The 144,179-nt window shown below is 39.7% G+C and overlaps 1 protein-coding gene across 1 annotated transcript; it reads right to left on the minus strand.

The window, feature by feature from the left end:
* Positions 1–656: 656 nt before the first annotated feature.
* On the minus strand, positions 657–100,030 carry LOC126251755 (glutamate dehydrogenase 2, mitochondrial-like). The gene is made up of 5 exons (XM_049952408.1): positions 99,643–100,030; positions 79,796–79,996; positions 72,880–72,966; positions 13,647–13,837; positions 657–734 (listed from the first exon to the last, which is right to left on the minus strand). The coding sequence occupies exons 1-5, from the start codon at positions 100,028–100,030 to the stop codon at positions 657–659; spliced, it is 945 nt and encodes a 314-aa protein (XP_049808365.1).
* Between the last annotated feature and the right edge of the window lie 44,149 nt (positions 100,031–144,179).

Below are 144,179 nucleotides of genomic sequence, written 5' to 3' on the forward strand. Positions count from 1 at the left end.
AGATACTGAAAATATGACTGATCACAATTAAATTAAACTAAGTGTGATACTTGTAACAATACTATTTAAAACTTCAAAGTGATGCTACGTACTGTTGTTTGATAGCAATTACCTAGTAAGTGACTCATGCCACATATTTTGTAGAAAATTAAGTCTGTTTATTATTGGATAAATGAATTATTAGATTGTAAAATGAGCACTGCAGATGTGGTATTAGATTTCTTTGAATAAACATTCACAAAATCTATGGTATTGTGGAAGACCATTGCATTAAAATTCATGAGATTCTTATGTGATGTTTCACATCTCATACAAACAAAATATAGCTTCTGAATGACTTGTGCATATTCATGCCACATTTTCTGACACCACATCAAAAATGTTTGAGAGGCATTACTAAATCATACTTCAATATGTTGGAGCATAATGTGAACGAATCCGTGTTTTGCTGACGTCATATCAGAAATGCTTGAGAGACATTACTATATAATATCTGGATATGCTGAAGCATGATCTGAATGAATCTTTGTTTTGTTGTATGGCTGGACACCAGCTTATAGTCAAAACAGTGAGCTAATGAAAATCAAAGTGCACCAAAAAAAAAAAAAAAAAAAAAAAATGTTGCTGGAAAAATTATGGAGAATATATTTTTGTACTCATAGTTCATAAACAGATTTTAGTACAGTGTCAGACAAAGGCTGGCTCTTTGTTTGTAGCACTGTCTGATTTTCATTCTATAAAGCACAAGAAAGCAAGATTAGCATGCCAAAAATATATTCTTACAGGAGGAAAACATTCTGATTGCACATAAGGCTGCCAGATTTCAGGGGAGAAGAGCCTCAAGACAGTGTAGGAGTATGAAATGTGCAGCAGCCTTTGCCTTTGAGTAGGAACAGTAAGAAAAGTGCTGCTAGTCATGGAAGAGGTGTAGGTTTTCAGTTACATAAGAAGTTAGACGATGATGATTATTATTATTTTTATTATTATTATTATTTACTGCTGAGGACGCTAAACAGCAAGATCGTCAACACCCTTGCATTAATGACATATCCATGAGCATGGTGAACATTTCTGAAAAAAAGGTCAATAAAATGGAAAACCAATTTTCATCCCCCCCCACAAGAAATGCAAGGTAACCCCAACAAGCTGAGCTTCAGAAAAGCACATAACAAAATACCAACAAGACACAGCAGAATATAAAACAATGGGTAAAATAACTAAAAATAGAGTTAAATAAATGCCAAATAACTGCAGCTTTATGACTACATATAAACAATGAGTGATCCAGCCACTTTGGATCGCACATCCAATATTTTGGGAAGAATTCCGGACACCACACAAAATTATGGGAGAAGTGTCAAGTCACCAGCATTTTTTAGCCAAGTGCAGGGCTGACTGGGTGTTTAGGAACTTTGTGTAAGAGCTTCACAAAAGATTATCACACTTGTGACCTTCGTGCATGCATGAGCACTGTGTGTGTGTGTGTGTGTGTGTGTGTGTGTGTGTGTGTGGGGCAAGCGTGCTCATGTTTGTACTCTAGCTCAAGATTCATTTCGAAAGCTGGACGTATTCTTTATTTTTTGTTGTGCCTGTCAATGACTCAGCCCTACTGCTTTCCAGTGAGTGGCAATCTTCAGCTCATGTTTGTACTCTAACTCAAGAAAGGATTCATTTCGAAAGTTGGAAGTATTCTTTATTTTTTGTTGTGCCTGTCAATGACTCAGCCCTTCTGCTTTCCAGTGAGTGGCTATCTTCATTCCAAAAGCATTTACTTTCCTGATAATACAAGACATGCAAAAACATCATAATCACTGATTGATAAAGTATCAGAACTCCTATTAGAGGAAACACAACTTTCAAGGATGTTTATGATTAGAAATTATGTGACCAATTAACACTGAACAAAGAGAAAACAAACAGAATGCACTTCAACACAAAGAGGGAACACAACAGTAGAACCAACTGATATATATATATATATATATATATATATATATATATATATATATATATATATATATATATATATATATATATATATATACAAAGATGATGTGACTTACCAAATGAAAGTGCTGGCAGGTCGACAGACACACAAACAAACACAAACATACACACAGAATTCAAGCTTTCGCAACAAACTGTTGCCTCATCAGGAAAGAGGGAAGGAGAGGGAAATACGAAAGGATGCAGGTTTTAAGGGAGAGGGTAAGGAGTCATTCCAATCCCGGGAGCGGAAAGACTTACCTTAGGGGGAAAAAAGGACGGGTATACACTCGCACACACACACATATCCATCCACACATATACAGACACAAGCAGACATATTTAAAAACAAAGAGTTTGGGCAGAGATGTCAGTCGAGGCAGAAGTGCAGAGGCAAAGATGTTGTTGAATGACAGGTGAGGTTTGAGTGGCTGCAACTTGAAATTAGCGGAGATTGAGGCCTGGTGGGTAACGGGAAGAGAGGATATGTTGAAGAGCAAGTTCCCATCTCCGTAGTTCGGATAGGTTGGTGTTGGTGGGAAGTATCCAGATAACCCGGACGGTGTGACACTGTGCCAAGATGTGCTGGCCGTGCACCAAGGCATGTTTAGCCACAGGGTGATCCTCATTACCAACAAACACTGTCTGCCTGTGTCCATTCATGCGAATGGACAGTTTGTTGCTGGTCATTCCCACATAGAATGCAACACAGTGTAGGCAGGTCAGTTGGTAAATCACGTGGGTGCTTTCACATGTGGCTCTGCCTTTGATCGTGTACACCTTCCGGGTTACAGGACTGGAGTAGGTGGTGGTGGGAGGGTGCATGGGACAGGTTTTACACCAGGGGCGGTTACAAGGATAGGAGCCAGAGGGTAGGGAAGGTGGTTTGGGGATTTCATAGGGATGAACTAACAGGTTACGAAGGTTAGGTGGACGGCGGAAAGACACTCTTGGTGCAGTGGGGAGGATTTCATGAAGGATGGATCTCATTTCATGGCAGGATTTGAGGAAGTCGTATCCCTGCTGGATAGCCACATTCAGAGTCTGGTCCAGTCCCGGAAAGTATCCTGTCACAAGTGGGGCACTTTCGTGGTTCTTCTGTGGGGGATTCTGTATTAACGTGCCACAGCAATGCCTGGGCGACGTGGTTACCGTCGTCGCTGGCGGCGCAGCGTTCCTGTTTATCGTTCTTTGAAGGCGATAGACATTGATCTTGCTGGACAGTTTAATAAACAACAACTAATTGGAGGCCCAAATGTATTTCGAGGACTCCGCTTGAACTTTACATGTGATGTACAAGCTGTGTTTGGAGGTAGTACATGGCTTACACTTGCAGTAGTATGGGGCAATCATTGTGATTATGGTGGCCTTGAAGCATTTCCAGATGCAAATATTCTTACATGGAAGACGTGGAGTATAGCAGAGACAACAGGACTTTTGGCTAAACAGCCGTATGGTACACTTGTTCCAAGTATGCCATTTGTGTTGGGTACTAGAAGGAAGAAGAAATTGAATGAGGAAGTGGCTCTGGGTATTTGCTTCTGTACCAGGTCAGGAGGGTAGTTGCGAGATGTGAAAGCTGTTGTCAGGTTGTTGGTGTAATGGTTCAGGGATTCCGGACTGGAGCAGATTCGTTTGCCACGAAGACCTAGGCTGTAGAGAAGGGACCATTTGATGTGGAATGGGTGGCAGCTGTCATAATGCAGGTACTGTTGCTTGTTGGTGGGTTTGATGTGGACGGACGTGTGAATCTGGCCATTGGACAGGTGGAGGTCAACGTCAAGGAAAGTGGCATGGGATTTGGAGTAGGACCAGGTGAATCTGATGGAACCAAAGGAGTTGAGGTTGGAGAGGAAATTCTGAAGTTCTTCTTCACTGTGAGTCCAGATCATGAAGATGTCATCAATAAATCTGTACCAAACTTTGGGTTGGCAGGCCTGGGTAACAAAGAAGGCTTCATCTAAGCGACCCATGAATAGGTTGGCGTACGAGGGGGCCATCCTGGTACCCATTTCTGTTCCCTTTAATTGTTGGTATGTCTGGCCTTCAAAAGTGAAGAAGTTGTGGGTCAGGATGAAGCTGGCTAAGGTGATGATGAAAGAGGTTTTAGGTAGGGTGGCAGGTGATCGGCGTGAAAGGAGATCCATCCTTCATGAAATCCTCCCCACTCCACCAAGAGTGTCTTTCCGCCGTCCACCTAACCTTCGTAACCTGTTAGTTCATCCCTATGAAATCCCCAAACCACCTTCCCTACCCTCTGGCTCCTATCCTTGTAACTGCCCCCGGTGTAAAACCTGTCCCATGCACCCTCCCACCACCACCTACTCCAGTCCTGTAACCTGGAAGGTGTACACGATCAAAGGCAGAGCCACATGTGAAAGCACCCAAGTGATTTACCAACTGACCTGCCTACACTGTGATGCATTCTATGTGGGAATGACCAGCAACAAACTGTCCATTCACATGAATGGACACAGGCAGACAGTGTTTGTTGGTAATGAGGATCACCCTGTGGCTAAACATGCCTTGGTGCACGGCCAGCACATCTTGGCACAGGGTCACACCGTTCGGGTTATCTGGATACTTCCCACCAACACCAACCTAACCGAACTACGGAGATGGGAACTTGCTCTACAATATATCCTCTCTTCCCATTACCCACCAGGCCTCAATCTCCGCTAATTTCAAGTTGCCGCCACTCATACATCACCTGTCATTCAACATCATCTTTGCCTCTTCACTTCTGCCTCGACTGACATCTCTGCCCAAACTCTTTGTCTTTAAATATGTCTGCTTGTGTCTGTATATGTGTGGATGGATATGTGTGTGTGTGTGCAAGTGTATACCCGTCCTTTTTTCCCCCTAAGGTAAGTCTTTCCGCTCCCGGGATTGGAATGACTCCTTACCCTCTCCCTTAAAACCCACATCCTTTCGTCTTTCCCTCTCCTTCCCCTCTTTCCTGATGAGGCAACAGTTTGTTGCGAAAGCTTGAATTTTGTGTGTGTGTTTGTGTTTGTTTGTGTGTCTATCGACCTGCCAGTGCTTTCGTTCGGTAAGTCACATCATCTTTGTTTTTAGATATATTTTTCCCACGTGGAATGTTTCCCTCTATATATATATATATATATATATATATATATATATATATATATATATATATATATATATATATATATACTTCTCCACAATTTCAGTGCAGTAATGTGTTCATTGTAAATAAGTGTGTGTGTATGTGTGTGTGTGTGTGTGTGTGTGTGTGTGTGTAAGTACAATCTAACTTCTGGACCATTTCAGTGTAGTAATGTGCTCATTGTAAATAAGTATTATAGTAGTTGTATTACACGTTTACACGTATTTTACCTTATAAATAAATTGAAAAAAAAAATTTATTTTAAATTCAATGCAATAGTATTTGTAAAATGATTCTTTCATATAATGTTCATTAAAAAATTATTTGTTTGAGTTATAAATATTTGTCTTGTATTGTTGTTTTTCTGACATGTTCTACATCCTGGAGGACCTCCTCACTACGGATCAATTGGAACGAAAGTAAATCTAATCTAATCTAATCTAATCTAATCAATTGTTGCATATACACTCCTGGAAATGGAAAAAAGAACACATTGACACCGGTGTGTCAGACCCACCATACTTGCTCCGGACACTGCGAGAGGGCTGTACAAGCAATGATCACACGCACGGCACAGCGGACACACCAGGAACCGCGATGTTGGCCGTCGAATGGCGCTAGCTGCGCAGCATTTGTGCACCGCCGCCGTCAGTGTCAGCCAGTTTGCCGTGGCATACGGAGCTCCATCGCAGTCTTTAACACTGGTAGCATGCCGCGACAGCGTGGACGTGAACCGTATGTGCAGTTGACGGACTTTGAGCGAGGGCATATAGTGGGCATGCGGGAGGCCGGGTGGACGTACCGCCGAATTGCTCAACACGTGGGGCGTGAGGTCTCCACAGTACATCGATGTTGTCGCCAGTGGTCGGTGGAAGGTGCACGTGCCCGTCGACCTGGGACCGGACCGCAGCGACGCACGGATGCACGCCAAGACCGTAGGGTCCTACGTAGTGCCGTAGGGGACCGCACCGCCACTTCCCAGCAAATTAGGGACACTGTTGCTCCTGGGGTATCGGCGAGGACCATTCGCAACCGTCTCCATGAAGCTGGGCTACGGTCCCGCACACCGTTAGGCCGTCTTCCGCTCACGCCCCAACATCGTGCAGCCCGCCTCCAGTGGTGTCACGACAGGCGTGAATGGAGGGACGAATGGAGACGTGTCGTCTTCAGCGATGAGAGTTGCTTCTGCCTTGGTGCCAATGATGGTCGTATGCGTGTTTGGCACCGTGCAGGTGAGCGCCACAATCAGGACTGCATACGACCGAGGCACACAGGGCCAACACCCGGCATCATGGTGTGGGGAGCGATCTCCTACACTGGCCGTACACCACTGGTGATCGTCGAGGGGACACTGAATAGTGCACGGTACATCCAAACCGTCATCGAACCCATCGTTCTACCATTCCTAGACCAGCAAGGGAACTTGCTGTTCCAACAGGACAATGCACGTCCGCATGTATCCCGTGCCACCCAACGTGCTCTAGAAGGTGTAAGTCAACTACCCTGGCCAGCAAGATCTCCGGATCTGTCCCCCATTGAGCGGTCTGCACGTCCAGCACGAACGCTGGTCCAACTGAGGCGCCAGGTGGAAATGGCATGGCAAGCTGTTCCACAGGACTACATCCAGCATCTCTATGATCGTCTCCATGGGAGAATAGCAGCCTGCATTGCTGTGAAAGGTGGATATACACTGTCCTAGTGCCGACATTGTGCATGCTCTGTTGCCTGTGTCTATGTGCTTGTGGTTCTGTCAGTGTGATCATGTGATGTATCTGACCCCAGGAATGTGTCAATAAAGTTTCCCCTTCCTGGGACAATGAATTCACGGTGTTCTTATTTCAATTTCGAGGAGTGTAGATTTTATAACAAACACAAAGTGTTAGGGATTAAAATTGTCAGTTAACATAGAATGAACACACAAAGATGCTAACAAAAAGGAATACCATCAGCATGTTTTGGTCTTAGGTTTCAAGCATCTATTTGTAACATTCAGTATCTTGTGGTGACATAATGTTGCAGCATACACTCAGTTGTTACCTACTGGATTCTTTTCTGGGACGCGAATGCAAAAAAAATCGATATAGCTTTTATAGTGCAGAAAAGTATCTTAAGATTGATAACTAGAAGTAATCATTAGGCTCACTGTAAAGAACTTTTAAAAAACTGTGTGTACTTACTGCACCAACGAATACATCTACCAATCCGCTGTGCATACCGGGGAAAACATTTCACTAATAGTTCCGTACATAACCATGACACAAGATTTGGTTACAGTGTGTAAACTATATACAAAAGGTCCATAGCCACTTTGTTGCCTAGACATTTCTGTTTTCTGAAACTGGTCTCTAGGTTGGCAATTTTCACCAAATGAAAAAGTTACCTGCTCTATAAATGAATATTGAACAGAGTTCAGAGCACACTTTTTTTCATGCAGAACATAAATAACTGGTTTCTCCTTTAAATAAACATTGAATTATTGGGGTCATCTGCTAAGAAAAATTCTATTTTAATTTTTTTAATACCCCACTTTTTTATCCACATCATTAATTTTCCTTTTCAACATCACCTCCTCCCTTGCAAAGTGCTCTCTCTCTCTCTCTCTCTCTCTCTATCTATCTATCTCTATCTCCCTGTCTGTCTGTCTGTCTCTAACATTTGTTAATTTCAGTAGCAGACAGGTTTCTGCTGCTGTGCTAATAAAATGTCTCAGAATTTTAAAGTTAATGGCTGAGGAATACATGAAATTCTCTGTAAATTACGTAATTGTTAACCTAAATTTGCCTCTTTCTTCGTAACATAAAATTAAGGTACATCTCTTTCAAACCACTGAGCTAACATTAATAAACACATAAAAAAAGTTTTGCATCACCTTGGTTCCAAGAGTTCCAGAATCTGTACAGAAAATTGGAATAGAGATCAACATAAACATCATTTCCGCCCTTTTTATAGCTCATCAAAACCATACATTGAATGTTGTACTACCATACACCGAGACCTTCAGATGTGTGGTCCAGATTGCTGTACCTCTAATACCCAGTAGCACATCCTCTTGCATTGATGCATATCTGTATCTGTTGTGGCATACTATCCACAAGTTGATCAAGGCATTGTTGGGTCCTGATTGTCCCACTCCTAAACGGCGATTCGGTGTAGATCCCTCAGAGTGGTTGGTGGGTCACATTGCCCATAAACAGCCCTTTTCAATCTATCCCAGGCATATTCGATAGGGTTCATGTCTGGAGAAAATGCTGACCACTCTAGTCGAGCACCTACTGAAATAGCTAAAGTAGAATTAAAAGATGCATTTTATACAGAGCTTAACGGAGTTCTTAGACAAACAAATTCTAGGCACATAAAAATTTTAATGGTTGACTTGAACACAAAAGTTGGGTCAGAAAATGAAGGGCTTGAACATACCATGGGTGTGCATGGTGTGGGGATCAGGAATCTAAATGGTGAATTGTTGACAGATACGTGCGCTGAACATGACCTAGTCATTGGAGGTGCATTGTTTCCACATTGTAACTGTCATAAGATAATGTAGGTTTCTCCAGACCACATTACCAAAAATCAAATAGACCACACAGTCATAAGCTGCAAGTTCTGGCACTCTCTGTTAGATGTCAGAAACAGAAGAGGAGCAGACATTGGAAGTGACCACCACCTAGTTTTTGCGGAATTCAGACTGAAGATAGTGGCAAATAGAACCAAGTTCAATCACAAGTGCAAGAAAAAAGATGTGACTAGGTTAAATGACCAACAGATCAAAGAAACATTTGCCCTTGAACTACAAAACAGATTCCAGGTCCTCTCTGAACAAAACTTTATGGAAGAGGGAACTGAAACATGTTGGCAAAAAATCAAAGAGTTATTCAGATGTGGAAGAAATAATCTTAGGATTTAAGGCACATCAAAGGAAGGAATGGATCTCCGATGCTTCATGGAATGAAATCAGCCACAGGAAAGAACTAAAACTTAAGTTAAATCTTTGTAAGACAAGAGCGGAGAAGAGCAAAGTGCATAAAGAATACATGGAGGCGAACAAAAAAGTGAAAATATGGCTACGTCAAAATAAAAGGAAATGGATGGATGAGCAAGCAAAATTAGCAGAATAGGCAGCAAGACAAGGAAATATGAAAGAGCTCTACAATATAACCAAATGGTTGTTAATGAAGAACTTCAGATGTGAAGGACTAGATAAGAACAAGGATGGGGTAATGCTTACAACTCAACAGGCACAGCTACAGAGATGGGGGGAACACTTCAAGGAACTGTTAAATTGTGAAGACAACCAAGAGGAACAGGTAAGAGATGTTCCAGAGGAAGTCGAAGAATATCGAGATATAAATTTGCAGTGCCCCACAATGGACGAAATTAGGATGGTTTTGAAAACACTAAAGAATACAAAGGCTTCACGCCTAGACAACACAACACTGGAGCTCTTAAAAGCCAATATTGAAAGTACTGTTAAAATGCTCCATCCCTTGCTGAAGCATATTTGGCTTGAAGAGAAATCTCCAAAGAAGTGGAAAAATGGTTTGGTGGTAAAACTCCCAAAAAAGGGAAATTTGTCAGACTGTAACAACTGGCGTGGTATTACATTGTTGTCAATACCCAGTAAGGTCCTCACCAGAATTATTTTAAACAGAATTAAAGAGTCTCTTGAAAAGCAACTGCATAAAGAACAGGCCAGTTTTAGGGCACAATGAAGTTGTGTTGATATTATTAACACTCTAAGGATCATTTTAGAGCAAAACAAAGAATTCCAAGCAACCATGTACCTGGCATTCATTGATTTTCAAAAGGCCTTTGATTCCGTGAAACGTAAAGTGCTCTGGCAGGTGTTGCGAAAGTATGGCATACCACAGAAGATCTTAAACATCATAAAATATCTATATGATGGCTACAAATGTTGCGTACTCCACAAGGGAAATATGACAGAGCCCATAAAAGTAACAACTGGAGTCTGGCAGGGTTGCATTTTATTGCCAACACTTTTTCATCTTATTCTAGACTCAGTTATGAGAAGAGTCATAGCAGGCAGGACACGAGGAAGCTAGTTAGGGATCCATGAATGTCTGGAGGATTTGGATTCTGCAGACAACATAGTTTTATTAGCTCAAAGGCTGACTGATATGCAAGCTAAATTAAACTTGCTGAAACAAGAAGCAGAGACTGCTGGCCTCAAGATAAATACAGTTAAAACAATGGAAATGAGACTAAATTCAGGGAACATGGAGTTACCACTGTTAATAGGGGAGCAGCGGGTGGAGACTGTCAGTTCATTCCTGTATCTGGGTAGTACAGTGATGGAAGATGGTGGAGCTGGAGATGACGTGAAAAACCACATTAAAAAGGCAAATGCTGCCTTCATAAAATTGTATCCAATATGGAAAAATAGAAATATTGTGTACAAAACAAAAATCCGTATTTTTAATGCAAATGTGAAGGCTGTCCTTCTGTACTCCAGTGAAAGCTGGAAAATGAATAAAAAGATAACATCCCAGTTACAAAGCTTCACAAATAGATGTCTTCGATGCATCATGACTATGTATCTGGTGGCCAGAAAAAATATGTAATGAGGAGCTCTGGCGAATAACAAACCAGATACCTATAGAAGACCAGATACGAGAGAGAAAGTGGGGTTGGTTGGGGCACACCTCGAGAAAAGCTGATGGAGCCATCGAGGAAAAAGCATTGGAATGGAATCCCCAGGGAACAAGGAAGAGAGGAAGACCTAAGAGCACATGGAAGAGAACACTGGAAAGGGAAGCAAAAAGAGTTGGCAAGACCTGGGCAGAATTGAGGCAATGACCAAAGACAGAGACAGATGGCGAGTTCTCCTGGAGCCCTATGCCCCCACAGGGGCCAAAGTAATTAAGTCAAGTAAGTCTACTTGAGCAATGTCATTATCCTGAAGGAAGTAATTCACAAGATGTGCATGATGGGGGCGCAAATTGTCGGCCATGAAGACATATACCCCGGCAATATGCTGCCGATACGGTTGCACTATCGGTCAGAGGATGGCATTCACTTATCATACAGCCATTTGGCCCACTGCATGACCACCAGCAGTGTACATCGGCCCCACATAATGCCACCCCAAAACAGCAGGGAACCTCCAACTTGCTCCACTCGCTGGACAGTGTGTCTAAGGCAATCAGCCTGATCGGCTTGCCTCCAAACACGTCTCCGACGGTTGTCTGGTTGAAGGCATATGAGACACTCATAAGTGAAGAGAACATGATGCTAATCTTGAGTGGTCCATTCGGCATGTTGTTGGGCCCATCTGTACCGCGCTGCATGGTGTGGTTGCAAAGATGGACCTCGCCACGGACATCGGGAATGAAGGTGCGCATCATGCATCCTATTGCACACAGTTTGAGTCATAACATGATGTCCTGTGGCTGCACAAAAAGCATTATTCAACATGATGGCGTTGCTGTCAGGGTTCCTCCAAGCCATAATCCATATGTAGTGGTCATCCACTGCAGTAGTAGCTCTTTGGAGCCTGAGTGAGGCATGTCATCGACAGTTCCAGTCTCTCTGTATATCCTCCATGTCCAATCAACATCGCTATGGTTCACTCTGAGATGCCCGGACACTTCCATTGTTGAGAGCCCTTCCTGGCACAAAGTAACAATGCAGATGGTATTGACCGTTTAGGCACGGTTGAACTGCAGACAATACGAGCCGTGTACATACTTCCTGGTGGAATGACTGAAACTGATCAGCAGTTGGACCCCTCTGTCTAATAAGTGCTGCTTATGCATGGTTGTTTACATCTTTGGGTGTATTTAGTGACATCTCTGAACAGTCAAAGGGACTGTGTCTGTGATACAATATCCACAGTCAATTTCTATCTTCAGGAGTTCTGGGAACTGGGGTGACGCAAAACTTTTTTTGATGTGTGTATAATCATACAACAGATTTCATCAAATACTAGACAGGGGTGCATTGGCTCTATTGACCAGCTGAAATTTCAGAATGAAAAATATTTACACATATGTGATTTAAAATGAAACAAGGTTCTAATTAAGTGTTTCATGTATAATTCTAATCATATGCAAACACTCTAGATATAACTGATGGCTATCAAATAACTATAATGCTGATGCACATTGTCCAATACAGAACTACAAAGAAACTAAAATTATGGCTCCTGAACAATCCTGTAAATTCAATAGATGAGTTTCTAGATTTAGTACACTCATATTATGGAAGACAATCTACAAGAAAATATGTGAATCTCAGATCTTAGACTGTGTCACAAACTGTAAATATTTGAATCTCAGATCTGAATACTGTGTCACAAACTGTAAATTCCTGGATCTATGTATTCCAATAGCAAACTAGTTTTACATATAGTCCATATATGCAACACTGTTCCCTCAATTAAATTTAGAAAAAGTTGTGTAGATAATAATGCCACGCAATAATATGTAACTCAATAAGTAAGGCTCTGACTTATCCAGAAGACTGGAACAAAGAAAACTTTTTTTGTAATAAGTTGATGTTGGATCATAATAAATAAATGTTAGTTAAAATTGGATGGGTAGACTGAAAATCAAATGAGAACAGTTTTCTTTAACAGATCTACCTAGTTATACCTCATGGACCAATTCAAATCTTTAACTAACCACTGATTGTTCTTTGTCGCTGCCAAACTCAAAGAATTTGTCTTGTACAAAACTGGGCACTTGTTCTTTCTGGAGACTGCTCTTCCAGTATAAGCATTTGAACACAGCCCAGTTTCAAATTGTCACAAACATAAAAATACAGCAAATATTCCAGTAAGGAGTAAAAACAAATAAATCTGTGTTGTATTATTCTTAACTCAATGCCTTCAAAAAAGATGTAAAATAAAAAGAAGGAAGCAATCACAGGTAATTAAATAAGTAGCATACATTTTATACACACATCAAAAAAAGTTTTGCATCATCCCTGTTTCCACAACTCCTGAATACATATGCTGACTGTGGATATTGTATCACAGACACAGTACCATTGACTGTTCAGAGATGTCACTAAACACATCCAAAGATTTAAGCAACCAAGCATGAGCAGGGCCTATTATAATGGTGGGGGCCCAACAGCCGATCAGTTCCAGTCATTCCACCAGGAAGGAGGTACACGGCTCGAGTTGTCTGTAGTTCAACCATGCCTAGACGGTCAATACTGCGGTTCAGTCATGTCTGCATTGTTATTTTGTGCCAGGAAGGACTCTCAACAAGGGAAGTGTCCAGGCACCTCAGAGTGGACATGCAAGAGGACATGCTACTGGGCATTAGAGGTACCGGTGTGTACAGCAATCTGGATCACTACCTCTGAAGGTCTCGCTGTATGGTGGTACAGCATGCAGTGTGTGGTTTTCATGAGCAATAAAAAGGGCGGAAATGATGTTTATGTTGATCTCTAGTCCAGTTTTCTATACAGGTTCCGGAACTCTCTGAACCGAAGTGACGCAAAACTTTTTTTGGTGTGTGTATAATTATACCATTCAGTATCAGTTAATAATTGAGTCATTTACAACCTGAATAATGACTTTTTTACAGGGCCACTCTGGTTCAAGCCCAATGAACCTCATCCACTCTTCTTGCCTTAGGACAAAGTCAAGAGCAAAGTAAACTCCGCGCCCTGTTGCTTCCACGCGGCCATTTATACCACCTTGATCTATAGGCTTCCCAGTGGCTACTGACAATGCAGCTAGATCACTGTAACCTATGAAAATTAGGACAAAGGATTACATACTAACAGATTTGATGTTAATATTGTCAAATTCATGGAACAAGACAAATATTGACATTAGCATCTACAACACTCCAGATAACTATCTGTGTTCGTTAATCTGCACAATATCATAACTTTGTTACCTAGTATTACAAAGAGAATTTAATGATGATTTTAGCAGTCTGAAAATATGTTTAATCATATTTACTGGAATTAAGTGAACACTATACGACAGAATGATTACTCATTCACAGCATGGCATTCTGCCAGGTACATGCAAATAGGGAACTTCACAGCAATGAGTTGGTAGGTAAGTCAACTAAAGGATTTTCTCAAAGAAACTTGTTTGCAAAGTAAGTAGTACATGCAGCAACCCTGTTGCTATATATCTGCAATGACAACTGAAAATTCGATCTAGAATTAGTCTAGATTAGATGAATTCTTCATTGCATGGATTGATGTTGAGGAGATTCTTGTGAATGTGGAACATTATGTGCAATTAATAAAACAATAAGACGATAATAATGACGATAATGATAATACATTCAGAAAATGAACTGGTCCTGTTTCGAATTTCATCAAAGGAGTAGAAAGAGTTGGCTCTACGTAGGTTCCTATGGTTATAGTCAAGTTATTGAAAATGGGTCTTACTGAATAGTGGATTAATTCTTGGACTTAAATGCCTTCAGGTCTTTATGTTGATTGTTCTTGTTCATAGTACTGATTTTGTGAAATGAGCTGATTGTTGGAACAGAAGATATACTATTTATTACTTACAATGAATTTCACTAATTAACAAATATGCTGAGAAGCATTAGATAGTACACCTGGTTCTCTGAACAGGCTTCTACATGCTTTTCACGAAATCACAGCACAAATAATGCATATTACATGCTTTTGGACTCTGAAAAATTTTGTTTCACTTGAAGAGTTACTGCAAAATATGATGGGACCTACCATATGACCCTATGGGATGAAAGCAAGCATAGAATGACATCTTTTTTATTTATAACAATATTGTGAAAAGAATAGATTGCTACTCATCACATAGAGGAACTGAGTTGCAGATAGGCACAATCGAAACACCATTAAACATTTAAGCTTCCGGCCAAAAGGGCTTCTTCAGTAATTGAAAGTACACACACATTCAGCAAAGCACAACTCACACTCACATAGGGCCACTGTCTCCAACAGTCTCGCAACAGCGGCCAGAAACAGTCACCATGTATGAGCGAGTTGTGCATGTGTGAATGTGTGTGTGCTTCCTATTTCTGAAGAAGGCCTTTGGGCAGGAAGCTTAAATATTTAGTATCTATTGGTTGTGCCTGTCTGGAACTCAGTGCCTCCTCTACGTGGTGGGTAGCTATCCATCAACTTCATGAAACTGTTGTTGTTCCATCCTCGACTTTCCACTGTCAGCTTTCTTATTTTTAAGTTTATTTTTATGTCTGATGACATTTGTGTTACAAATAATTATTTTTTTACACACTTCAACACTTCATCGTATGTTCCTCCAAGTGAATTTATTATGAAGTTGTAATCCCAGGAATTTTACATTGTCCACCTCTTTCATCTGCACTTCTTCATACTTTATGCATATGCTGTATGGAAACCTTTTACACATTCTGAACTGCTTGTAGTGTGTCTTTTCATAAGTTGATGGCAGTGAGTTGGTTATAGACAATTTATTAATAACTATGAAAATGTCATTAGCAGTCCTTTCTAGATCTATGTTCAATTTACTTTTTTTTGCAGTCTGCAAACAAAACAAACTTTTTATGTGGCAATATAACTAATGATAGGTCATCAATGTATACAAGAAAATGCAATGGCCCCATGCTGAACACTATTACAATTACTTCCCAATCTTTGCACGATATGACTTGATCTATTTTACAGCACTGCCAGTGACACCATATTTTTCTGATTTCCTTTAAAGGTTATATTGGTTCATGCAGTGAAATTCCTTTAGCTATTCATAGAAAATACCTGTAGTCTGTAATTTACTATCCAATAAATTCAGTACATTCTCACTACATGTGCAAATAGCCTCGTCAATATTAAAACCCTTCAGGTCCTGGACTCAAACCTTTCTTTGATTTTAAAAGACAAGGAACTGGTCCTGTATGTTTTGGTCTGATTGCATTCATACTATTGCAGCAGGAATGAACATAAACCAGTGCGGATGACAAACTTTATCTCATAATTACACCAATGAAAAAAATAAATAAAATAAAAAACAGATAATTATTCATATCATTACTGTCTATAAGTAGTGAAGAACCAACGTAATGATTGTCCATTTACAACATAAATTTATCACTAATATAAGATAAGCAAATAATTTGTTTTACTTATCCTTAGAAAATATTTTTTCTACATACATATATGCATTAATTGTAGCAGAGGTACATAAGAGTAATAAAAAATGGATATACACATAAAAGTCATGATACAGACATATATGCACTATTTGTCCCTGAAGTAAATAAGGCAAGATTAACATGTTGACCACCACATGAATTGTTACAGCATGCAGGTGCTGAAAGGTGCTGAAACAAACATTTGTGGCAACCATCAACTGCTAGTAACAGCCGCCTGCCAAGTGCAGAGGAAATTGTCTTTGGACTTGGTGTTCATTGGTCGTTGTGTGCTTTTGTACTCTGGTGGAGATGTTGGAGTTGTTGTTGCCTGCAATGTTTTTCCTGTGTCTGGTGTACTTTTTCGAGCCATAATAAAAGCGTCCAATCGTAATCAGTTGGAGTTTTCTGTGCACGGTCAGCCACTATAGCTAGAAAACCCACATTGGTGACCCTGAATCACAAAAATACACTGCATTTGCTCGCTGTGTATTGCCGGTTTTACGACACAAAACAATGTCGCAACCTCCAGTTTCTACAGCAGTGCCGGAAGCCGTGACTGCAGAATGGACCGTTGACTGTGAAGTGCAACATTTTACACGTGTGCTACTAATACACCAGGAATGTTCGGGTCTCCAGTGTTTGCTTCGACAGGCCAGATGATCCTAACCTCCGCCGGCACACCACACCAGGTGCTATACACATCGGCCTTCAATGGCATTCTACACTCAACAGGCTGCTTCTCCAGTGTGAAATTCCAGATTCCCCTTGCTCGAGTTTCTACCATACTTCAACATGGACCATGCGTCTGCCCAGTTTCAGGTCCACACGCGTGGTTGCCCTTTCCTCAGAGTGGTCCAATGTTTAATGTGTCCCACTCCATGTCGATTGAAGGGATGCTCATGTCAACCACGCTGGGCCACGTACACGCCTATCCATCTTGCTGCCCCGTGCACACATGCACCTGCCGTGGTTCCACCCTGTCACTCGGCGTGCAATAGCGATTTTGCACCTCTGCTCATGATTTTGTCTGCATCGGCCATCCAAGCCCGCCATGAGGTGCTCGGCCTGTGGCCGTACAGATTTCCTTCCTACAAGGACTGGACATGATGCCTCACCTGTACAGCTACTGGGCATTCAACACATCACATTGCCCGTCACTGAGGCACAGTTTGCATCAGTGAACACTGTGCAGAATCGTCACACAATTTGTGCCTTTCCTACACCCCCACAAGCACTGGCCCCAGGTAATTTCCCGCAGCTCCTGCTGTTACAACCAGACAATCCAGTGACATGGTTTACCTTGGTGGACAACATGTTGGCCATACACAGCGTTTTGGACAGTGGCACTCATTTTGTATGTTTAGTGAATCAACTGCATGACTATCCTGATCTTATCAGTGACTTGTTGCTGAACCCATCCAAGAGCAACAAATATGCCTCTGCACATGCACTACTCATCGAATGCCTTTCTCATCTGCCAGCCAATGCTATTCACAACATTATACATTATGAAACTAGGTGACAGATCCCCTCCCAGTTGTAGAGACACTTGCATGCGCAGGTCACTACCGAGGTCTTGCCAAACTTAGTGCTCTGGGCACTGTAGTTGGTGAAGCTGCTGCAAGAACTACAATTATATTTGCTTCCCCATATCGCAGCATCACTCAAGGATGAACTACAGTTGGCAGACCATGCACAAGCCATTTTCTGGCGCCGCCACCTCCCTTCATGTAGCACAGCACCTAATACGGGCAAGTGCAGTAATACTGTGACTATACTTCCATTATCAGGCGGTAGAGGCGGGCGTATGCATACTGTGGACCGCACATGGAACAGCTGCCACCTAGGGGCAAGACCAGGAATTGCCAGTGGTTCAGCACCAGCCTCTCCTCACCCCAACCAGGCTAGCACCTGCCCTCCCAACATTCCCCTCAGCTAGAGCTTGAGATGGTGGATCGAGTACAGCTGACTCACGCATATAATGGTTCCACCCCATTTACGGGGACACTGCTCACAACTGCCACCCACCCTTCGCATTCCCAAATGCTGCTTGCAGGCTGCAGCAGGCACCACAACTCGTGGGTATATGGAAGGGCACCCACAGATGTTGCATTCCGTCAGATCCTATACCTCACAAGCTCATATGTATGCCTTGGATTTACGTTTGTGTCAGTATTTTCTTGTCAAGACCTGAACAGACATTAACATCACACCTTCCTCATTTACTGTAATGGGCACAACACTAGCCAAACTGTATCTTTAAGCAGCAAATAAATCGCCACTTCAAGTCAATGGTTTTGCTGAGTTACCTATTGAACTCGTACCTGGCAAACGTTTCACACGGTCCTTCTACATGGCTGACATACAAGACCAAATATTGGGCACTGGCTTCCTTTTTCACTTTGGTCTGTCTCTGGATCCTCCAGTCAACCGCATTATTGCACCCTGCCTCATGTATTCATATTGTATGTTCAGTTGCCTCCTCAGCTCTCCCTCCCCCTCAGCTTCACAACGATTTCAACATGGCTCTGATCAATTGCTCTTCACTGGTGGGCAGCCTTGCAGCTTCCTAACCCAGCTTCAGTCCGAACGCTCTATAGACAATAATGTACGCGCTTGCAATGCCGAACTGAACCGTGCCATATCGTGGGCTACACGAGCCCTCTTAAGGTACGATGCCTCGTACAAAGCCTGTCAATGCCGCCATCCCCCAATACGGGCGACGCACTGCATGAAACTTGAAACTTTGATGCCTCTCCCCCCCCCCCCCCCCCCCCCCGAACTCTGACACCACCACCGTGGACAGCTCTGCCAGCACATCAGGTTAGTGACTCTTTTGTGCTAATGATTCCTGTTCATGACGGCCCCCAAGCGAGTTTGTCAGCCCAGCTGAACGCTTTCACAAAAGGAACGGCACACAAAATTGTCACAACAGATGGGCCATGGTGCATCATAAAGTGCACCAAATACCGCCACATAAACTATACCTTGCTAACACCACAGTGGAGGAACTTCTGTGGGCAGGCATTGTCTGTCCACTGGACAATAACTGGTCTTTGTCTATATGTTTAGTTCCCAAAAAGGACAGCACAGTAAGCCTGTGTGATGACTATTGCCACCTCAATGCACAGACCGCATTAGACAATTGCCCTACATGCCACATACAAGACTTTGCGCAAGTACTTAGCGGAGCACGCATCTTCAGTGTCTTCGACTGCTACAAGGCATATTTACAGATAGACATGGAACAAAGTGCATACCAAATACGACGTATTCTTATCCTTTGGCCTCTACGAATTTTGTTACATGCCTTATGGTCTCAAAAATGGAGCCCAAACTTGGCAACGTTTTATAGACTCACTTCTGTTTAACAGCTCATATTGTTATGCATACCTCGATGATATTTTCATTTTTTGCTCCTCTGACAGAGAACACGAACTCCACCTGGCCATGATACAGGACCTATTGACACACAACGGAGTCGAGATCAATAATGGTAAGTCACAATTTCGATGCACCACTGTAATTTTTCTGGGTTACACTGTCTCCTCTGAATGTATATACCCCCCTCGAGAGCTGGTTGACTGCTTTCATGATCTACCTCTCCCAGTGTCATTTCACAAATTACACCGGTTTTTTGGAACCATCAATTTCTACTGTTGTAGCCTACCAATGGCAGCAGCCATTCAAGCCCCGATGACTGACACAATGACCAGTAAACAAACCTCTGACAGTCACCAGGTACAGTGGTCTAACAATATGGTGAGAGCTTTTGAAGATCTTAAGTCAGTGTTAGCATATGCTGTCACTCTCGCCCACCCTTTACCAGATACCTGCATCTGTATTACAGTGGATGTGTGTAATTTAGAATCAGTGCAGTCCTCCAACAGCACATCAGTGACATGACTCCACCACTTTGGTTTTTTATCCAAAAAACTATCTATGGCTCAATGTAAATGGTTAGTGTTTGACAGAGAATTGCTTGTGGTGTGCAAATCTGTAAAATATTTCTGGGCAGACATCAAAGGAAGGAGCATAACAATTTTCACAGATCATTGCCCCCCCCCCCCCCTTGCAGATGCTATCCGTAATCCCACTGTTAACCTTCCTCCACGTAGGTTTCAACAGATGAGTTAATTTGTCAATAAAGAACAGACATCCATTACATCCAAGGTTCAAAAAATGTTATGGCTGACTACCTATCATGTATCAATTCAATTTCAGCCCCCATTAATTGCGACAAACTGGCCCACTCATAGGACAATGATACCAAACTGCACAACCTCAAACAGGTCCATGCTACTTCCCTCCAGATTGTTTCCTGCAACCTACTGGGCTCGGTCAGGCCACTATGGTGCGATACGTCCATGGGCCCCACCCAGCCCATTGTTCCATACGCACTGTATCGCCAAGTATTCAATATGTTACATAACCTATGACATCCTGGTGCTAAGGCTACTACGCACCTTGTTACAGAATGCTTTGTGTGGCTGGATGTGCAGAGGGATTGTCGGTCTTGTGCTTGTATACAGTGCCAGCACAGCATAGTCAGCAGGCACACACAACCCTTTTTAGGTAAATTCAACATCCCGAAAGGCTGCTTCCAACACGTGCATCTGGACCTCATAGGACCGTTACCTGCAACAATGGTTTCAGGTATATCCTGTCTGTCACCAACTGTCACACGCTGGGTGGAGTCAATACACCTGCAGGACATTACATCGGATTCCATAGCATGAGCATTTGTATCCTCCTGGATAGCTTGATTCAGATGCCCTACATCCATCACCACCAACCAGTGTGGGCAGTTTGAATCCCTGCTGTTTAACAAACTCTGCATGCTCTGTGGGGTGGACAGATTCCGCACTACGGCTTACCACCCACAAAGCAATGGGATGGTCGAGTGTTGGCACAGGACTCTGAAAGTGGACCTCATGTGCCACGGTGGTGAATGGTCCAACACCCTTCCCTGGGTTATGTTAGGAATACGCACAACTTATAAGACAGACCTTCAGGTTTCACTTGTGGGGCTCCTGTATGGCGAGGCCCTAGCTCTCCCCACAGAGTTTGCTAACAACAAAACAACCATCGATCTATCCGACCTCCTCGCTCTAGTGGAGTGTAGGTGGTCACACATAGCCACAATCCGCATGCCCACTCCACAGCCACACACCCGTCCTCGGGTTTTTCTGCATTCGAGACTGGACTCTTGTGAGTTCATTATGTTACAAAATGACACAGACAAACCAGCATTACAGCCATCTTACTCTAGCCTGCTCCGAGTACTGGCTTACACAGACAATACTATGGACATTCTCATCAATGGCCATCGGCAGACAGTTTCTCTTCACCATGTGACACTGGCCTGGACAATCAAGGAATGTATACCATGACCTCTCGAGTCAGGTGCTCCTCAGTCATGCGGCGGCTACGATCTCACACACAACCACCCACTTCCCTGTGCCCCACCCTGATCATATGTGCACCAAGCCTACACCTCTGGGCACTTCAATTGTTGTATGTAACAATATTGTACCCTTACTTCACTCAGGCACTGTGTCTGATGATCCACTACCTCAGTCCCAACCACATGTTGCATGTGACATTACCCTGTTGCAAGTGTTGGCATCTAGTGGCCCCACAGAGTGTTCCCCCAATGTATGTTATTGTTCCCCTGTCCTGCCTAGTAACCCCTACCATCCACCATTGACCAAATTTGCATCTCAATCAACACCTCTGAGTGTCTACACGACGAGCTTTCCTTACAGCTCCACGAGGGATCCATCTTTGTCCACTCCGATGTCATATATCCTATCCCAAATGGGATGGATATGGCTAGCATAGCTGCAACGTTCAGCACCGACGGGACACTAAAGATCTGCTTCCCCCTCTCCACCTGTACTTCAACACCGACATCTTTTTGCCAGTCCAATACCCATACCCGCATGCAGGTCAGCCTACCCCCCCCCCCCCTCCTCCTCTCTCTTCAGTGCTCCGCTCTCCCAGTGCGAGTGGCGACCTAGCCCTGTACAAATTGGTATATTGTTTAGTCAGGCATTTAAAGCTTTATCAATAAGCATGCAGAAAATTAAAATAAGAAGGAGACGTCTCCAGTGGTGCGATCAAATGTTTGGAACTATTTATATGGTGATGTAGGTTAAGATCCCAGGTATCACACACTGCAGCCATTCACCATGGTGGGCCCTCATTTGCGAGTAATTGACAAAAAAACAACTCGGAATTTTGCATGATTCTCAATAGCATAAAAAAAAGTTGCATTAACTAGTATGGTTGCGTGGTATAATGGAGGATAACAGCTTCATATACAGTAGGTTTTGGGATCTAATTTTGTAAGATGCATAATTTTTTTTATTTTTAAATCTTTATCAAAATTACTTTGATCATTAGTATTACTCCATTAATTGGTTAATTTTTTAATTCTATTTCTTTGTCACATTATTTCAATCACTATATCATTCAGAATTCTTGGCACTGTGAATTTAATTACATTTATATATTACAATGTTCAATTATTTGAAAATTCCAATCTATCAGTTAAAAAACGAGATGACAAACTATTTATGTGTGCACAATGATGTGAAAAACGTATTTTTGTTACCAAATTAGCAATTTTTTGCATGTAATCATCATACAAACATTTAAAACATAATCTAAATACCTACTGTACTATGGACAAAATAATGCACATGAAAATTTAAATGACTGATGGGTTTATAAGTTAAATGAAATTCAAGCAAAATATGAAATATGTATAATGAACACAATAATGTGGACAAAAAAACAGGATTATAAAACATAAGAAATTAAATTGAAATTGATACATAAAATTGATTTAAAACACATCAACAATGATTTAATGTGGAGAAGGAATGATAGGAAGAAAAACGAGCAAATGAAGAAGTTTATACTGTGTTTAATATTATGTGGCAAAGCAATAGAATTAAAAAGTTACATTTAAATCAATCAATAGAATAAAAATTATGATCAAAGTCATTTCAATAAATATTTGAAAATCAAATGTACTGCATCTCTTGAATTCCAAACCCATAACGCCCTATCCATTACACCACACAGCCATACTAAATAATGCTAAATTGCGATTTTTTTTCCATCAGTTACTCAGAAACGACGTTCTACCAGGGTGAATGGCTGCAGTGTGTGATACATGGGCTCTTAATTTACATCTCCATACAAATAGTTTCAAAATGTCAATCGCACCATTGGGGACTTCTCCTTGTAAGCCAAAAATCGCTATAAAAATAACTGTCAGAAAAAAGTTCACCTTATTTTTAACCAATAGAAAATGTTTTACTGCTTTTTCTTTAAATATAAAAAACTACTATGCTACCTTGTAGAAAATTCATTTTCAGAGAAAACAAACCTAAATTCGTTAATTTTTTTCACAGTACTGAGAAGTTGTTAGTATATTGACGTGCGTACATTGTTTGGCAATGGTGCTTTTTTCAGCCAGTCATATTCAGTTCGGTTTGTTTGTTGCAACACTTTGTGCCACAACTATTCACATAAGTTTTACTAGTGGTGTTATCTTAATTTTCAATTTTTATTATTATTTACTGTCAATAAAAAATAACAAGAATTTTAAGAAAAAAGATAGTAACAAGATGCATGCTTTTCAGTAGTTTGTTACTTGTTGCGTGAATTGTTCACCATCCATGGAGTGCATGACTCATTACACCATCACCCTTTTCTTGTTTTGTTTGAGATGCAACATTTCATATACATCATCATTCGAGAAATTTTTGAACATTTCGAAATGATATTTTCCCTCAGCTGATAGGTAAATTAGATTTAACCACAGAGTGGTACAATTCCCAATAAGTTGGGCATATTTTGGCCCATCAGTTAACTGGTCAATGGGTTAAATTCTTAGCTGATTAAATGATCAAATGAACTGTGAGTTAGTCAAATTAACAAAATTACCAGCTGGTTCTTTTTGTGTCTTAGGATGCTTCTTCCTGCAGGCAGCTTTTGTATGAAAGCAATAATGCCGACAGGTTTAGATAGCATATGCCTTCCATAAATGATTTAAATGCTTTTAAAGTGCATTAAAGAAATAGAAATATGTAAATAGGCTCCAGAAAATATATAACAAAAGAAATAATTCCATAATAGATGTAATAATTTAATTTGGTAAAAAATATACTTGCACCCTGTAATTTTTGCTATATGAATCACCTGTTGTGAATGAAAGAAAGCACATCTTAAATTTTTCTTTCTCGAGATTCTGTCCACACCACATCCTTCTTCCATGCTTGCAACAGTTTTTCTTTATTCAAATGCCTAATGTGAATAAATGTTCTCATTATTGCATACAAACTAATTATATCTTCGTGCACCAGAGGAAACTTTGCTTGAATAATTGATGTCAAAGTTTTAACTACTCTGTCTCACTTAGAAACGATATGTCTATGAAACCCAGAAAATATAACTTCGAACTGTTTTATAATGTTCACCCAGTCTTTGTAAGATTTAACAGAGCCCCTCGAGAAACAGTAGATATCCATGAATCAGAACTTGTTCCAGGAACTGAGAACATTTCAGTTCATGATCCCAAGGATTTATCAGTGGCTTGACACTTAAATGTAAGATAGCCTGCCACATAGTGAACAGTCAGGCAAAACGACCTCTGCATCAGAATTTTTTCCTTCTATTTCATGGATTGTTTTCCTCTTCCATAATGTGTGCAATGTTATAACTGCTTGCACACTGAGCTTTCACTTGTTTTTCGGACGTCAAGAATTTCATGAACTCATTATCGTGTGATTCTAAGTCAGCACCAGCTGTACTGATTCTCTCATCAGCAACAGTAGATATCCTTTTGTGGGCTGCATCACGTTCTTTTAGGGTCATTTCTAACACTATATTTTTTTCTTCTTCGAACCTTCTATTTCTGTATTCAGTTTTTTTATTTCCTCATGCTGAAGTCTTCAGTCAGAGAGTTCAAAGAATGGCACTGTATTTGTTACTTGGTCCAGTTTTCTCTTTTTTTGGGATACAGACCCCAAGGCTTCATGTGGTCTCTTTCACGACATCTCTGTTTTCATAGCTCACTGACGTACAGCCTACACGAATAACAACAAGTTGGTTGATTGTTTGGTTCATATTATCTGTTTTATTAATAATGCATGAAGAATAACAACTATTAGTATGGCCTGTGATCAAAATTCGAGCAGTTGCATTGCAGCTACATGTATTTTTGAAATAATTCTCTAATTTCTCTTTAATTGTTCGATCAGTTGAAGGGGGTCTCTGAAACATTGCATTAAAAAATAAATTTTGTACTGATGTCAGCAAATTAACTTTTCTCTTATGACAACACAATGTGAAGGCAATTGTATAGCGTAAAGTCATCTCAGGTGCGAAATGATTTGCAATACAAAATCAGGTGCTGCTATCGGGTGGCAACATAATGTTCTGATGATGAGGCTGTGATTATGAACAGTTCAAGCTCATTATCACTTATCTACTGGCCATTGTTTGGATTGTGGAAATTTTTAAAGTTTTAAACAGTTAATTTTCTGAGTTGCATGAAAATTGTGTATGGTTTTCAGAATTATTTCAGCAGTCTGATTTATCATTGGTGAGTAAACATGATTATTCAGTGTGTTTAGTTGCATTTCTGTAGTAAACATAGCCTACCAACTGCTGATCGATAACTTGAAATCCCCACTTTTTTTTTTTTTTTTTTTTTTTTTTTTTTTTTTTTTTTTTTTTTGTGTGTGTGTGTGTGTGTGTGTGTGTGTGTGTGTGTGTGTGTGTACTGTGGGGCAAAGCTGTCAATCAGTGAAGGGGCAAAACCGACGAAAATTTAGTGTTTCATTTTACTTTATAAAACAATTAAAGCTCCAAATTATTAAGTGTTTCATTAAATTTGCACAAAGTGGGGATGGAATTTAATATGAAATAAAAAGGCTGTGGCTGAATTTTTTACTTTTCACTTAACACAAATGTTGTTTTACTTGTTACACAAAGAAAGGTAAAACAGAGAGAATTTGGTATTTTTAGTATGGCCTAAAGTAAGTTCCTATTTCAAGTAAAATTTCCTCTTCAACTTAACAAAACCTCTTCTTTAATTTTTTAATACTCACAGCAAACAATTTTATGTGTAATTTTCTTATGTCCCTATCTGTTCCTAAACTAATGCACATAGAATTTCATTTCACGTATGGTAAGGAACTATGTACAAAAGACAGCTTGGCAGAGCTAGTCACAAGAAGGAATGAAGGAGGCAGTAAATGCTGTTCTTGAAGGATGCATGGAATACCTGCAGCATCTGAATCTTTCAACATACCTTGAACAATCTTGATTTACAGTATGAAAAAGGCGCGTAATTATGAAATGACGTCCCAACTGGCTTCTGAAAAGTGACTAGGTCGATACAATACTGTGTATTCTGAAGCTCAAGGAAAGGAAATAATGAGTGTGTATTGCTTATGAAAGAAAGACTCTCTAACATTTCCATCTTAAAGTGTGAGTGTGAATCTAGGTTATATCAGTTTATTCCCCCAAACCACCTTCCACTTCTTTGTGAGGTGACTTACTTGGAATTTGCAGCCACTATTCTGTACTGGATAGCTGGCTGCTGGAAACCCTCTTGACTTCTTCTCCATCAAATAACACTAGGTACAGGAATTTTTAGACTCTTTCTACATATGAAATAAGTAGACAAACTTTGCTTTTCATCAATTAACGGTGTATTTGACTTTCATACACAATAAAACTCTCACTTTCAACATAAATATATAATTCCATAAGACAGAAAATGAATATCTTGGAAGAGAGCACGGATCGACCTAAGGAATTAATATTGATTATTCAATCAAAAATTATAGGCATTAGTACATGCGTTGACAGTCTGCGAATAAATAATGTAGAACAAAATTTGAAAGAAGAAATACTCAACTTTGACATTATAAATGTAGGTAGTCTGGTGGAATCTTTTGAGCTAATTATATATTGAGAAGTTTTCGAGAGTATAATATCCAGAAACATTATGACTGTTGTCTTTTTCAATCCTAATGACACTAACAAGGTTATAGACAACTTTTGCAAAGAATTCAAATTTGTCCAGGACAGATTAGAATATAGAATAACTTTACTTAATGTTGTGTTTCCTAGTAAAATGGTAATTATATCACTGTGGGGAGACTTTCATATGAAATTTAACGAGAGGTATTGGTCCATAAGTCCATGGGATCCAGGTGGAGTCACATCTGTTCCCCATGGACATTAACATTCTGTGTTAACGGGTGGAGTGATGATTGTCGGATCCCAAGTTGGGTTCGGTGTTACTTCCATATTCGTTTTCCTACTTCGAATTCTCTTCAAGTCTTATAATATTCTGTATTCTGTTTTCTTCTTCTTCTACTGTCAGATAGTTTAGTAATTGGGCATACTCATCTAGACATCGTGGACAAGCAGGATTGATATCAAGGTCATACTGCTTCATGTGGAGGTAGTAATAAGTGATCTCGTCAATATACAAAGGCTTGCTTGTTTTACGGGTGCTGTGATTCTCCATTGTATATTCACCATGATGAATTGGGTTGTTACATCAAGTCAAGACTAAAGCACTGGGTAATATATCATAATATGTGAACTGACAGCATTCTCCGCTCTAGGCTTGATGTAAAGGTGAGTTGACAGCATGCTCCGCTCTAGTCATCAAGGACCTCAAATCTGATCATAATTAGGATTTATTTTTGCCAAAAGTAGTCTTTGAATGTAATCTCTTCACCAGTTTTCCATACGAACCTGTGTGCAGAGGTATTCATGGATGGCAATGGGAAAAAAAAGTTATACCCGCTGGAACATCCTCCTCAGTTATTCTGGGCACGCCATTGCTGGTATTCGTGACTGGTCCTGGGGGCTCATTTGTAGTGTCAACAGCAGCCGATGCAGTCTCCATGGATTGTTAGGTCATATTTTTGCCTAATCAGCCCGTCTCTCCCGTCATCTGTGTTTAGTTAGGCATATTTTTGCCTAGCTGACCACCATATAGTTAGGTCTGATTTGGGGCTAAACTATTGAAGGATATGATATAATATGAATATTTCTATATTTGCAATGATATGATACATAGCATTTTTACTTACTACTGAATATTTTATATCATTAGTGAAAAATGATGTGAATGATACGATACGGGGTAAGAGGAATAATGAGATATTTGTGATGGTGTGATACATAGTTTCTGCTTATGATGATATGATACATAATTTCTACTTATGATGATATGATACATAGTTTCTACTTACGATAATATGCTGCATAGTTTTCTACTTGTGTTTTGTTGTGGTCTTCAGTCTTGAGACTGGTTTGATGCAGCTCTCCATGCTACTCTATCCTGTACAAGCTTCTTCATCTCCCAGTACCTACTGCAACCTACATCCTTCTGAATCTGCTTGGTGTATTCATCTCTTGGTCTCCCTCTACGATTTTTACCCTCCACACTGCCCTCCAATACTAAACTGGTGATCCCTTGATGCCTCAGAACATGTCCTACCAACCGATCCCTTCTTCTAGTCAAGTTGTACCACAAACTTCTCTTCTCCCCAATCCTATCCAACACCTCCTCATTAGTTATGTGATCTACCCATCTAATCTTCAGCATTCTTCTGTAGCACCACATTTCAAAAGCTTCTATTCTCTTCTTGTCTAAACTATTTATCGTCCATGTTTCACTTCCATACATGGCTACACTCCATACAAATACTTTCAGAAACGACTTCCTGACACTTAAATCTATACTCGATGTTAACAAATTTCCCTTCTTCAGAAACGCTTTCCTTGCCATTGCCAGTCTACTTTGTATATCCTCTCTACTTCGACCATCATCAGTTATTTTGCTCCCCAAATAGCAAAACTCCTTTACTACTTTAAGTGTCTCCTTTCCTAATCTAATACCCTCAGCGTCACCCGACTTAATTCAACTACATTCCATTATCCTCGTTTTGCTTTTGTTGATGTTCATCTTATATCCTCCTTTCAAGACACTATCCATTCCGTTCAACTGCTCTTCCAAGTCCTTTGCTGTCTCTGACAGAATTACAATGTCATCGGCGAACCTCAAAGTTTTTATTTCTTCTCCATGGATTTTAATACCTACTCCGAATTTTTGTTTTGTTTCCTTCACTGCTTGCTCAATATACAGATTGAATAACATCGGGGAGAGGCTACAACCCTGTCTCACTCCCTTCCCAACCACTGCTTCCCTTTCATGCCCCTCAACTCTTATAACTACCATTTGGTTTCCATACAAATTGTAAATAGTCTTTCGCTCCCTGTATTTTACCCCTGCCACCTTCAGAATTTGAAAGAGAGTATTCCAGTCAACATTGTCAAAAGCTTTCTCTAAATCTACAAATGCTAGAAACTTAGGTTTGCCTTTCCTTAATCTAGCTTCTAAGATAAGCCGTAGGGTCAGTATTGCCTCACGTGTTCCAATATTTCTACAGAATCCAAACTGATCTTCCCCAAGGTCGGCTTCTACTAGTTTTTCCATTCGTCTATAAAGAATTCGCATTAGTATTTTGCAGCCATGACTTATTAAACTGATAGTTCGGTAATTTTCACATCTGTCAACACCTGCTTTCTTTGGGATTGGTATTATTATATTCTTCTTGAAGTCTGAGGGTATTTCGCCTGTCTCATACACCTTGCTCACCAGATGGTAGAGTTTTGTCAGGACTGGCTCTCCCAAGGCCGTCAGTAGTTCTAATGGAATGTTGTCTACTCCCGGGGCCTTGTTTCGACTCAGGTCTTTCAGTGCTCTGTCAAACTCTTCACGCAGTATCATATCTCCCATCTCATCTTCCTCTACATCCTCTTCCCCTTCCATTATGTTGTCCTCAAGTACATCGCTCTTGTATAGACCTTCTATACTCCTTCCACCTTTCTGCTTTCCCTTCTTTGCTTAGAACTGGGTTTCCATCTGAGCTCTTAATATTCATACAAGTGGTTCTCTTTTCTCCAAAGGTCTCTTTAATTTTTTTAAAGTTTTCTACTTATTATGGGATAATTATACCTTTTGTGAAATGTGATATGAAAGGGGAGGGTTTATACAAATTTTGAAAGGGGTGGGTAGTGTAGGTACAAACATGACTAACATTACACACACACACACACACACACACACACCACCTTTGGATTGGATTGTTTTGGGGGAAGAGACCAAACAGCGAGGTCATAGGTCTCATCAGAGTAGAGAAGGACAAGGAAGGAAGTCGGCTGTGCCCTTTCAAAGGAACCATCCCAGCATTTGCCTGGTGTGATTTAGGGAAATCACAGAAAACGTGAATCAGGATGGCTGGACACAAGACTGAACCATCTTCCTCCCGAATGTGAGTCCAGTGTGCTAACCACTGCGCCACCTTGCTTGGTACCACACCTTTCAAACAACCCTGCAGACAAGTGTGACTCATTCTTCACCATTGCCATTCCATAGGGGTCGCTAAGATCTTTCTTCAGGAACTTCAAAGGTGAAGGTGAGAATGTCCATTCTACAGGAGACGTTTAACATCATACCTCCTCGACTTCTCACTCAAGTACCGGCAAAGTGGGGATCCTCAGGAAGGGGCGTGGGAAGGGTTTCCTGTCTTTGGGGCTATCTTCTTTCTCTTCTTCAATCTTAGAAACCATTTCTACTTTTTCCTTTCTTACTTCTCTTTTGAGTACCAGTCTATCTTTCCCTCTGCCCATATGCATATACTTCTATCGCTGAAGTCCTTCTCAGTTTCCGTGGTTTTCTATAACCTTTAACTAATTTTCCATAAGCTGGCCGAAGAATCAGGCTACACAACTACCCATATGCATACACACGATGAAACACAAAGACACAAACAGCAAGAGTACAGTTTAAGATAATATGGGAGCCATCATGTGTTGGAGGGAGAAAACTGTGCACACAGTGATAGGTATGTGCACCTGGTTGTGTGAGGTGACAGTTCTACATCGCATAAAGGTATGTACAGGGATATATTTATATACGTAAGAGCTAAGAGTATTTATGGTTATGATGACGTTATTACACTAGTATGTGTGCATGGGAGGAGGAGGAACATATTGTGGTTCATTATGCTACATCATATACTTAAGAACTGGTGTCAGTCTAGCAACTATTCTGATGAATATTGTAGGATAATGGGACAAGCAGAGTATAAGTAGGAAAATATTTATTTATTTATTTGTTTCCAAGGTTGGTATCTGTTAGGAACATGGGACTGGAAGAGTAATGGAGGACTCTAAAGGGTTAAAGAAAGTATTGAGAAGTGAGTGTAAGGAGTGAAGTAGGATTTTAATTTCTCTAAGAGGTATTTGAATTCTAGGGTACATAATTACCTCACGATAATTTTTCTCTCACATTTTTCTATATCAAACTTGCTTTTGAACAACAAAGCTGATTGTTATTCCAAACTACAAGAACACGTCCGATCACATCAGAGGCACGAACACTACTACTTCACTCTGTGGTAAGAACAATATTCCAATGGGTTTACAAATTTTCTTGAAAAATGAATGTTTTATTTTATATTATTATTTTTTAAATGGATCCAGAAATAAACATAATAAATAGCACCAAATGGGATAATTAATAATAGAAATTTAATTGTGGCAAATATTTCGTAATTTAGAATATTTCTAAAAAGAAAAAAAAAAATTACTGTGCATTCAGAGCTAGTACATATCGATTGTAACAAAGAACATAAAGTAATCTCTTTTTATATATTTTTAGCTTGTAATATAACACATCGCAAACAAAATCATGTGAAATTTTTAGAACAACAACTGAGATAATATTGACCTGTTCAAAATTCGAAAATAGTTCTGGTATTGACTGCTTCTCTTGAGGAGAAGTGCTAGAGGAGGGTGCCCTTTACAATACCTCATCACAAAATTTGGAAACAATATGTTTACAATATTTTGTGACAGACTATAAGGATGCCAAATGGTGTACAAAATGATGCCAAAAGATAGAATATGGAGGTATAGGAGTATCTGATACATAAAATATTACAGAAAACCTAATAAATATATCTACTATACAAGACATAATTTATACATATATCAGGACATGGCAATCAGATTTTCAGATCTGTGGAACATTCTGTCACAACATGAATTATATGAAGTCAGAACTACAACATTACACCACTAAACTAAAGAACTAAGTGCAGAGACAATGTAAATTCTTAGAATAAAGTCACACCTTCAAATTCTTCAAAAGAGAAGAGAAAAAATTCATAGCCTAAATGTACAATGAGTGAGTCGATTCAAAAAACTCAGTCTGATGGGTACAGACTAGAAGAATATACTCAGTCATGGGTGGGAATGCAGCACAAAACCAATCACCACATAAACCAGAGTATTTAAGGATTTGTTGACTCACAAAAGGCAAAAATAATTGAAAAAACATTAGGGCCTAAGCTTTTGATGTTGGGATCAGCCCATGAATCCAAACCACGCCGGGCACAGTCCAGCAAAAACGTTTTGCCACGACAAAATGGATAAAGTTCATAATCAAATATCAATAAGTTCAGTCATATGTAAAGAATAATTATAGGAAGCATCTAGCCTCAATCAATAGTTGCGTGTCATTTGTGAGAACACAGTGGCATTGACCAGGGATACCCAAAACAGAGTTTAGCATGAGTTTGCCCACAACTTGAGTTCCAATGAGATACAATATTGCAGTACTCAGGGTAAATACAGGTTAATAAGAATCATAAATAGCTTTGAACGATGATATAGTCAAGTAACTTGATGACCAAAACCAGTGTATGAAATCAGACATGCATACATCTTGTTATACTGTCTATACTAGTAAATGTCTTCCACACTATTTGCTAATTGTTCTTACAAACTAACATACGTACCCAGCAGCCTAGAAGATTTATTTGCAATTGATAAAAAAAGTGTACTGATTTAGTTACATAATGTATTGGGAAGTTAATCCCCCTACTTGAAGAAACATACATTTATGTGGAATAGGTCCATATCAGTGACAATTTTTCTAAACAAATGGTTCCATGAATTCGTCATATAGGATAATTTCTTGGCTAACAATTAACAAATTTCAGTCACAGCTCTGATGTAGTTGACAGATGCTTGAGTACATCATGCAGCGCCTGTGATCTCTTGTAGGTTGACCGGACCAGATAGGGTACAAACATACAGCAGTGTGCGAGTGGGTCTACCCACATCTTTCAGTTTCAACCCTAGAGTTCTTACCACACGCTCCAATGGATAGGTTACTTCCTATCTAGCATCCCCATGAAATACCAAAACATTCTTCTGCGTACTAAATATGCTGTCAATATACTTTCATCACACCACATGGCATATGCTCTACCTATTTCTATTCCAAAAGCAATCTCACAGAACTTTGCCAGATAGAATTAAAAAGTGATTACATATTAAAATATAATAAACAGAGCTAAATGCATTGAAAAAATGAACTAGTAAGGTTCTGGGGGTTTCCAGTGATTAAGAGTGGCAGTGTGGTACTGGTGTGCAAGACTTACACTCCCCCTTGGTTATCGAACTTATTTGGAGTTGCTTCACCAATCTTCTTTTCATGATAGCTGGCTGTGATGTCCTGCAAAACTTCTTCTCCGAAGGTAAGATGCTACTTTTTTGGAGGAATTTTTTATACTTTTAAAATAACTCCGTACACTAGAGACTACTTTGAACTCGGCTCACTGTATTTTCATCACACATAACAGTTTTCGTATAGCTAAAACATTTTTCATAAGTTCGACACCTTCCAGTCTGTCAGAAACTATCACATTCATTTTTCCATAAATACAATCTACAAATCTCTCCAAGTTTAACAAAGCCAATTATGTCAGTTGGAACCATGAGAACCCAAAATGACAAAAATTTCAGATTCAAGAATCAGCCCCTAGACAAGAAGAACTGAAGCCATCTACGAGAAAGGAAGATAAGGAGAAAGTTAATTGTAAATCTTACTCCTCTCATATTTTGGAAAAAAAGAGACCATACCAACGGCAATAGTAGTGACAACAACAACTTGTGAGAGAGAGGGAGATCACAAGTGGGAGCGTCGTCCAAGATCAGTTGACTAATAATGAACTTTTGTTTGTTGTAGAAGAAGGGTGATTAAAGAAGAAAGGGTGATTTGTGTCATTTACAGTTTATGTATGAACGGATCTCTGATCACATGAACAATGAAGACCAAGAGCTCCCCAACAAAGTAAATAGTATCAACAGTGACAGTGAATGAAAGAGGATTTGACAGCTACAACCAGGGACATCAAAAAGGAAAGATAAGTACAAACTATTTGTGAAATTAATTTGTTTGTAGACTTGTGTGCTTGTTAGCAAAATTAATAGAGACAATGGTAGGAGAGAGATAGATGTGAAAGCTGCAGGATCCATTCAGGACATGTCTGAAATCATAGAAAAGGAACAGTAAAAACTGATATTTTGCAGTTAATTTTGGCAATGATAGGGGAAATGAATACAGGTAACAATAGTAAATTAGACAGAGTACAAGATCGGATGGACCAACTGATTAATCAGGTTTCAGAGCAAAAAAATGGGTTGTCAGAGGTGTTAAAAAGTGTGAACAAAAAAGATGTTTTGGAAACTAAATTTATTGTTTTGGAAAATGAGATTGTAGTTGAATCAGCAAGACAATCAAAGAATGTTGATGACATCAGATTTGAACAGAAGGCCATAGTAGAAAAAATGGAACAAACCATTCCAAGTTTAAACCAAAAAAATTTAAATGTTGTAAACAATATGCAAACTAATATAACTGTTTTAGATAAAAAAATTTCAGCATTTAAAGAATTTCATGTGAACCAAAGTCTATGTGCAAACAATGATACTGTAGCGATTCGATAATTTCTGGGTAAATTTTAGAACCATTAAGCCTTCTACCATCTCAAACATAAGATATTCTGGATATGAGTGTGGGGTGGTAGAATCCTACCTACTGTGCATCAAATGTTTGTGTGTGCAGGTTTAAAAACAGTCACGGGAAGAAAGTAGACGCGGCGGATGAACAGCACCAACAAGTACCTGTCGGGCAATCCATAGATGTCTTAGTGAGTGTGTAAGGAAGTACCATGGAGTTTATATGCAGCTCTGTGCTTATTGGTTTATTGACTATTGTTATTAAAACACAAAGATAGTTGAAAAAGAACTCTTGAAAACTCTTGATGTAACCTTGCTATAGGCAAGACTTATTTTCTGATTTATGTTAGCAAAAGTTATGGTATCAAAGCCAACTTTCTTTTAACTGTAATTTAATTTTTTTCTGACATTTGACTGTATGAGGGACTTACTTGAAGTTACATATTTATGTTGAAAGTGAAAGTTTCATTGTGTATGTAAGTCAAATACATCATTGATTGACGAAAAGCAAAGTTTGTAATTTACTTATTTCATAAGTAGAAAGAGTCTAAAAATTCCTGTACCTCGTGTTATTCAATGGAGAAGTCTAGAGGGTTTCCAGCAGCTGGCTATCCAGTAAAGAAGAGTGGCTGCAAATTCCAAGTAAGTCACCTCGTAAAGAAGTGGAATAAACCGAAATAACGCAGATTCACATTCACACTTTAAGTTGGAAACGTTAGAGTATTGTGTGGTCCAACACTCTTATCAAAACGTTTCCATCAGACAATTTACATCCAGTGGATTTTCTGCACCACAGTTGGGATGGTTTTTTGCCAGGCATGAATGACAATCAAAAAATTAAATTTGTTACAAGATGTCTTGAAGGCAAAGCTCTGTCATGGTTAAATTTAATTTAAATCAGTGGGAAAAATATCAGTGTTGAGAAAAGTTTTTTAAACTAATTTTAGTTGGAAACTGAACAGGGGAGAATTAAAAGTGAATGTTTGAATGGTTCTAATTATATAATTATGTAGGGACGGTACTTTTGAATGAGTTTTGTAAGAACCAACTTGAAAAATTAACATACCTCGACAAACCATTTGATGAAATGACCTCTTGATTGATGCCAGATTATTACCAGAAAGGTTGCAGTGGGATTTAGTACATGGATCTGACGACTGTCTTGAACAATTTTTACAATATGTTGCCAGGCTGGATAGGGCAGTAGAAAGAAGTATGTACCATAATAATCGGAATGATAGAAATCGCAATGGGAATAATTACACAAACAGAGATAATGGTAAATCTGATAGTGATGAGGATGACGGGTATCAGGTATCTGTGGAGTTTAAGAATAATGAAGTTTCAGAGTTATTTGTGAATAACGTTGGCAATACAGATAAGGTAAGTAATGTATGTGACTATGTAACTTAAGAGTCATGGAATCCCAGTCCAGTAAAAGCAGTTTTTCATTAATGTCATACAGAGTAATGATCCAAACAGTAAAGGTGAGTTATTTGGAAGCCTAGAGAGTAAAGGTGAAAACTTTTTGAAGCTTGTTTGGGACGAGATAGATGATAACATAGATGAATGTGCATTCTGAAATAAGTTAGCTGTGGTTAGTGAGAATTTCTATCCAAATTGGTGGAATGAAATGACAGAAGATCTAAGCAGGATGTAAAATTTTGACAGAAATATATCCTGTGTTCCTTCCGTAACAAGTCATGTTAGTTGCACCATGGAATCCATTCATTGTGTCCAATCTTTACCTGACAACATGAGTAACCAAAGTAATGTAATGATACCATTAAAGTATGAAGGCTTTCACGACCGGATGACATATCTTTTGGTAAACCTTCCGGGATGTAATGTAAGGTCGTGGTTCATGAAACTCTTCAGCTCCTAACGTTTCGTCCAGAGCTGCACTGGACATCTTCAGAGGGGTGTTTCTCCTCCGGTGAGTCTTGCCGACTGATGGGTCAGATGTCTGAGAGCGACTTATATATCGTAGAAAGTGGGCGTGACCAGAGTTGCACGTGATATGCAGAGATAATCTTTGTCAGAGATAAAACTAAACTATTGATCATAATCTGGTCACAGATAAAACTGTCTAGCAATTCTGTAGTGCTACTGTCCAAAGTTTCATGGTCTCTTCTTTCCGATTAAAATTATCCCTATGTTTATATATTTCAATTGCTTCTCTACAAAGCCGTGGGTAATAGTTCGTCATCGTAGATAAAATTTTTGTTTCGGAAAACTTCACTTGATGATTTCCTGACTGAAAAGCATGTTCTGCTACAGCAGATTTATCTGTTTTTCCTAATCGGCAAAGACTTCTGTGTTCTTTTAACCGTGTATTTATGCTTCTTTTTGTTGTTCCTATATAAACTTTACCACATGTACATGGAATTTTATATACGCCACTGGCTGATAGAGGAGCACATTTATCTTTTACAGACCAGAGAACATGACAAATTTTCTTCATTGGTCTAAAAACAGGTCTAATATCATGTTTACTTAAAATCTTTCCAATCTGATCAGTTACTTTCTTTATAAAAGGGAGAGAGACTGTATTTTTCCATCATTTTTCGGGCTTGTCCTTAGGCTTTTTGTTGTTTGGGTGCAGAATTCTGCTTACTTCTTTCTTTGAGTAGCCATTTTTCTCAAAAGCGTGCTTCAGATGTTTTAATTCGACATCTAGATACTCCGGTGTGCAAATCCGTCTGGCTCTGTCAACGAGACTTTTAATCACACTGCTCTTTTGTTGTGGATGGTGGTTAGAGTTTTTATGTAAGTATCTGTCTGTGTGCGTTATTTTTCTAAAAATCTGTTGTTTCAATCTTCCATCTGTCTGTCTCATAACTAAGTGTAAATACATGGTTAAAAGAACACAGAAGTCTTTGCCGATTAGGAAAAACAGATAAATCGGCTGTAGCAGAACATGCTTTTCAGTCAGGAAATCATCAAGTGAAGTTTTCCGAAACAAAAATTTTATCTACGACGATGAACTATTACCCACGGTTTTGTAGAGAAGCAATTGAAATATATAAACATAGGGATAATTTTAATCCTAAAGAAGAGACCATGAAACTTAATGATATTTGGACAGTAGCACTACAGAATTGCTAGACAGTTTTATCCGTGATGAGATTACGATCGATAGTTAAGTTTTATCTCTGACAAAGATTATCTCTGCATATCACATGCAACTCTGGTCACGCCCACTTTCTACGATATATAAGTCGCTCTCAGACGTCCGACCCGTCAGTCGGCAAGACTCACCGGAGGAGAAACACCCCTCTGAAGATGTCCAGCACAGCTCTGGACGAAACGTTAGGAGCTGAAGAGTTTCATGGACCACGACCTTACATCCCGGAAGGTTTACCAGAAGATACCATTAAAGTTGATAAAACCCTTTGAAGTCAGTGTGGATGAAGCATTTGATGAAACTGAAAGTGATCTTTTGCATCAAGTGTATGATAACGGAGAAGATGATTCAGATTTTTGGTGTCCTTACATTAAAATTAAGATTGATCAGTGGGAAGGTAACTGTTTGATTCATACAGGTAGTCCAATTTGTGGTATGTCTGAGCGATTTAGAGACAAGATCAAGTGTAGTAAGAATTTTGTGGAAATGTCCATTGTACGTGTAAAGATAAGTGGAGCTATTAGTAAGGAAAGCAAATTGGTAAAATGTCAAATTCTGTTAACTAAGTAAGGATAAGGATTGGAAATGAAATGTCAGAAGGAAGCAGCATTGGACGAGGTGTTAAGACAAGGTTGTTGCCTTTCCCCACTGTTGTTTAACGTATACCTTGAAGAGATTATTGTGAAAAGTTTAGATGGGAAAAGAGGAATATGTATTGGTGGAAAGAGAATAGAATGTAGAAGATTTGCTGATGACATGGTATTAGTGCCAGAAAGTGAGTGGACAATGAATAACATGCTCAAAGATCTGAATGAAGCTTGTGTGGAATATGGGATGCAAATAAACACAGCAGTATGATCATCAGTACAAGACACAGACTGTCCAATATTAAAATAGGACAATCTACCATTAGCAAAGTAAGTGAATTTAAATATCTCGGAAGCACAATAACTGAAGACTTGAGATGTCACCAGGAGGTGAAAACTCGAATTGCCATAGCGAAGGAGGCATTCAACAGAAAGAGGAGACTCTTATGTGGCAAATTAGATAAAGGACTAAGGAAAAGGATTGGCAAATGTTTTGTCTGGAGTGTGGCACTATATGGGGCAGAAACATGGACACTGAGACGAGAGGATGAAAAAATGTTAGAAGCATTTGAGATGTGGATGTGGAGGAGAATGGAGATAATAAGCTGGATGGAAAGAGTGAGTAATGAAAGAGTATTGGAAAGGGTTGGTGAGAGAAGATGTCTGCTGAAGGTTGTTAAGAGAAAGGAAAAAGAACTGGTTGGGACATTCATTGAGAAGGGAGTGCTTGCTAGTAGATCCTTTGGAAGGATTGGTTTGTGGGAGAAGACTGAGAGGAAGAAGGAGATACAAGGTGATAGATGACATAAAGGGAAGAGGAAATTATGCAGACCTGAAGAGGATGGCAGAATACCGGACAGCCTGGAGAACTACCATGTGAAAACCTGCCTTTAGGCAGAACATTGATGATGATGTTAACTTTTAATACAGAAGGCAAGTCCTTTGAGTATGGATGCATAATGATCCCTGGTCTGGAAGAAAATATACACTATTTTTGCAAATTTATACAACTATGCTATTTTGTCAAAAACTGAAATTTTGAGCTCTTGGCTGTGTATAGAATAAGGGTTAACTCTTACACAGAAGATTACAGAAACCAGCTATGCAGAAAGATGGGTTGGCAATTGGTAGCAGCCTAGCTGGGATGTTAGCAGATATTTACATAAATCACTTAGAGCAGACAATTTTTGAAACTAACAGTCACATCAACAGCAAAATCATCTACTACAAAAGATATGTTGATGATAAAATTATACTTCTTGATGGCACCAATGAGGAAATACAAACATTAGCAACAAATCTGACTAGCAGCTCAAAAACATCAAATTCACCGTTGAACATGAGACCACCAACAGCATCAATTACCTAGCCATAAAAATCACCAACAAAAACTATAAACATCATTTTGAGATTTATAGAAAACCAACATTCACTGACATATGTATCGACAGCTCATCTCGTGGTTATCACTGTTAGCATTCAACCGCGATTCTTATACACATATTTTAACAACTTGTTTCAAGAGACAATGCTCTCATGATCAGGTTTTAAAGTCTATGTCATAAAATTAAACAGACTAAAAAGACAAAATACCATCACAAATAGTTGGGAAGTCCATAGAGTAAAACAGAATTAAAAGTATATTGGACTGTGGGTCCTCGTCTTACATTGAAGTTGTTGACACAAGTCGATGGCCGTCCCATAGCTACCAAAGTCGCACTGTGCTGGCTCGGGAGCTGTTGTGGACTGACGTGCCTGGGTGTTGTGGCGTGGTTACAGCCGTGTGCTTGACGGTAACGCTATGCTATTGGGCGCCTTATTTCCTTATTGCATTGGTCTGCCATCATTAGCCTCTGGCAACTCCATCAGTGACATGCTACAAGCTTAAAGTCGCATACCTACCCTAAAATAATTCTAAAAACCCGCTAAAAATCTCATTTCTTTAAAATTATCTTGTGCATTTAGAATATTGCTTTGTTTCCTTTCATGGATAGCTATCTCGAATTCCTCTAGTAAATCAAGTTTCCTCCCTTTCTTTTCTACATGCAATATTTCTACGTTATCTTCTATGCTATTAAGGGGATGGCCTGTTTCATATATATGGCTCGCAACAGCTGATTTCTCATAATTTCCTAACCTGAACGCATCTTTATGTTCTTTATACTGGATCGAGAATGATCTTCCTGTCTGCCCTATCTATTTTGCATCACAAGTTCTGCACTGAATCTTATAAACTCCCGATCTTTCAAACTTATTTCTCTCCTCGCCAATATCGTGCTTAAGTCTATACCTCACTAGGTTATTAGTCTGAAAAGCTATTTTAACATCGTATGGCTTAAAAATATTAGCTATCTTTTGTGAGACTGTTCCATAGTATGGCATCGTGATAATTTTCACTTTCTCTCCATCAGGTTTTTTTCTCTTTTTGCGCTTATTACTTTTCCGTAACAGTTTTTTTTAACCATATCTATTCAGTAACCGTTATCCATCGCTATTCTCTTAACGGTATTAATTTCAGTCTCCCTATCTTTTTCGCTCATAGGTATATTGACTGCCCTATGCATGAGACTATGGAAAGCAGCTTCTTTATAAGGAAATTATGACAAATCAGCTGTTGCGAACCATATATATGAAACAGGCCATCCCCTTAATAGCATAGAAGATAACGTAGAAATATTGCATGTAGAAAAGAAAGGGAGGAAACTTGATTTACTAGAGGAATTCGAGATAGCTATCCATGAAAAGAAACAAAGCAATATTCTAAATGCACAAGATAATTTTAAAGAAATGAGATTTTTTGTGGGTTTTTAGAATTATTTTAGGGTAGGTATGCGACTTTAAGCTTGTAGCATGTCACTGACGGAGTTGCCAGAGGCTAACGATGGCAGACCAATGCAATAAGGAAATAAGGCACCCAATAGCGTAGCGTTACCGTCAAGCACACGGCTGTAACCACGCCACAACACCCAGGCACGTCAGTCCACAACAGCTCCCGAGCCGGCACAGTGCGACAGCATACTTTGGTAGCTATGGGACGGCCATCGACTTGTGTCAACAACTTCAATGTAAGATGAGGACCCACAGTCCAATATACTTTTAATTCTGTTTTACTCTATGGACTTCCCAACTATTTGTGATGATATTTTGTCTTTTTAGTCCGTTTAATTTTATGACATAGACTTTACAACCTGATGATGAGAGCATTGTCTCTTGAAACGCGTTGTTAAAATATATGTATAAGAATCGCGGTTGAATGCTAACAGTGATAACCAGTATAACAACAACTGCTACCTCGACTCCATAATGGATTATATTAAAGCTCATCTCGTAATCCACACTAGCATAAGATGCCGTATTTTAGATCCACACTGAACCACCTTCACAAACTTCCACTTGATCCAGTTAAAAAGGAAAAAGAAATCAGTACCATTAAAACCATAACCTCAAACAATGGGTACAGCCCTCTCATGATAGACAAATTATCAGAAAAAAATTCAAAACCATCAGCCAACAAAGCTGCACACCAGACTACCATACAACTTACACAAGACACAGTAGAAAACAGCAGAAAATACATTGCACTACCTTTGTTAGGGAGCATATCCTATATGATAAGCACCCTATTTAAAAACACAAATATTAAAAAAAGCTTCCACACAAACAACAAACTCCAGCAGTTAGCAGTTCACAACTTAAAGAATGACAACCCACCATACAAAAAATCTGGCTTATACAAACTCAGCTGTCAAAGTTGCCTCTCTTACTACATAGGACAAACTGGAAGAAGTATTGAGAAACGGTTCAAAGAGCATATAGATGCCACACCTTTGAACAACATTTTCAAATCAACATGTGCCATGCATACAACTGCTAACAGTCATGGAATAAAGAGCACTGAAGACCATGTACAGGTATTGCACCATGCTGAGAAAGGTAACCTTATGAATTTGCTTCAGGAGATTGAAATATCTGCACATAAAAGCAAATCACCACATAATCTCCTCAATGAACAAACCGAGTTATCCAATGCAACCTTTCTTCAAAATTTCATTCATCTGGTTTCCAAGGGAAGAAAAGTTTTAATATTTGTGTATTCACATCACTCCCAGACCCATTTATTATGCTTTCATGAATGCCATAATATATCCATAGTTGTAATATTTATTTATGTACATCTGGCCCTTCTCATTTACTTTTGTTCCAATGTATACCATAAAATTTACGTAATATCAGTGCAGTAACACTTTATAACTAACTGCTTTATTTGTTTATCTTGATTTTAATCAGTTCTCTTTCAATGTGAATAGTAAGTAATGTAACATTAGCAATTTGTAAATTTCTGCTAAAATTACTCTGAGAGTGGAAGCCTTTGGCATTGTTATGGTTGTAATATTGCCATCATTGTATACATACCTCAATGTGATGAAACTTCTTAATGTGTGAGTGGTGCCTTACATTATATATACAGGGTGGTCCATTGATCGTGACCAGGCCAAATATCTCACGAAATATGAGTCAAACGAAAAAACTACAAAGAAGGAAACTTCTCTAGCTTGAAGGGGGAAACCAGATGGCACTATGGTTGGCCTGCTAGATGGCGCTCCCATAGGTCAAATGGATATTAACTGCGTTTTTTTAAAATACAAACCCCCATTTTGTATTTCATATTCGTGTAGTACATGATAGATGGTGCTGTAATAGTCAGAAACATATGGCTCAATTTTAGATGAACAGTTGGTAACAGGTAGGTTTTTTAAATTAAAATACAGAACGTAGGTACATTTGAACATTTTATTTCAGTTGTTCCAATGTGATGCATGTACCTTTGTGAACTTATCATTTCTGAGAATGTATGCTGTTACAGAGTGATTACCTGTAAATACCACATGAATGCAATAAATGCTCAAAATGATGTCCTTCAACCTCAATGCATTTGGCAATACATGTAACGACATTCCTCTTAACAGTGAGTAGTTCGCCTTCCGCAATGTTCACACATGCACTGACAATGCGCTTATGCATGTTGTCACGCGTTGTCAGTGGATCACGATAGCAAATATCCTTCAACTTTCCCCACAGAAATAAATCCGGGGACGTCAGATCCGGTGAACGTGCGGGCAATGGTATGGTGCTTCAACAACCAATCCACCTGTCATGAAATGTGCTATTCAATACCGCTTCAACCACATGTGAGCTATGTGCCGGACATTCATCATGCTGGAAGTACATCGCCATTCTGCCATGCAGTGATACATCTTGTAGTAACATCGGTAGAATCAATAAAATGGGGGCTAATTATCCTTCCTCCCATAATTCTGCACCATACATTATCCTGCCAAGATCGCTGATGTTCCACTTGTCGCAGCCATCGTGGATTTTCCGTTGCCCAATAGTGCATATTTATTATGCCAGTTTACGTTACTGCTGTTGGTGAATGACGATATAACAGAGGGAAACATTCCACGTGGAAAATCTTTCTTTTTATATATATATATATATATATATATATATATATATATATATATATATATATATCAAATGAAAGTGCTGGCAGGTCGACAGACACACAAACATACACACAGAATTCAAGCTTTCGCAACAAACTGTTGCCTCATCAGGAAAGAGGGAAGGAGAGGGAAAGACGAAAGGATGTGGGTTTTAAGGGAGAGGGTAAGGAGTCATTCCAATCCCGGGAGCGGAAAGACTTACCTTAGGGGGAAAAAAGGACGGGTATACACTCGCACACACACACATATCCATCCACACATATACAGACACAAGCAGACATATTTAAAAACAAAGAGTTTGGGCAGAGATGTCAGTCGAGGCAGAAGTGCAGAGGCAAAGATGTTGTTGAATGACAGGTGAGGTTTGAGTGGCTGCAACTTGAAATTAGCGGAGATTGAGGCCTGGTGGATAACGGGAAGAGAGGATATATTGAAGAGCAAGTTCCCATCTCTGGAGTTCGGATAGGTTGGTGTTGGTGGGAAGTATACAGATAACCCGGACGGTGTGACACTGTGCCAAGATGTGCTGGCCGTGCACCAAGGCATGTTTAGCCACAGGGTGATCCTCATCACCAACAAACACTGTCTGCCTGTGTCCATTCATGCGAATGGACAGTTTGTTGATGGTCATTCCCACATAGAAAGCTTCACAGTGTAGGTAGGTCATCTGGTAAATCATGTGGGTGCTTTCACATGTGGCTCTGCCTTTGATCGTGTACACCTTCCAGGTTACAGGACTGGAGTGGGTGGTGGTGGGAGGGTGCATGGGACAGGTTTTATACTGGAGCGGTTACAAGGGTAGGAGCCAGAGGGTAGGGAAGGTGGTTTGGGGATTTCATAGGGATGAACTAAGAGGTTAAGAAGGTTAGGTGGACGGCGGAAAGACACTCTTGGTGGAGTGGGGAGGATTTCATGAAGGATGGATCTCATTTCAGGGCAGGATTTGAGGAAGTCGTATCCCTGCTGGAGAGCCACATTTAGAGTCAGATCCAGTCCCGGAAAGTATCCTGTCACAAGTGGGGCACTTTTGGGGTTCTTCTGTGGGAGGTTCTGGGTTTGAGGGGATAAGGAAGTGGCTCTGGTTATTTGCTTCTGTACCAGGTTGGGAGGGTAGTTGCGGGATGCGAAAGCTGTTTTCAGGTTGTTGGTGTAATGGTTCAGGGATTCCGGACTGGAGCAGATTTGTTTGCCACGAAGACCTAGGCTGTAGAGAAGGGACCGTTTGATGTGGAATGGGTGGCAGCTGTCATAATGGAGGTACTGTTGCTTGTTGGTGGGTTTGATGTGGACGGACGTGTGAAGCTGGCCATGGACTGATGGAGGTCAATGACAAGGAAAGTGGCATGGGATTTGGAGTAGGGCCAGGTGAATCTGATGGAACCAAAGGAGTTGAGGTTGGAGAGGAAATTCTGGAGTTCTTCTTCACTGTGAGTCCAGATCATGAAAATGTCATCAATAAATCTGTACCAAACATTGGGTTGGCAGGCCTGGGTAACCAAGAAGGCTTCCTCTAAGCGACCCATGAATAGGTTGGCGTACAAAGGGGCCATCCTGGTACCCATGGCTGTTCCCTTTAATTGTTGGTATGTCTGGCCTTCGAAAGTGAAGAAGTTGTGGGTCAGGATGGAGCTGGCTAAGGTAATGAGGAACGAGGTTTTAGGTAGGGTGGCAGGTGATCGGCGTGAAAGGAAGTGCTCCATCGCAGCGAGGCCCTGGCCGTGCGGAATATTTGTGTATATGGAAGTGGCATCAATGGTTAGAAGGATGGTTTCTGTGGTAACAGATTGGGTAAGGATTCCAGGCGTTCGAGAAAGTGGTTGTTGTCTTTGATGAATGGGAGACTGCATGTGATGGGTTGAAGGTGTTGATCTATGTAGGCAGAGATACGTTCTGTGGGGGCTTGGTAACCAGCTACAATGGGGCGGCCGGAATGATTGGGTTTGTGAATTTTACGAAGAAGGTAGAAGGTAGTGGTGCAGTGTGTCAGTGGGGTCAGGAGGTTGATGGAGTCAGGTGAAAGGTTTTGTAGGGGGCCTAAGGTTCTGAGGATTCCTTGAAGCTCCACCTGGACATCAGGAATGGGATTACCTTGGCAAACTTTGTATGTAGTGTTGAAACTTCCTGGCAGATTAAAACTGTGTGCTGGACCGAGACTCGAACTCGGGACCTTTGCCTTTCGCGGGCAAGTGCTCTACCAACTGAGCTACCCAAGCACGACTCACACCCCGTCCTCATAGCCTTACATCTGCCAGTACCTAGTCTCCTACCTTCCAAACTTAACAGAGGCTCTCCTGCGATGCTTGCGGAACCAGCACTCCTGAAAGAAAGGAGTGCTAGTTCTGCATTCTTGTATGTAGTGTTGTCTGAAAGCTGACACAGTCCCTCAGCCACATACTCCCGACGATCAAGTACCACAGATGTGGAACCCTTGTCCGCCGGAAGAATGACAATGGATCGGTCAGACTTCAGATCACGGATAGCCTGGGCTTCAGCAGTGGTGATGTTGGGAGTAGGATTAAGGTTTTTTAAGAAGGATTGAGAGGCAAGGCTGGAAGTCAGAAATTCCTGGAAGGTTTGGAGAGGGTGATTTTGAGGAAGAGGAGGTGGGTCCCGTTGTGACGGAGGACGGAACTGTTCGAGGCAGGGTTCAATTTGGATAGTGTCTCGGGGAGTTGGATCATTAGGAGTAGGATTAGCATCATTCTTCTTTGTGGCAACTTCAAACCTTATCATCCCGGCCGCCCCATTGTAGCTGGTTACCAAGCCCCCACAGAACGTATCTCTGCCTACATAGATCAACACCTTCAACCCATCACATGCAGTCTCCCATCCTTCATCAAAGACACCAACCACTTTCTCGAATGCCTGGAATGCTTACCCAATCTGTTACCCCAGAAACCATCCTTCTAACCATTGATGCCACTTTCTTACACACAAATATTCCGCACATCCAGCACCTCACTGCAATGGAGCACTTCCTTTCACGCCGATCACCTGCCACCCTACCCAAAACCTCTTTCCTCATTACCTTAGCCAGCTTCATCCTGACCCACAACTTCTTCACTTTTGAACGCCAGACATACCAACAATTAAAGGCAACAGCCATGGGTACCAGGATGGCCCCTTCATACGCCAACCTATTCATGGGTCGCTTAGAGGAAGCCTTCTTGGTTACCCAGGCCTGCCAAACCAAAGTTTGGTACAGATTTATTGATGACATCTTCATGATCTGGACTCACAGTGAAGAAGAACTCCAGAATTTCCTCTCCAACTTTAACTCCTTTGGTTCCATCAGATTCACTTGACCCTGCTCTAAATCCCATGCCACTTTCCTTGACGTTGACCTCCATCTGTCCAATGGCCAGCTTCACACGTCCGTCCACATCAAACCCACCAACAAGCAACAGTACCTCCATTATGACAGCTGCCACCCATTCCACATCAAACGGTCCCTTCCCTACAGCCTAGGTCTTCGTGGCAAACAAATCTGCTCCAGTCCGGAATCCCTGAACCATTACACCAACAACCTGAAAACAGCTTTCGCATCCCGCAACTACCCTCCCAACCTGGTACAGAAGCAAATAACCAGAGCCACTTCCTCATCCCTTCAAACCCAGAACCTCCCACAGAAGAACCCCAAAAGTGCCCCACTTGTGACAGGATACTTTTCTGGGACTGGATCAGACTCTGAATATGGCTCTCCAGCAGGGATACGACTTACTCAAATCCTGCCCTGAAATGAGATCCATCCTTCATGAAATCCTCCCCACTCCACCAAGAGTGTCTTTCCGCCGTCCACCTAACCTTCATAACCTCTTAGCTCATCCCTATGAAATCCCCAAACCACCTTCCCTACCCTCTGGCTCCTACCCTTCTAACCGCCCCCCGGTGTAAAACCTATCTCATGCACTCTCCCACCACCACCTACACCAGTCCTGTAACGCGGAAGGTGTACACGATCAAAGGCAGAGCCACGTGTGAAAGCACCCACGTGATTTACCAGATGACCTACCTACACTGTGAAGCTTTCTATGTGGGAATGACCATCAACAAACTGTCCATTCACATGAATGGACACAGGCAGACAGTGTTTGTTGGTAATGAGGATCACCCTGTGGCTAAACATGCCTTGGTGCACGGCCAGCACATCTTGGCACAGTGTTACACCGTCCGGGTTATCTGGATACTTCCCACTAACACCAACCTATCCGAACTCCAGAGATGGGAACTTGCTCTTCAATATATCCTCTCTTCCCGTTATCCACCAGGCCTCAATCTCCGCTAATTTCAAGTTGCAGCCACTCAAACCTCACCTGTCATTCAACAACATCTTTGCCTCTGCACTTCTGCCTCGACTGACATCTCTGCCCAAACTCTTTGTTTTTAAATATGTCTGCTTGTGTCTGTATATGTGTGGATGGATATGTGTGTGTGTGCGAGTGTATACCCGTCCTTTTTTCCCCCTAAGGTAAGTCTTTCCGCTCCCAGGATTGGAATGACTCCTTACCCTCTCCCTTAAAACCCACATCCTTTCGTCTTTCCCTCTCCTTCCCTCTTTCCTGATGAGGCAACAGTTTGTTGCGAAAGCTGAATTTTGTGTGTATGTTTGTGTTTGTTTGTGTGTCTGTCGACCTGCCAGCACTTTCATTTGGTAAGTCACATCATCTTTGTTTACATATATATATATATATATATATATATATATATATATATATATATATATATATATATATATAAAAAGAAAGATGATGAGACTTACCAAACAAAAGCGCTGGCAGGTCGATAGACACACAAAAAAACACAAATATACACACAAAATTCTAGCATTCGCAACCAACGGTTGCTTCGTCAGGAAAGAGGGAAGGAGAGGGAAAGATGAAAGGATGTGGGTTTTAAGGGAGAGGGTAAGGAGTCATTCCAATCCCGGGAGCGGAAAGACTTACCTTAGGGGGAAAAAAGGACAGGTATACACTCGCACACACACACATATCCATCCACACATACAGACACAAGCAGACATATTTAAAGACAAAGAGTTTGGGCAGAGATGTCAGTCGAGGTGGAAGAGTAGTGGCAAAGAAGTTGTTGAGAGACAGGTGAGGTATGAGTGGCGGCAACTTGAAATTAGCGGAGATTGAGGCCTGGCGGATAACGAGAAGAGAGGATATACTGAAGGGCAAGTTCCCATCTCCGGAGTTCGGATAGGTTGGTGTTGGTGGGAAGTATCCAGATAACCCGGACGGTGTAACACTGTGCCAAGATGTGCTGGCTGTGCACCAAGGCATGTTTAGCCACAGGGTGATCCTCATTACCAACAAACACTGTCTGCCTGTGTCCATTCATGCGAATGGACAGTTTGTTGCTGGTCATTCCCACATAGAATGCATCACAGTGTAGGCAGGTCAGTTGGTAAATCACGTGGGTGCTTTCACACGTGGCTCTGCCTTTGATCGTGTACACCTTCCGGGTTACAGGACTGGAGTAGGTGGTGGTGGGAGGGTGCATGGGACAGGTTTTGCACCGGGGGCGGTTACAAGGATAGGAGCAAGAGGGTAGGGAAGGTGGTTTGGGGATTTCATAGGGATGAACTAACAGGTTACGAAGGTTAGGTGGACGGCGGAAAGACACTCTTGGCGGAGTGGGGAGGATTTCATGAAGGATGGATCTCATTTCTACCCTCTGGCTCCTATCCTTGTAACCGCCCCCGGTGCAAAACCTGTCCCATGCACCCTCCCACCACCACCTACTCCAGTCCTGTAACCCGGAAGGTGTACACGATCAAAGGCAGAGCCACGTGTGAAAGCACCCACGTGATTTACCAACTGACCTGCCTACACTGTGATGCATTCTATGTGGGAATGTCCAGCAACAAACTGTCCATTTGCATGAATGGACACAGGCAGACAGTGTTTGTTGGTAATGAGGATCACCCTGTGGCTAAACATGCCTTGGTGCACAGCCAGCACATCTTGGCACAGTGTTACACCGTCCGGGTTATCTGGATACTTCCCACCAACACCAACCTATCCGAACTCCGGAGATGGGAACTTGCCCTTCAGTATATCCTCTCTTCTCGTTATCCGCCAGGCCTCAATCTCCGCTAATTTCAAGTTGCCGCCACTCATACCTCACCTGTCTCTCAACAACTTCTTTGCCACTACTCTTCCACCTCGACTGACATCTCTGCCCAAACTCTTTGTCTTTAAATATGTCTGCTTGTGTCTGTATGTGTGGATGGATATGTGTGTGTGTGCGAGTGTATACCTGTCCTTTTTTCCCCCTAAGGTAAGTCTTTCCGCTCCCGGGATTGGAATGACTCCTTACCCTCTCCCTTAAAACCCACATCCTTTCATCTTTCCCTCTCCTTCCCTCTTTCCTGACGAAGCAACCGTTGGTTGCGAAAGCTAGAATTTTGTGTGTATATTTGTGTTTTTTTGTGTGTCTATCGACCTGCCAGCGCTTTTGTTTGGTAAGTCTCATCATCTTTCTTTTTAGATATATTTTTTCCACGTGGAATGTTTCCCTCTGTTATATATATATATATATATATATATATATATATATATATATATATATATATATATATATATATAACAGAGGGAAACATTCCACGTGGAAAAAATATATCTAAAAAGAAAGATGATGAGACTTACCAAACAAAAGCGCTGGCAGGTCGATAGACACACAAACAAACACAAACATACACACAAAATTCAGCTTTCGCAACAAACTGTTGCCTCATCAGGAAAGAGGGAAGGAGAGGGAAAGACGAAAGGATGTGGGTTTTAAGGGAGAGGGTAAGGAGTCATTCCAATCCCGGGAGCGGAAGGACTTACCTTAGGGGGAAAAAAGGACGGGTATACACTCGCACACACACACACATATCCATCCACACATATACAGACACAAGCAGACATATTTAAAAACAAAGAGTTTGGGCAGAGATGTCAGTCGAGGCAGAAGTGCAGAGGCAAAGATGTTGTTGAATGACAGGTGAGGTTTGAGTGGCTGCAACTTGAAATTAGCGGAGATTGAGGCCTGGTGGATAACGGGAAGAGAGGATATATTGAAGAGCAAGTTCCCATCTCTGGAGTTCGGATAGGTTGGTGTTAGTGGGAAGTATCCAGATAACCCGGACGGTGTAACACTGTGCCAAGATGTGCTGGCCGTGCACCAAGGCATACTGTGTGTGTGTGTGTGTGTGTGTGTGTCCATACACACACGCACACAAGCGCACACACACACACACACACACACACACACACACACACACCAAAAAATATTGCATTATACAGTTTTCGAAGCTGCAAGATGATGAGAAACCTGCAGGGGAACATGCTGGCACCGATTCTTCATCATAAGTAATCGAAACATCTTTCCTTTAATAGTAATTTGCTTACATCTCTTAAAATCATCAAGAGGCACAGTTACAGTTACAAAGACGTTGTCTCACTTCTTGTTTTGGTTGTACGGCACCACCACCCCAAAGAAATTTCTTCAGGTGGGAAAAAAATAGGCAAAATCTAATGTAAAATGTGAATTAGTCATCTGAAGATGAACGTGGCAGTTTGATACTGGTAACTGCACTGTTTAAAAAAATAAATAGCATTGTAAAAAGTGTATGGTTGTTGTAATATTCTGTGTGAGAGTCAGACAAGTATATAATTGTGTTTTGTTTTTATGCAGTGTAGGATATAAGATGATGTGATTTCTATTGTTCTGTCTTGCCTGTTAACTGAGTTTAAATCTATGCTATACTGTATTATGTTTGCAGATTCATATGACTATATAATTGTGTTTTGTTTGTCAGGAATGTAGTATGTAAAATGATGTGATTTCGAAAGTTCTGTCTTATCTACTGACTGAGTTTAAATTTATGAAACACTTTGTTTGCAGATTCATACAACTATATAATTATGTTTTTAACAGATTTGTGCTTTATCACCATACTAGTTCATTTTTTCATTGCATTTAACTCTGTTTTATTACATTTCCATATGTACCCTTGCTGGTCCAGTTGGCCTACAAGAGATCATACGTACTGCATAATGTACTCAAGCATCTGTCAACTATACCATTGTTGTGACTGAAATTTGTTAATTGTTACCCAAGAAATTATCCAACATGAAGAATTCATGGAACTATTTGTTTAGAAAAATCATCACTGATATGGACCATGTTATTCCACATCAATGTATGTTTCTTCAAGTAGGGGCATTAACTTCCCAATACTCTATGTAGCTTTAAATCAGTATGCCTTCTTTATCAACTGTAAATGAATCTTCTACGCCACTATGTATGCATGTTAGTTTGTATGAACAATTAACAAATAGTGTGGAAGACACATAAATACCAGCCAATTTCACTGACATCAATTTGTTGTAGAATCATGGAACATATTTTGTGTTCAGACATAATGACCTTTTTAGACTCTGAGAAGCTCATCTGTAGAAACCAGAACGGTTTTAAGAAACTGCGTTCATGCGATACACAGCTGGCTCTCTTTGTGCATGATATAACGACAGGCTCTAGGTACTGGCTCCCATGTTGTGTAATATTCCTCGATTTTCAAAAGGCGTTCGACTCAGTTCTGCACTGTCACTTGCTCCAAAAAGTGTGCGCTTACGGCCTTTTTGATGACATATGCAGTTGGATAGAAAGTTTTCTAACACACAGAGAGCATTGTGTCATCCTGAATGGGGAGATTTCAACAGAAACAAGAGTAGCATCAGGTGTGCCCCACGACAGTGTAATAGGTCCGCTGTTTTTTATGATTTACATAAACGATCTGATTGATCGTATTGACAGTGGCATTAGACTGTTTGCCGATGATGCTGTAGTCTCCAGGAATGTAGTATCACATGAAAGTTGTGAACAAATGAGGATTTTAAGAAAATAAATGTGTGGTGTAATGACTGGCAGTTATCTCTCAAAATTAGTAATTTTAACCTACCGCGTGTAACAAAGCAAAAACCCCATGTATGAGTACAAAATAAATGCCCAGTCTTTGGAAGCAGTAACATCCATCAGGTATCTGGGTGTAAATATTCGAAATGATCTCAAATGGAATGATCAGAGTACACATGTAACGGGTAGGGTGAACTCTAGATTGTGGTTTATTGGTAGAGTCCTGAAGCGATGCAGTCCATTAACGTAGGTAATTGCTTACGATACATTAGTTCGTCCAGTCTTAGAGTATTGTTTGTCTATATGGGACCCTTACCAGTTGGGTCTGATTCAAGAGATTGAGAAGGTCCAAAGAAGAACGGCAAGATTTGTGACTGGTACATTTAGCCATCGTGAGAGTGTTACAAATCTCATAGAAAGTTGGAATTGGGACACACTTGCAGATATGACGCACTAAGGGGAAGGGGCTGCTGACTAAATTCCAAAATCTCATCGTCACCGAGGATGTAGAGCATATATGATTACTACCAACATTCATATCGCACAATGATTGGAACTAGAGTTGTGAGCAATCTGATGCTTAACTGTGTTTTGGGTACCCCTGGTCATCGCGACTGTGTGTACTCAAGAATGCCATGCAACTATTGATTGAGGCTAGATGCTTCCTATAATTATTCTTTATGTATGATTGAACTTATTGATATTTGACTGTGAACTTTATTCATTTTGTTGTGTTGAAACATTTTTGCTGATCTGTGCCCAGAGTGGTTTGGATTCATGGGTCGATCCCAACATTGTAAGCTTAGGCCCTAATATTTTTTCATTATTTTCACCTTTAAATACTCTTGTTTATGTGGTTACTGACTTTGTGTTATATTCCTTCTCATGATTGAGTGTGTTCTTCAGGTCTGTACCCATCGTTGTGAATTTTTCATGTCTGTTCACTTGTCATACATTTAAGCTCTGAATTTTTTCTCTTCTCTTTTGGAGATTTTGAAGGTGTCACTTCATAGATGTAAACTTGCAATTTGTAGTTCTAGTAATTTACATTCTCTCTTCACTTATTTCTATAGTTTAGTGTTGTAATGCTGTAGTTTTGACTTTGTATCATTTGTCTTGTGACAGAATGTTCCACAGATCTGAAAATCTGAATGCCATATCCTGCCTGACATATGTATAAATTATGACTTGTATAGTAGATATTTTTCTTATGTTTTCTGTAATATGTTATGTATCAGATACTTCTATACATCTGCATTCTGTCTCTCAGCATCATTTTGTACACCATTTGGCATCCTTACAGTCTGTCACAAAATACTGTAAACATAACGTTTCCAAATTTTGTGAGGGGGTACTGTAAAGGAAAACCCTCCTTAGCATTACTTTTCCTCAAGAGAAGTAGTCGATCCCAGAAATATTTTCGAATTTTGAATAGGTGAATATATGTTTTTATATTTTGGAATAACAATGTAATTTCGTCTTTGTTAATGTGAAAATTCAAAAGACAGTGTCATACAGAAAAATATGAGAGAATAAATTATCATAAAGAAAAAAAAAAATTCACAGGCTTATTTCAAAGTTAATTATGTCAATTAGGATGATGAAAACCTAAAATGCCAGACATGTCAGCTTCAAGAATTAGCCTCTAGATATGAAGATCTGGAGCCAACTATGAGAAAAGATCAGTAGAAAGTTTACTCTAAATCTTACTCCTCTCGTAGTTTTGGAAAAAAGAGACCATTCCATTGACAATGGTAGTGACAACAACAAATTGTGGAAGGGTGAGATTACAACACCCATCTCTTACATGCTCCATAAAATCCACAAACCCAATAATTCTCTATGCACCACTGTGGCTGGTTATTGTGCCACACAGGAAGACTTTTGGCCCTCACTGACTAACATCTCCAACCCGTTGCCCTGTAATCTACCATTCCACATCACATATACCAACTACTTCATTCACTGTGTCTCCAACATCTCAACCCCTCTACCTTCTGGATCCCTACTCACCACCTCCCTATTCACCAACATCCCTCATGCCCATGGTCTTACCAGAATTGAACACTACGTTTCCCACTGTTCTTCAGACTCCAAACCCACTACCTCATTCCTCATATACCTTAGTGACTTTATTTTAACTACTTCTCCTTTGAATAGAAGGTATACAAACAGATCTGCGGCAGAGCCATGGGCACCCATATGGCACACTCATAGTCAACCTGTTTATGCACCATCTAGAGCAGACCTCCATAACCTCTGGTTCAGGCTGATTCATGATATCTTCATTATCTGGACTCAGGGCCAAGACACCATATCTTTACTCCTTCACAACCTCAACATCTTCTCTCCCATCTGCTTCACCTGGTACTCCTCAACCCAGCATACCACCTTCCTTAGACACTTACCTCCTCCTCTCTGATGGCTCCATCTGCACCTCTGTCCACACTAAACCAACTAACAACCAACAATACCTGCATGTCAACAGCTGTCATCCATCTCACACAAGTCCCTTCCATACAGCCAGGCCACCTGGAGAAAACATATCTGCAATGACAAGAACTCTGTCACCCAGCATGCTGAGGGTCCCATCAAGGCCTTCACAGACAGGCACTATCACCCAGACCTAGTCCACAAACAGATCTCCCTTGCCCTTTCTCCTAACACTCCCAATCTTCCCACCACCTTAAGAACCAGCCACAAATAAATGCCCCCTTCATCACTCGGTACCACTCTGGACTGGAACAACAGAACCACATCCTTCACCAAGGCTGTGGTTACTCATCATCAAGCCCTGAAATGAGATACATCCTACTCCTGATCCTTTCCCCCCCCCCTCCCCCCCTCCTCTCCTCAACTGGTGTTCCATCACCCACTCATTCTACACATCATCCTAGTCTATTCCTATGCCACACCCAAACCAAAGTCCTTGACACAAAGATCATATCCCCATGGAAGTCGCAGGTGTAAGACACGCCCAATCCACTCACCCAGCACTTCCTATTATAATCCTGTCACAGGTTCACCCTAACCCATCAGGAGCAGGCCAGCTGTGAAAGCATCCATGTCATTTATCAGCTGTGCTGTAGTCATTGCACAGATTGTTATATTGGTATGACTACCAACCAGCTGTCTACCAGGATGAATGGCCACTGCCAATCTGTGGCGATGAGCAAAGTATACCACTCTGTGGCACAACATGCAGGTGAACATAGCATGCTTGATTTCAAAGGCTGCTACACTACCTGAGCCATCTGGATCCTCTCCTCCACCACCAGCTTTTATGAACTGTGCAGATGGGAGTTATCCTTACAACTCCTCCACCTACATACTCTGCCAGAGTTATCCCATCCCATCCCAGAAGTCCAACACAACCTCCAATCCCTGCTTAAGGCCACATAGGCCATTCCCACAACCTCTCACCTGAATTCATTTCCCTAACAACCCAACAATCCTCTATGCACCACTGTAGCTAGTTATTGTCCCACCACTGAAGAAATTTTGTCCCTCACTGACTAACACCTCCAACCAAAATTGCCCATAATCTAGCCCCCCATGTACATATACCAACCACTTCCTTCACTCACTCCCCACCATCCCAAGCCCTCTGCCAGCCGGATCCCTACTCATCACTCTTGATGCCAACTCCCTATACACAACATCCCACATGTCCATGGTCTTACTGCTATTGACCACTAACTTTCCCAATATTCCTCAGACTCCAATCAAACCACCTCACTCCTCATAAGCATTACTAACTTTATCCTAACTCACAACTACTCCTCTTGTGAAAGGAATGTATGTAAACAAATCTGCAGCACAGCCATAGGCCCCCCACATGGCACCCTACTATGCCAACATGTTTGTGGGTCATCTACAGGAGACCTTCCACACAAAATACCAAACCCATAGTCTAGTTCAATTTCATTGATGACAACTCCAATACCTGAACTCAGGGCCACGACACCCAATCTTCATTCCTTCACACCCTCAACACTTAAGATACCATCCCCTCCGCCTAGTCCTCCTCGAGCTAGCATGCCACCCTCCTAGATGCTGACTTCCTCCTCTCTGATGGCTCCATCCGCACCTATGGCTCCATCCAAGAAATTCCTCACTTACAGCCAGGCCACCCAGAGACGGTGTATCTGCAGTGACAAGAACTCCCTTGCCCAGTATGTTGAGGGTCTCACCAAGGCCTTCACAGGCAGGCACTGTCCCCCAGACATAGTCTACAATCAGACCTCCCATGCCCTTTCCCCTCGCACACCCAATCCTCCCACCACCATCAAGAAGCAGCCACAAAGAACTTCCCCCTTTGTTATCCAATACCACCCTAGACTGGAACAACTGAGCCACAGAGCCACATCCTTCACCAGGCTTTGATTACCAATCATCGTGCCCTGAAATGAAGTACATCCTACCTGTGATCTTGCCACCCTTCCTAAAGCAGTGTTCAGTAGCCCCCACCCCCCTATACAACACCCTATGCCACTCCCAATCCTAACTCCTTGCCACATGTATTATCCCTGTGGAAGACCCAGGTGCAAGTGCTGCTTGATCCACCCACTAAGCGCTTCCTACTCCAGTCCTGTCACAGGTTTATCCCAACCCATCCAAGACCAGACCAACTTTGAAAGCAGCAATGTCATTTACCAGCTCTGCCTGCAATCACTGCACAGCTTTTTTTATTAGTATGACTACCAACCAGCAGTCCACCAGGTTGAACGGCCACCTCAAAACTGTGACCAAAAGCAAAGTATACCTTCCTGTGGCAGAACATGCAGCTGAACGTAGCATGCCTGATTTCAATGGTTGCTTCACTACCCAAGCCATCTGGATCCTCCCTTCTACCATCAGTTTTTCTGAACTGCACAGATGTGAGTTATCCTTTCAACATATTCTCCGCTCCTGTAATTATCCCAGCCTCAACCTATGGTAACATACTGTCCCCACATCCTCCACCCAACAGTTTCCATGCCCTCTCTCCTACCATTCTCGTTTCCCACCCTCTTTGATTGCCGCCCTCTAGCAAAGCACCTGCCCATCTTTCCCCACTTCTCACCTTTTGCATTCCTTTTTTACCCACCTCCCTGCACCATAACCTCCTCATGCTGCACCTGTTGCCATTCTAGTCCCTGCACTCTTCACCAGACAGTGTTCCTCTCTTCTCCCACTTGTACACTAGTATCTATTCCCATTTACCAACCACTCGAGGTTGCTACTTCCATCCCATGTGATAGGTGCCGTCTGGCCAGGCTGCCAGAGTTGTCAGTCATGTGTGCACGAGTTATGTTTACTTGTGTGTATGAATGATGAGTTTCTCTTTTGCCGATAAAGGCAATGGCCAAAAGCTTTGTGTAAGTGTCTTTTAATTGAGCCTGTCTCCAACTGAAATGTCTTTTTCATGGTAATTAGCAATCTACCTTCCCTACATTGTTGATATTCCTACCTAGAGTTTTCATTGTTTTTGGAATAAAATTGCCATGGGCGGAGCCTCAGTAGTACTCATTTCTGTATTGAGCGACTCGGTGCCAGTTCAGTGCTGCCTGTGTTGTTGACCTGGCTTGTTCTATCCATCTGCAGTGATTGTTTTTGTGAATGCTGTTTTGTTCTTGTTTTGTTTTTTTATGATGACATGTTTAAGTGAACAATGTGGAGTTGTGAAATTTTGTTTTCTACTTGGTAAAAATTTCGCTGAAACTGTTTTAATGTTGAAAACAGCGTACCAAGGAGACACTACAGAAAAGACTCAAGTATACAAGTGGTTTGCTTCGATTTAAAAATGGCGACATATCAACTGATGACAAACCTCGTTTTGGACATCCATCAACTGCCTGAATCATCAAAAATGTTGAAAAGATTCAACAGCTTATGCTAATAGACCATCAACAGACAACTGATCAACTGCCAGAGATCAGTGGGTTATCTAGGAGCTCAGTTCTATGAATTTCAACAGAAGATTTGGGAATGAAAATAGTTGCTGTCAAGTTTGCTGCTTGGGTTCTGACTGGCAATCAAAAGGAACATCAAGCTGAAATATGTCACGCTTTGAAACAACAGTTTGAACTCAATCCAGATTTTCTGTCAAAGGTCGTTTCTGGTGATGAATCATGGTGCTATGGTTATGACCCTGAAACAAAGCAACAGTGAAGCAAAATGGAATATGTCTTCATCACCCCATCCAAAAAAATGTTATCAAGTCAAATCAAACATCAAAACAATGCTGATTTTATGCTAAGGGTGTAGTTCATTAAGAGTAAGTTCCCCCTGGTCAGACCATCAATCAAATCTTTTGTTTGGAAGTTTTAAGAAGATTCCACAATCATGTTTGTCAAAAAACACCCGATTTGTCCCAACATGGGATTGATTCTTTCAACACAATGATGCACCTGCACACACAGCCATCGCTGTTAGATATTTTTTGGCTAAAAATGGGATGGTTCCATTATCCCACGCACCTTACTCACCTGACCTGGCTCCATGCAACTTTTTCTTATTTCCACTCATGATTAGGGGCATGAAAGGACACCAATTTGACAACATTGTAGTAGTTAAGAAGAAAATGAGGTAGGAGCTGCCAGCTATTTCTAATAATCAAACAGTGGAAGCACTGGTAGGATAAATGTATTAGTTGGAATTGCGAGTATTTTGAAGGGGATAAGGTTTTTGTAAGCAATTTGAAAATATATTGCTTTTTTTTACACCTCATATGTATGTACTTATGTTCCACCTCTCCTCTGAAACAACTGGCTCAGCAACAATCAAACTTGGTACACATATCATGTACTGTCTGGAAATAATTGCTGTGAAGATAAGAACAACCTAGTTACGAGAGGGGTGGGGATGAAAAAGTAGTGCACGCTCTGAAGCACAAATACTCAGATTTTATTCATCCAGTATTTGAGAATGAGAGCACTTAGTGACTTGAAATTAACTTTACATGTAATTTCACACTTTTATGAAACTTTTTCTTGCTGACAACCCCCACAAAAAAATTAAAGAAAAAAAAGTTTATCACTTAATAAATTTTCGCTGTTCATTTTTATTTATTTATTTTTTTTCTTATTTTTTGTCAGGCATAATGTTTTAATTTACTACTTCTTTACTACTAACTCTATTTGCGACACATTTTGCAGATAGTATTCATGTATGCCACTGAATGTACCTGCAAAATTATAACATTCTATGGCACATAGTTCGACATATGACATCATAAACACTGAGATGCATGAAGAACTGCCGTATCATGCATGCATGCAGGTTCAGTGTTGGGACCCCTGTTGTTCTTGATCTTTATAAATGACTTGCCAAACTATTTAACACAAGCTGATTGTGTACTTTTTGCTGATGATACAAGTCTCTTTATTAAAGCTCAGAATGAGACTGACCTTAACAGGAAAATTGAAACAACAACAGTTGAAGCAAGTAAATGGTTCAGGGACAACAGTTTATTTGTGAATGAGAAAAAAACATTATGGATGAATTACAGACATGTTTCAAATAATGTGAAGCCCAATATAACTGTGAAGCTAGGCCAACAGAATATACTACAAACGCCAAATACAAAATTCTTAGGAATTTGGTTAGATGAGCATCTAAAGTGGGACAAGCATACAGATGTGCTCAATAAAAAATTAAGTAAATGTTGTTGTGGTCTTCAGTCCTGAGACTGGTTTGATGCAGCTCTCCATGCTACTCTATCCTGTACAAGCTTCTTCATCTCCCAGAACCTACTGCAACCTACATCCTTCTGAATCTGCTTAGTGTATTCATCTCTTGGTCTCCCTCTACGATTTTTACCCTCCACGCTGCCCTCCAATGCTAAATTTGTGATCCCTTGATGCCTCAAAGCATGTCCTACCAACCGATCCCTTCTTCTAGTCAAGTTGGGCCACAAACTTCTCTTCTCCCCAATCCTATTCAATACCTCCTCATTAGTTACGTGATCTACCCACCTTACCTTCAGCATTCTTCTGTAGCACCACATTTCGAAAGCTTCTATTCTCTTCTTGTCCAAACTAGTTATCGTCCATGTTTCACTTCCATACATGGCTACACTCCATACAAATACTTTCAGAAATGACTTCCTGACACTTAAATCTATACTCGATGTTAACAAATTTCTCTTCTTCAGAAACGCTTTCCTTGCCATTGCCAGTCTACATTTTATATCCTCTCTACTTCGACCATCATCAGTTATTTTACTCCCTAAATAGCAAAACTCCTTTACTACTTTAAGTGTCTCATTTCCTAATCTAATTCCCTCAGCATCACCTGACTTAATTTGACTACATTCCATTATCCTCGTTTTGCTTTTGTTGATGTTCATCTTATATCCTCCTTTCAAGACACTGCCCATTCCGTTCAACTGCTCTTCCAAGTCCTTTGCTGTCTCTGACAGAATTACAATGTCATCGGCGAACCTCAAAGTTTTTACTTCTTCTCCATGAATTTTAATACCTACTCCGAATTTTTCTTTTGTTTCCTTCACTGCTTGCTCAATATACAGATTGAATAACATTGGGGAGAGGCTACAACCCTGTCTCACTCCTTTCCCAACCACTGCTTCCCTTTCATGCCCCTCGACTCTTATAACTGCCATCTGGTTTCTGTACAAATTGTAAATAGCCTTTCGCTCCCTGTATTTTACCCCTGCCACCTTCAGAATTTGAAAGAGAGTATTCCAGTCAACATTGTCAAAAGCTTTCCCTAAGTCTACAAATGCTAGAAACGTAGGTTTGCCTTTTCTTAATCTTTCTTCTAAGATAAGTCGTAAGGTTAGTATTGCCTCACGTGTTCCAACATTTCTACGGAATCCAAACTGATCTTCCCCGAGGTCCGCTTCTACCAGTTTTTCCATTCGTCTGTAAAGAATTCGCGTTAGTATTTTGCAGCTGTGACTTATTAAACTGATAGTTCGGTAATTTTCACATCTGTCAACACCTGCTTTCTTTGGGATTGGAATTATTATATTCTTCTTGAAGTCTGAGGGTATTCGCCTGTCTCATACATCTTGCTCACCAGATGGTAGAGTTTTGTCGTGACTGGCTCTCCCAAGGCCATCAGTAGTTCTAATAGAATGTTGTCTACTCCCGGGGCCTTGTTTCGACTCAGGTCTTTCAGTGCTCTGTCAAACCCTTCACGTAGTATAATATCTCCCATTTCGTCTTCATCTACATCCTATTAAGTAAATGCTGCTATGTATTTAGAAAGCTCAAAAATTGCTGCAGTGATCAAACAGTATTGTGTACATATTATGCATTTATGCATAGTCTTTTGCGATATGGTGTCATATTTTGGGGCAATTCAAGTCAGGCAAAACGCTCTTTTATTATTCAAAAACAAGCGATAAGAATCATAAAAGGAGCTGCACCTAGAGATCCATGTAGGGAATTTTTCAAGGAATATAAAATCATGACTCTTCCATCCATTTACATCTATGAAAGTATATGCTTTCTGAAGTCTCATCCCCAGGTTTCTTCTTTAAACAGTGAGTTCCATGACTATACAACAAGACAGAGTAATGACTTTCACAGAGAAGTGCATAAGAAAGCCCAGTACAACAAGAGTGCAATATACCACCAGAAAATTCTCTTTAGTGCTCTTCCCTTAAAAATTAAAAATATTCAGAAGCTGAGCAGTTTTAAAAGTGAACTCAAAAGAATGTCAATTAGTAATAGTTTTTACAGTGCTAGTGAATACATGAATTCTTCAGAAAGATAGTGTGCCTTCAAGTATCTTGTAAGTCACTCATATACAAACTTGTGTGATGGGGTAGACTCTTTTATGTACACACAAAAATTAATTAATTTGTCAATATAGAGTGTTATAATCATTGTTTCTTGTTGCTATCCATTATACACAGAATATATGTAACTTATTTGTGTCCTATATTGTTACAAATTTATATCATGTAAGCTATAATTGTTTTTGCCAATATATATATTTAAGTCAGATTGCTCACTGATATTTTTTACATAATATGTTGTTATTCATATTTTTTCTGTATGTAACATATGACAAATCCCATATCATTGTACATGATAAAATGGGTGCTCAATAAATCAATCAATCAATCAATTTAGTATTACTAAACTGCTGAACTGACTTTGATGAAATTTTGTAAGGAGACAGCTTGAACCCTGCAGAAGAATGTAGGCTACTTTAGAAAGTGTGTAGTATATGATACTTACTGATTTGATGAGTATTGTGTGAATTATGACAAAATATTTACTCTTTGAAAAAGCTATTTACTCTTTGACCTTTGAACTTTGACATATTTGTGAATATACTTTGACTGGTCAATAAGTACTATGTAATACATTTCAAACTGCTGAATACAATGCTTATACAATCTTCAATGTGTTTAACCCATACTTCCACACTATTTCTGACATAATCTGTACACTTTTTAATGCAGCAGTAGCTATTATGCATGCTATCCAGTATTTGACAACAAGAGCAGTTAGTGACTTGCAATGAACTTTACAGAACTTTTTTGCTGGCACTCCCCATGAAATGATGAAAGGAAAAAAGCTTATCACTTACTACATTTTTACTGTTCTTTTTCACATCATTTTCACATCAGGAATAACATTTTAGTTTATTACTTCTTTATTACTAACTCTATTTGTGAACTTCTGCAGACAGTGTTCACATATACCATCAAATGTACTTGCAAAATTATAACATTCTATCAAACAGTTCATGGTACATGACATCATAAACACTGAGATTGGTGAAACACTGCTGCACAATGCATAACATTAAAATTTATTATTACTAACCCACTGAACCAATTTTGATGAAATTTGGTAAGGAGATAGCTTGAACCCCAAGGAGGAAAACAGGCTACTTTAGAAATGTGTATGAAGATACTTAATGATTTGAGTTAAGGAAAAATATTTACTCTTTGACTTTTGAAGTTAATCAGATTTGTGAAAACGCTTTTAATAATCAATATGTTGTACATGATATAATTCAAAGCAATGAATATAATGCTTACACAATCATCAATGTTTTTAATCCATCTCTTCAGCAGCACAGTGCATACATTTGCACTCCTGCTCATGCCTCTCTGTACACACTGCTCAGCAGTGACACTGCGCATGCTAGTGCATCCTGTTTTGGGAGAGCTTAGAAGGGTGGAGACTGGGGGAGAACATCACAAGCTATGCTCATCCAAACAGGCAGACTTGCCAGGGCAGCTGATGTTATTGAATGGACAGTAGTTTACTTGAATCTTCAGGTTTTGGCAGCGCAAAGACTGTTCCATTAAGTTTTGGGTGTGCAGTCGCAAGAATTCTCATTCCTCTTCTGCTAATATTATTATAATGTTCACCCATCTTCAGAGTGAGCCAAAAGACTGCCATTCCAGTGCTCGCTTCGTCCCTTTATACTCATGTACCACGCAACTGCGCATGCGACCACAGATGCAAATGCGTCAGAGACGTTGGTCAGCGGCGGAGATGTGCACAATGCACAAGCTACATCTATGACTCCTCAATCGACCTGTGTTGGCATGTCAATATATCATTGCGAGCTGCATTGTGACGACGTCTTTGTGAGTTTATTACACCAAGTTCCGGAATCCATGATTTATCAACGCTGATACCACTGTCTCTATTAATTAAATTCGATGTCAAGTGAATCTCAATTGCCTCCCAAAAAGATGATGTAGTTGCCAGAGTTTCGACATTGTCATACAACATACTGTGACCAGTGTCAATACAATGCTCTGCCACTGCCGACTTGTTAGGTTTAAAAGACATGTGTACCTCCAGTGTTCTGTACATCTTTCTTCGACAGTATGAGTTGTTTGTCCAATGTAAGACAGGCCACATTCACATGGAATTTTGTAAACTCCAGATTTTTGGAGCAGCAAATCAACTTTGACAGAGCCCACGAGTGCAGCCGTCTTGGGTGGAGGACGAAAAATCACTTTTACTTTGTGTCTGCTGAGAATCCGTCCTATTTTTGATGAGAGCTTACCCACATGTGGTGGGAAGGCCATAGATTTAAAGGTTTCTTCATCTTCTTCTGCTTTCTTTGTGGCCTCTTTCGGTTTCATTTTTAGTGCCTTCTGTATTCGCTGTGGAGAGTACACATTATCTTCAAACACTCTTTGTAAGTGGGAAAGTTCCTCTCGCTGACTGCTTTTGTCAGAAATAATATGCACTCTATGGGTCAAAGTTTGGAGAACACTCATCGTCTGGGCAGGATGGTGGCAGCTATTAGCACGTAAATACAAATCCATGTGCGTCGGCTTCCGATACACTTCATGTCCCAAAGTGCCATCCTCTCTGTGCCGAACCAGAACATCCAAGAATGGACGGCATCCTTCCTTTTCAATTTCCATTGTGAACTTTATTTGATCGTGGAGGGAGTTCAGATGTCTTAAGAAGTCTTGCAAGTTATCTTCACCATGGGACCAAACTACAAAGGTATCATCAACATACCTCCAGAATACCGTGGGTTTCAGGTCAGCAGATTCAAGCGCCTTCTCCTCGAAGTCTTCCATAAATAAATTGACCACCAGAGGGGATAAGGGACTACCCATGGTGACTCCGTCCATCTGTTCAAAAAATTCATTGTTAAATAAAAAGTATGTAGAGGTCAGAACATGTTTGAATAAAGCTGATATCTCTTTGTCAAAACTTCTTTCAGTAAGTTGTAGAAATTCTGGAAGGAAAGACACGACATTGAAACTAACTAATATATCAGAAGGATTTATTTTCAATTATTTCAGTTTACTAATGAAATCTGCAGAGTTTCTTATGTGGTGAGCACATTTTCCCACAAGAGGCCTCAACAATGATGCCAGGTGTTTGACAACGCTATAGGTTGGAGAGCCTATGTTACTCACTATGGGGCAGAGAGGAATATCTTTCTTGTGGACCTTTGGTAGTCCATAAAATCTAGGAGGCACTGCACCACTTGGTTTCAATCTCCGAACAACTTTTGGTGGGAAGGAAGAATCATTCAGAAGCGAAGCAGTTTTCTTCGCCACTCGATTAGTGGGATCCCTGCTGATGTTCCGGTACATGCTGTCACTCAATAAACTGTACATTTTATCATGGTATTTGTCCTGAGACAATAAACGGTAGCATTACCTTTATCCACTGGGAGTACCACCACCTGAGTATCCTGGTGAAGCTTCCGTAGTGCAGCCCTCTCTGCCACAGATGAATCTAGTCTGATTTGGCCCAAGTTGTACCACCAATCCAGTTCTAAGAATCATAGGGTATCACCACAGATATCTTCAGGTACAGAAACCAGGTCTAATTTTCGACGAGTAAAATAGATCCTCTCCTTAACAATTAATATGACAGGTGGAGATCTGGACGATGCTACAATGATGGTTTTGAGTAAGGGACTGAATTTTGCACCCTTGCCACAGGTTCTCCCATTACCTTCGTTTATCAGCGCCATTGAAGAAGCGGTTTGACCACTTCCCTCGGATTCAGCAGTGTAAATAAGACGTGAAACATGCTGTGCAATTATGAAGGCTCACCCACAGAGGAGCAATTTATCTGTGGCAGAGAGGGCTGCAATACGGAAGCTTCACCAGGATACTCAGACAGTTGTACACCCAGCGGATAAAGGTAATGCTACTGTTTTATTGTCTCAATGAATTCCATGATAAAATGTACAATTTATTGAGTGACATCATGTACCGGAAGATCAACAGGGATCCCACTACTCGAGTGGCAAAGAAAACTGCTCCGCTCCTGAATGATTCTTCCTTCCCACCAGAAGTTGTTCGGAGATTGAAACCAATGGGGTGCGGTGCCTCCTAGATTTTATAGGCTACCAAAGGTCCACAAGAAATATGTTCCTCTCTGCCCCATAGTGAGTAACATAGGCTCTCCAACCTATAGCGTTGTCAAACTCCTGGCATCATTGTGGCGAAGAAAACTGCTTCGCTTCTGAATGATTCTTCCTTCCCACCAGAAGTTGTTCGGAAATTGAAACCAAGTGGTGCAGTGCCTCCTAGATTTTATGGACTACCAAAGGTCCACAAGAAAGATATTCCTCTCTGCCCCATTGTGAGTAACATAAGCTCTCCAACCTATAGTGTTGTCAAACACCTGGCATCATTGTTGAGGCCTCTTGTGGGAAAAATGTGCTCACCACATAATAAACTCTGCAGATTTCATTAGTAAACTGAAATAATTGAAAATAAATCCTTCTGATATATTAGTTAGTTTCAATGTCATGTCTTTCCTTCCAGAATCTCTACAACTTACTGAAAGAAGTTTTGACAAAGAGATTTCAGCTTTATTCAAACATGTTCTGACCTCTACATACTTTTTATTTAACAATGAATTTTTTGAACAGACGGACGGAGTCACCATGGGTAGTCCCTTATCCCCTCTGGTGGTCAATTTATTTATGGAAGACTTCGAGGAGAAGGCGCTTGAATCTGCTGACCTGAAACCCACGGTATTCTGGAGGTATGTTGATGATACCTTTGTAGTTTGGTCCCATGGTGAAGATAACTTGCAAGACTTCTTAAGACATCTGAACTCCCTCCACGATCAAATAAAGTTCACAATGGAAATTGAAAAGGAGGGATGGCGTCCATTCTTGGATGTTCTGGTTCGGCACAGAGAGGATGGCACTTTGGGATATGAAGTGGCCACCATCCTGCCCAGACGATGAGTGTTCTCCAAACTTTGACCCATAGAGCGCATATTATTTCTGACAAAAGCAGTCTGCGAGATGAACTTTCCCACTTACAAAAAGTGTTTGAAGATAATGGGTACTCTCCACAGCGAATACAGAAGGCACTAAAAATGAAACCGAAAGAGGCCACAAAGAGAGCAGAAGAAGATGAAGAAACCTTTAAATCTATGGCCTTCCCACCACATGTGGGTAAGCTCTCATCAAAAATAGGACGGATTCTCAGCAGACACAAAGTAAAAGTGATTTTTCGTCCTCCACCCAAGACGGCTGCACTCGTGGGCTCTGTCAAAGTTGATTTGCTGCTCCAAAAATCTGGAGTTTACAAAATTCCATGTGAATGTGGCCTGTCTTACATTGGACAAACAACTCATACTGTCGAAGAAAGATGTACACAACACTGGAGGTACACACGACTTGTAAACCTAACAAGTCGGCAGTGGCAGAGCATTGTATTGACACTGGTCACAGTATGTTGTATGACAATGACGAAACTCTGGCAACTACATCATCTTTTTGGGACTCGATAGTGAAGGAGGCAATTGAGATTCACTTGACATCGAATTTAATTAATAGAGATAGTGGTTTCAACCTTGATAAATCATTGAATTCAGCACTTGGTGTAATAAACTCACAAAGACATCGTCACAATGCAGCTCACAACGATATATCGACATGCCAACACAGATCGAATGAGGAGTCATAGATGTAACTCATGCTTTATGCATGTCTTCCCCGCCGACCAATGTCTCTGGTGCATTTGCATCTGCGGCCGCATGTACAGTTGCGCAGTACACGAGTATAAAGGGACCAAGGGAGCACAGGAGCGGCAGTGTTTTGGCTCACTCTGAAGATGGGTGAACGTTATACAGCCGAAATATTAGAAGAAGAAGGAGAGTTCTTGCAGCTGCACACCCGAAACTTTATTGAACAGTAGTTTACTTACTCACTGTCACTTAAGATAACAAAATTAATGATACGCAAGTGAAGCCATGGGTAACAGCTAATCAGAAATATGAAGTTTAAGACAATGGATTCATGCCAACTACTATCTAGGCATTCAAATATTTTAACTATAAAAGCTCATATTTATATACAACAATTAAGAATTTGGTATAGGAAAGCACTTTCACCTTATGTACGAAACCACAGACAAGAGAAAGTCATTTCCCTCTCACAGTTTAAAACTTTATGCACATTGAAAGAGAAAAATGTATAAAATCTCCAGCAGTATGAAATCACGTTCGTTGAGAATAAAATTACATGCCTTCCTTATGCAAAAGTGCTATTGCGTTAAGGAATTTTGAAGGATAATCTAATAAGTTTGTACTAGTGGCTGTAAATTATGATTGACATATGATTGACATATGTGTTTCAATTACATTACTTATGCATGTCTCATAGACATAAATTAATTAATTACATGTGTACATAAAGAAAACAAATTTCTGATTCTGGCCATGGTACAGTCATCATGGCAATAAAATTGCTCACCAAACTGCCATAAAATATGAAATAATACAGTAAGTAATAATGTATATGAAAACATCAAATAAAAGAATAGTGCCTAATTTGCTGATTTTATAAAGGCATGTGATTCAACCGACAATGACTCCCTCCTCAAAACCTTAAGGAATCTGCAGCAGATACAAAATCTCTGGAAATAAGTAAATAGACTCTTACAAACACAGTATCTCAAGCTAAATTTCTTGGAACAACATGTAGTCCCTTCCAAACAGTACCAGGAAACAGACAAGGAGACAATTTGTTAGCATTATTATACAACTGTGTGCTGGAAAAGGTTATAACAAAATGCAAAATACAGGAAGAAAAATAAAAGGTTGATAAGTACATAAAGATGGGTAGATCAAAAGAAGCAATAAATGATTTAGTCTTCATAGATGATCTCATAATAATAGATGGAACTACAGAGAATGTGAAGAAGAGACTAGAACTTTCCAAGGAAATAGCTGAGAAGGCCAGTCTACAAATATCATTTGAAATGCCAGAAGATATGACAAATGAAAAGTAACTCATCACAAATTTTGGAAACCAAATAAGTCGACATCAAGAAAATAGCCAACATTAAATATTTGGGTGAAAGTATAAACACAAAAAGTGAAAAAGAAGCAGTTTCAATTAGGACTGAAAAAATTTTAAAAAACATACAAAGTTTGACAAAAAAGTAACAGGAATTTTTTAATTTCGTGGGCTTTATAATCCCATTTTTAATATTTTTATCTTGTTGGTACACATGTTCCTGACGCATGTTTGCTTTTTCAGCAGTTTTTGCTTTTTCAGCAGTTTATTGTTGACAATCGAAAAACTTATATGTCTTTTTCAGTGCTCGGCAAATTTTTTCTTTTGAAAAAGATGGTTTGAATAGTTTGCTGTGCTTGAAAAATAGATTAAAGTGGAGCAACACTTTCAAAATGCTGACTGTGGGTTTTGGTGAATCTACTATAAGACAAAAGGTCATGATTGGTATAAATGTTTCAAAGAGGTGCGAGGAAACATTGAAGAAAACTGCCCTGGACACCCTAGGATATCAATTACTGACAACAATGTAGGAGGAATGAAAATGGTTCTGGAAAATAGCCAAATAATCATCAGAGAGGTTGTTGTTGATGTTGGCATATCCTCACAAAAAGCAATTTCTTCAAATAGTTTTGGACATGAAACACATAACAGCAAAGTTTGTCCTGAAACAGTTGAATTTTGACCAGAAAAAATGCCGCTCATACTTCACTCAGGAATTGCTGAATGAAGTCAACAATGATCCAGAACTTCCAAAGGAGGTTACAACACGTGACAAAACATGGGTATATGGGTATGACATTGAAATCAAGGTCCAATCATCCCAACAGAAACAGCCTGAAAAATCAATTTGACACACTGAATCAAATGTGAAGGTTCTTCTCACTGTTTTCTTTGATTACAATCAGATAGTGCCTCATGAGTTCCTGGTCTTACAGTCAATAATGAATACTACTTCCAATTTACGCAATTTCAAATGTATCATGTTGCATCATAAATGTTGACACCCCCTTTCATAAACTTTCAGTTGTTTACTAATTTAACCCATCTGATCATATTAAGCACATTGTATTAAATGGTGTCATCCATTTTACTCAAATATACTGTTTGTAGGGAAAATTATTCTGTTTAAATGTATGTATACTACAAATTCATATAATCATTTGTTGTATGCAGAATTCTGGCAAAACCACTCATAGAAAATGTATCATGATAATGCTCCTCCTCACACCTCAAAGCTTGTTCCTCATGTTTCGGCAAAACACAAAGCTGTTACATTGTATCAGCCATCATATTCACCAGACGTGGCCCCCTATGACTTCCTTCTATTCCTTAGGCTGAAGAGAACCTTGAAAGGCCATCTTTTTGTCAGCACTGATGGGATAAAAACAGAATTGCTGAAGGAGCTGAAAACCATAATGAACAGTAAGTTCCAGAAGTGCTACCAAGATTGGAAGAAGTGCTGGCAGAAGTGTGTTATATCTGAAGGGGATTATTTTGAACAGGCAAAGTTGATGAATAAATAAAGATTCTTTAAGGATAACAAAAGCTCCTTTACTTTTTCATTACACCTCGCATACAAAAGTTAGAAATTTGTACAGAAAAATTGTTTTTCTAAATATGTTAAATTAAGACATTATAATACAGTTGTAAAACCACAAGTCCTTTCTGGTTCAGAAACATTACTTTTACATGACTGCAAAAGGGTGTCAGAAGTTTTGGGAAAGACAGAAAGAAGAATACTGCAAAGAATATTAGGTCCCATCAAGAACAAAGATGGCTTTGGCTTATGAGACCAAATAGGAAAATACACTCGTTCTGCCCTAAAATAACAGATGATAGGAAAATATGTATTACATTCTATGGACATTTAGAGAGAATGGTGGAAGACAAGATTAACAAAGAAGACCAAAATAGGAAAACAGACAAAGAAAATGGGTGGGGAGGCAAGACAAAAAAAAAAAAGGATTTAAAGGAAACTCAGATTGAACAGGAGACTTGATTCAACAGAGACAAATTCAGACTAGATGTAAAGTAATTCAAATGTCTTGAGGAAGCTAAAACAAAAAGAAAAATAAGTGGGTCAGATGACAGGAAAAAAGAGTTCATTCTGAGAAAATGAAAGAGTTTTGAAGGAAGATGAAGAGAACTAAACAGTCATTTCGACATGGTCCTTAGTTTGCCAGAATTAACTTTTTCAGGTGTTTGAAAGATTTGCTGGAGCCTATCTACACTATTACTGACTGTATTTAACAAATGATTATATGAGTTTGTAGCATATATAAATTTAAACAGAATACTTCTCCCTGCAAACACTAGATTTGAGTAAAATATCTGATACCATCAATTACAATGTACTTAATATGATCCAATGGGTTAAATGAATAAACAAGCGAAAGTTCACAAAAGGTTGTGTCAACATTTATGATGCAGGATGATACATTTGAAATCAGTAAAACAATTTGTACTCAGAATTTGCTACAAAAAAATAATAAGTAAGCTTCTACAAAATAGTTGGTTTGTCTTATAACTGTGTCAAGTTTAGGTTCATATGGTACCTTTTAGTTTTTATTTGTTGTTCTATCTTCCTTACAAAAGGAGTCAGCTACAGCTTAAAGCTTGTATAGCAAAAGTTCCTGCTACAGAAGTGTTTTTATTCTCCTCTCACTCATACTAAAATGAATGCTATAACATTTAATTTTTGACAGATCATTATACTTTTCATGTAGGAACTTCCCTTTCATCAGAAAGTAATTAGCAACTGTCATGTACTCTTTCTGTATTTTAATGCAAGTATCAGCATTTAAAGTGACCAATCTTTTTATGAGTTCAAGCAATACAATAACACTACAAAAGGATAGCCAGTTTTTGTGGAGCGATAATTTCACCTTACCTAATGACTTGATATATGTATCTGCTATCCATGACATTTCTCTGGAACCAGTATTTACATCTGGTGCTGGCACATACACACCCGGTTCTGAAATCATTAACATAATGAGTAAATTCAATAATGTATGAAGATCATGTGGCACTACTGTAGTGCATTTTCTTTAGTAATTTAAATTGATAGGAATAGATCTAGTGTTGGAAATCAATATAATACATTGTTATCTAGTTTCACAGTGTGCTTGTACTCTATATTAAAAAATCATGAGTACAATGAAAATATTTACAATGCTCCTAATATCCACAATTTCAGATATTTAACAGATTTTACACAATACAAGTTTATTCTAGTTTTTGTTATGGTCATGCAATAGTGTAGTTGTTAGTACCCAAGCATGGCTACACATATCAAATTAACAGAAATAAAAGCACAATAATCTATGCTACTATATAAGGACAATTTGTTGTTTAATGTTTTTATCAAAAATATCAAAAAGTTCTTGAACAATTTACTTCATATTTTTACAAATACATTCTAATAAGCATTCAGACAGGCAGAGGTATTATTAGCAAAAATCTCGAAAAAAAATCTTGACTGATTTACCTCGATTTTTATACATAATTCTAAACATTTGGACAGATATCAGATGTGTGTGTGTGGAGGGGGGGGTGAGGGGGGATGGGGGGGGGGGGTGCTTCATTTCTTCCACTGTATACAAACTCTAGGCATTGATCATTGAGAGGATACTTGGAACAAAAAAGTCTAATGATCTTATTCCAGAAATGCATGGTTTACATTCTAAGAGACTATTTATTCAATCATACATTGTTACAGAAATTGTGGTCTAATACCATGCAGCCGCTGTTCCAGTATGTGTTGAAAATGATTTCCATGTGCCTCAATGCAAGCATGTCCGTGCCATAGCATGTTCTGTTTGACATGTTCATATCTGAACAGTGTCAAAAGCACTGCAAAAGTATGAATACGATGCTCCAGTGTCTCCACATCTGGAATGGACTCTGCATACACCATACTTTTGAGATGGCTCCATAAATAAAAGTTATTACGCAGTAATGGACTATCTGAATTAAAACATGTAGTGTAATTAAAGTAGCCTGCATTGTAATACATGAGGAAATAATTATAATATGAAATCAAAAATTGTACAGTACTATAAGAAAATTACAAATTACACAAGGATATAAAACTAATTTAAGATACCTCAAAAATATGTGTAAATACAAATTTTATGTGTATAATTGTAGGTATATTGTATTGTATATGATTTTGCTGACGAAATCCACACAATGTAAATTGTTACATGAATTAATAAAGAAATCAATCAATCAATCAATCAAACTAGAAATTGCATGGCTTGAGATCTGCTGAATGAGTAGGCCATGCAACTGGACCCCTCATCACATGATTGAGATGCGTATGGACGTTAACGGTGAAGTGGGCTGGAGTACCATCATGTAGCAGCCCATAACCCTTTGAATTATCAATGGCACTTCTTCCAGCAGGGAAGGTAAAGTAAACCACAAGAAACACCGATAGTTCCGGCCTGTTAGGCTATGTGGAAGCAAGACTGATTCCAAAATACAGTCACCAATTATCCCATCCCACACATTCCAGCTGCACTGATGCTGATGGTTCACTGTCACTGTACCATTGGGGTTCTGCATACTATCCCACAGATGACCATTATGAAAGTTGAAGATACCAATCCACATAAAGATTGCCTCATCTGGGAATATGATGGATGACACAAATCCTTGGTATCGTGGTTCCCTGGTGAAGAAAACAGTGACAAAACTGCTCCCAATGTGGAAAGGCTGTCGCTGGCAAGTCCTGCACACACTGTAAGTGATAAGGGTAGTAACAATTGTCATGGAGAATGTTCTGCATGATCGTCTGGCTTATCCTGTACTGGTGGGCCAACTGCCTGGTACTGACACAGTGGTGACCTTCTACAGTGTTAATCATATTTTTTCCAAGTCCGGTGTTTGATCATTTCAGGTACATCCTTAATGATTTCCTGCTTTCTGAAACTACCCTGTCTCAGACAAAATGCGAAACACTTTTGCAGACATTGAACACTGGTTGTTGTCCTGATACAACTTTATTGCCCACTGCCCATTGCCAATTGTCTTTCCATAAGTGCACACCACATCAACAAGCTGTTGATTTGAGTACAGAACCATTGTGTACAATGCTATATCACATCCACAACAAGGCAAGTCACCAAGAGAAGTGAACTGGACACAACATTACCATTTACTATGGCAGGAGAGGGTGCTAGGACATGATGTATAAGGAACAGTACCACCCTCTAGGAGGAAACCACGCATACTGTAACTGTGGCTACATGACACAGTGCATATTAAACTTCAGTCTCTGTAATAAGGTATGATTGAATAAAGGGTCTCTAGCATGGAAACCATACATTTCTGGACATAAGGTCATTGAACCTTTTTTGTTCCATATCCTGTCATTGATCAATCTCTCGAGTTTGTACACAGTGGAAAAAATCACCTCGTGTGTGTGTGTGTGTGTGTGTGTGTGTGTGTGTGTGTGTGTGTGTGTGTGAGGGAAGATCAGAAAGTAACATGCAATACTTTATCACCAAATTGTTTAATAGGTAACAAAACAAAAAAATCACAAATTAACTTACATATTTTACTAACTTTTCTTTAGAGTCACCACTGTTCTCAACACATTTCTTCCATTGTGGTACCAGTATCAATATGCCTTGTTCACAGAATTCCATTTGGTTGGAGTATAGCCATCTGCTGACTGCTGATTTCACCTCCATATCTGTCGCAGTGTTGGCCAGCTAGAAATTTCCTCATGAGACCAAACAGATGGAAGTTCAGTGGTGCCAAAGTCCAGACTGTATGTTGAATGTTTGAGCAACTCCCACCAAAATTTGGTTATTTTCTCCCCAAACAGGAGCAGCAACATGTGGGTGAGCATTGTCATGAAGATCTGGACACTGGCAGCATTAATGTTGTGGCATTTGTCACGAAGGACGCCACCCAGCTCGACCAAAGTTTTAATGGTGGCTGCAGCATTCACAGTGGTCCTGTTTTCAGCAAAGTTCACCAACAGCACACCATGCATGTCCTAGAACACTGTCACAAGCACTTCCCCAGTAGGCTGAGTCACACTGAATTTCATTCATACTGGGGAACCAGCATGTTTCCACTCTGTAGAAGCCTGCTTGGTTTTGCGCATGTAGTGGTATGCCAACAACTCATCACCAGTGATGATTTCTTTCAGAAAGTCATGCCCTTCTATGGCAAAACACGAGAAGTGATCCCAGCTTGTCATCATTCACTAGCCTTTGTGGTTGTCTGTCAGGTTCTTAGGCAACCAGCGAGCACAATTTCAGTTAGTCATGTACAATATTGAAACCCACACCATGGGTAATGTTGAACTGCGGTGATAAGGTTTGCAGTTCTACACAGTGGTCATTCAAAATTGCTGTCTCAATGGCTCCAACAGTCTGTGGGGTTGCAACTGTTACCACTCACCAGGACTGTGGCAAATCACTAAGGTTCACATGGCGCCCTTGGAAGAATACACACCACCTGGAGATTTTCTGCAGTCCATACAGTCATCCCCGTACATGCCATGCACGTTTCTGTGAATTTCACTTGGTTTATACACTTTGGCCAGCAAATATCAAACTACACTTCACTGCTCTTCAGAACTTGATGAAAAACATGCACAGCATGCTTGTTTCATAGTTCAGGCTTCTCTCACTAGAGCACACATGAAAACAAAATAGCCTCTGCAGGACAAACTTCAAACTATGATATATCGTCATGAAATTTCAACATTTCAGCTGTAATACCAGGGTAGAACAAAATTATTGTGCAATACTTTCTGATCCTCCCTCATGTATCTATAATATATGATACTGATGTCAAAGGAAAGTTCTTGTAGAATGTAAAAAATACTTTGGTGTTAAAGGAGACTACTTACCGAAAAGTAGAAGCTTTGAGTTCCAATAGCCACACACAAAAGGAGGAAAATTTACTAGCTTTTGGATTTATCCTTTGATGAGCTGGAGAAAAATGCACAAATACACTCACATACATGCAGACACATGCCTTTGCCCATACATGTGACAATATTTACAAGGGTCAAACCATCCATACAGTCATTGATCAATACACTGAACACAGGCACCACATAAAACAAAGAGAACCAGCCAAGTTGACCATCAGAGAAATTGGCTACGAAACGAACACAGAATAGTATTTGAAGAGATTAGAATCTTGGATCAGGCAACTACATATTAGGATTATACCATAAAATGGGAAGCCGAGATCGGGTTATGGTGTAATAATTTCAACAGCAACAGGGGTACACCACTAGTAGAGTGGAGTGGTAGGTTTTGGTCACAAAATGAAAAGGGAAAAAAATGCTTAACAATCACAGGGTGGCATAAGTAGAAGTTCTGAATACGGTGCCGATCCCTCACAACATTCACAGCAGACCAGTGCAGTGGTGGGGTGCGTGGCTCACTTTCCTGTGCACACATTAATTTGGACTACTTCTGGAATATTCTAGACAGTGCTGATTTACATATATAAGATAGATGCCTTGCCTACTGCATAAGTCTGAACTTTTAACGCCCAAGGACAACAGTGGCGAATGCTGTTGAAAGAGTGAGACTTCCATTTCAATTGATGCAAAATGAAAACTGAAAACATTTTATTCAAAAATGTTTCTGTTTATGACATGGCTAGTTATTTTGTATCTACAGACTAGTAGCATTTGTAATAAAGGACAATGTATTTAGTAGCTGCTGTTGAATTATTTTCCATTATTTTTTACAACATGTAAACAGATATGAAAATAAATAATGTCAACAAGCTGGAAAACGTTTAATTTACCATCATTACATTATGCCTTGTAAATGCTGTATTCAACATTTACAACTTTTTATTTAATCCATGATGCATTAAGACCATCTAGCAGTTTCTGGAAATATCTTTCAGAAAGAAAATTGCAACCTACCACTCTATTTCTATATGAATAACTTATTTCTCCAAAACCAGTTTTGGATTTGGGCCCATCATCAGGCAGCAGAGTGGATTATCAGATTTCACATATTTTACCTTGAGGAAAATTTTTCTTTATTGATTGTAATATAGGAGCCTGCTTCTTTGATGTGTGACAAGCTGAACCACGGGCAAATGGTATGAGTGGCTGCCATTTTCTTCCTCGCCATTATGTAAATTGTTTCTTACGCCGGCATCTATAACAATGAAAGTTCTCTTTCCTTCGTTGTGTCAAGTTTTTTAAAGTATATGGTAATATACTTGGTATGGACTGCATGCATCTGTTCGGACTTAAGTATTTCAGCCTTTCCTCTACTGAGAATAAAAGAAGGAGTCAAAGGAAATAGAGTTTTGTGTCATGTAACATAAAATACTAATTATCTCCAACTAGCTCAGTGCCTGCCACTTCACTTGTGAATGCTGTATGGTCTGCACAATTTTTCAGTGCTCAAGGGTAACTCAACACCCTATAAAAGGGTTGGTGACCATTTACTTGGCTACCAGCCTTTGCATAATTAAAGGGTTCCAACACGCCTAATTTAATATAGTGAGTTAAAAAAAGAAAGAGATAAATCAGGTAAGTGGTCCTATAGTTATTAGCACCAGTCTTACAACCAGTACTGAATTCCCTTATCTCAAATGGATATTCCAGTACAGGGATTTGCATTTACATGTTGTATCTATTTTGTCATCAGTAATGATTAGTTTACATTGTAATACAACAAAAATAATTTTATAAACATATATTAGCCCTACTGAAAAATTAACAAATTATAGATGCATTTCTTTTTATTTTATTTTTTTTTTCTGACAAAGCCAATTTGTCACAGTGACTGTTAAATAGCTTTCTTTGATTTAGTTCACAAACTGCAACACTGCCTAAACTTTTCACATTTATTAAGTACATAAAAGCATGATCTCTTCTAAATATACTTCTGACCAACAAGACATTCTGCTTTCATAATGAAATATTTTCATAAAAGTTTTCATCCCCTATTTTACCCTCTTAGGGGTTGAATTTCCATAAACAATGAAAGTTTTTTTTTAATTTCAAACTGAGAAGTCCAGTACCAGTTTTCATTGATGTAATTTTAAAAATACTTAAAATTAAACAATGGAAAACCAGGATGGAATGTAACAATATTATGAAAAGGAAATTTGTCACTCGCCATATAGCAGAGATGCTGAGTAACAGACAGACACAGCGAAAAGACTGTCATGAATAAAGCTTTGGGACAGTAAGGCCTTCGTCAGAAATAGATGACAGACACACATACTCACACAAATGCAACTCACGACTGCAGTCTCAAGCAACTGAAGCCACACTCATGCAGTTGTCTATTTTTGATGAAGGTCTTACAGGCCGAAAGCTTTACTTGTGACAGCCTATCTGCGACTCAGCATCTCTGCTATATGGTGAGTGGCAAATTACCTTTTCATAATACTGTTTAAAAATGCTTAGCAGTTCTTTGATAATGATTTATTTAAAAAAAAATCACAAGTACCACACCTTCTTAGAGGCTGAATTTCCAAAAATGATGAAACATGCATTTTCTTAATTTTACCAGGAAACCAAATACAAATTTTCATTGTTCTAGCTTCATAGTTGCCATAATAGTGAAATACTTTCAAAAAACCATTCATCACCTATTTCACACCTTAGTAGTGGAATTTTGAGAAACTCCTTAAATGAAGGTTACAGTATAAGATCAACACCCTCTTCAAATTTTCTATTTCTGTCAGTCAGTCAGTCAGGACATTTCCTGTTTTATACAGAGATTCCAACTTTTTATCTTCTATCTGTAAGGTTTTTTAATGTAATGCTTAATATGGTTGTTCCTTACCTAAAAACTTTCTCTTCATCAGTTCAAGTGCATATCGCCTAGTAATCTTTTCAATTTCAAGTTTAGTATAACACTTTGGATTCATTTTAATTCCACCTTTGCCTCCTCCAAAAGGAACCTGCACAGTTGCACACTTGAATGTCATTATCATAGCCAAAGCTTCAACTTCATCAGGAGATACTCCAAGAGAGAATCGAATACCTGAAACGTTTGTTAGACAATCACATTGTTGCATAATTTATTTTTACCACAAGACTACAGAGTAGGACCTACAGCATTTTGGAAATAATTGTAACTGAATTTTCTTTTATTACATCTTACGTAATTGATGCATCAGAGATATATAGTCACAAGCCACAATTTTTTGAAACTGAAACTGAGTTTCTCATTCTATGAGTTTCTTAACATTGAAAAAAAGTCTTTCTGCAACAGATGGTAGAAAATGACGTAGTGCAGTTTTAAAGTCTACCATCTGGAAATATTTTCAGACCATAGACAGTCACGTAGTGCAGTAAAATGGCAGATAGCTCAGTAACACCTGAAGCACACTCACATACTCAACAAATATTTGTTAATGGCGGTTATGAGAATTTCCAGCAAGTTACAGTTCCAGCTCAGATGAAATTTTGATAAGTATAAAAAAATATTTGTTACTGGCAACCAGTGTTAGTGTCTTATGGCTTTGTTGCTCACACCTTTGATTGCCATCTTTTGTGTTAATGAGAAACCTTTATGGGCATACTTCAATTGTTTAACACTGTAATAATACAGTTTTAATGGTAACATACTTGTAAAAATATTTTTTTCATGAATGCCACTGGCCGGTGTGGCTAAGTGGTTCTAGGCGCTTCAGTCTGGAACCGCGCGACCGCTACGGTCGCAGGTTCGAATCCTGCTTCGGGCATGGATGTGTGTGATGTCCTTAGGTTAGTTAGGTTTAAGTAGTTCTAAGTTCTAGGGGACTGATGACCTCAGATGTTAAGTCCCATAGTGCTCAGAGCCATTTGAACCATTTGAACCATGATGCCATTTCAGCAGTAAGTAATTTTTTGTGTGGCTTATGACTGTACATCACATGAGTTCTGAGACTCTTTTGCACTTTATATGTTATAACACAGTAGAGATTTGGACTGCAAAAGGTGGAGTAACTTTGCTTTTCATGTCTGTCACATGTATTACCCTCTCATAAAAAAATCAGAGTTGTAGACCTCCTCCCCCCTTGTGCATTATCTGCCGTCTTGAAAAAACCTCTAAGAACTGGTACTTTTTTCAGTTTTCCCTCAGTAGCTCGCATCCTCTGCATTTGAGGGGAAAATATGCTATTATCAATTTTATAGAACGTTAAATTTCTTTCAAGATTCTTGTGTAACATGGAAAATTTGTAACAGCTGCTGAATTATGAGGCTGTGACAATATGCAAAAATGTCAAGAAATCTTAATATGTTAAAGATATAAGTGCTTTCCCCTTAATAACCTCTTTTTTAAGTTTCATGCAGAATACACAATACCCTGTGTTGTAGATGATTTATTTCCTTCAAGATTCATAGAAAATATTTTTAATTACTCCCTATACATGCCAAGAAATGTTGCATTAACAGTTGTAATGAAAGTTGACTTCAAACAAAACACCATCCTTAGTAAAAACGGACTCCTGAATGTATATCATCTTTAAGTCATTATGTATGTAACTTACACATGTAGTTCATGAGATTAATGTAGTTTCTGGGGAATATTTATTTTTGAAAAAGAAAAAACTAATTTTACATATAATTATATTTCAACAAAATAAAGTTTAAAAATAGATCTTAAGTTTTATTTTACTGGTATATACAGAATTTTAAGTTTAAAATTCATCAATTCCTGTTGTTTTCCATCAGACGTGATTAATGTGTGAAATTCATAGTTTCGACCAAGGCAGTGGATCATCTAACTCGTCGTCTTCCATGTTGAGTTCACCCTCCGGCACATTACTGATGATTTGAATTCACAGTGAACACATACAATGAAGTACTGACCATCCTGCTATTTCTGCAGCTGCATTTGTCACCAAAAGTCTTTTTACACAGGCATGAAATTTACGGTCAGCAATGCCTGTGGAGCCACTTTTTATTCATTGGGACTGAAGTTAGACCACCAATATCTTTCTTCCAGCCCCACTTAAGGGTGTCTTTTTCAAACCCCATACATGTTTATACTTGCAGATAAGTACTACATGCATGATATTAAACTGCATCCCTTGCTGGAGGTAGGCATGCCAAATCAAAATTGGTGTTTGTAGCAGCTTTAGAAGAGTGAAGATATCACAACCCATTTTTAGAAGTGTTGGAGGTACCTCTATAAAGAGTGACAAGGAATTTTCAGTTACTTCCACAATTTTCTCTGTTTCTGCAATTGGCTCTTTAAAAATAGAAATGTTTTTTTCAGTGGAAAGCATCATTCTCAAGTGTGGTGCAAAAATCTGATTTCCCCTGACCAAACAGAGCAGAAGTGATATCACAACCACTTATCACTTGTAGATATATAATGTTTTAAGACACTACCTTTATTTTTGAAGGCTGTTTTGGAATACAGTACATTTCACGTGTTACCCATTCCAGATCTGTAAAAGAACACACTCTCCAGCATTAAAGCCATCACCAAAACCAAAAGATCAATGTCTCCTCTTATGACAATGACAATGAAAGTTTCACATTTGACATTCCTGATCTTTTATTACCTGCTTGGTGATCATTTGAGATTGCTGAAATTACTTCTGAAGTGATGAGATGAAATGGGATTTGTTTCTTCCTTCAATATCAATTTATCCTTTGGCATCTGCAAAAACATGGCACCCTCAAAAAGAACTATTGCACAAGGTTGTAGCCTGGAACAAGAGCTCTTTCAGAGCTTTTTGTGCTCCTTGTATTTTTTGCTGCAGGATACCAAACAAAGACTACCACAGAATTTTGACCATGACATCAGTGTATGTTGGTCAACAATCTTTTAAAAACAGCAGAAAAACAGTACTCCATTTTGAGTGAACTCTGTGTAGGAGTTAACCACCATCTATTACATTAACTTTGCTGTTCCCCATATCATTATCATTTGGTAAAGGTGTGGAGGCTGAGTAAAATGAAGACTTTGTCAATTTGCGAATGCCTTCACCAGAAATTACAGTAATCTCAGGAAGTACATGTATATATTGCATACATCCTGGCTTAAAGATGAAATTACATTCAGGAATACTATTTTTGACTGAGAATAGTATTTTCAGTTTCGAGTCCACTTTCACTAAGATTGTTAATGCAACATTTCTGGGTGTATATGGGGAGTAATTACAAATATTTCATGTGAATCTTAAAAGAAATTAAATCCTCTAGCCATCGGGTGTAATGCACAAAACGGAACAAAAAAGTTATTAAAGGTGAAACCTCTGACATCTCTAACTTTTTGCAATTTCTTCAATTTTTGCAGATTTTCAAGGCCTCTATTATGCACGTATCTCACAGGAAATTAAACGCTCTTTAAAACTGATAATGGCATATTTTTATCTAAAATCAGCGGAACCAAGCTATTGAGGAACATCTGAAAAAGTGCCATCTTGGGGATTTTTTCAAAATGACTGATAACACCCAAGGGGGAGAAGGTCTAAGACTTGGATTTTTCATGAGAGGGATAACACATACAACATTACTCCACATTTTGGAACTCAACCTCTTTCTCAGAGCTATCAGTACAGGGCTGTTACAGCTACAACTAGAGTAAATGAAGAATCATCCCAAAACTGATAAATTACACAAAAAGAAAGCCAAACTTCAATGTAATGCAGCAGTGTGTGACCTCCAAAACCTGCAAGACTGTTCAGCAGCCTCTCTTGCAAGTCCCTGTACTTGCTCACATACCGGTAAATACTACACAAAACTACTTGGGGGAAAAAAAAAAACATTATCCATTCTTTTTTGGATGTAAGAAACTTTGACGTTCAGAATATTTACTGGACGAGTTGCATAAAAATGGTCAGCCACAGATTTACAATATTTAATATTTCCAACCCCCCTCCCCCCTCCACCACCCCCTCCCACACCTGCCCCCACCCCTTGCCACCTCCCACATGAGCGTTTGGATAGGATGTCTAAAACTTTTTAAAAAAATCGATTTTTCAAAAATGTTCAATTTGTAGTGCACATCTTTCTGAAGAGTTTGATATATATAAAATATATATGTCTGAGGAAATGTAAGGCATGTTATTTGGTCTTAAGTGTGCCAACATGCAGTACCACAACTCTTCACCCAGCATTCTTCTATCGCACGTAACTGTATTTTGCTCTGTGGAATTCAAATGTGTATATTTTGCTATGGAAGCCAACATATCTATATTCAGGATAGTGGAAATTAAAATGTCCTGCGGTGCCTCTTCTACTCCCAGTTGGCTAGTCTGACATCCTACTGCTTAAAAAAATCACTTTTAATACTGGGTGGGATTATTTGTGACGGGAAGAATAAGAATTCTTCAGAAAATTTGCACTCTTTATTCCTATTAACTGACAACTTTCTCTTTTGCATGGCATAAAATTAAACATAGGAAACAAAAAACCAGCAAAAACAAGAGACAAGCAAGACAGTACACATTTCTTCAATCCTTAGGCCCCAGCATTTTTTTCTCTCTCATCTTGTTACAGCTTTACACAGTGTGCTTTCCTTTCTGCAAAAGAATCTATTACCTCATCAAAGTTCATCAAACATTTTGGCACATGAAAAATAAAAATGTCATCGTATAATACTGAAAAAGCTATTAATGTGAATAGTATCCAAGACTGTTGTGGTTTCTCAATTTGATTATGTCTATTTTGTCACTGTCTGCTAGGTAGAACAAAATAGGCCTTTCTAAGATTGTAACAACTGTAACACAAACCAAATAAGTGAGACTGTTTTGGAAGAAATAGCTATTTTTATCTACCTCATTTACATAAATAACACGACAGAATATAATTCATGAAGCACCAATATCAAATGACTATTAAGCCTATTACGAGCAAAAAGTTTTATGTTAGAAAACAGTCTCACTTTTCAGTCATATACACCCATTCCTCAAGCATAATATCGAAAAGTAGTACTAGCATGAAATTTTGATATAAATTTTGAATTTCCATATTCTTTCATATAATCTGTGAGGTGTCTTCATGTTTTCTCCTTCATCATTCTAACAAAAATCTTGTGATCACTAATTCTGTAACTATTCCAGCCATTGTCAAATCTTATTCTCTGGTTAACTTCACTAACCCTGCCAGAATCATCGGTTTAGTTATCCCATGTTTATTCTCCTGTTAGGTATCATTACGGGTTCACACAATGCGTTTTCCAAGATATTCGAGGAATAGAGCTTAGCAGCTACTAACCAGAGACTGTATGTCTGGCCCTTAGTAGTGAAGTGATCTGGCAAAAATTTTCTGTCAAAATTTCATTTCTTGGATATCCCAAGAAAATAATATGTAATCTTACTTGCCTGTTATTCCTGTTAGTCACTTATTTCCACTCTTGTAGTCTGAGTCCATTATTTTGCTAATAATTATAACAGCACTTATCATTTGCACCCCCAATCAACCACATAAACAAACAGCAATTGGTATTCACCCATTCAGATTTATTCAGCTTAGTCCCGTCCCCTTTTGTTGTGGTAAAGTTTTTCATTTCTTGATGCAACGGGGGTTCCCCTGGCAGAGACATCATGTACATTATGTACCGTACCATTCAAAAATCAACTTATGTTTTGTTCAGGAATCAACTCAGAATGTGTGCTGTTTAAGACTTTCCCAATGCAGTTGGTTGGTTGGTTGGTTTGAGGATTAAACTACTCCATTTGTTCATGGGTGTGACATTGGATAACGTTGTGGAAGTTGCACAATATTTTGACGGGACAGCTGCTCCTCATCCTCAGGTGCTTACTGATGTGTTGCTGCAATGACTTGCCAATTTATAGGCTGACTCATTAGAAATGTGTAGGCACCAAGGGTTGAGGCCATAACATCATCATAAATGAATCATAGAGCACAGCCAGATAAACGGGCTATGGGCTTCTCATTTGCGACGTGAGAAAAAGTGCGACAGTCCTGCACACATGCAGGCAGTGTGTTGGCCCCCTGTTTAAGTGTGCGGACTTTGATTCTCTGCCTGTGTTACCTCAGATTTGTTTGTCTGCAGCCAATGATGCCTTAGTACCACCAGTGCTTGTTCCATGCCTTGATGAGTTGAAATCTCATGTCTGTATTGATAAGGTTGTTACTTATATGAATTTCAACTGCTTCTTTAATGACGGAGTCCCAGTGCATGGAAGCAGATGGAAGGATCTTTGTCTCTCTGTAGTTCGTACTGGTCCCATTTCAAGACAGTGTTTAGTCACAGCAGACTTTTCTGGCTGACCCGGTCTAGTATGATGTCTATGTTCAGCACATCTATCCTTCACGGTGCGACACGTCTGGCCAATGTATTATATGCAAACAGGCAAGTGATTTTATATATCACTGGTCTCCTTATACCTAGATCATCTTTAACAGAACCCAGCATAGTTTGCACTTGCACTGTAGGGCATAAGACACATTTGATTTGATGTTTTTTGAACAACCTGCCAATCTTAAAGGACATGCTACCAACATATGGTAGAAAGATCATCATCGTGGAGTTCACTGTTTCTTCTGGCTGTTCTTGAGCTTCAGTGCATGCATGTCTAAATGCATTATGGATCTGTTTATCAGAGTACCCATTTTGTACAAACACAGAGTGAAGATGGTTATGCCCTGCTGATAAGCTCCCTGCATCTGAGATAATTCTCGCCCTGTGAATGAGAGTCTGCAACATGCCATTTTGTTGAGATGCGTGATGCCAGCTCGTAGGTTGCAGATTTTTCCTGCACCACAAATGAGAATCCCCTGGCCCATTTGTCCAGCAGGAGGCACTGGACGTCGCTGTGCTCTATGATTCGTGTACGATGACGTTATAGTGTCAACCCTTTGGGCCTGTGTTTTTCCAGTGAGTCAGCATATATATTGGTGAGTCATTGCAGCATCACATCAGTGAGCATCTGAAGATAAGCCGCTGTCTCGTTGAAATATTGTGCTGCCTCCACCACATTATGTAACGTGACGCCCGTGAACCAAAGAAGCAGTTACTATGTCAGGAAAGTCTTAAACAGCACATCTGGTACCTCTATGGGGAGGAGATAGTCAACAGAGTATGTGAGTTTGATAAACTCCACAAAAGAGAAACAGACTGTTGTGCTCTCTTGTGCTTTTACTGGGTTGGCAGGACCAGCAAACTATACCAACATTTGCAAAGTTCACTCATTATGTAGACTCTGTGGCAGCCAAGAGGATCAAACAATGAGCCAGCATGGCACTGGTGATGAAAGAATCCATAATACTAGGCGATAATCAGACAGAGTCTCCAGGAGCTTGCTCTCACTACAACTGAATATCTTGTCATGTCTGTCAGCAGATTCCTCACAGAAGGTGGACAGTGCTGTGTGGTCACTTTTGGACTGGATGTGGCAACAGGCCGTGGCGCATCAAACTTTGAAGTTGCATCACCTTACACGCCAATCATCACAAAAACATAAACCATGTAGACGTACTGTGTTTAATTTCTCAGATAAACAACAGAGTGGTGCTGCAATATTGGTTTTGGAAAAGGGGCTAAATTTTGTGCCCACTCTAAAGACCTTGCCTAACAAGGATTTTATCAGTCCAATTGAGCAAAGTATTCTGAAACTTCCGAGTAAGACTGCTGAGGAAATAAGGCGAGAGGCTTGCAGGGTTTTAACAAGGATGCTTGCACCAAAGTAGAACATCAACACTGAAGAAAGGCAAGTTCTCCATTCCTTAAGAGAAGACACATAAATAGTGATATTACCTGCTGACAAGGGAAATGCTACTGTTCTTTTGCCTGCAACATCTTATTCCAGCAAAATAACTGCAGGACTCAGTATACTCCCATCTCCAGAAGGATCCAACTGATGCAGTTCAACGGAAGACAAATCCAGCCAGTTTGCTGAAGATCCTAAAAAGAGCTTAAGAGTACAAGCTCCAGTTCCACCATGACTTTAAGGGCTAGCTAAGATCCATAAGGAAGATGTTCCTCTTCACCCCATCATGAGCAATGTAGGAGCCCCAGCATATTCCCTGGCCAAACATCTGGCTTCTCTTCTAAGCCCATTGTTAGAAAAATGTGAACATCACATTCTAAACTCAGAAGATGTTATACAACGACTGAGGACTTTGCCCCTTGAACCAGCTGACATATTTGTGAGTTTTGATGTGGTCTCTTTGTTCACACAAGTACCTTTGGTGGATTCATTACAATTTATGGGAACTAGGTTGGAGGAGGACATCATACATCTATTCAAACATGTGTTTACCTCAACTTACTTTTTGTTTAACAAACAATATTTTGAGCAGACTGACTGTGTTGCTTTGGGAAGCCCTGTGTCTCCTGTAGTAGCTAACCCTTTTATGGAAGACTTCAAGGAAAAAGCACTTAGCCAGTGGTGTTGAAACCTAAGTGTTCCTGAAGACATCTTTGTACTTTGGACACATGGAGCAGCAATGTTTCCTGCATTTCTGGAACATCTTAACTCCCTCCATCCAAGCGTTTGCTTCGCCATGGAATTGAAGAAAAATGGAGATCCCCTGTTTCTTGATGTCTTGGTCCAGAGAAAAGAAGATGGTTCCTTGGGTCAGTGTGTTTCGCAAGCCAATTGACACTGACCTATATCTATGAACTACGAGCTGCCATCGCCCATCTCAATGCAGTGGCATATTGTGGACTCTTGTTCATAGGGCTAGAATTCTCTCAGATGCAAGAAGCTTATCAGCAGAGCTTAGCCATCTTCACTCTGTGTTTGTATAAAACAGGTACTCTGATAAACAGATCCATGACACATTTAAACCTGCGTGTACTAAAGCTCAAGAACAGCCAGAAGAAACAGAGAATGCCACACGGATGGTTTTTCTACTGTATGTTGGTGGTGTGTCCATTAAGATTGGCAGGCTGTTCAAAAAACATCAAATAAAATTTGTCTTCCACCCTCCAGTGCGAGTGCAAACTATGCTAGGGTCTGTTAAAGATGATCTATTTCTAAAGAGACCAGGAATATATAAAATTCCATGCCAGTGTAGGAAATCATACACTGCTTGTCACACTGTTAACGATAGATGTGCTGAACATAGACATCATACCAGACTGCGTCAGCCAGAAAAGTCTGCTGTGGCTAAACACTATCTTGACACCAGACACAGCTTGAATTAGGGACAGACAAAGATCCTTCTATCCGCTTCCACGTAGGGGCACTGGATGTCACTGTGCTCTATGATTCATCTACAATGACATTATAGGCACAACCCTTGGCGCCTGCATTTTTCTAGCAATTCAGCATAAATATTGGTGAACACATCAGTAAGCAACTGAAGAAGATGAGCAGCTGTCTCATCGAAATATTGTGCAGTTTCCTCAACATCATCGAACGCGATGCCCGTAAACCAATGAAGCAACTTTTGGATGCATTCAAAAATCAATAGGGATGAGTTTCAAAATCATAATGAATGATCAATAAATATACCAACATACACTGGATGCTAGGCGCTCCATGAAACTTCCCCTCCCCCCCCCCCCCCCCTTTCAAGAATATGAATTTGGCACCCCATAAAATTGCTGCCCAAGGCAGATAGCCCGGTTTGCCCTACCCTAGATCCAGGCCTGAAAATGGTTCTGAGAAAGTGGAGATCTGTTTCAATTCTTTAAAGAAGAATGGATTAACACCTTATAAATTTATTATATTTTATTTTACTTTCCTTCACAGCTATCCAAAAAAGACACCCAAAAACACATCATATAGATGAAATTCATGAAATGTATTTGCAGTTGCAATTATGGGCAACCATCATCTCTATAATGGACATGCATGCATGTCCGAAGGAACATTGCATCATACTTTAGAATAAAACAGGCACTGCAATATCGCGTGTCATATAGGGTTGTTATATTTTCAGGTATCATTAAGTTACATGGAAGAAAGCTTTCCTAAGGGTTTATGGCTCACAGAAATATCTGAGAAGAATGATATTCACAACAGTTAATAAACAATGGTTTCACTGTTAAAAAAGAAGATAGAAGAGGTTTAAATGTTACAATGTACTATAAGTTATCCATCTGTGACAAATACAATACTCTTGAAATATCTGTGTTAGGAACCAAAGTATAAACTCATTTTTTTTTTCTTTCTGGAAAATGTGGAAAATACAGCATATATTTCAAGATGGAGCTATACAAGTCATTAGAGATTTCTCAATGCCATACAAAATATAGCAGTTATTCATTACAGAAGGCAACAGAACTTGAATTAAGTGTATATGGAATGTGTTTTTACAATTGCATCCTTATTTTGGGATACATACTCATAATGCTGCAAAGAAAAGTATGTTCCTGCTGTATCTGAAAGTAAACTAAGAGAAACTTTTGTATCCAAATTTAACGTGGGCTTCAGACTGCCAGAAACTGACACCTATTCCAAATGTGATTAATTTCTGATGGCAAAGAACAACCCAGAATTATGTGCAGCAGATGTTATAGGAAAAAAATTAAGTTGTTTCATTTACCTGTTTAGTCACACTTATTATATTGTATCAATTCATAATATTTGACCTTTCAGGGCAAAATTATGTTTTTCATTTTCCCCTTGAAACATGTCACCTAATTTTACTACACATTGTTTAACTTATTTTTCCTCTCAGAAAAATCATTGTAATTTGTCATATAGTTCAATATTTATGCGTCACATTTTATCTAAGCCAAATATTTTTACGTCTCACTCTTATTTAAATAATGTATTTCATATTAGTCTTAAACCAAACATTAACAATTGTCATCTTTGGAAACAAAATGAGATACTCCGTTGTTACACTATTTTAAGATCTTTGATCCCACAACAATTTCACAGCCTCACACATTTATTTTTGTACATGATAAAGTAATGGTTGAGAACTGGTTTGTAAAAATAATAAATATTGCAGAATGTAGAATTAATTCTACCAAGAACTGACAGAACTGACAGAAAAGCCAATAAATGCAAAAAGAAGCAACAATGTGAAATCCGTCTCAGAAGACTGACAGTGGGCTAAATATGTCTGTGTCTTTAACTACTCTGGCTAAAGAGAAGCCAAAAGAGCATCTAGTAATTACAATGTTTACGCAAAAAAAGTTCTCCAAACCTAAACTAATAGCTTGGCCAGCATTTTACAAGAGGAAATTATAGCTATTTAACAACAGTATCATAATGGATCAAATATGGGATATATGTTTCTGTAAAGTGAGAAAGGAGGAGGGAAGGGTTCACAGAGATGGGTGCCACTTGGAAAAATACTTGTAGGTAACTAACCCTCAATAACAACATCTCCACATAAACACAGATATCTGCAAAGGACAGGCCAAGAATTGGGCTTTTATTGATTTGAATAGCTTGTGGCAAGTAAAAGATTTGAATCTGTCCAGCATTACTTTTCCTTATGGTAGGTCAGACAAGACTCTCTTGCGATCACAATTTTTGTAGCACTGAAGTGTATGCAAGAAACTGACAGAGTATACACTTCTACACACCAGATGAATGCACAGAAATTTCCAAGTCTAAAAGATTTTATTGTGCTCAAAATGGAAAGAGAAGGCTTCAGGAGTTTGAATAATCTTAAAACATTAATCTCAAAACCTATCCTATTCACATCTGTAGATCCCATTCATTAAGTGTAAAGCACTGCTATTCAGACATAGGTGTCCTCACATCAGTGGATACTCATATTAGGAGAAAAGGAAAAGCTGCTGAACCAGACCTATTCAGCTGCCAATAAAATATAAAAAGTCACTCCTGATTAATGCACATACCTGCAGCATATCAATAATTCTATTGATCATGTACTAGAACTAATGAGAACAGTGATGAAACAGAGGAACTTCACTGACATAACAAACTCAATACAAAATTTATTAGTCTGAGTGATCTGTTATATATATTAGAATGACTCTATGACTATACATTTAGTGTTACATAGCATAAAGAGCCCCCCCATGAACCATGGACCTTGCCGTTGGTGGGGAGGCTTGCGCGCCTCAGCGATACAGATGGCCGTACCGTAAGTGCAACCACAATGGAGGGGTATCTGTTGAGAGGCCAGACAAAGATGTGGTTCCTGAAGAGGGGCAGCAGCCTTTTCAGTAGTTGCAGGGGCAACAGTCTGGATGATTGACTGATCTGGCCTTGTAACATTAACCAAAACGGCCTTGCTGTGCTGGTACTGCGAACGGCTGAAAGCAAGGGGAAACTACAGCCGTAATTTTTCCCGAGGACATGCAGCTTTACTGTATGATTAAATGATGATGGCGTCCTCTTGGGTAAAATATTCCGGAGGTAAAATAGTCCCCCATTCGGATCTCCGGGCGGGGACTACTCAAGAGGACGTCGTTATCAGGAGAAAGAAAACTGGCGTTCTACGGATCGGAGCGTGGAATGTCAGATCCGTTAATCGGGCAGGTAGGTTAGAAAATTTAAAAAGGGGGAATTAGTGAAGTTCGGTGGCAGGAGGAACAAGACTTTTGGTCAGGTGATTACAGGGTTATAAATACAAAATCAAATAGGGGTAATGCAGGAGTAGGTTTAATAATGAATAAAAAAATAGGAGTGCGGGTTAGCTACTACAAACAGCATAGCGAACGCATTATTGTGGCCAAGATAGACACAAAGCCCATGCCTACTACAGTAGTACAAGTTTATATGCCAACTAGCTCTGCAGATGATGAAGAAATTGATGAAATGTATGACGAGATAAAAGAAATTATTCAGGTAGTGAAGGGAGACGAAAATTTAATAGTCATGGGTGACTGGAATTCGTCAGTAGGAAAAGGGAGAGAAGGAAATATAGTAGGTGAATATGGATTGGGGGGAAGAAATGAAAGAGGAAGCCGCCTTGTAGAATTTTGCACAGAGCATAACTTAATCATAGCTAACACTTGGTTCAAGAATCATAAAAGAAGGTTGTATACCTGGAAGAATCCTGGAGATACTAAAAGGTATCAGATAGATTATATAATGGTAAGACAGAGATTTAGGAACCAGGTTTTAAATTGTAAGACATTTCCAGGGGCAGATGTGGATTCTGACCACAATATATTGGTTATGAACTGCAGATTGAAACTGAAGAAACTGCAAAAAGGTGGGAATTTAAGAAGATGGGACCTGGATAAACTGAAAGAACCAGAGGTTGTAGAGAGTTTCAGGGAGAGCATAAGGGAACAATTGACAGGAATGGGGGAAAGAAATACAGTAGAAGAAGAATGGGTAGATCTGAGGGATGAAGCAGTGAAGGCAGCAGAGGATCAAGTAGGTAAAAAGACGAGGGCTAATAGAAATCCTTGGGTAACAGAAGAAATATTGAATTTAATTGATGAAAGGAGAAAATATAAAAATGCAGTAAATGAAGCAGGCAAAAAGGAATACAAACGTCTCAAAAATGAGATCGACAGGAAGTGCAAAATGGCTAAGCAGGGATGGCTAGAGGACAAATGTAAGGATGTAGCGGCTTGTCTCACTAGGGGTAAGATAGATACTGCCTACAGGAAAATTAAAGAGACCTTTGGAGAGAAGAGAACCACTTGTATGAATATCAAGAGCTCAGATGGAAACCCAGTTCTAAGCAAAGAAGGGAAGGCAGAAAGGTGGAAGGAGTATATAGAGGGTTTATACAAGGGCGATGTACTTGAGGACAATATTATGGAAATGGAAGAGGATGTAGATGAAGATGAAATGGGAGATAAGATACTGCGTGAAGAGTTTGACAGAGCACTGAAAGACCTGAGTCGAAACAAGGCCCCGGGAGTAGACAACATTCCATTAGAACTACTGATGGCCTTGGGAGAGCCAGTCATGACAAAACTCTACCATCTGGTGAGCAAGATGTATGAGACAGGCGAAATACCCACCGACTTCAAGAAGAATATAATAATTCCAATCCCAAAGAAATCAGGTGTTGACAGATGTGAAAATTACCGAACTATCAGTTTAATAAGTCACAGCTGCAAAATACTAACGCGAATTCTTTACAGACGAATGGAAAACCTAGTAGAAGCGGACCTCGGGGAAGATCAGTTTGGATTCTGTAGAAATGTTGGAACACGTGAGGCAATACTAACCTTACGACTCATCTTAGAAGAAAGATTAAGGAAAGGCAAACCTAAGTTTCTAGCATTTGTAGACTTAGAGAAAGCTTTTGACAACGTTAACTGGAATACTCTCTTTCAAATGTTTATAAATTGCAGGAGCTGGAAGGATACAGTCATATACGACGTGCATGTAGTTTTGTGATACAGCAAGTTTAAAGTTCCATGAAATCTATAATTTTTAAGACAAAATAGAAACCTCCTTTGTACTCTAAAAGATAATTTATTACCTTGTAAAATGCAAAGTGAAATACTCCTCTCTTTATGCTGTTGTTGTTGTGTTGTTGTGGTCTTCAGTCCTGAGACTGGTTTGATGCAGCTCTCCATGCTACTCTATCCTGTGCAAGCTTCTTCATCTCCCAGTACCTACTGCAACCTACATCCTTCTGAATCTGCTTAGTGTATTCATCTCTTGGTCTCCCTCTACGATTTTTACCCTCCACGGTGCCCTCCAATGCTAAATTTGTGATCCCTTGATGCCTCAAAACATGTCCTACCAACCGATCCCTTCTTCTAGTCAAGTTGGGCCACAAACTTCTCTTCTCCCCAATCCTATTCAATACCTCCTCATTAGTTACGTGATCTACCCACCTTATCTTCAGCATTCTTCTGTAGCACCACATTTCGAAAGCTTCTATTCTCTTCTTGTCTAAACTGGTTACCGTCCATGTTTCACTTCCATACATGGCTACACTCCATACAAATACGTTCAGAAACGACTTCCTCACACTTAAATCTATACTTGATGTTAACAAATTTCTCTTCTTCAGAAACGATTTCCTTGCCACTGCCAGTCTACATTTTATATCCTCTCTACTTCGACCATCATCAGTTATTTTACTCAATAAATAGCAAAACTCCTTTACTACTTTAAGTGTCTCATTTCCTAATCTAATCCCCTCAGCATCACCCGATTTAATTTGACTACATTCCATTATCCTCGTTTTGCTTTTGTTGATGTTCATCTTATATCCTCCTTTCAAGACACTGTCCATTCCGTTCAACTGCTCTTCCAAGTCCTTTGCTGTCTCTGACAGAATTACAATGTCATCGGCGAACCTCAAAGTTTTTATTTCTTCTCCTTGGATTTTAATACCTACTCCGAATTTTTCTTTTGTTTCCTTTACTACTTGCTCAATATACAGATTGAATAGCATTGGGGAGAGGCTACAACCCTGTCTCACTCCTTTCCCAACCACTGCTTCCCTTTCATGCCCCTCGACTCTTATACCTGGCATTTGGTTTCTGTACAAATTGTAAATAGCCTTTCGCTCCTTGTATTTTACCCCTGCCACCTTCAGAATTTGAAAGAGAGTATTCCAGTTAATGTTGTCAAAAGATTTCTCTAAGTCTACAAATGCTAGAAACGTAGGTTTGCCTTTCCTTAATCTTTCTTCTAAGATAATTCGTAAGGTTAGTATTGCCTCACGTGTTCCAACATTTCTACGGAATCCAAACTGATCTTCCCCAAGGTCCGCTTCTACTAGGTTTTCCATTCGTCTGTAAAGAATTCGCGTTAGTATTTTGCAGCTGTGACTTATTAAACTGATAGTTCGGTAATTTTCACATCTGTCAACACCTGATTTCTTTGGGATTGGAATTATTATATTCTTCTTGAAGTCGGTGGGTATTTCGCCTGTCTCATACATCTTGCTCACCAGATGGTAGAGTTTTGTCATGACTGGCTCTCCCAAGGCCATCAGTAGTTCTAATGGAATGTTGTCTACTCCCGGGGCCTTGTTTCGACTCAGGTCTTTCAGTGCTCTGTCAAACTCTTCACGCAGTATCTTATCTCCCATTTCATCTTCATCTACATCCTCTTCCATTTCCATAATATTGTCCTCAAGTACATCGCCCTTGTATAAACCCTCTATATACTCCTTCCACCTTTCTGCCTTCCCTTCTTTGCTTAGAACTGGGTTTCCATCTGAGCTCTTGATATTCATACAAGTGGTTCTCTTCTCTCCAAAGGTCTCTTTAATTTTCCTGTAGGCGGTATCTATCTTACCCCTAGTGAGACAAGCCTCTACATCCTTACATTTGTCCTCTAGCCATCCCTGCTTAGCCATTTTGCACTTCCTGTCGATCTCATTTTTGAGACGTTTGTATTCCTTTTTGCCTGCTTCATTTACTGCATTTTTATATTTTCTCCTTTCATCAAATACAGAACTGGTAATCCACACATACAATGAGGCAACTCCCATCACCTTAACAGAAACAGAAGCAACCTTAAAATCTATGCCTAAAGGAAAATCTTCTGGTGCAGATGAAGTGAACACAGACATGATAAATGCAGCAGGTATCCAAGGCATACAATGGCTGCACCAAATACTCAATGCCTTATGGGCAGATAAGAAAATACCTGTGGTGTAATAATTCCTCTGTTTAAGAAATGTAGCAGGCGGAAAAGCACCAACTATAGAGGAATAACCCTATTGTCTCGTGGGCTGAAAATACTTGAGAAGATCATAGAAAAGAGACTGACAACTATCCCAGAACCACAGCTGGTGGAGGAACAATATGACTTCAGAAGTAACAGATCAAAACAGATCAAATTTTTAGCACCTGCATGTTCATGGAAAAGTACTGCAAGAAAGGCAAGAACCTGGTCATTGTATTCCTGGATACAGAAAAAGCCTACGATAGTGTTATAAGAAACAAGATCTCGGAATGCCTGAGGAAAAAAATATGCCTGAAGGATTAATAAGAAAAATTCAATGATGAACAAAGACTGTAGTAGCTGTGTACAAATTGGGGAAGGACGATCATCATGGTCTGAGACCAAGAGTGGAGTTCAGCAAGGAAGTGCACTGACCCCACCACTATTCATCACCGGTATGGATACTAAAATGAAGAATGTCAAGGAGAAGGTGAACTGAACGCATCCGCCTTTGCTTATAACATCATGATATGGGGTGAAACTGATGAGGAAGTGCAGATCAGACTCGATGAATGGAAATATCAGTTCCAGAAATATAACCTCAACATCAGCAAGACCAAGGCAGCAGTGATGGTAGCCAACAGAGATGGACAACCAGCAAGTGTAAAACTAGGTGACCATCAACTAGAGTGTGTGAACAGTTTTCCTCTTTAATCTCCAGTGATAATTTGGTCAGAAATGAAGTCACCAACAGAGTGCAAAAAGGATCTGAATTCTACCAACAAGTAAGATCATTTTTATCGGTCGACTTGATTCCAAAATCGGCCAAACTGATGATGTTTAATAGCTATTTCATACCAATATTGACCTATGGTATTGAAACATGTACCACACAAAAAGAGAATCATCAAGGCTGCAAGCATCAGAGATGAAATTTCTCAGATCCACCATCCAGAAGACCAAGATGGACAAGGAATGAGGAGGTGAGGAAAGAAGCTGGAATAAAGACATCCATGTTACATCGAATTGGCACATCTAGGCTTCGATGGTACGGGCATGTGATGGGAATGGAGCCAACTAGAACAGCCAAAATAAATTTGGAAAGACAGGTGGATGGGAAAAGACCTCAAGGAAGACCTCAAACCTGATGGATGGACTTGATTAAGGCTGATCTAGTGACCAGAGGATGGACAGTGGATGATGTTTTCCATGAACAGGTGTATTGGGACAGGGCAAAGTGGAAGACACTCATTACCAGTACCCGGGAAACTAGAACTGTTAAATGATTATTATTATTATTATTATTATTATTATTATTATTACTAAATGAAAATATGCAAAATGTCAACTTACTGATTTGTTTTCTCCAAGATTTGCTATGATTCTAAGTGAAAGTGTGACAAGTTGTTTCAGAACTTCTAAAATGTGTTTTTCCAGTTTAAATTCTCATCGATATGGACACCTAAAGATTTAGAAGTTTCCATACCCTAATGTATTATTTCTCGCCGTTTGTTACACTTATCATTGGTGTAGTAGACCTGGATGCACAGAACTGAATATGTTGCTTCTTTTTGAAATTGAGAGGCCATTCACACAAACCACTCAATTACACTTTTAAGAGCACTGTTTACCATTACGTCTGTGCTTTATGCATTTTGGACTAATTACAATATTATTGTGTGTTCATCATAAGAATAAGGATACGTTGTACGCTGTTATACGCACATTGACTGAGAAATAATGCGGGATAGTAGCTTTACCGGCGCATGTAACGCACTGGTCAGCTAGCTTGTCCAACTAACTTGCAATGAAGTGAGCATTGCAGTTCAGACGCAAAAAAGACGAGCAGAGAAACAATATAGCTTCGAATGTCATTTAATTTGTAAAAAGAATGAAATAATATTCGGCAAAACTCCAGCAATACCGCGTGCTTCTAACGTGACCAGAAGGAAAGCATAATATGCTCTCGTTCTCACCTAACACGGCAATTAGTAATTACAAACAAGAGTGATGAAAATTCTGAACTTCGGGTAATTTTTCAGAGCGAGCTATGTCTGATGCAGGAATTTCACCGCATTGTTGAATACTGAAGCCACTGTATTAATTAGTCAGTCGTGTCGTAATCTCAGCTCGTTCCTTATCCGAATCCGAGAAATACATTTCAGTTGTGGAACTGTCATCTGCTACGTTGATAACGAGTCTATCAACAACATAATCCCCGAAGCCACGGTGCCGCATATTCTCCTTTTCCTTTACGACGTGCCGACCAGTGGGAAATTTCTAGATGCCATTTTATTTAGTATCTTACGTGAGATAAATGTGTGATATTTTCACCAGATAATGGTTAGTCATGTGAAATTATTTAAAAAATCGTACCGGCATCAGAATTATCGCAAAAGTTACTTTTTTCTGAAAATTACACCAGGCTACCTTACATTGTTCAGTGTAGTGCGCTCAAATAAAGATTAATAAGCTGCAAACTGAGACACATTGGCGGATTCCAGTCACCTACCCTCATTTCCTATGCTGAGCATATAAGACATGATTTTAACAGCGGCCATACATGACCGTCAACGATCGAGTCAGTTTAATATCAACGAAAGGGAAACACTTTCCTCACATTCTGCAACTATTAATCTAATCACGAACCTATTCGACCATTGTCAAGTCACCTTATGAAGACCTAAGACACCGTAAATGCGTTCGCGATTACGGCTTCTTGGGTCAACATCAGGTGATCCAATGGACCGACAATAATTAATATTTTATATTATTGTCATATTCTGTCAAACACTGACCGAGAATTCAGTTTAAAGTTAGACTTGCCAGACATGTAAAAAATTAATAATCCATTCCGTTTAATTCAAGCGTTTAACATTACTATGAATGCTTCTTAGTGTTACAGTTATGCCCAATACCATATCAAAGAGGCATACATAGTTTCCCTGCGCAACACCCCTAATGCAGTCAGATTACTACTGTAAACAAGACACAGTACAGTAATATCGCTCCAAACAGATGTTCGTTTAATATAATACAAAAAGCAGTTTGACTACATCAAGACTGCTTCGACGATTGTACATTTTAAACAACCGTTACAAAATTCAGATCGTTACTTATGTTCAAAACCTTTTTGTTATGGTATTTTAGAATCTGCGGAATTACGTTACTTAAGTGTCATCTAATTACTTCAACACGACATCCTACGAAAAGTGTGAATTGGTTGAAGCGGAAGCCTTACCTCCTTTTACCGGCAACCTGTGCTGACTGTGGTGCGCAGTATACGTCTCCATCATTTCATACGTCCCGTCATCTCTGCGAAAAGGAAAGTAAATGCGAAGGATTCTTTCGGTCGCCCGCATTGTCTGTAATATTCCGTCAATTCTGTTGGGTATGGCGTCTTCTTCTAGTTTCTTCTCTCTTAATATATCACAAAGCCTTGGTCTGACTTGAATAACGGCTTTCTTAAAAAAGTAATCAATCATCTCTGTAAATGATGGATTGACTTCCTCTAGGACTGACTCGTTTAACGCACTCAGATTCGTTCCATAATATGCCGGGGGACTCCTGTATAAGTACCTCTTCTGCAGTGGGAATAAATGTTTAGTTCGTCTAATGAGATGAAGCATTGTTCCTGGGTTAATGTGACGCTTTATTCTATTGAAAATTATGTTTTACATCACAAGATGTGAGCAACTAATTTATTTAGTGAACAGTAGACAGTCAACATAATTTTCAACAATACAAGATACTACTACAAGTCGTTGCTCCTTGCAATTTCGTCGCTGATGTCATTGGAGAAGGCCAAGACATTAAGAACAAAACGATATTGAATTATAAATGAAGGCGCACCTGAACGATTGTTTCGGTCAGTCAACGACTATAATCGACTGATCGGCGAAGATTGTCTTTTTGTAAATCGGGTGATTGTACCGCAGTTCGCGCGCCTGAACGGTGTATTTCGGTCGTCAATTTGCATAAATATCGATTTGGGAATGGCAGCAAGTGTTTGTGATCTACTTTTAAAATAGAGGTAAAAGAGACGGCGGCCAAAATATTAGGTACATCCAGTGCAAGACAAATGAAAGGTCAATTTAATGAGTCATTTGAAAAATTGAGGTCACAACTTTCGAAATTTTGAGGCTACAACAGCATGTCGGTCAACAGCTATGATGCGTTACTTGCTGTTTCCCTCGCCTCATTTTTGATGTCATAATCTCGTCCGTGCTAGTATTTCAAATACAGAAAGGCATTTAGTTACTTTATTGTAAGCAGATATGTGAGCGCGAGAGTAGTCGCTGGCTTTGATAAATGACATACAGTACTGTAATGGCTGTTGTACAATACATCACTTTTTGATGTGTCATGTGATGTGTACTACCATATTCAAGTTGGTTTAAAGAGAAATCACGAGGGAAATTATTTTTTTAATATCTGCTGTATGTTAGAAATAAGATACTATATTTTATGCATCCGCAGAAATTCTAATATTTAGTTATTTATTAGTTCTGTTAGTAGTGCAATACGGAGGCCGTTGCTGGTTCAAATTCTGTGCCAGGTACGATAATTTTGAAGAGCGTGGAAATGGAAGTTAAATTACTCACATGCGTTTTACTATGTTGAAACTGGCTGACAAGCTTAGGGATCCTAGCACCAGTATTAATTTTGTAAAGAAGGTTACCGTAAGTATTATTATTATTATTACTGTAAATCAAATCATTGTAAATTCAGCGGGAGTGTACTTGACATGAAGTTGGTTAACGTTAGCGAGAATCGTACTCGGGACCAATTCATATAGCGTTGCAGTAAAGATCATGTTCGTCGAGATACGTGGTTTGGCAAGTCAAGGCTAATTACGAAAAATATTTTGTTGCCAAGCTTTTTTTTTTTTTTTGGAGAGTCTTGTGTGGTCTGCTGTTCATGAAACTGAGACTGATACAAATAGAGACATAGACGGGAAGTGTGTTCTTAATTTCTTAGGTTGGTTCAAATGGCTCTGAGCACTATGCGACTTAATTTCTGAGGTCGTCAGTCACCTAGAACATAGAACAAATTAAACCTAACTAACCTAAGGACAGCATACACATCCATGCCCGAGGCAGGATTCGAACCTGCGACCGCAGCGGTCGCTCGGTTCCTGACTACAGCGCCTAGAACCGCACGGCCATATCGGCCGGCCAATTTCTTAGGGAAAGTACAAAATCGGAAACAGGGCGTTATCACTAAGATAAATGAAACAAAATTTGGCAAGAAGCAGATTGGTATAGGGTATGATGATCTGGGACGAAGGGGGTTGGGGTATTTGTTTCTGGCAATAATACTTGTCCTGGCATTGTTTTTAAATTAATGGAAAATAGGAGGCAATGTTGAACGAATGCATCCTACCTTAACTGCAGTAGTTAAAGCTCTTCTGCAGTAATGAATTAATGGTTTATAGGATTTACTAACGTGCCAGTAAATCAAATCCATTTCTATTGTCTCTAAATAGGCATTATTCCAAGTTTTAACGAAACGTGCTGTTACGACAACGGGTGGTGAAGCGGCGGGGTAGATAAAGCACGAATCTGCTCGGTTTTGTTGCCAGTTTGTCAGACGGGTGGTCAGGAGGCAGACGGTTAGAGACTGAACACCACGCGATAATCACTAGGTCTAAATATATATTGGAACTATGATAAGATAATATTTATTAAAAATGTATTCTAGTTTAGTCAATTTTACTACAACATTGTAGCAAAACACCTGGTTTATAGCGATTTATCAACTGTTTTAATACGTAATAATTGTACAAATACTATCGATAAATTTAAATGTTAATGTATAACTTTTTTGTATTCGGTAATCACAAAATACGTTTTAATCCAGGCATAAATCAGCACGCCTACTAGTTGAAATACAGCGTCTGAGGCACCCAGAATGCTCCTAAAAATAGTTTTAGGTCATAATTTTTTCAATTTTTAAAGAGGATCTCCCATTCACCCCCCCCCCCCCCCAGTCTATTGAGCTGTCTCCCTTCCTCCTTAATCCCCCTCCCCACAAATACTTTAGTGCTGGTGGCGCGCGCGAGGCTAGATACAAATGTTTACATGAGGTATGGGACAAGCACTTAACAACTAACCAGTCCATCGAATTTAGAAATAAAAAGAGTGAGGCTTATGTTAATACAACAGGAGGATACTGGGAGGTTGGAGGGGGGGAGGGGAGTCAGCGAAAAGTACCAATGGGTGAGGGAAGCAGCGAATGTCGCAATTACAGTATCATTTCGATGAGTAGGCTACGCGTGGTAGAAATACTTACCAGAAAATCGACACATTTTTTACTTATTTTTGGAAATTTTGTGCAAAATGTTGGTTATGTCCCAAAAGGAAAACTTAGTTTTGATTTTGAAAGTGGGATGGCAATCCAGGCATAAATCAGCACGCCTACTAGTTGAAATACAGCGTCTGAGGCACCCAGAATGCTCCTAAAAATAGTTTTAGGTCATAATTTTTTCAATTTTTAAAGAGGATCTCCCATTCACCCCCCCCCCCAGTCTATTGAGCTGTCTCCCTTCCTCCTTAATCCCCCTCCCCACAAATACTTTAGTGCTGGTGGCGCGCGCGAGGCTAGATACAAATGTCTACATGAGGTATGGGACAAGCACTTAACAACTAACCAGTCCATCGAATTTAGAAATAAAAAGAGTGAGGCTTATGTTAATACAACAGGAGGATACTGGGAGGTTGGAGGGGGGGAGGGGAGTCAGCGAAAAGTACCAATGGGTGAGGGAAGCAGCGAATGTCGCAATTACAGTATCATTTCGATGAGTAGGCTACGCGTGGTAGAAATACTTACCAGAAAATCGACACATTTTTTACTTATTTTTGGAAATTTTGTGCAAAATGTTGGTTATGTCCCAAAAGGAAAACTTAGTTTTGATTTTGAAAGTGGGATGGCAATTGGCGTCATATTGTTTTTGTTTTTTAGTTTTCATTTTTGCATGTTACTGATAAAATTTAACATCGTTTTTGAGATACTATTACAAGAATACTCTCGATCATTGGAAATTTAAATTTTGGGTAGGAGGTTCGGAATAGGAAAATATTGGTTGTAACTGAATTGGTAAATAATTTAAAATCATTTGGAATCGTTATTGACTTTTTCAGTTAATCGCTTTATTTTATTCTGTTTCTTTTCTGTTTTTGGTTTGATGCTGAAGCGTTTTGGATCCTTTTGTTAAAATGCCGGTAGTTTCGTAGATTTATGGCATGTGACTTTGTGGGGAATACTCAGCTGCTACTTGTAGTACTGCTGAATATCCTAAAATTATGTCGACAGCTTGTGATGTTCGCCATTGCGAATTGGGTGATAGTACACGGTAGTCAATGAGAATTGCTGAATCTAATTTCATTTATTTGGTCCATTTGATTCATTGCGTACTTAAATAGTGTACTGAATATAGGACAACTCAAATTTGAGAAAGAAGAAGGCAAATAGAGAGAGCGAGAGAGAGAGAAGATTAATTTTACAGATAAGAATTAGAAATTGCAAGTAACAAAAGTAACACAATTTGGATTTAGCCATAATTATATTTTCAGTTTACAAGGATGCTCTTCATAATTTACTGTAAAGATTATTGTACTGAATAAAAACAGTGTCCCATCAGGAATTGCTAAGGTTATATTTAAATTTATTCTTATGTCACTCCAGTTTTAAATCACTAGGTAAGCTGCTTAATAATTGGTCTGTGAAACACTTTCCTGATACAATATTATTCTATTCTGAGGCATGTGGATATTAGTGGTATTTCTTGTGTTGTGACTATGGAGATGCTTATTTTACTAAGATGTCCAGTATTGTTTACAAGATACTCACCTCCGAATAGGATACACTACCGGTAACATATGTAAAGGCTTGGAGAGTCATTATTTTCAGCTGTATGAAATGTGGTCTACGTGTTTCCGGTATTTTTAGGTTGCAGACAGCCCTGACTGCCATTTTCTGCACCCTAAAGGGTTTTGTGCTAGTGGCTGAGCTTTTCCAGAAGACCAGCCCGTACCGAAGTAATGAATGGTAGTATGCATTATAAGCCTTTGAAAGTTTTTTTTCCAAGTTGCTTCACGTGACAGGTCCATTTTAAATTGTCTCGTATCCATATACCTCGAACTTGTATGTAATGATTTCTTCCGGAAGACGATACGAAATGATTACATTTGTTTTCGATGCAGAGACAAGAGAGTGGCAGAATAACAAAATAGTAACAAATTGAACGCAATAAATAGTAATTACAAGTCCAGGAAAGCTAATGAGATCCGCCTTCCCCAAGCACTCCACTCGCTATTCTTCACCTCAGCAACACTACGAGCAGCAATACGAACTCAAGTCGCTGGAGAATTGCAAGATCTCACAATGGTGGAGGTTTCTCTACTTGAATCCAAAAGCACTCAACTTAAGGCTTGCAGGAGCCAGTTTACAACGAGGACGTGCACCCTCATGACCACAGGCCTTCGATCTGGCAGTCCATGCGTGCCACCAGCGATCACAATGTTTTCTCGCACTGGGCGGACCTCGCTCATCCTGAGTCCCCAACCGAACTGCCCACTGACAACGACGATATTGCTCAAATGGCTTTGAGCACTATGCGACTTAACTTCTGAGGTCATCAGTCCCCTAGAACTCAGAACTACTTGAACCTAACTAACCTAAGGACATCACACACATCCATGCCCGAGGCAGGATTCGAACCTGCGACCGTAGCGGTCGCGCGGTTCCAGACTATAGCGCCTAGAACCGCTCGGCCACAACGTCCGGTGACGACGTTGCCCCAAAGATAGAGCCACAGTTACTACATATCGATAACCGCCGCTGCTGCCACTAGCAGACAGGCAACGCTTGCAAAACCAAGTGTTGCCAGTTAAAAAAATTGTTCAAATGGCTCTGAGCACTATGGGACTTAACATCTATGGTCATCAGTCCCCTAGAACTTAGAACTACTTAAACCTAACTAACCTAAGGACATCACACAACACCCAGTCTTCAAGGGTGCCAGTTAACACAAGAAGAAGACAAACAACCGCAACCATGTCAACTAAACGATACGGTCTGGCCTTCAACAAAGGACAGAAACCTATAAACAGCAACAACGCAAGCCACAGCATGGTTCAAATTTGTAATAATGTGACATGTCCTACATCCATGCAAATGTTTCGTTTTATTGGATTTACGGGATCTAAATAAATAAACAAACACACACTCTTGCAGTTTCAATGAAATAGTTTTGGGTGTCAAATTCAGGGAATTTTTTTGGAACCATATGTCGACTGCACATTCTTTGGTCTCTTTCTGCCTTGCAGTATTGCTTCAGAAGGTGTATATCGAAATTCACTTTCATATGAGTGCCTGACTATGGTTAAAAATATCACTCAAAGTGATTACTTCTCGTACACAACATATGTGATTGAACATGACATTAATGACAGAAAGAAAAATCAGTGAATATTGCTTTCATGTCTGTAAAAATACAAATGTAGCTATGTACAACTCCACTCCAAGTAAGAAACACCTCTAAAAAACTGAAAAGTAAGGAAGTTCGAACTTTAAGCATACAATAACTGGAATATATCTTCTTTATCCACAAAAAATGACAATACTGTCTTGTTCAGGTTATGAGTAAGAGTATTGCCTTACTGATGATATTGTTGATTGTACTTTTGGAAGTTAAGTTATTTGATCTAGATCCAGCAAATTTCTTTAGTAGATGGCAAGTGGAAGGAATGGGCAGGATTATCGAGATGCTGTCCAGGGAATCTTCTTATTCTAACGAAACTTCACATGCATTTCATGCCCAACAGGCATTGTCATACATACAAACAAGATGTTCAGTGGTCTGTCTGACTATATAGTTCGAGAGAGCACATATGTATGTTGCTGCATTCCCTCTTTGCAGAATTCGACTCGATTCCTGTTTTTTCGTCAGTTTTGTTGTTTTCTGTGTGAGAAATGTCACGTTGCGGTGATTGCACAGATAAAGAAATCCTGGATATGTTCACTTATAGCGACAGTGAGTGTGAATTATCTGATTGATTGATTGATTGATTGATTGATCCATTCTGCACAATATGCAAGAGATATTTGGATTTTATGTTAATTTTAACAGTTTTACATATAATATGCCTTTGTACATAATAACACAGATTAATATACTAAAAAACGATGAACATTTAAATAAATGTTGTTATGCTATATACAGAGAGATAAAATACAAACGTTCTTCTGAATGAGACTACATTGGGTAAACGAAGAAAAATTTATTTTTGTAGGTATTCATTTACTGTGATCAACCAAATACGACTTCAATTTAGATTTGAAGTGACAATGTTTTGTATGTATTTAATCATATTTAATCGTACTATGATGGAGAAGACTATTTTGAAATAAATTTGTGTTGGCGCTTTGAACATGTACACCCAATTTCTGTCTTGTATCATAGCTGTGTATTGTGAGATTTTGAGTAATGAGTGGTCTTTTTATATGTAAGTTTTGCTTTAAATACATTATATTTTCAAGTATATATATGCATGGAAGTGGCAGGATCATCCTTGTTTGAAACAATGGTCTACATGATTTGCAATTATCTAACCGTTCCATTATTCTTATTTTTTAAATTTTGAATGTTTTGATGGCATCTCCAGAATTTCCCCAGAACATAATAATGTACCAGAAGTGAGAGAGTACAACCGCATAATATACACACTGAAGAGTGTTGTAGCTGGTACAATTTTTTAATGTATGTAACACAAAACAAAAGTTTGCTCAATATGTGCTTTCCATTTCAAGTTGTCTTGGAGATGAAGTCCAAGAAATTTGGTACAGCTGTTTTGGCAATTGTCTGTCCATATAGCTCTAGATTGAGTGATATCAGATTTTTTGTTTGTGCTGTGTGTATATCCATAGCTACAGTTTTTCCAGTGTTTATTATTAAGTCATTGTCATCAAAATAACATGTTAGCCTGTCAGTGGCTTCTCTAACGTCTTTTATAAGAGTTTCTTCTGAGTTTCCTGTTGTTAGAACACTGGTATCATCAGCAAATTGAAATATTTTACTGCTGTCATTGCTTAAGTTTAGGTCATTTACACAGAGTAAGAACAGAACAGGACCCATTACTGATCTTTGTGGCACACCATATTTAACAGTGAGTAGCTTGAAATAATATTTCCTAATGACATTATCCCTGTCATGATCTATATCCACATATTGTTCCCTGTTCTTAAGATAGGAGCTGAGCCAGTTGTTAGCTGATCCCCTAATGTCAAGATTTTCTAACTTGTGTAGCAATTTGTCATGATTTATGGTGTCAAATGCCTTTGACAAACCTGAAAATATGCCCATGGTAAGTTTTTTGTTGTCTAATGCTGTCAGTGCCTCTAATAGAAAGGAGTGAACACTGCTGATTCGGATGAATGGTTTGCTCTAAATCCATGTTGAGATTCTGACTGAATGTCATTATCCTCTAAGAAGTCTGTTAGTCTCTTATTGAAGAGCCTTTCTAATATTTCTGAGAAAACAGACAGAAGGACCAATGGTCTGTAGTTGGAAATGTCATCTTTGTTTCCTTTCTTGTATAATGGCTTTATTTTGCTTTTTTTCAAACATGAAGGAAAAGTTCCTGTAGCAAAAGCTAGGTTACATAGGTGAGTTAAGGGCTCAGTGATCAAGTCCAAACATTTCTTTACAACGAAATCAGGTACATCATCTACGCTTGCAGAGTGTTTCATTTTGAGACTTTTTATTGTAACATTTGTTGGGTACAGAAACATTGATTTGCTTGAGACTTTTTTCCCTGTTACTGTATGCTGTTTTCTATTAGAGGTCTGTTGTAGTAGTTTCTCTGTTACATTTATAAAATAGTTATTAAACATATTATCTACTTCTTGTGGGTTATTAAATGTTCTCCAAGCCAGCCTTTAATACTACACTCCTGGAAATTGAAATAAGAACACCGTGAATTCATTGTCCCAGGAAGGGGAAACTTTATTGACACATTCCTGGGGTCAGATACATCACATGATCACACTGACAGAACCACAGGCACATAGACACAGGCAACAGAGCATGCACAATGTCGGCACTAGTACAGTGTATATCCACCTTTCGCAGCAATGCAGGCTGCTATTCTCCCATGGAGACGATCGTAGAGATGCTGGATGTAGTCCTGTGGAATGGCTTGCCATGCCATTTCCACCTGGCGCCTCAGTTGGACCAGCGTTCGTGCTGGACGTGCAGACCGCGTGAGACGACGCTTCATCCAGTCCCAAACATGCTCAATGGGGGACAGATCCGGAGATCTTGCTGGCCAGGGTAGTTGACTTACACCTTCTAGAGCACGTTGGGTGGCACGGGATACATGCGGACGTGCATTGTCCTGTTGGAACAGCAAGTTCCCTTGCCGGTCTAGGAATGGTAGAACGATGGGTTCGATGACGGTTTGGATGTACCGTGCACTATTCAGTGTCCCCTCGACGATCACCAGTGGTGTACGGCCAGTGTAGGAGATCGCTCCCCACACCATGATGCCGGGTGTTGGCCCTGTGTGCCTCGGTCGTATGCAGTCCTGATTGTGGCGCTCACCTGCACGGCGCCAAACACGCATACGACCATCATTGGCACCAAGGCAGAAGCGACTCTCATCGCTGAAGACGACACGTCTCCATTCGTCCCTCCATTCACGCCTGTCGCGACACCACTGGAGGCGGGCTGCACGATGTTGGAGCGTGAGCGGAAGATGGCCTAACGGTGTGCGGGACCGTAGCCCAGCTTCATGGAGACGGTTGCGAATGGTCCTCGCCGATACCCCAGGAGCAACAGTGTCCCTAATTTGCTGGGAAGTGGCGGTGCGGTCCCCTACGGCACTGCGTAGGATCCTACGGTCTTGGCGTGCATCCGTGCGTCGCTGCGGTCCGGTCCCAGGTCGACGGGCACGTGCACCTTCCGCCGACCACTGGCGACAACATCGATGTACTGTGGAGACCTCACGCCCCACGTGTTGAGCAATTCGGCGGTACGTCCACCCGGCCTCCCGCATGCCCACTATACGCCCTCGCTCAAAGTCCGTCAACTGCACATACGGTTCACGTCCACGCTGTCGCGGCATGCTACCAGTGTTAAAGACTGCGATGGAGCTCCGTATACCACGGCAAACTGGCTGACACTGACGGCGGCGGTGCACAAATGCTGCGCAGCTAGCGCCATTCGACGGCCAACACCGCGGTTCCTGGTGTGTCCGCTGTGCCGTGCGTGTGATCATTGCTTGTACAGCCCTCTCGCAGTGTCCGGAGCAAGTATGGTGGGTCTGACACACCGGTGTCAATGTGTTCTTTTTTCCATTTCCAGGAGTGTATATTATTAACTCTATTTTTGTAAGATTTGGTTTCTTTCTTTATAACCTGTCAGATTGCTTTGGTTCTGTTTGAGGCATCTTTGATGTATTTGTCATTGTCTCGTTTCTTGCCTTCTTTATTATTTTATTTAAGATAGATTAATATTTTTTAAAGTAACTATCAAAGTCCTGAGTGGTAGCTTCTTGCAATATTGTGAAGGTACCGTTTTCTAGCACAAGATTTCCTTATACCACTAGTAATCCACTCGTTGATGTTAATGGTTTGGCTTGTTTTGGCTTTCAATGGAAAAGCAAGATCAAATAATATTTAAAAATATTTAATAATATTCTCAAATGTCTGAAACTTATCAGAAATATTTTATGTACTATACACTAGCTCCCATGAATCTTGTTGGAGATAATTCTGGAATGTTTGTACTGTAGTATTACTGAAAGTTCTACCCATGTGTGTAATCTTCCTCATATAATTATAGGATGGATTAGTGTTTACACAAAAGCTTATAGCCTGTGCATGGTGGTCTGCCAGTCCAGCGTTAATTACAACTGATCAATAATTTGTTTTGGAGTTTATTATTATTTGTTCTATAGTAGTACTAGAATTATTTGTTTCATGTGTAGGGGAGTGGATTGTAATCTCCAAAATATTGGCGTTAATATTTTGAATTGCTTCGCTTATTTAAGTCTACATTCAGGTCTCCACATATAAGAATTGTTTTTCGATATGTTACTACTTTATTTAGTAATGTATCAAGCCGAGTGTTGAATTTTTTTAGGTGGGTATCTGGAGATATATATAAACATATTACAATGCTGGTATTCCTATGCCTGATATTTCAAAATCTTTGTTAGTGTTTAAAGATTCAACATTGTCTAAGTTATTGAATTTTATATCTTTCTTTATGTCTATGCAGTTCCCTCCATGTGTAAATTGATTTCTATAAGTTTGTGCTGCTAATGCATAACCTGTTATGCCTGTCTTTAACTCATTTTCTTTCAGTCAGTATTCAGTTAAGCAAAGTATATTAACCCATTAAGTTCCAAATTAATTTTTTTTAATTTAATTTGTTATTCCTTAATTATAATGTAGATAGTGTATGTAGATAGTATATGAACCACAATAACTACAAAAATAGCCAAAGAATATTTACACATGCTGATATAATGGCCGTCCTCAAAATAGGACACTGGGATCTAACAGTATCGTATAGCATACTAATCTGTATTCTAGTCTCAACTATTTATTTCTTGTGAAATGGAAGAATCCACTTCACACACAGTGTTACACGGCATTTAACACAATGTGTTTTGGGTTTCCCGTTGCATTTAGCTCTTACACATCTTCTTTGCATGCTTCTTTTGTCAATCATATGACGAAATCCATCAAACCTGATGCCTGGTATCACTCTCAACTGACCTGATGGGTATTCCATTGGACGTCCAATATTCGGTCTTCCAGTGTCCAATTTCAGGTATGTAACTGTAACAGCACATCTGAAATCCAGTAAATCCTTTGCATTTTTCCCAGTACCATTTTTTCCCTCTAATTACCTTTGCATATTTTCCAACTAACCAGTCATGGTGGTCAACATCCCCCATGTACGCGTTATACAACTTCCAAACGGCAGGTTGTTGCACTTGTGTCTTCTTACTTGCTTGTCTACTGTACCGTGTAGCTGCTCCCAAAGGTTCAACTTGGTCAAAATTTGTATCAATTGTAACGCATTTGTTGTCGTGCCATCGAACAAATAAGACTTCACCATTCCTGTTGAACTGGTACTCATAGTTGCCTCGAATTGTCTTTTTCAGTTCGTTGCTGCTCAGTAATGGACAGTCACTGACTCGATTCTCTCAGACAGTCCCAGTTGCTCGAAAACCCAAATTTCTCAGATGAATCAGAAGATCTGTACTAGTGAAGAAATTGTCAAAATACACACAATGATTCTCGTGTTTTTCAATGCAGTCCAACATGTTTATGACTACTCTTGATCCCAATAGTAGGTCATCCCTTGCAGTATCTTCTGGATCCTTTCCACAGTATAAATCAAATTTGAAACAGTAGCCACTTGCTCCACAAAGCGACCACAACTTATAGCCAAATCTAATAGGCTTGCCTTGGATAAACTGTCCATCTGGAACTGTATTATTTACTAATGGGTAAGATATTCATAAATATACTTACATAATACACTGTAAATTTCAAAGTAACTTCATATCCTGTAATTTATATATAAAAGAGGGGTCGTTACTTACCTCAGCAACAAGATCTGGTAAAATTACCACGTTCAAAAAATAAAATACATCAGCAGTAGCAGAGTTTCATATTGGAACGTGCAGCAATACAAATAACTGAAATGATAACACCAAGTCCCAATGTCCTATTTCGAGTACACCAAATTTTATAACAATGGAAAACAATGAATATAACTCCAATTGAGCTAACAATGGAAGTCGTTTAAAAGACACATTGTTGACTATAAATAATCGCAAAAAGATCTTTGCCACATATTACAAATATTACTAAATTGTCGATAAAGTAAATACCTGTAATAACGAAAAGTGTGCCTTAGTATTCAATAATGAATTAATGGTAGGATTTATTACTTTTAATTTCCTCTAAGCATACATTTGTTATAAAAAGCATCAACAAATGACATAGAACAATAATAGAGGCAAATTAATAATTTATTGTGTATTTATAAATAAATATGTGCTCTGTCCTCAAAATAGGACACTGGTACTTAATGGGTTAACATATCTGAGTTCACTTGAAAGCAATATTTCCAGCTCTTTTACTTTATTCCTAAGTGACTGTATATTCTGATGAAGAAGAGTGACCTGGTGAGATTTTAGGTTTGTCATGATTATACTTGGTTGACCACTTACCTATATTCCTGAATTTAAATTATGTGAGAAATCTTCATTCTCATCTTGAAGAGTCCTGATGGTGAAAAGGGGCAGTTCCCCATCTCTTTGGTCCTTTTACTTGTGTGGTCGATGTTGAGGTGGTTTCTGTTTTTGCTGCAAGGACTGCTACTGCAGGTGGTGTTGTTAGGTGCACTAGTTATCCTTATTTGGTCTTGAGGCTTTTTGGGAATAAAAAATCTTGTAGATGACATGATCGCCTTACATTTCTTCTCACTGGAATTGCTGAACTTCCTCCTGTTGCTGGAGTGGTAGTAGTTGATTGTTGGTGTTCACGGATACATGTAAAATTAGATGTACTTGGTGATACTTTTGAGACTGGATCTGCTGATCTCCTTAGTGGGTACTGTTTCTGGTATCCAGTGTCCAGTTCTTCTTGTTGTATCTTGAATATCTTCGGGTGTGGAACTTGGTTCAGTTGCGTTTTTGGTTAGATGCTTTTGCCGGTATCACAGCCTGGTTTAGTCGATGGTAGTTGCTAGCAGTGACGAGTCTTCAACAGAATCTCGAAGCTGTAGTCCTTAGTGCTTTACGTCAGAGGGGACAGCAAGAATTACAGTCATCAGTTCCTCTGAATCCGAGGAATCAGAAAGTGACAGTGAAACGGTCCGGAAAAGAGCGCGCTTAAGTGACACATTTTACTGGAAAGAAACCGATTTCCTGCCGTAAAACCATTACTTTGATGAGTTGAGTTTAGGACACAAATGTCAATTAGGTACTGACCCAAGCATTCTCTCATTTTTTGTGATATATCTGTCTCAAGAACTGTTGCAATTTATTGCACACGAAACAAACCGTTTTTACGTTTACAGCAGAGAAAATACTACAGAATCTGTGAATTCCCGACTGTCAAAGTGGAAAGACACTGGATTTGAGGAAATGTATTGTTTTGTTGCTATTTACCTTCTAATGGTGCGCGTTAAGAAGTTAAAATTACCGGTAAGTGATTATTGGTCCAGAGATACACTTTTGAACACACCAGTTTCCAGTGAAATTATGTCCTGAGACCGTTTTTGTCTACTTCTGAGAACGTTACACTTCGGTGATGACTCTGCGAGTACTAGAGGCGACAGTCTATTTAAAATTAGGACGATTGTTGACAAAGTTCGTAAGACGTTTTGTAATTCATTTCGCCCACATCACAAGCTTTGTATAGATGAATGTCTTGCTGTTCAAAGGACGATTATCTTTTAAGCAGTTTATTCCAAACAATTGAAGTAGATTCGGAATAAAGACATTTGCACTGGGTGACTGTCAGCGTGGGTATATTTTGGATTTTATTGTATATACAGGCGCAACAACATAAATTGGGTTCTACAATTTGGAAAAAAGTAGCGACGTAGTGACAACTCTTATGGGACCGTATTTGGAACAGGGTCATATTCTATACGTCGATATTTGTTACTCCAGCACGGATCTGATCCTCTAGCTTCACAACCATGGAACAGCTGCATATGGCACTGTTCGTAAGAATAAGCACAGCATGGCAAATCTACAGAAGAAATTAAAACGAGAAGAAACTGAGTTTAAGTCCACTGACAAGGTCTTTGCTATCAAGTGGTGCGATAAGAGAGAGGTGTGTATGTTGACCACAAGTCACACAACACAAATGGTTGAAACAGAGAAGAGTGACAGAAATACTGGCGAAAAAATAAAGAATAAGCACAGCATGGCAAATCTACAGAAGAAATTAAAACGAGAAGAAACTGAGTTTAAGTCCACTGACAAGGTCTTTGCTATCAAGTGGTGCGATAAGAGAGAGGTGTGTATGTTGACCACAAGTCACACAACACAAATGGTTGAAACAGAGAAGAGTGACAGAAATACTGGCGAAAAAATAAAGAAACCACATGGTATTGTAGATTACAATTTGAGTATGGGTGCAGTTGACCATTGTGACATGTTTCTGAGTTCAGCGGGATCAGTGCGTAAGAGTGTGAAATGGTTCAAGAAATATTATTTTCACATTCTGGATTTGTGCACTCTAAATGCTCATACTCTCCATCGGTCGGTAACAGGCTAAAAAATGGCATTCGCAGAGTTTCACCTTACTCTCGTAAGGGAGATTGTAGAAAAATATGCTACAGAATGGAAAAAAAGCTGATAGGGGAAGTCGTTACTATGACAAGAATCCTCTTCGATTAGCAGGGAGAGATTGCCCAGCTGTATTTTTGAGTGAAGATTTGCAGAAAAGTACGCTAATGCGCAGATGCGTGATTTGCACAAAACAGAAAGTGCTCTGGGAAACTAGATACCAATGCAAAACTTGCAATGTTCCATTATATGTTGTACTCTGCTTTAAGACTTATCATACAAAGAAGTATTGTTAACCATTGGGAACTACATTTGAGAAAATTTATTGACACTTCTGAATGAATTACTAAAAAAAGGGGAAAATGTAAAAAAATTATAAAGCTGTTTTTAACTTCGCCAGTGCCAGTGCAAAGCCCGGATCGAAAAGGATGGGAAATAGATGTTACAGGTGTAAAATTATTCAAACGAGACCTCACTTCTTCATATGAAGCAGTTTAATGGCAAATGAATGGACTTGGTGATTGAGATGGCGCAATATCGTACTGTGGCAAACGTAATTAAGCCAATTACATTGGTCCAGTATAACAAAACCCATATATTAATCTGCATATGATACATTTAAATATTAATACATAACATGGACAGTTATATTCTTTTGTCCTTAGTAGTACAAATATACAGAGTGGTCCATTGATAGTGACCTGGCCAAATATCTCACGAAATAAGCATAAAACGAAAAAAGTACAAGGAACGAAACTCGTCTAGCTTGAAGGGAGAACCAGATGGCGCTATGGTTGACCCCTAAAAATAGGAACCACCATTTTTATTACATATTCGTATAGTACGTAAAGAAATTTGAATGTTTTAGTTGGACCACTTTTTTCGCTTTGTGATAAATGGCGCTGTAATAGTCACAAACATTTAAGTACGTGGTGTCACGAAACATTCCGTCAGTGCCGACGGTATTTGCTTCATGTTACATTACCTGTGTTAAAATGGACCGTTTACCAATTGCGGAAAAGGTCGATATCGTGTCGATGTATGGCTATTGTGATCAAAATGCCCAACAGGCGTGTGTTATGTATGCTGCTCGGTATCATGGACGACATCATCCAAGTGTCCGGACCGTTCGCCGGATAGTTATGTTATTTAAGGAAACAGCAAGTGTTCAACCACATGTAAGACGTCAACCACGACGTGTAACAAATGAAGATGCCCAAGTAGGTGTTTTAGCTGTTATCGCGCCTAATCCACACATCAGTAGCAGATAAACTGTGCGAGAATCGAGAATCTAAAAAACGTCAGTGTTGAGAATGCTACATCAACATCGATTGAACCCGTACCATATTTCTATGCACCAGGAATTGCATGGCGACGACTTTGAACGACGTGTATAGTTCTGCCACTGGGCACAAGCTGTTTATGTAGACGACTTGATCATTTTCTCTAATACAAATAATAAGTGGAAGAAAGAATTGAAGAAAGGTGATTAATGAATCAATTTAAGACGAGAGATCTTGGTAAACTTAGTTGGTGGCTTGGCATGAGATTAAAACGAAACAGGAAACAAGGAACGATTGGTATTGATCAAAGCAAATATGCAGCAAACATACTCAAGAAATTTGGTATAGAACATTGTAATCCGGTTGCATATCCATTTGAACCGGGTTCAAAGCTGCAAAAATGTGAAAATAAATTGACAGATGAGGAAAACCTTGTGTTACATCGCATTCCTTATCAGCAAGCCGTAGGATCACTATTGTATTTAGCTCAAAGTACAAGACCGGACATTGCATATGCTGTGGGGGTTCTAAGCAGATTCAATTCTAAATTATCGGAAAATCCACTGGGAAGCGGTCAAACGAATTATGCGATACATTAAAGGCACAGTCAATGTAGGACTAATTTACCGAAAAAGTGGAACAACTGAAATTGAAGGTTTCTGTGACGCTGATTATGCATCAGACCTCCATCAGCGACTATCAACGACCGGCTATATCTTCAAGTTAGCTCGGACAGCAGTTTCCTGGACTTCAAAACGACAGCAAACCGTCACTCTATCAACTACAGAAGCTGAGTATATGGATCTATCAGCAGCAGCGCAAAAAGCGGCATACTTTCAACGATTGCTTCGTGAATTGTGTCTTAGGCATATCGATAATAGAGGTGCCATTGCACTGAGTCACAATGGTGTGCATCACGCTCGAACAAAACACATTGACGTGAGGCACCACTATATTCGTGGTTTAATTAAAACAGGAAATTTCGGTGCGAAACCTGTAAGTACCGATAAGCAGCAAGCTGATTTTTTGACAAAGGTACTGCCTAAAGGTAAACATCAGTGGTGCTGTCAAGCTGTGAGACTTTCAGAGTTCACGAATTGACATCTCGAGAACTTGTGGGGGTGTTGGGAACAATCATATTTTACTCTTTGATGTGTTATATGTATGGTAGTTTATGTTTTCTCTTTGATCTTCGTTATGTAACATCGCTGAATTAATAGTCTTTAAAAATGTGTGTTCCTGGAAATATGGTGTATTGTGTATTTGATTAAAGGGTCAACTGAGTCATTGCATGTCAAATCAACACACCTATCATACCTCACACTCTTAGATTTTGCTGAAAGTTGGTATTCTTATTGTGGGCACTGAGACTAAGAAAAATACCAAATTTCAATTTTTTATCTCAAACTAAACTTTTATCTCAAACTAAACTTTTCAAAAACCAGCCAAAAATGTGTGAACGGACTTTTTTTAAATTGTCCTAGGAGCTGCCCTAATTGAGCTAGAGAACTGGGAAAGGTGTCATTTTGCATGCTCTTTTCAGGGATATACAACAAAACATAGCTTCTAATTAATAACCTTTTTCAAAATACTAATTAATATTTTGATTTAATTTTAATTTTTTTATAAAAAGTACATAATTGAAAATTTTCAAGATATTTCCATAACTACTTCATACTATTGTAAATCACATGGCAAAATATAAGTGTGGGATGATGATGGATTCATTGTTAAAAAAAATTATTCCGGACTCTTGTTTTTCACTAACGGCCCTAGTTTGACAAAATTGGCCTTTAACAAACAGGAATTTCTTTAAAATATAGTGAAAGGTAAGTAAAAAAAGTACACTCCTGGAAATGGAAAAAAGAACACATTGACACCGGTGTGTCAGACCCACCATACTTGCTACGGACACTGCGAGAGGGCTGTACAAGCAATGATCACACGCACGGCACAGCGGACACACCAGGAACCGCGGTGTTGGCCGTCGAATGGCGCTAGCTGCGCAGCATTTGTGCACCGCCGCCGTCAGTGTCAGCCAGTTTGCCGTGGCATACGGAGCTCCATCGCAGTCTTTAACACTGGTAGCATGCCGCGACAGCGTGGACGTGAACCGTATGTGCAGTTGACGGACTTTGAGCGAGGGCGTATAGTGGGCATGCGGGAGGCCGGGTGGACGTACCGCCGAATTGCTCAACACGTGGGGCGTGAGGTCTCCACAGTACATTGATGTTGTCGCCAGTGGTCGGCGGAAGGTGCACGTGCCCGTCGACCTGGGACCGGACCGCAGCGACGCACGGATGCACGCCAAGACCGTAGGATCCTACGCAGTGCCGTAGGGGACCGCACCGCCACTTCCCAGCAAATTAGGGACACTGTTGCTCCTGGGGTATCGGCGAGGACCATTCGCAACTGTCTCCGCACACCGTTAGGCCGTCTTCCGCTCACGCCCCAACATCGTGCAGCCCGCCTCCAGTGGTGTCGCGACAGGCGTGAATGGAGGGACGAATGGAGACGTGTCGTCTTCAGCGATGAGAGTCGCTTCTGCCTTGGTGCCAATGATGGTCGTATGCGTGTTTGGTGCCGTGCAGGTGAGCGCCACAATCAGGACTGCATACGACCGAGGCACACAGGGCCAACACCCGGCATCATGGTGTGGGGAGCGATCTCCTACACTGGCCGTACACCACTGGTGATCGTCGAGGGGACACTGAATAGTGCACGGTACATCCAAACCATCATCGAACCCATCGTTCTACCATTCCTAGACCGGCAAGGGAACTTGCTGTTCCAACAGGACAATGCACGCCCGCATGTATCCCGTGCCACCCAACGTGCAACGTGCTCTAGAAGGTGTAAGTCAACTACCCTGGCCAGCAAGATCTCCGGATCTGTCCCCCATTGAGCATGTTTGGGACTGGATGAAGCGTCGTCTCACGCGGTCTGCACGTCCAGCACGAACGCTGGTCCAACTGAGGCGCCAGGTGGAAATGGCATGGCAAGCCGTTCCACAGGACTACATCCAGCATCTCTACGATCGTCTCCATGGGAGAATAGCAGCCTGCATTGCTGCGAAAGGTGGATATACACTGTGCTAGTGCCGACATTGTGCATGCTCTGTTGCCTGTGTCTATGTGCCTGTGGTTCTGTCAGTGTGATCATGTGATGTATCTGACCCCAGGAATGTGTCAATAAAGTTTCCCCTTCCTGGGACAATGAATTCACGGTGTTCTTATTTCAATTTCCAGGAGTGTATTAGAAATATCAAACCATCACCTTTTTAAACCAAAACTAATCAGCATATTTTATAATTAAGTTGATTGCTTATTTTAATTTCATACAACTTCACTAACAGTATATTAACCAATGTAACAAAAAAAAGAAATTGAGCATTTAACTACAAACTGAAATAAAGTATGAATAAGTACATGTGTTTACGTAATAGTTCTGGTCCATGATGTTTGAAATGGAACTATTAAACAAATTAAATGTGTAATGCTTGTTTTTGAGTAACAGGTATCTGTACATAGCTAAATTTAACACAATAGGTACTAACAATCATTTTGTAACAACTTTCTATAAAATATACATTAACACTAACCTGAGACAAAAATTAAGTTTTGATTTGAAAGCAGTTTCCCAATAAATTGTCTTGGAACTTCACATATTAGATTTTAATAAAGCTGACTGGGTTTGGTTTACATCACTTTCATTAAGAATGTACAGGGTGTTTCAAAAATGACCGGTATATTTGAAACGGCAATAAAAACTAAACGAGCAGCGATAGAAATACACCGTTTGTTGCAATATGCTTGGGAAAACAGTACATTTTCAGGCAGACAAACTTTCGAAATTACAGTAGTTACAATTTTCAACAACAGATGGCGCTGCTGTCTGGGAAACTCTATAGTACGATATTTTCCACATATCCACCATGCGTAGCAATAATATGGCGTAGTCTCTGAATGAAATTACCCGAAACCTTTGACAACGTGTCTGGCGGAATGGCTTCACATGCAGATGAGATGTACTGCTTCAGCTGTTCAATTGTTTCTGGATTCTGGCGGTACACCTGATCTTTCAAGTGTCCCCACAGAAAGAAGTCACAGGGGTTCATGTCTGGCGAATAGGGAGGCCAATCCACGCCGCCTCCTGTATGTTTCGGATAGCCCAAAGCAATCACACGATCATCGAAATATTCATTCAGGAAATTAAAGACGTTGGCCGTGCGATGTGGCCGGACACCATCTTGCATAAACCACGAGGTGTTCGCAGTGTCGTCTAAGGCAGTTTGTACCGCCACAAATTCACGAAGAAAGTCCAGATAGCGTGATGCAGTAATCGTTTCGGATCTGAAAAATGGGCCAATGATTCCTTTGGAAGAAATGGCGGCCCAGACCAGTACTTTTTGAGGATGCAGGGATGATGGGACTGCAACATGGGGCTTTTCGGTTCCCCATATGCGCCAGTTCTGTTTATTGACGAAGCCGTCCAGGTAAAAATAAGCTTCGTCAGTAAACCAAATGCTGCCCACATGCATATCGCCGTCATCAATCCTGTGCACTATATCGTTAGCGAATGTCTCTCGTGCAGCAATGGTAGCGGCGCTGAGGGGTTGCCGCGTTTGAATTTTGTATGGATAGAGGTGTAAACTCTGGCGCACGAGACGATACGTGGACGTTGGCGTCATTTGGACCGCAGCTGCAACACGGCGAACGGAAACCCGAGGCCGCTGTTGGATCACCTGCTGCACTAGCTGCGCGTTGCTCTCTGTGGTTGCCGTACGCGGTCGCCCTACCTTTCCAGCACGTTCATCCGTCACGTTCCCAGTCCGTTGAAATTTTTCAAACAGATCCTTTATTGTATCGTTTTTCGGTCCTTTGGTTACATTAAACCTCCGTTGAAAACTTCGTCTTGTTGCAACAACATTGTGTTCTAGGGGGTGGAATTCCAACACCAGAAAAATCCTCTGTTCTAAGGAATAAACCATGTTGTCTACAGCACACTTGCACGTTGTGAACAGCACACGCTTACAGCAGAAAGACGACGTACAGAATGGCGCACCCACAGACTGCGTTGTCTTCTATATCTTTCACATCACTTGCAGCGCCATCTGTTGTTGAAAATTGTAACTACTGTAATTTCGAAAGTTTGTCCGCCTGAAAATGTACTGTTGTCCCAAGCATATTGCAACAAACGGTGTATTTCTATCGCTGCTCATTTAGTTTTTATTGCCGTTTCAAATATACCGGTCATTTTTTAAACACCCTGTATGTTCTCCCTGTTGGAGTAAATGAATTCACTTTTGTGAGAACATCCACAACTGACACCCACAGGACATCTGCACGTGCAGGATAAGAGAATGACTTAGCTGGCCCCCTGGATGAAGAAAAGTTATTTTCACTTCATCAAGTTCTTCGCTTTTTCTAAAATGTAACCAAGCCACCAGTTTCTGCCATATACAGTGGTTACATAGCCTGATACATCTTGTAACTTCAGTTTGTCTGGTGATGTAGTTACTTCCCTCTCCCAACTCTGCATATCACCTGAGAAGTATTTGACTATTAATTTTGATGTAGTGTTGGGAATGAAAGCATGAAATTGCTGTGTTCCTTTGATTGTCAATGCTTCTTCAAGTCGGCTTTTTAAGAATATTTCTGAAGCAGTGTAGTCTTCTTGAGTGGTATATGCAAAATCAACATTTGTGATATTATCTACTGCCCACTCAAACAGATTTCGTGCAGTTTGGATCTGATTTTGGTATGGCCTTTGCAAACTTGCACGAGCTGCCAGTCTCTTTACTGAATCCCCTACTCCTTCACAAGGCCCTTTCCCATGTGCTGTGACTGAAAAGTGCCACTCAGCTTTTATGTTGAAGTCTTCATCATGAAGGCAAAGGTTCAGGAAGTTTTTCTTATTTTTATACTGAGTGGCAGAACCGCAGAATAATAGTATATCTTTTTTGGAATCTTTTGAAATTTATTTGTTAGATATGAAATTAGCTTCTTTTGAAAGGTGTAAACTGCAATTGTATTGTGCTCCAGGCAATCAGAAACAATGACAAAGCTCATATGCTCAACTTTGTCTTCCTGTTTGTAATATATCGCAAAAGGATGAATGGTAATCCGTTGTCTTGTCCAGTGGAAACTCTGAGTTTCATCCTGTAGAACTATAATATAATTTTCTGAAAAATCACATATGACAACAAATTCAGATTCCATAAGGTTTTCTCTTGTGGAGTTAAGGAATGTTCGTTGTTGTTTGGCAATGAAGTCATGCCAAATCATAGTCGACATCTTACTACAAAATAAATCTATGAATTCTTCAGAAGTGTTCTGAACAATTTCCTGATTACATCGGTCAATTGACATCCACTGTCAGAACTGAACTTGTTCAATTAAGTTTTCATGAAAAGAGTCTTTTAAAATTTTACGTATGACAGTTTCTCCTGGGCAGTATTCACAGTTTCCCATGTTGCAATCAACTGATGATGGGTTGCAAAGCATTTTTGCAATGCACTGCTTATAATTGTTTAAGCTGCTGTTTGTTACTGTATTTAGTTTGGCATTTTCTATCATTAATTTTATGTTTTGGTGAGTTGTGCACATGCAGACAGTGTGTGTGCCACTCTGACCAGCTGATACACAATGTTTTGGTGTCAACTCAGCAAATTTAGAGAAACCTATTTTTGTGTTAGGAAACTTGTCTTTAAAATGTCTGTAAGCTTCTTTAAGGTTACACAAAATAAGTCTTTTTGATATTTTTGTTTTATTTCCACTTGTTTCTGTAATTGTCACACAATCTTTAATACCTGGCATTGCCCTGCTAACTTCATCATTTTCATAAAATGAATGTACAGTTTTGTCAGTTTCTGTTGGTAAACACTTCCCTGGTTTTGGATTTGGACCTTCCATGAATCCTCTCTCTTTCAAAATTTTTTACTTTTCAGGTAAACTTGTAAGAATCATTAGTTTTTTGCTCTACTTATAGAATTTTTAAAGTTTCTTTTAAGATTTTCAAGAACGGATTATCAGTATCAGTATCTGACGAAGAAGTTTCAGGAGCAACAAAAAGTTTACATGTCATTGATGAGATTTTCTTCACTTTTGATTTGGCGTAATGCCTAGATGTTAGTTTTCTCTTGTCAATTGGGGACTCACCTAGTTCTTGAAGTGATGTGTTAAATGTTTTAACAGCTACTGAAGTTGGAGTGAAGTCAGGGTCTTGGTCTCGGATGATTATCTCTGATCCAGAAGATTCTTCTTCAACACTTTCATCACTGATGGGCTCTGGTGCATTTTTCAATTTGGTTACATCTTTCCTATATTTATCACAAATCTTGGCACCACTTGGTATGTGAGGAAATAATTTGGGTATCCATGTCATGACATTTCTCAGTTTTTTTCTGTCTCTAATAAAATTATTTGACTTCTTCAATGGATTACAACACTGCACTCTTACAGCACTGCACTTTTTACTTGGTTCCATATTTATACAAAAACCACTTATAAACTGTCCTTCAATGTATAGATTTACTTGAAAATGAACTATTAAATATAATAGATACAGACTGGTCAACACAGAGGTAACAACTGATTTGCACTAAAACCACAGTGCACAATAATGCTGTAGGCACACAAAGCCTCAGAAGGTAACAATGCAGACTACATCATCTCAACAATGGCTCCAGTCTCTGAATTATTGTACAGACATCAAGCCCTATGTATAGGGTCCGCTACTGACGTACTACCTTAAAAGTCAGTTTGGTCACACTAGGGCCGTTAGTGAAAAACAAGAGTCCGTAATATTTTTTTTAACAATGAACCCATCATTATCCCACATTTATATTTTTCCATGTGATTTACAACAGTATGACGTAGTTATGGAAATATTTTGAAAATTTTCAATTATGTACTTTTTGTAAAAAAATTAAATCAAAATATTAATTACCATTTTGAAAAAGGTTATTAATTAGAAGCTATATTTTTTGTCTAACACTGGAAAGAGCATGAAAAATGCTGCAAAATGACACCTTTCCCATTTCTCTAGCTCAATTAGGGCAGCTCATAGAGCAATTTAAAAAAAGCCCGTTCACACATTTTGGCCAGTTTTTGAAAAGTTTACATGACCATATTTCAGGAATGGTTTGAGGTAAAAAATTGAAATTTGGTATTTTTCTTGGTTTCAACACCCACTATAAGTATACCAACTTTCAGCAAAATCAAAGAGGGTGAGGTGAAATTTTTATTTAAAGTGTTTTGATTTGACATGGAATGACTCAACTATATAATCTCACAGAGGACTAATTAGAGTCAATATCTAATAGTACCATGATCACAATACAAGAAAAACATGATCTTCACAAAGATATAAAAAATCTCAGCATGGTACAGAAAGGAGTTCATTATTCAAGTATAAAAGATTTTCAATAAACTTCGTGTCCATATCAAATCAGTCATTGGTGATGTTACTAAATTCAAAACAGAGCTAAAACTTTATGTTTTGGATAATTCTTTCTATTCTTTACAGGAATTCTTTGATAATGTGTAATACTTCTTGAATTTGTGTTTAATTTCATGCATTTCTAATAGAACTGATTATGTAGATTAGCATATCACTTGTTGGCAGAATATTTTTTAGATGAATTACTTTAAATTTGTTTATGTAATCATCTATGTCATTACTGCACTATTATTTATGCTATCATCTATGTCATTACTGTACTATTATCTGTGTTGTTATCTGAATTTTTGTTTGTAATTATTTAACATGTGGATGTCCTTTTTCATGTATCTGCTTATATATGTTAAATTGGTTGCCTCACGATCATCTACATGTGGCTATTTCTGTAATAATCTGACATGTTCTACATCCTAGCAATACATTCGCATCAAGAATCCACGGAACTCGAAAATAAATAAATAAATAAAATAAAAATAAATTTAGTTTCCTTGTCTGCTTCACCATTCTTACAGAAATACAAAACCCTTTTGCTGTTTGTTCTATACTGTGTGCCATAACTGCTAGGAGGCAGAGTCAAAATTTGAACTTTGTTGAATGACTTAAATGATGCATTTTAATTTTTAGTTCAATGATTTAAATGGTGATTTACTTACATTTTTGGCATTGCTTCATCACTTGTTTTTCCATAAAATGCTTTCTGAGTTACTGTCTTATATACCCCCATTGAATGTATTTTGCTAATTCACATAAGCTTTCATGGTGAATCTCTAAGGGATGCTACTGAATAATTCACTGTGTAAAAATGCATCCATATAATCAACAAACATTGATTCTTGCTCATCCAGAGGGTGTAGTTGTGTATAAGCAAATTCTTGCCTACATCTGGAACAAAGCTTCTGGCCAATATAGAAAACTTTATTAGTCAGCAGTATCAACTTTTCAAAATGAGAAATGTCAGTTGGGTGCTAACTCTTCTTAACTTTTTATTTGATTTCCCAAATGACTTACAGCAGGTATTTTGCAGAAGTTGAAGTTTTGTCATATCAGCAGGGTATGGTATGAACAAATCTGGGTCAAGTCCAGATCCAAGTTCTAAAAGCTCATACATACATACATACATTAATCCTTTTTCCATATATCATGAACATGACATTTCATAATGATTTATTTATTTATTTTGATCCAACATCAACTGATTACAAAAAAGGTTTTTTTCTGTTCCAGTCTTCTGGATAAGTCAGAGCCTTACTTACTAGGGTTACATATTATTGGCTGGCACTTTTATCTACACAACTTTTTCTAAATTTAGTTGAGAGAACAGAGTTACATATATGGACTATACATAAAAAATTGTTATTGCCATACTTAGATTAAGGAGTCTACAGTTTGTGACAAAGTATTCATATATGACATTCAAATATTTACAGTTTGAGAGACAGTCTAAGATCTGAGATTACATATATTTTTAGATAGATGGTCTTCCATCATACGAGTTTACTAAATCTAGAAACTCATCCATTGAATATACAGGATTGTTTAGGAGCCATAATTTTAATTTTGTTTTTAGTTTTTTAATGGGCAATTTGGAGATATTAGGATGGAAGCAATTCAGTAGTTTTATGCCTGCATAGTGAGGGCTTTTCTTATAGAGTGTTGTTCTATGAGAGGTGATGTGGGGTCTCTCTCTACCTCTAGTGTTGTGATCGTGTATTTCTTTATTAAGTGTTTTGTTACTGTTTACTGCCATAATGATTATCTCCAGCACATACAGGTTATGAACAGTTAGCATTTTAAATTCTTTAAACAAATTTCTGCAGGACTCCCTGGCACATTTCTTTCCCATAATTCAAAGTGCCTTCTTTTGTAAGCTAAGTACACTTTTCATATTACCTTTACTGCTGGATCCCCATACCTCTATCCCATAGCTTAGATGGGATTCAAATAGTGCAAAATATATTTGCCTCAGAGTGGTGATGTTACAAAAAGGTGTTAGTTATCTTAGGGCATATATGGTAGTAAATAGCTTTTTGCAAATATCATTTACATGATCAGACCAGTTTAACCCCGCGTCAAGTGTCAGGCCAAGAAATTTGGTCGAGTATTGTTTTGTAATGTATTCATCACCCATTAAGATTTGGTTTTCATGAGTTCTTTGCCTCCCAAGATCAAATTCAATATAGACAGATTTATTTGTGTTTAATTTTAGTTTGTTTTCATTAAAATACTGCAGAATTAAGCCTGCTGCAGTATTGGATTCTACTTCGAGCTGTGAATAGCTTGGATTGCAGCATATTAACGTGGTATCATCTGCATATAAGATAGCTGTTGCATGGTTTGTTATGGACTGAATATCATTAACATAAATAATAAAAAGAAGTGGTCCTAATATTGACCCCTGTGGAATACCAAAATTTAAGTCAGTGGTGTTTGATTTGTATGCTCCCTCTGTAGTGTTAATTGACACAAACTGCTTCCTATTTGTCAAGTAGGACCTCATCAGATTATGGGCTGTGCCTCGAATGCCATAGTTCCACAGTTTGTCCAGCAATATGGTCGTATCAACACAGTCAAATGCTTTTTGTAAGTCCAGAAAGATCCCACATAGATGTTCTTTATTATCTATTGCTTGAGTGACACCTTTGATTAAGTTGGATGCTGCTGTAATAGTGGGCGTCCCCTTGACAAACCCATACTGCCCCTTAGAAATCAATTTTTTACATACCAGGAAGTTCCAGACTCTTATGTATATTACTTCCTCAAAGATTTTGGATATTATTGGAAGAACAGAGATGGGTCGAAAGTTTTCTACCAGATTCCTGTTTCCTTTTTTAAAAATAGGCACAACTCGAGCAATTTTCAACTCATCTGAAAATAGACGATCTTCCATATGAGAGTTGATAACTGTTGATAAAGGTGATGCAATTTTATAGATATATTTCTTAAGAGTGTCCAGACTAAGACCATCATATCCTGCTGCATGGGAATTCTTTAAGCTACACACTATTGTAATTATTTCTTCTTTACTTGTTGGCATCAAAAATATACTTCCTGACACTGGTGTTCCTCTGAATTTGTATTTATGATTTTTAAGCTGATTGTTTATGCTGGAGCCAACAGAAGCATAGTAATTGTAAGATCTGCTATCTTATTCTGATCAGTTTCTATTGTGCCATTTATCAGTAAGTGATTTTCAGTTGTATGTTTCTCAGATTTACCTATTTCTCTATTTACTAGTGACCATGATGTTTTGGAGATATTATTTGAGCTCTGAATGACACTTTCAAAATGTTTCTGTTTCTCCGAAATTAGGAGGTCTACATAGTATTTCTGATACTTTTTGAACTCTTCTTTTAATTTTTTATTGCTCAAGTCATTTAACATAGCATAATCATACCATCTTAGTTTTTCTCTATCCGCAGTGACTGAACTTGATATCCAGTTTCGGGTTACAGCATGTGACTGAATTCTCTTTTTTACTAATGGGCAGGCTTGGTTAAGAATGTAGAATAGTTCACTTGAGAATTTGCTGTAACTATGAAGTGCCGTTAAAACACTGTTCCAATCCACATTCCTTAGCATATTATTCAAATGAGTTATATTTTTGTCTGTATTCATCCTAATATATCTATAGCAACTGTGTGTAGGAACCTTTTTTATGTGCACACTTAGTTCTACTGCATGGTGGTCTGACAAAGCACTTACAATAACATAAGATGTAAGATCGTAGAGACAAATACCAGTGATTATGTTATCTATTGCAGACTGGCATGTTTCGGTCTCCCTGGTTGCAGTGTTTATCAAGTATCTTACATTATATTCAAGCAGAGTATTCTTGAATTGTCTAGTGTGTAACTTATCTGCTAATAAATTTATGTTGAAGTCTCCTATAATTACTAACTTGTTCAGGTGTGATATAAAAACATTCTCTATCGTGTCACAAAACTTTTTTAAGAAAACTTCGAAGTTTCCACCTGGTGGTCTGTATAAACATATAACATAAATTTCATCATTTAGTACATTTATACGTGCTGCACATAATTCAATTGTTCCTTCTAATGAATATTTACTTACATTTACAGAATTAAAATCAAATGTGATTTTTACATACATTGACACACCCCCATCTCTGATAGTAGATCTGCAAAACTTATTAGCTAGTACCATGTTTAGAGGTTTAAAAAGTTCTAATTTGGCATCAGATAGCCAGTGTTCACTAATACCAAGCACGTCAGGCATAGTTTCATTTGCAAACACGTCTAATTGTTCATAGTTCTTGCTCATGCCCTGTACATTCAGGTGGATTATTTTAAAGTTGTAAATACCTTGTTGTATATTTCTCTGCTTTACCGACTTAAATAAGGTCATATCTCTATGTCTCTTGTGGGCTTCCTCCTCTTTCTGGTTTCCACTAAAAAATCATTTAGATGGTATGGAGGCACTGGCTTCCGTCTGCTGTCTGAAGTTTTTATAGTTGACAGTACTGGTTCTGCTAATGTTGGAGTTGATTCTGCTGCTATTGTGGATGGTTCTGCTGTTGCTAATTATGGTTCTGTTGCTTTTGCTGTTGATTTTCCTGCTGGTATTAGGGCTGGTTCTGTAGTTGATGGAGCTGTTACTGCAGTTGTTGTTGTTAGTGTAACTGTTCTTGATGTTTTTACTACTTTTGGTGGAGTTGGTCCAGCTACCATTGATTCTGTTGCCACTGCTGGTACCAAAGGTGTTGATGTAGCTGCTGTTGCTGCTTTTGTTGTTGTTGTTGCTGTGATTGTTTCTGATGATTTTAGCATTTTTTGTGGGAATACTTCTGCTGGTGCTTGCTTAAAAACTGTTGGAGCTAATGGTAATGGCATGCTGTCACTATGTTTATTCAGTCTCTCTAACGTTTCACTGATTTTCCCACACAAAAGTTTCTTGCCCTTTTTGTTCAGATGCATCCCATGTTTCCTGAAGCAGTCTGATGTGGGACATGTCACTTTAATGTAAGTTTTCTTTACACAAATTAATTAATTAATTTTTTTTCAGGTGCTACCTCATATCTAAGATTTCATCTACTGAGTAGAAGGAGTTGTCATTCAGAAATTCTTTTAATTTGCTTTTAAATGTTGGCAAATGAGCAAAGATTTTTGTGGCAGCATAATTCACCCCTTTCTGTGCCAAAGTGAGATTTAATCCAGAATATTGAAGATCATTCGTTCTTCTAGTGCTGTAGCTATGCACTTTGCTGTTACTTTTGAATTGGGATGGGTTATTAACAACAAATTCCATAAGTGAATATATGTATTGTGAAGGTACTGTGAATATCCTGAGTTCCTAAAATACATGTCTGCAAGGAGATCTTGGGTGGGCTCCAGCAATTATTCTGATTTCATGCTTTTGTGCAATGATTACTTTCTCTCTTAGTGACTAATTGCCCCAAAATATGACATATGAAAACAATAAATGAAAATAGGCATATTAGGCTAATTTACTGAGATGTTTATCACAAAAATTTGCGATAACCCTAATAGCATAAGCAGTTGATCCTAATCATTTCAGCAGATCATCAATGTGTTTCTTCCAATTCAATTTGTCATCGATGCCCATGCCCAGAAATTTTGAGTATTCTGTCTTAGCAACATACTTCCATTCATAGTCAATATTTATCAATGGTGTTATGCCATTTACTGTACAGAATTGTATAAACTGCGTTTTCTCAAAATTTAGTGAGAGTCCATTTGCGGAGAACCACTTAATAATTTTCTGAAAGACATTATTTGCAATTTCCTCAGCTGATTCTTGCTTGTTGGGTGTGATTACTATACTTGTAGCATCAGCAAAAAGAACTAGCTTTGCATCTTCATGAATATCGAGTGACAAGTCATTAATGTATACATTAAGAACAATAAGGGACCCAAGACTGAGCACTGTAGGACACAATTCTGGATCCCTCCCCAGTTAGAGGACTCTGCTGGTTTTTTGCAGACTATCTGTACTGTTAATTTCAACCTTCTGCATTCTTCCAGTTAAATATGAATTAAACTGTTTATGCACTGCCCCACTCATACCACAATACTTAAGCTTACGTAGAAGAATTTCATGATTCACACAATCTAAAGCCTCTGAGAGATTTAATATTTGATCAGTGAAAGTGTATATAGCATTTTCTGTTGAAAAGCCTTTCTGAAAACCAAACTGACATTTTGTTGGTACTTCATTTTTACAAATATGTGATGCTACTCTTGAATACATTACTTTTTCAAGAATTGTGGATAAAGCGGTCAGAAGTGAGATTGGGCAATAGTTGTTAGCATCAGACCTATCCCCTTTTTTATGCAATGGTTTAACAATAGTGTATTTCAGTCTATTTGGTAAAATGCCCTGTTTCAGTGAGCTACTACACATGTGGCTGAGAAACCTACTTATTTGTTGGGAACAAGCTTTTAGTACTCTGTTGGAAATGCCATCAATTTCGTGTGAGCTTTTACTTTTGACTGACTTTATTATTGTCCTAATTTTTGTAGGACAGGTGGGTTGAATTTCAATTTTATCAGATTGCATAGGTATTGCCTTTTCCATATACTGCCTTGCATTTTCTAATGAATGTTCTACAACACTTAAAAATGATTACTAAAAATGTTTTCTAACTTCTTGTTAACAAACTTTTCATTGTGTTTGATAGAAATACAGTCTTCCTGTGCTCTCAGTTGCCTTGTTCCCCATTTCACAATATTCCAAATTGTTTAAATTTTATTATCAGATTTGCTAATCTCAGATATAATGCACATACTTCTGGACTTTTTAATAACTTTTCTTAATACAGAGCAGTAGGTTTTTATAAGGATTCACTGTTTTGGGATCATTAGTCCTCCTAGCTATAAGATACATTTCCCTTTTCTGTTTACAAGGTTTTTCTATCCCTTTAGTAAGCCATGGCTTTTTACATGGTTTCTTACAATTATATTTCACTGTTTTCTTAGGGAAACTGTTTTCAAACACACTCACAATGGTATCATGAAATAGGTTAAATTTTAAATTAGCATCATGTTCCCTGTACGCCTCATCCCAGTGTAACTGTTGCAAGCTTTCTGTATTATTCTGAATTGTTAAATCATTCACTGAACACACTATTTTGGGGGACTGTTTTGCATTACTGTATGGAGCAATACCATATACTGTAACCAGCTGTGCATCATGATCAGGCAGATCAGTCTTAACAGGAAAAGTTTTTATTTGATTAAATTTATCTTGGTCTGTGAAAACATTATCTATCAGTGTGCTGCTTTCCTGTACCACCTGAGTAGGAACATCAATAACTGATGTCATATTGAAAGAACCAAGTAGTACTTCAAGGTCAAGCTTTCTATCGGACTCTTCCAGAAAATCTACATTGAAATCGCCACAAACAATAATTTGCTTTCCTATGTCTGACATACAGGATGACAAAGAATCCAAGTTTTTTAAAAATAGTTAATAATTTCTCAATGGGGACCTATACACGGCTACAATTATAAAAGTGCCATTATTTAGTTTAAGCTCACATGCACATGCTTCTATAAGTTGCTCTATGCAAATTTTTTAAGTTTCCAAATTTTTCAAACTATGACTGTTTTTAACATACATGGCAACTCCTCCTCTCTCCATAGTGTCTCTACTTTCAGGTGCTGAAAGCTTATATCCATCTACATTTACCATTTCCATACCTGTGACTATATGATGTTCAGACGGGCATAGTACATCTATTCCACCCTCAGTTTCATATCTTCTAAACAAACAAGAATCTCATCTACTTTATTTTTTAATCCCCTGATATTCTGATGCAATATATTAACATTATTTTTCACTGTACTTTTATGTGAATCTTGTGACATATTTGTTCAATGGTGACATTTACTTCGTGGCGTAGAGCGCCATAAATATCGATATTTGTTCTGTGTGTAAGTGTGCTATCTTTGAGGAGAGGGCTTTGGGCAGGATGTTGGACGCTAACGGCAGTTAGCCTCCGGACTTGTATCTGTGTAGAAGCTAAGTGTGAATAAATCTGTATCTGAGAGAATTCTAGTTGTTTACCTACAACTATTCCATATTCCCTCACTGGTGACCCCGTTTTTGTGTAATACGCATCCGAGTTACTGCCCGAAGGTTATTTACGCGCCTACTGCGTCGGGTTTCTCCGCGATTGTGAGGGCCTTTGTTCAGCTCCAGACAATGGCCTTTCAGCATTCACCACCGCCCGGATTCCAGCAACATCTCTCCAGCACTCCTGCCATTGTAGTGGACATGCCGCAAGAATCTTCGGAATCCTTCAGCCAGAACATGCAGTGGAATTCATCGAGTGCCGCCAGTTTCTTCCAATCGCCAACGGTCGTGGACTCTGGCTTTGTTAGCCTGGACCTTCCCATGTGTTCTCCACAGAGTGATGGTCGAACACACAATTCAATACAGTTTGTGGCGTCGAGCGAGGTTTTGCTACTTTGGAAAATCCAGTAGTAAATTCAAACTCGAATCAGTTCCCGCCACGTGTGTATCCTTCCGCGCTGGCTAGTCAACAGGTGTTCAATGCTCGCCAAACAGCATATATCACACCGAGTGTGCATCCTAGTGGACGTGTGTGGGATCCTTGTGTTGCTTCTAATCAAGTCAACAATTCTGTGCTGGACAGTAATTACTCCGACATCTACAAGCAGCCCCACCACTCACGGTCGAGTGCATACTGTGTGCATAATGGACATTCACCGGCGTACTTAAGCACTTGTGGCTTCTCTCCGAGCTACCACGTCAATGAGAATGCACATTTTGACTACGATCCTCACACCGTTCGAGCGTCCGTTGCTTCTCAGCCCCCCCCCCCCCCCCCCAGGCGTCAAGTGAATTTCGCGATTCCCGCATTACGGGACGCCAATAATTCGGACTCGCAATGTTCTGCATGCTCTACTTCCGTCCGAAGTAATAGGCACAACTCCGCAGTGACTGCAGTGCCAAATCAGCCGAAATTACCAGACTTCAAACCCGCTCACCCGGAGTTCTGGTTTAACCTGGTTGAGCAAACATTCAATGTCTGTGCTTTGGACGACGACGCACGCTTCGCCTGCCTCATAAACCATCTTCACGACCGCGTCGATTTAATTTACGATCTGGTCACAGCACCCCCTCCCCCCTAGTAGGGAAGTATGCTGTGGCGAAAAAGTCGATACTGGAGCGCGTCTCTAAAACCAGGAGAGAAAATGTGCGACAGCTCATCTACGAAGAGCATCTCGGCGACAGGTCTCCGCCCCAGCTGTGGCGGTGCATCCATCTTCTCGTCGATGAGCAAGTTATGCCTGATGACACACTCGCAGAAATCTGGACTGAAAAGCTGCCTTTGCCTGTCCAGACTGCAATCTCTGCGTATGAAGATAGGCCAGTAAATGAACGTTTACGCGCCGCTGACAGAGCATACTCCGCCAGGCAACATGAGCTCCGTGCACTGCATTCTGGACGTGACCGCACTAAGACGTTTTCTGACACCACGCCCTTGTCTGGTGCTGCTAATAACAAGTTTGTCAAACTAGCCGCCCTGCCTGCACCTTCAACTCCCCGCAATGATAGTGCATCGGCCTCTGTGGAAGACTCTGGGGCACATACTCCGTCACCTAGCAACTACCCACAGGAGCACAGGCCCGCCCAACCTTGCTGTTTCTTCCACGCGAGATTCGGGGAGCAAGCTCGCAAATGCCAGTCACCGTGTTCTTACCCAAACTCCAACCACAGGTAGGCTATGGTGCCACCTCCTGCGATGTAAACAACGGACACCATCCCGCATTGCACTCCATTTCGGACAATAACAGTAAGTGTGGTCGAGTCTATGTTTGCGATTTACGATCAGGTATACGTTTTCTGCTAGACACTGGCGCAGACGTCTCTTTGCTGCCGGTTCACCTAGCAACCAATTAAGTGCAACCACACAAAACAGTACTTCATGCAGTGAACTTGTCTACCCTACAGTGTTCGGGTTCCACTTTGTATACAGTGAAACTTTCGCCCGAGTGCAAGCTGGAGTGGACGTTTCTAGTGTCAACAATTGAAGAACCTATTCTCGGAATTGATTTCCTCAAGCATTATCAGTTGTCACTAGATTTTGTGCAAAGTACTGTGTTTTACCCCCCCACCCCTTAACAAACATATTCCTTTCGCTTCGCCGAGTGACAGTTTGGCTAACAGCAAATATGTGTGCTGTGCTAAGAAGTGTGTAAACCTATCCTTGGAGCTGCAATCTTGGACAAACAAGTGGCTAGTGGAGTGCGCCAAGTCTTCGAAGTTGCGGATGGAACGTACGGAAATACTGTTGCATCTCCGCAACATACACCACGAGTTGGCCTCCACACAACAACGCCTCGCGGCACTACAACCAGACGACTCGTCGGCTACAGACAAGTTCAGTCCATGCCAATCTGGTGTTCCCATGCCCGCGCACGTTAACGACAATGTTGTGAACTCTGTAAACTGTGTCAGCACCCCCTTTTGTAATGATAGGGTATGCCCGAGTGCTCATGCTCCTTGCGTTCCGAATGGACAATTAACTGCGGCCACCTGCTGTTCAGCCACGCCCACTCGTGCCTACAGCGCTCATAGCGGCACTGCCCGCTACCGAGAACCAGTGTACCAACCTCGCCCACGTTAACACGTGTGCGGCCTTTACGCAGCCTACGAGCGGGTGGCACACCTGTACTTCCGTGCCCTCAGTGCCACAGCTTGGCCCGTCCGCCACTGCCTGCTCCGCTTCACGGACATCTGACTGTCGTGCCGTGCCACGTATTGCAGTAGTCACTAATGGCACAGTTCATCGGTTACGTCTAACCGATGGGCCACCCATATCGCAATGTCCACGCCGCCTCAAGCCGGAATTTATGAAAATTGCAAAAGAACAATTGGACAATCTGTTACAAAAGGGAATAATTGAACCTTCTTCTGGTTGCTGGGCTAGTCCTATCCTGTCTGACCAAAAGAAAGACGGTACTTGGCATATGGTCGGAGACTATAGGTGTTTAAATGCCCGCACCATCATTGATAAATATCCGGTCCCACACATTGCAGACTTCAATCATGCACTCACAGGTGCAAAGTACTTCTCTGTTTTGGACTGTAAGCACGCATTTCATCAGATTCTTATGGCTCCAGAAGATTTTGAAAAGACTGCCATAACCACTCCCTTTGGGCTGTTCTAATACAAATTTATGCCGTTTGGGTTGAAAAACGCCCCCCAAACGTGGCAGCGTTTCATCAATCAAACTTTATCCCATCTAGACTTTTGTTTCGTATACATGGATGACATATTGGTTTTTGCTTCTACTTTGGAACAGAGTGAGGAGCGTGTTCAAGTCGTGACAGATATTTTAGCAGCCGCTGGTATTGATCTGAACAATAAAAAGACTCAATTGCACCAGTCATCCGTCACATTCCTAAGTCATGTTGTGTCATCGGACGGTCTGACACCACCACAGGACAAGATCAAGCCTGTTCTCGAGATGCTACGCCCTCAGACCTATAGGGAATTACGCATGTTCATCGGAACAGTTAATTATTACCGGAAACATTTGCCAGCCGCTTCTGCGGTGCAGGCTCCTCTCACAGATGCTCTCGCTGGCCCACAAACTTCTGGCACCTGCCAGGTACCATGGACACCAGACATGGACAAGGCATTTAATGAACTCAAACAGCTGTTGGCCTTCGCTGTCACTATTGCTCACCCACGGGCGGACGCCACAATGTTTATCACTACTGACGCTAGTGACAATGCTATCAGCGCAGTACTGAGTCAGACATACAACGATGTTACGACCCCCCTGCAGTTTTTCTCAAAAAAGCTAAACAACGCGCAGAAGAAATACTCAGCATTCGACAGAGAATTACTTGCAGTTTACGAGGCCATAAGACACTTCAGAACTGATGTTGAGGGACGAGATTTCTATGTGCTCACTGATCACAAGCCGTTGGTTCCTGCCATAAAAAATCCTGCGGCTGATCCGCCCCCACGACGCTTTCGTCACATAGATTACATCTTGCAATTTACAAATGACATCCGAGGAGCGGACAATGTGGTCGCTGATTTTCTCTCGCGTGTTGGTGCTGTCACAACCTTAATTGACTTAACGGACCTACCTCGGTTGCAATCGGCAGACCCCGATACCATGCAGTTAATTTCAGACCACAGCTCCTCTCTCCAACCGGTACACTCTACTTTCCCTGGCATATCTGACTTAGTGTGGTGTGATGAATCGACTGGTACGTTGCGGCCATTCATTCCAAAGCCCCTTCAACGCCAGGTCTTTGACAAACTACACACATTAGCACACCCTGGTGTCAAAGCTTCCACCCGTCTGGTAGCTGAACGGTTTGTCTGGAGAGACATGCGCCGTGACTGTCCATCTTGGGCAAGGGCATGCATGGTGTGTCAACAGAACAAAGTTTCCAGGCACACTTCTCCACCCCTTGGCTGTTTTGCCCAACTGCCAGGCTGGTTTCACCATGTTCATGTCGACCTCGTAGGCCCTTTGCCCCCCTCCGAGGGTTTCCGTTACTTGTTTACAGCTATTGACAGGATGACTCGGTGGGCTGAGGCTGTGCCTATTCTGAACATTACCTCTGAGACAGTAAGTCGAGCATTCTTAGATTCGTGGATCTCTAGATTTGGCTCACCTGTTTACCTCAACACTGACCAGGGGCGACAATTCGAGTCTTCAGTTTTCTCTGACTTATGTAAAATGTGTGGTATTGTCAAAATTCATACTTCTGCATACCACCCCCAAAGCAATGGGCTTGTCAAGCGATGGCATTGCACCTTAAAGTCTGCCCTGCGTTGCCATGACTCACTATGGACAGAGGCACTGCCCTTCGTGCTTCTTGGCCTTCGTGCGACTTTCAAGGAAGACCTCAAGGGTTCCGTAGCCGAGTTTGTGTATGGCCAACCTCTGGTTTTGCCTGGAGCATTAGTCACTCAGACCCCACTTCCACGGCCCTCTGAAATCCCTTCACTTCTCGAGTGGGTGCGCTTGCACTGCAGCAAAATTCAGCCGCCACCTCTGGCTGCTCATACACCTCCGCGTGTGTACGTACCGCGCACGCTAGACTCTTGTGAGTACGTGTTTCTCAGAGATGACTCAGTCAAAGCCCCGCTTCAGTTGCCCTACACAGGTCCTTACAAGGTCATCAAACGCTCTGAGAATATCATGGATCTCCTCATAAAAGACTCTGTAACCACGGTCTCACTCAACCGAGTGAAACCACCTTTCATTGAGCCTCAGGTGAACCTCCCTGATTCTGCCCCTATTTCTCCCACTCCTGCTTCGAGCGGCCATCCATCTTCCCACACCATGCATTCGGGTATTGATTCTCCACAGCATGCTTCTCTGCCGAGCACTGCTCCTTCTCCGCTTTCATCTAATTCGAGTGGCCAATCTTTTCGGGGCTTCACTCCTCACAGCCCTCGCAGTCGAACTGCCAACCACTCGGATTCTACCATTGTGTTACCATCTTCGTGTGACAGCTCTTTGTCACGCCGTTCAATCCACACTGGCTCCTCGTTGCCTTCGGTCACGCTCCCTCGTCTGTCGGCTGATCGCCCGAGGTTGTCTCCTGCGCAGTCCAGTGCACCTGCCACCCCCCTCTTAGCAGATGCTTCCCCCTGCCATGGCTTTCCCACACCTCCCTGCCTCCCTACCATTGCTCGTACAGGTGCCATCCAAGAATTCACAACACATGTGCACCCTGACGACATACATAAATTATCTGTTGTCGTAGATGGCGATACGGTGTGTGTGGTACTCGCGTGTGACAATACTGAGGGAGGAAGTGCAGAATCTCGTGTGGTGCGCTGCTTTAAAGTGAGCAGAAGTGCTGCGTGTGGCAATTTGCGTGCCTTTGTTGGGCCTTCTGGCAAGGTGATTCTCCGCCTGCCAGCTGACGAAGTGCTACACCTCCACTCCAGGACGGGACGTCGTCTTCAGCCGCCGGCGTTGCTTGCTGACTTCACCGTCGACGTACCGGGTTTCACCCCCCGGTCTCCTGCCAGTCGACCACTTCCGCCTGACGCAGAAGAACTGTGCGTTACCTTCCTAACTTCTCACCCCCCCCCCCCCCCCCCATTCACAGGAACGTACTCCATACTGTGCGGGGGGTTGGGGGGTGGGGGGGGGGGGGAGGGGGGGGGTCTATGTGGCGTAGAGCGCCATAAATATCGATATTTGTTCTGTGCGTAAGTGTGCTATCTTTGAGGACAGGGCTTTGGGCAGGATGTTGGACGCTAACGGTAGTTAGCCTCCGGACTTGTATCAGTGTAGAAGCTAAGTGTGAATAAATCTGTATCTGAGAGAATTCTAGTTGTTTACCTACAACTATTCCATATTCCCTCAACTTCACTGGCTTAACTTACTTTTCATTTTCATCAACATGCATTTCACCCTTTACTTTAAGGCACATTCAGTGGACTCTAGAATGATACAGTTTGTTTTGATATGTGATATTTGTGTGTTATAAAAAAAACTTCAGGTCTTATTTTTTATGTAAATAAGTGATTACTTAGTTGTTCTTGTTTCCTCTCATCCATAGATGGCAAAATGTATCTGGAGGAAATAAAATACATTACAGCAAGAAAAGACTGTTTTCATTTACAAAACGAGCTTGCTGCAGATGATGGCCATGCAAATAAACTTGTTAAAGCACAAAGTAGTTCAGTCACCAAACTCTCAATGCAAGCTATCTGATGTCAATTTTCATATGGTTTATTGCTGTTTGTTGCTTGAAGTTGATTTTTACATAACTGAACTTGTATTTTTAGTGAGATAAAAGCAGTTTTCACTGATTTTATTTTGTGTTTCCTCATTAATGTCACATTCTAGAACATAGGTTGTGTATAAAAGTGATAAACTTGAATGATGTTATTCATCCATAATGTTGTGTGTATCAATATAGCTTCTGAAGCTTAAAGAATGCTCTTTATAGGGATCTAGTTACTTGTTTATTTATCTTTATTTTATTATTTATTTATTTTCGTATCCCATATATCCTTGATGTAAGTGTATCGCTAGGATGTAGAATGTGTCAGATTATTACAGTAATAACCATATCTAAACGGTCATCAGGCTTACAGAAAAACTGATAAATCCAAAGTCTTGCAGATCATATCTCTACTCAATGCATTTTTGCTGATTCCTTGACTGTTGATCTGCATTACCAGTGTGTTGCCACAGTAGCCTTCCTCTTTTGAGAGAGGAGCAGTGAGTGATAGGCTGTGTGATGTTGTCTAGGGTAGAGCACGGCTATACCATTTCTGTGTTGGAGCGTCATTATGAGTTGAGCCCCGAGTCTCTGCAAATATGGGATAAGAATTGGTTATCACAAACAGAAGATTTTTCTTGCAAAATGGGAGGGGGGGGGGTGCTGGGAATAAATGGGAATTTGAGGCATATCTTCTGTTCTGCTTGATGGAACATACCTCCAGAAGGTCTTGATGCATAGATGGAACACCATTATTGGAGATTATTGCAGAGGGTGGCGAAAATGATGTCGGCAGAGGCTCTTTTGCTTGTGCCTGTTGGATGTATGTATGTCTATGCTGAGCAAAAGAGTGGGACACCTGGTAGGTACTGGTCGGTACATTTTATTTTGCAATCAACTCGAGTAATATGATGGTTGCCCAGAAAGAAATGTACCAGTTCTTTTTTTTTTTTTTTTTTTTTTTTTTTTTTTTTTTTTTTTTTTTTTTTTAGTCTCCTGAGTGAGTGTACCAAGTTTTTGTCACTTCCAACAGACAGCATAGCTGCAGGACAATTTCAAAATAGCATTTGTAGGTGATGTATGTTATAAGCAATGTGCAGCCATTGAATGTCTCACTGCAGAGAAAGAAACTGTGGGGAATATTCACAAATGCTTGTGCAAAGTCTATGGAATATTTGCTTTTGACAGAAGTACTGTTAACCACTGAGTGTGGAGGGTGAGGTCATCACTTGGTTGGCAACACTGCGCCGACGCGGACTCTTCAAGTATTTGCTGCACTAAATAATTATAAAAGGCGTTGTTATTAAGCTATTTTTAAACGTGTACAGGTGTTAAAAATATAATACAAGTGTTGTTGAATTAGTGGAAGTGTTAGTGAAGTATAAAATAAGATTAAACAGGGTAAGAAGCGTATTTTTCTTCTCGCGCCTGTAGCACGAATCCTAGGCCTAATTTCACGCGCGTGTATAGTAAGTAAACAGTGAGTTATATGTAATCACCAGTTTTTTATTCAGTACTTTTTCAATTTATTTATATCTGCCTGAATAGTTTCTAGGGTCCTTTGTTTACGTTTTAGTCACTACTTAAATCAGCTTATACGATTTCTGTTTTTACCATGAGTGAGAAGTGTGTGACATGCCGTAGGATCGTTAGTTCCGGGCTATGGTGTGATGGGTGCTGAGGTTTCTTTCATTGGGGCAAATGTAGTGGCGTGGGAAATGGGGACATAAATGAGGCTCACCAGTGGTATTGTAGGATCTGCAGTAGAGATAGGAAAATACTGGAACAGGAAGGGAAAATTGCAGCTCTTCAAGCTGACCTAGACAAGGCAAGGGAGGATCTGGACAGGTTAAAGAGGGAGAAGGGTGAACAGAGGTGGGAAGTGGCAACAGGTAATAGGGGGAACAGGCAAAGGAGAGTATCAGACAGCTTTGTCATAAATCTTGAAAACAGATTTGACCTGTTGCCTCAGTCAGAATCAAATGAGCCTCATGTAGCTGAAGCTGTAGAAAGGGCACAACAAGCTTTCAAGGACTTGAAAAAGGTAGGGAAATTTGTAAAGAGAAAGAAAGTTCTGTTGTTAGGTAGTTCCCATGGTAGAGGTGTTGGCCAACTACTGCAGGAAAATCTAGGTCCAGAGTACCAGGTCACAAACTTTTTCAAGCCTAGTGCAGATCTGGGTCAGGTAACAGAGGATTTAGGTGCTTTATGCAAGGATTTCACAAAGGAGGATGCCGTGGTTATAGTGGGTGGTCCGGGAAATAGCATTGGCAGAGACTCTGAATATTCCATAGAGAGTGACCTGGTGAAGATAGCATCAGCAACAAAGCATGCGAGTGTGGGATTTGTGTCTGTGTTGAGACGCTATGATCAGCCTCATTTGAACTCTTCCGTAGGGAGGGTGAACTTGGAGTTGGAGTGGCTGCTTAGGACGGATATAGGGTCCCATATTGGTTTGATTCCTGTGGATGCTATCGATAGGTGGGACTAGACTAGGCATGGCCTTCACCTCAATAGGAAAGGGAAGGGAAAACTGTCTGGGTTGATTGCAGAAAACTTAAGGGGGGGGGGGGGGGGGGGGGGGCACTGGCACAAGTGGTAAAATACCAGTGGTCACAGGTGTCAGAGGGATGCCTTTTTTAGGATAGGGAAGGGGGAAAGAAATTGAGTTTTAAGAGGGATTGGCAGACACACTCAGTTTGAGAAAACAGATGAACAGGAGTCAGATTTTATCATACAGCCTCCATTTAAACAGTGTTTAACAGAAAGTAATCATAAACTGCCAGTTCAACTTCGCCAAAGCAGTTACAATCCCATTACTATGCAGTATCAGTTATCTTTATTACACCAGAACATCCCGGGACTTAGAAATAAAGTTTGATGAACTACTCATTTGTATCGATGAAATGAATTCATCTAACCTAATTGACATAATCTGCCTCTCTGAACATCAAGTGACCACTGATATAGATATGTTAGACATTTCAGGATTTAAGCTAGCTTCCTACTTCTGCAGAGTAGATATGGATGGAGGAGGAGTTGCCACATTTATCAAAAACTGCCATAAATTCAAGAACATTGACAGTAATAAATTCTGTTTAGAGCAGCATCTAGAAGCAAGTGCAACAGAAGTAGAGTTCCATAACAGATCCTATATAATAATAACTATTTACCGAGCACCTGCAGGAAATTATAATCTATTTTTAGATCATCTAGAAGCTCTTTTGGGTTATTTAACAGGAAGGAAGAAAGAAATTTTGTTTGCTGGTGACTTTAATACAGATTTTCTAATGCAATCTTCCAGTAAACATTCACTGCAGTTAGTAATGTTGTCTTTCAATCTATCTCACACTGTAAACTTTCCAACTAGGATCACTAAATCCTCAAGGACAGCCATTGATAACATTTTTATAGACAAATCAAAGGAACAAAATCATATCATAAAACCTGTTATAAATGGACTATCAGATCATGACATGCAGCTCCTTGTTTTAGATGTAAATTCCAAGCAGATTATCAAGACTGCTAAATCTGAGTACAGGAGAGTAGTCAATCAACCAAAAATTGAGTGTTTTAGAAAACTACTCAAAGATATGAACTGGAAAGATGTTTATAGTGCTCATGACATGAATGAAAAATATAACACATTCATGAACAATGTCAGTACCATGTTTGAAAACTGTTTTCCTCTAAAAGTTACTCAAATTAAACAGAAGTCTATAATAAAACCATGGATTACATAAGGAATAAAGATTTCCTGTAAGACAAAAAGGAAAATGTATCCGTTGACCAAGAATAGCTCCAATGCTGATGATTTAGCTAAATACAAGGAATACTGTAAAACATTAAAAAAAGTAATTCAGACGTCTAAACAAATGCACTACGAGAAGAAGATAGCAACGTCAGGGAACAAAATAAAAACAATATGGGATATAGTGAAAGAGCAGACTGGTAGAACCAGAAAGGAACAGGAACAAATAGCAATAAGGGTAGATGACACATTAGTAACTGATGGGCATAGTGTGGCAAATCTATTTAACAAGCACTTTATATCCGTTACTGATAGAATGGGACTTTCAGGATCAGTAAATAATGCCCTTGAATATCTGAAACTAGCCTTCACAAATAGCTTCAAGTACATGAATATATCACTCACTTCACCAAAAGAAATAATGTCCATAATAAAATCTTTAAAAACAAAGCATTCTAGTGGGTACGATGAAATATCAACAAGTTAATTAAGGCATGTTCTTGTGAGTTTAGTACAATTCTAAGTTACTTGTGTAACCAGTCAATTATAACTGGGACATTTCCTGACTGGCTAAAATATGCAGATGTTAAGCCTCTATTCAAGAAAGGGGATAAAGAGATACCATGAAACTACAGACCAATTTCACTTTTGCCAGCATTCTCAAAAATTTTAGAAAAAGTAATGTACAGGCAGCTGCTCAACCATCTGACCACAAATAACATATTATCAAGAACACAGTTTGGATTTCTGAATGGTTCTGATATCGAGAAGGCTATTTACACCTACAGTGAAAATGTACTTAATTCATTAAATAACAAATTACAAGCAGCAGGTATTTTCTGTGTTTTGTCAAAGGCATTTGATTGTGTGAACCACAACATCCTTTTAAGTAAATTAGAATTCTATGGTGTCATGGGCAGTGCTGCAAAATGGTTCAAGTCATACCTCACTAACAGGAAACAAAGGGTGTCAGTGCAAGGGACTAGTGAATTAAGTCATCAGTCATCATCAGAATGGGAAGAAATTACATGTGGTGTCCCACAAGGATCCATCTTAGGGCCATTGCTTTTTCTTGTGTACATTAATGATCTCTCATCAGTTACACTGCCAGAAGCAGAGTTCGTTTTGTTTGCAGATGACACAAGTAGTGCACTAACTAGTATGTCAAGTGTAGTTCTAGAAAGATCTGCTAATGATATTTTCATGGATATTAATAAATGGTTTA

This window comes from Schistocerca nitens, chromosome 1 (assembly GCF_023898315.1).
Source record: "Schistocerca nitens isolate TAMUIC-IGC-003100 chromosome 1, iqSchNite1.1, whole genome shotgun sequence".
In the NCBI taxonomy this organism is placed as follows: Eukaryota; Metazoa; Arthropoda; class Insecta; order Orthoptera; family Acrididae; genus Schistocerca; species Schistocerca nitens.

Coding starts and splice junctions, on each gene's coding strand:
- LOC126251755 (XM_049952408.1), bottom strand. CDS start 100,030: ATGCTTCATCTCATTAGACGAACTAAACATTTATTCCCACTGCAGAAG. Junction 79,997..99,642: donor CAGGTTGCCGGTAAAAGGAG/GTAAGGCTTCCG, acceptor CAAACGTTTCAG/GTATTCGATTCTCTCTTGGA. Junction 72,967..79,795: donor GATGAAGAGAAAGTTTTTAG/GTAAGGAACAAC, acceptor TAATGATTTCAG/AACCGGGTGTGTATGTGCCA.